This window comes from Coturnix japonica, chromosome 19 (assembly GCF_001577835.2).
Source record: "Coturnix japonica isolate 7356 chromosome 19, Coturnix japonica 2.1, whole genome shotgun sequence".
NCBI lineage: Eukaryota > Metazoa > Chordata > Aves > Galliformes > Phasianidae > Coturnix > Coturnix japonica.
Window position 1 is genome coordinate 1,747,086 of NC_029534.1, and position 121,896 is coordinate 1,868,981.

The following is a 121,896-nucleotide window of genomic DNA, read 5'->3' on the forward strand; positions in this document are numbered from 1 at the left end:
ACAGCCATTTCTGCTCTCAAGATGCTTTGCCAAGTGTCACTCAGAATTCACTTGAGTGTTATTTTTGATATCCCTGTCATAGGGATCTGTAGATAAAGTCAATCAGAATGCATTTGTACATCTCCAAGTCAGGTTTACTGAAAAAAGGCTTTTGCTGACAATAGTGGTTCTTCTTCCAAGATACAGTGCATCTCCAGTCTAAATCCAGACACTGGAGACAAACACTACAGTTGGTTCATGCTCATCAGACTTACAGCAACACAAGGCGTTTTGCAACCAGGAATTTCATGGACAAAACAAAGCTGGTTTAGAGATGCCTGAGGGCAAAGGGAGCCACAGCATCTTTCCTTCCCTCCTCTTCCTCCTTATTAACAGCTGGCTTAGCACACACTTTCTCTCATGCCCTGGCCATGGTTAGAGGCTGTGCACTCACATTGCTTAGATGAGGGTCATGCCTGCTTCATTTCTACAGTTGTTACAGCTGCAGATGGTCACAATTAACAGCTTGCTTTGGAAAGGCAGAGGACCCTGGGAACAGTGCATGTGGAAGGGACTCTGTGCTTCTACAGCACTGAAGGAGCTTCACATTAAGAGTTTCCACTGTGCTTTCCAGTGATCCAGGTGACATTTCTATGGGATTTTACTACAGATTTTATGTACTGTTATGGACAACAAAGCTTATGGAATTTGAGACATAAGCTGGTTAGTTTTTAAAGGAAGCTCCTTCTATCTGGGCAAGTTGCTATGAAGAAGGAGGTAAGAAGAGGGAGATTTCAGGAATACTAACAGCCCTCTCTGTTCACATAAAAAGCATGTTGTCTTCCTTGAATACATTATGCAAAATCTGCATGCAAATGAGAACTGTATAAATAGAATTGGGCATTAACTGACATAAGATTTTTTTATACATTTTTTTTTAATGGAGATGAGGCAGAAGATGTTGTTATTAGAGGAGTTAAGCTCTAACATCTGTTTTTAATTCTACCAGCTTATTTGTCTGTTTATACCTACAGGCTTTCAAGACATCACTTAATACTGCTAATTAAAGCTGAAAGATTTGTTCACAGTGATGCTTCCTTGTATCCCTGCAAGCACTTACTTGTGTCCCTGCTGTCACTGCAGGTGACAGCTTCTTGATGGAGGAATGACATGAGGCCACAGTGCCTCCATAGGGGACGGGAGGAGGTTCACCTTGTCAGAGGAGCAAGCAATGGATGGCAGCAACCACTGCTCTGCCCACAAGCCTTTGTCTCAGCTCCAAGCTGGGTCAGAACCTGACCCATTTTCTACCGTGGCTGAGTTGAAGAACAAAACCAAGGCAGTAATCTGAATTGAGATGGTTTGCCATGAAGCACTTCACAGAAGAAGCCACAAGGACAAGTACTGATGAGTTTATTAATTGCTTCACACATTGGACTTGAGCCTTCAGAGACTCAGCCATAAATACTATTCTTTAGACATTTACATCAGTTTGTCTTTAAAACAAACACCCTATGCCATTCCCAACCTACTGGTCCAGCAAGCTGGCAAGAGGCATCCCGTTATAAAATCCCAATATCTCAAGCCTTGCATCACATGTAATTTCCATCTTAATCCTACTATCACTCATGCAACAGGCATATGGTGGCAGCTGAGATGCACAGTGGGCTGGACAGACACAGACATGCAAAAAGAAGAGAAATCTAAGAGGTAATGAATCAGTCTGGCTGTGTATAGTACCCTGTTCATTTCTTGCCACGCTGAGGTTTTATTTTACTTTTTTGAACCAGGAGTTTCACAATCTGAAGAGAATTTTCCCCCTCTTTTTGGAACTGCCAGTGTGCTTTTAAGTGTATTTTTAAACCTGTTTCAGTCTGGAAGAGAGCTTTTGTTGCATATACTACAGTGTTTATTACCTGGGGGCCTGGCTCCCTGGGTGAGGTGTCTAGACATCTCTGCAGTGGAAATAACTGCACAGCCTTACACTGTATTGAATCCACCAGCTCTAGAATTAGAAGTAATTTCATGCCCCGGGTTGCCATAATCAAACACATCTGTTGCATGGAAATTATCCACTGCCAACTTGACTGCAAAGCACAATATGCCCAAATTATCTGTGTTCTCAAGATCAACTTTACTTCCTAAAAGGCTGCATTAAGCACCACACATCATAACACCATCAGCACAGGTTTAGTCATTCCAAGACTCATGTGAGACTCAAGCAGATCCAGAGTCTCGCTTTAAGGATAGGAGGACAATTCAGACATGGTAGGTTCAATGAGTAATACTGCAGACACTGAGCTGTGTGCCAGGACAATAAAAAACCTGCTTGAAACACTTCTACAAAAATGAATCAGAGCATTCCTCTCAATCCTTTGAAACATGAAAGAGTTGTAATAAAAGCAATTAATTTAAGTCAATTTTTAGTTTCATTTGTCTAATTCCATAGTTTAGTCTTCCAATAAGTTTAAGAGTTCACCTCAGTGAAGGTACACATCAAATAAACATGGTCTTATAGGAGATTGCTATGATTATATCCAGAAAAAAGAGTTGAAAACACTTCTTTAAGGAGACCTTATTTAATATTTAAATGCATCAGAATTAACAATACCTGCGATTTTATCACGGAAACTCACAAGCAAAACATTTAATCTAGTGGAGCAACAGAGAACTAGGAAGGCATTTCCTCATTTTAGCAATGCTTTGGGAACGTGAGCTTCCTCTGCACTTCCTTTTTAAATGCTGAGTTGCCTAATTGAAATGCAGTTCATATCGCATCCAGGCTCACTTCTGGATCACTAAGAAATTGGTCCGATTTGAAAATGTCAGGATCTGGTTAGCAATTCAAATGACCACGGTGGTAATTACGCCTTTTCATGTTCCAGCATGTTGCACTGCATCAAAACTGACACAAATGCCTGGTTTTATAATATCACAGCATGGAAATAAATGTCCAAAACGATATGAAAATGTACTAGTAAGAGATTAATAACTGTTCTTCTAGGAAGAAAGATGGCTCTTTTCAACCAGTATATTTAAAAGAAACCTTCTCTGATAGCATCTCTCCTTGAGGGAAACTGAATTATATTATCACTCATAAGCTATAATCAGTTCTGTCAGCACCAGTCAGAGTATTGGAAGGAAAGGAGGAGGAGAAAGAGGGGAAGAGTTGTGGGGTAAAAAGAGGGGAAAGAAATAGTAGCGCAATCTTAATAAATAAGTCCAGAGAGATACAACTTAAAGGTTCCCCTCCAGCATTATGTTTTCTCTCCTATCCAGCAGATGAGAACATATTTCAAGTGTTTTATTTTGATCATAAAACAGAGGAGTTACGTGGATAGGGAGCAATGCATCATGAGCGATGTGCTCTGCTCTACAGTCTTTGGTACCAGAGTGTCATTTTGAGATATAGGCCTACAGCAATATGGGCAAGGGAAACTTCTTTCTTTCTCCAGAAAGGAGCAGGGAGGAAGGTCTTTTCAACTCTAATCTTCCCCCAGAAGTCACATACCAGAGTCACTCAATTGCCTCCTTGCTTCAAGTTCTATCAGTAGACAGTACAGAATCATGTGCCATTCTTCTTCCAACATGTTTACTGCAAGTGCCACATCTTACTGTGATCTGAATCTAATTTATGTCATTGACAAGATAACCAAATTCAGTCCTACTGCTAGCGAGAGCATTACAGAGGAATAAGTAACACATAATGAAAGCACTCAAGATCAAGGGTCATACAAAGCACGAACCAATCTAAAGCAGCAGGAGAAATTGGCTGTGTAACTGGTTTCTCCCACGCATGTTTTCCAACAGTTTCACAAGGTACATAAATTGTGCAGAGAACTGTTAACTTTACAGCTCCTTCCAGACTTGGGAGGAAGAACTACAGCCAAGATTGTAAACTAAGGCTCTTGCAGAGAGCAGAGCTGCATGGCTATGCTCAGCCAAGCCTTTCAACATCAAGACATTCGTGCCTTACAATTGTGTGACCCCAAGAGGCCACAAGAACATAATCTTCCCTTTTGCAGAGAAAAGAAATCAGATAGTAACCACTGATTGCAATGGGTAAATTAATGAGCCACTATTCCAACGTAAGCCAGAAATCCCCAAGATTTCCTTCTTGGTAAAAATCACATATTACACTCTCAGCAAATAGATTTCTTAATCTGTAAGCAAGTTTCTTCTGTCAAAAATAAACAAGCCAAAAAATACCACAAGATCTTATTCACCATCATAAGATGGGGTATCATAGTACACGCTGACAGTAAAAATAATGAACAGGTAAAGCAATGGAACTATGCAGCAAGAGGCAATGCTCATTTGGCACAAGATGACGTAGAGCGTTTCTTGTCTTAAGATGATCAGAAGTCAAGAGAAAACCTGCAGACTGATCTGGAATCCATTTCTATTGGGACAGCTTGGTGGAGAAATTCTATACAGAAACTCTCTTCAGTCTTTTCCAAGTGGGAAAAACAACCAACCACAAAACTTTAGAGTAACTAATGAATCTTTTATACTACAAGCTTGTATACGCAGAGATTTTTTTCCATATAGATCTTAACATAAAAAGGGCCAACCACATGCCATAGATCCTACGTGTGATCTGCAAACAATAACAGTAGTACTAATAACAATTATTTCTTAAAGAAAAGCAAATTGGCAGACTGGATTCCCAATGGATGCAAACAGTCTAACAATTTACAATGAACACATGTTTGAAGTCAGCTTCAAGTAATACGCTAACAAGAATTATGTGCATCTGTTTCATGCTCCCTGAGAATAATGCCATCAAAACTGAATTAAAATGCTGCAAAACAACAGAGTCTGAACACGTCTTGGACTAATTAAAATTAACCAAGTTCCTGAGGTCACAAGCTTACCCCTTTGTACATCAGCAGATTCTAGTTAAAGTCACCCATCAAGCAAAATAATGAATATCTGTGTTCAAGAGGCATGCACAATACATTTATTTAATTAACACATTATTGGACTGAAGGAGATTTATGGAGTCATTTCAATTTCGGAAGACCACAAGAGCGCTCTTCAGTCTTACTACTGTGGAGTCTTAACAATGTGTAATAAAGTAAATCAGGTCAGCAGTAGACTTTCAAAGCTTCGACAAATTATTATTTAGTTTACAATAATGTTTGATAGGAAAACAACTTATTTCTACTAAACAGCATAAATTAGCTTTCTTTTGCATTCAAATAAGCAAAGGAAATTGTAGGTCTGTTTGGCATACATATTACTGAGGCCGCTGCACTGTCCAGTTCCTTATGTAAGTTACTCTTATCCTAGTTCAAATAAAAATCAGGAGCAGAAAATCTTAATGGGGCACCAAGTAAACATTCAAGATAATGCAACTACTCAGAAGCTTTTGTCTTGATTTTTTTTCCTATATAATAACAAAATGGGAAAACCAAGATCATGATACAAATGAAATAGTCAGATTTTTCAGCTCACGCTACATAGAACCCCATATCAGCATAATGATGATGAATTAAGATCTTGAATCTACCAGTGATGCTGTCTTAGCACACAGGAGGTGCTGGGAGAGCTTAGCCAAGGTGTGCAATTGGATCTTCTCAATGCAATTGGATCCCCATCAGGTGGTTCTGAAGTCTGAACACCAATTTACTCACCAAGTTCCAACTGTTCCACATGATATACCAATACTTCTTTCTTTAAAACATATTGGCACTAACAAACTATGAAACCTACTAAATGAAAATAATCTCCTTATGTCTTAAAGCGCAGAGGGGGGGTGGGGAGTGGGGAACAACTGATTTCACCATGCACTGATCTGATTACTCTGTGAATAAAGCTAATCAGTGTAATTACACTGTTTAGAAGTGCATGCTATGGACCCACAGATGAACAAAGAATACTTCTGTAGGTGCCAGCTGCATTCCAGATTTGCTAGAGTTTTCTGTCTTTTTCTGTATTACACTGGTTTCAAAATATTCTTTCAAGTCCAATCACATGCAAAGAATTGGAGGAAGCTTCCTACCATTTGCTTTCCAGCCAGAGCATTTAGTGAAAAGCTAACAATTCTTCACGATGAAGCACAGTAATTTCATGCATTGTGATGCTACGTCAGCAAAGGGCTGAATTTAGAAATCTTGAGTCCCACTCAATTACCCTGAGAAGCGCATCAGCATTTTACTGTACTGCTACAACCTGGACGTTACCTCCACCATCATCTCTGTATTTTAGCATTAATAAGCAAGTTTGCCAAAGGACCCTACAGAAACATCACTCAGGCTTAAAAAAGTAAAGCAGCCCCTTAGGTGTCCGACATTCTTAACTAATTGACATGAAATAGGTAAGGATGCCATACTGCCCATTATATGAAGAGCAATTCAAGAGCGAAATGGAGGAGTCAATGTGATAGCCTTTTCCCTTTCACACCCCACAGCAGGCAGAATTTGATCTAATACTTCCCAGAACTTCTTTGCCTATGATCTGGGAATTCCAGCATTGCCTTTATCCAGTTAATCCAGCTCTGAGTTGAAATATATCAATGACATTTTCTCACATATTGGTTTTCAACCCGGAGCTGCTGAACCTCTTGGAGGATTCTGGCTGGGTGTGCTGCCCTCAACAAATGCATTTGATGCTCATGTATAGCCTCTTGGCTGCTTGTTTGCACAGCCATCTGTCAGGATGGCATACTGCCTGCTTACTAGGTGGTGTGCCAGTTTTACTAGCGCAGAGATGCCAAGAATAGGTGGTTTTGAATGCACAGCCAGCACATCTCTCCTTATCCACCACTCCTCCATCCAGAGTCCTCACTGTGGTCATTAACAAAGCTTTAAAACAAACCAAAAGTACCAGGAGATGAAGAACTACAAAATAACCCACTCATCAATAGCCTGGAAGCACTGCAGCTGAAAACATGCATATGGGTTTCTCTGCAGAAAGTGCTATAAACCCTGGAGTGAACCCTCTCATTTGAAAAATGAAAATGCCTCAACGCTATTAAAGATGTAAAGAAAATTAAAGCCACTCCAGCTCTGACACAGCACCCATATAGAGAGAGGTTTAACACATTCAATTTACACAGTTGAAATTAATTTGTAACAACTTCTGTCTTGTTTCCTGCTTTCTTATCTCTTCAATTTAAAGCCTGCCTCCATCATGATGTTTTGCTGCTAGAATGTGATTAATAGTGATGTGAACCTGACTCACCCCACAGTAGCTTCGTTTTTGTACAAGCTAAGACCCAGCATTTGTTCTCCAGGGTCTTAACTTTTGAGTCCATCTGAGGCTTTACTTGCTTCCCTTATCCTAATACAAAGCAATGAATGTCTGTCGTAAGACTGAGAACATCAACCTACATCATGGGTTAAGAAGCTCTTTAGGTGGAGGAGTTCTCATGGGATGGGGAAGGGCTGTGCAAGTCGCTTTGTGCTTATTTTTAAGGAATCAACATGGAAAAGAGCAGGTTTGGGGAGGGGTAATGAGAAGGTTACATGCCAAGTTCCATGCCAATGCTCTACTGCAGCAGCAATAAGGCACAGGCTGTATCTGCTGCCCTCCTGCCTCACCTCAGAGCCATCTGAAAGGCTCCACACTGCTGGCACAGGCAGAGCATGTATTAAAAATTAGCCTCAAGGCTAACAGCAACAGCACAGGACAGATCAATCACACAACATTAAAAAGCAACATTGATGGAGTTCCAGCACACACACATGGGGTTCCAAGGAGGAGGTGAGATCCAGCCAGTGCACATAAACACAACTGACCTTTTTTGGCAGGGAAGAGACTTTTGTAAACACAAGTGATTTTCTCCAGTTCTGAGGCACACAAAGGTGCCAATTTTGAAACACATCTGAGTACAAAACAAATGCTTTCCAGCCCTGAGTTAGGAGCTCTGTTTGGATATAATCCATTAGAAGGAAAAAGAAAGAAACAACAAAACACCTCATGCGTACTCCCTCAGACCCCAAAAGCGACCCATATTCTCTCCACTCTCCCTTACATCATCTTTGTTTCTCTCCCTCCAGAGCTCTCCTCCACTCTTCCCATTCTGAACTCCTGCCCAACTCTCAGGTCAGGTAATGCCACCATTCCCAAACACACTCACCTGTGTTTTCCAGGTCACCAACAGCACCTCCCCATGTGCACACCAGAAATAAATGGTTTGAGCCCATAAAGCCAGAAAACACCAGCCAGCCTAAACTCACTGAGCTCCATGAGACTCTAGGATGTTTTACCCCCAAAACAGTGCTAATTACCAACAGCTGATCCCATCTTACTCTGACAAGTGACGCTGGCATTTTAAATATGGATTTCATGTTAAATCCTCTCATACATTTGCATTATTAAGCAGATTAGCAAAGCATATGCAAAAGGCAAATTTCTTGTTTGTTCTGTGCAGCAGTTGCCATTATTTATGGATGTGTTTCAGCTCCCTGCTACATAGAGCATTATGAACTACACCACTCTAATGTTTCAATAGAAAGACACTTCCTCTCATAATTTATTTGTGAGAGATGCATGCATAAAGGCATTCTTCACTGCTCTTGTAGCTGTAGCCACTAAAAACTGTTTGAAGTCTTCCCACAATTGTTTGTACTTTTGGGCAGCAGGCCAAGGGCACTAACTCACACCAACCAATCTTAACACCCTCATACACCCATAGTGCCACCTAGATTCCCCTTCACACAGCCAGCTTTAGGCTCTCCAGACAACCCCTTGCTAGTGACAGAAAGGGATGCACATGTTCCCCAATCAGTTAAGCTCTCCTTTAGCAGAGGTTCTACAAGGTACCATGGTAGATCTCTCCACCACTTCTGGCTGGCACGTGAGAGCAGACAGGAAGGGAATTCTCTGGTAGTGCTCCATGATTCAACAGCTAACCAGGTCTTCTAGCAGGGGGCTCACCTCAGTGATGCACAGCCAACACTAAACTGGGCCTTTGAGCCCTATATTAGGGATGCACACAGTGGGAATTCCTGTCCTTTCAGCTCTGCTCCCAGTTCTTTGATGGGATGAACAGACCTGACTTGAATCAATCTTTGCCAAGAAAGTCATGGGGAAAAGGGGTAAATCTCCAACCCATTCTCTTGCAGTGTTGCCTGCTCAGGAAGAGGCCAACACAGTCTCCAAACCAAGATGCAATTCTCACTCAGAGGATGTGTTGCTCAATTTGTGCATAGTTTCCTGAAATATCTGTATTTATCTCCCATCTGAGAACTCACTGCACATTAAGCCAAACTCCCTCCATTCTTGCTATTTCTACACTATAATTACATTACACATTTCATAAGCTAAAGTTGCAAGAAGCAACAATCCAGCTCTCTTTGAATGGGAGCAGATTATACTTGCTCAAAATTCTATACAATTTGTTTATGTTTGCATGATTTGCAAACCGCCGCGGGGAACAAGGATTACTGTAACCAGCATGTTTGTTTGGTTTTCAACGTGCTTGTTTTTCCATCATGCAGCAGATAACATCTGTACTCATCATGCTTTAGCACACCAAGCCTCCAAGACGGATAATTATAGCAGAGACATACGAGATAAGGCTTGTTGGAATATCTCAGCTGATGCACTCCCTTGCAAGCACAAGATCAGTGTCCTGCAGCTCCCTTGTGGATTAAAGGTACAGTCAAAGCATAACTACTATAACTACATCTAAATATTACCTAAAGTTGTGTATTTTTGATGTACAGGTGACTATTAAAGCTACTTTCTGGGCAATAGCAAGCCATGTAATTCATATCTTAAACCTTTAACTCTCAGCTTTAGGGCTGCTATAAGCAAGACAACAGATATGTAACCCAGCAGCATCCCTGATATTAAATATATTCATTTTCCTCAATTCTATAGGCCCATATCACTTCAAAACCACTTTTCTAATCCATCAAATGTTTGAATCCAAACGTCATTCAAAATAGAAATGAACAAGTCCTTCACTCCTACTCTGACAGACAGGCAACTCTGCCATAAAATTACAACTTCTTCTTCTTTGTGTAGCAGTCATTAGTTTCCAAATTAAAGTATGGCAAGAAGGAAGTGATTCTTTACTTAAGAGCACAAGCTGCGGGGATATGGGGTGGAAAAGTCAGTAACAAAAAGCAACAAGGTGAGCTGGGAAAGGAAGGAATGTTGGCTGGCAGAGTTGTTTGTGCTGCTTTTTTGGTGAAACAAAACAGTAAAAACAGCCACAAGGTTAAAATTAACAAAATTAATGCCGCGTTTTAGCTTACGATCCTAAAACACACCTCATCTAAATCAACCTAACATTCAAGCTAGGAACAAGTTTCAATTGTCTCATTCTCTCAGGTAAAACAATTCAAGGAAGTCAAGGCAATTTTTTCCTTATTTTGCTTTAAGCTTATAGGATTTTGGAAGATAGATGGTCTTTATTCTGTCACTGCTGTGGTTTCCTAGCTGTGTGAATAGCCTTCCTGATATTACCTCCACTTTAAATATATCTAACTGGCTTTGTTCCCAAAAATCAAGATCAAGAAGTCACCGAGAATTGTGAATTAACACCTCACATCAGATGGAAATGAATTTGGTGACCTGCCTCACACAATTGCAACTTACCACACATCGCCTTTTGAAGTCTGAATCTTATTTATATGGATGAAGTAGAAGTTACTGAACATCTGAAACAAAATCTGTGTTTTTTCCATAGCTTCTCTGCAGTTTCACACCAACTTAGTCTATTATTTTAACCAATCCAGTTTCCAAACTAGTTTTTTCCATGTGCTATATGTCAACATAATGCATCCTACAGTTAAGTGACAGCAGCTTCCTCAAACGAGGGTCCCGTTTATCATTAGGACTCTGGCATCCTTGAATCACTCTGAGTAGAATAAATTGTGAAGCCTTTCTCACTTCGAGGAGCTGATGAAGCTGTTCCCTTCTGAGACAAAATATTCTCTCCTGTGTGAATATTCAGGAAGTTGGCAGGAACGTCCCCCAGTGTTTGCACATCTACAGATCCCCATCACCAGTTGCTCTGGGGATCCAAGCCAGTATCACCAGAAGTTCTCAATGAAATGCCAGACCCTGGTCCCACAAAGCCAAACCCTGTTGTTACACACACAGCCCCCTTGTTCAAATTCCTCATTTCTGTATTGCAGACTCCCTTCCTTCATGAACAGGAATCTCCTCTGGGTAGAACATGCTTTAACTCTTCTAAAGCAGAGGATCTCAACCCATGAATCTGAACAGATTTCTTAACAATTCAGTGCAGACAAAAAGTCAAAATACCAGAAGATATTGAACATTCATGACAAAGTTACACTGCATTCAGCCTCACCCACATGAAAGGACAGACCAGCACGTAAAGGGCTTAAACATCTTTCAGTCATGAATCAAAGATGACAGCTATTGCAGTGATCTCCTAACACATTTCTAGGGCTTCTGTTCTCAGGCTACACAAGTTGCGAAGGCATAGATGAATTAAAACAATAAAGGCTTTTAATCCAGTTGAACAAATGCCAAATCCCCATAATCCCCACAGACTCTTCCTATCTAACATTTCACATTAAAAAAAAAATTGAAATTTAAATACAGAACAAAAATGTTAAACATTCTTGTTCCATGAGAAGAATCATTCTTCTGACTTTCAATCTCTGACTGTTAGAGAGAAATGAGTTCATTCTAAAGGCTGAATATACAGTGTTCTGTGAACAGACTCTAAGCTTGCTCTGACCATGCTCCAAACTAGCTGGAAAGCATATAAGCATATTAACATGAATGTGGCAATTAGGGACACAGTTTAGTGGTAGATTTTGATGTTAAGTGGATGGTTGGACATGATGATCTTAAAAGTCTTTTCCAACTTTCTTTTGTATTCCTATTGCTACTAAGACAAGTGGTTTCCCATAACATAAGCTTCACACCATACAAGTAAGCTGTATCATAACACATAGCCAAGCTAGGGAAGGCCTCCCAACTCCAGCTCCCAATAGCTGCACTTGCTGAAAGCAACGGCTCCTATCATCTGAACATCAGGATAAAACTGAGATACTACACATCCAGAAATACACACAGACTACAAAGAAGCCACGCTCACCACCAGCACGTGGTACAGCATGGAAATAATAAATGGCACATCAAAGACAGATCCCCAGCTGTAGAAGTTGCTCTTTTTTAATTCATCACCCTATTCAACTGCTGCATTACTTCACTCCGGTTCGTATTCAATACAAAGTAATCACAAGTGTTTTGCTGGACTAAATATGGAATAATTTGTAGCAGTTTGATCCAGAAGACAACAATAAAAGCTTTAATATCGGCCTCTTCTGTTATTAGAAAGCACTTCTATGATAAAAACAAAGTTTTTTTTGACTTTCAGAGATTCACCATTTGGTCCTAATGTACTTTGATGGAAAATAGCTTTAGAGGTTTCAAAAAGCCCAAAATAGAGAAACATCTGCTAAAATTTAGGTGCAGCTGTTTAGGGGAGAAGTCCAACACTAGAAAAGCCAGTACTCCCTCTGTAATCAATAACAACTGTATTAAAAACATCAGGGAACAGCGTGAAGTACTTGCCCGGGCTCAAAGTTCTTTTTCTTGTTTTATTTTCTAAAAAGCACTGACATCTTTTGGTCATCAAAACTTGGAGAGACTTTGTCAATTAGTGTCACACAGGAGTTCCAGCCAGAGTCCAACCAAGCCATAGTTGGCTGCTTTTCTAAAGCAGTCTGAATTGGTGCCGGCTTAAGACAGAGAAGCCCCAAAGCACGTTATCCAGTTTCACTTTTGGTAAAGGAGGCCCGCTGTATTTCCTGCTTAAAAATGAATGCATTTAAGTGATGATCAAAACAATCACATCAAGTCTGTTACGATATTTGGGCATTTTTTAAGAGCTCTACAAAGTCTTAAATAAGAGTCCAGTCCAATAGGATGAGAAGGAAGGTTCAGGTTGGATATTAGGAAATAATTCTTCTCTGAGAGTGGTCAGGCACTGCATTGATGGAAGAGTAACTCCCTTTGAGTTGTTGATGACAAAGTGAATTGAAATGGCCAGACAGACCAGCTTTTCAACAGCACTATCAGTCACTAAACCTGTACAGAGCATAACATTCTTAGGAATGACAAATGCTATTCAAATGGGAAAGCTGTGTCTGCTACTGTACTGCAGAACATACAGCTAAAAACACAACAGTGACATACAGATGACTCAAGCAGCTAATGCCTGTGAATTTAATGAGGATACATAGCTTATCTTTGTCGTATTGGTGAATAGAATTATATGGTCTATTTAAGAAGGAAGAAAAGGCATTATACTCTTCACCAGTTACCCAAATCAGAGCAGCTGGAACAAATTTATGACCTACAGCCTGTCAAGTTTCAGATACTGTAGCCTCAACACCTCCCACATGGGTTGTACAGCCCCACACACTTAGTGAACCTCACTGTAATAATGGTAATAATGCAGAGCTGTGTTTCAGAAAGCAAGATAAAAGTTGAGTCAATTAACAGAGTGGCTTCTGTATGAGGAGTGATTTAAGCAGACAAGGATTCCTCAGGTGGAAAGGGGATAATGAAAGGGGAAAGCAGGAAGGGGTCTGAAATCACAAGAGCGTGAAATGGAATGGTGGTCCATGGTGAACTAAGGAGACTTTAAGGAAGGCTCTGAGCCACAGATGGTTTGAAAGCAATGATTGTGAAGACAGTCTCTACACACTTCCCTATTCCTATACTTGCCCCAGTACCAACCACTGACCCGTGTGCAACACAGCACAAGCTCAACAGACCTTTCTTCTCTCCTGGTACAGACCCATGCTGATGATTCCCCTTCAGGGAAAACTCAGAAGAATGGAGAGAGCAAGAGACATCCAAGAGAAAATAGGCTTTGCTGGCTTTTCAGACTAACAGCAAGAGACCGCGGCAACAATTTTATTTGTATTTTTTAATTATTTGGGTCAAAAGAAAACAGCTTGTCACAATCAGCCTTACTGCTGCACAATGTGCATCTGTGAGCACAAACACTACCCAGAATATCCAAGTGACTTTTAAAAGACTTTTATGGATATTCCACTCTCAAAGGATGCTGGGCGAGATCAATGGACGCCAACTGAGATCATTATGTATGACTTACCTTGCCCATTTCCTTCCCTTTCTGCCTTTGAGGCTCTTTTAGTGCACTGAATGTCTTTCTGGGGAATTTCATTTAATATCTTGGCAGCATACTCAATTCCTCCTGTCAGATCCTTGAGGCAGTCCTATAAATAAAGGGCAGAATGCTTTATTACTAGAGTCAGCAAAAGAATTGTGCACAATGATGTCCTTACTCATACCACAACGTTATTAAAATGTGCATACAGTTTCTGTGGTTCAGAGGCAAAGGGAGTCAAGCAATTGCAACTTAATGGCTTCAGTTTCCCCTTCTCCTGGATATGTGTGTCACACTTTGTATTCTGAGCTCTGCTCCGCATAAGCTGCCATCTCAGTCTCCTTTGCTTGTGTTCACTCGCTCGGACTCACATCCCACAGTTCTTACACAGACCTTCATATATACTTAAAATCTCTCTAAACTGATACATAAGTGCCAGAGGCTTCCAATCACAAGCTGTGTGCTTCAAGTTTTAGCAAAGGGCTGCCTGCTAGGACAGATAGTCCAAGCTCAATGTGATCTAGTTTAAGCTCAGGGCTTCAAGGCAGCCTCTGTATTTCCAGCAGCATCCAGCATGCAAAGGACCTGAAAGAAGCCAAATAGAGTCCCCATTCTACATCCACCAAAAACTCTGCAGCCTGTTGCTGAAGGAGAGTGTCCTCATAAAGAAAGTAAATTTAAATAGGAAGCAGGTCATTGCTGAAAGTACTCATTTAAAACCAGCCTACTTCAAAAGACTTCAAAGTACTTGCTGGTGTTACAGAACAATCCATCCAGGGATGACTTACAAACACATTGCAGCCAGACTTGTGATTTGATCATGATGCTCATCTTATTTGTGTGCTCTGTACCCATGGGCTTACACGATCACATAAATTTTAGTATTTAATTTTTATTATTATTATTATTTTCTGATAAAGGAGATCTTCCTGATGTGAAGAAAGCTCTGAAGTAGGACCAAACCTTACTACTACATCAGCATCTGGGAATTGCAGTCCTACAAACACTAACATCAAAAATGTAACTGGCTTTGAAGTGAGCAAAGAAAGAAGGAGAAGGAAAGGAGACTTGCTCCACTCGAATGAAATGTTATGATGTTAATCCTTGCTAGAAGGGAATGTGCTGTCAACTTCAGTTCATTTTATGGCAGAGCAACATACATTTCACCTAAAGTGCATCCTTCTAGAATGGGAAGTAACTCCACCAGCTTTCCTCTGTGATACCCACAAAAGAATGAATTATCACCAAATGAACAAAGACAGCACGAACCTCTTCCCTTCTCTCACATTCCTGCTGCAGTTGCAAGTAAGACGCTGGAAGCTACTGCCACCCTTATGCCTGCCCTCTTTACCTCATCTTCAAAACAGATAAAGTCAAATCTTACCACTGAACTTTACAGGAGAAAGACAGCATTCAACTGACAGTAAATCTACACACCACCAACCCAGAATATCGTGATATCTGAATGCAGATTTGGGGAAACTTACCTGCTTGGCTCATTCCTTGGCATGAGTTGCAGACTAGATAGGGATGCTTGCACAAAGTTTTACTTTGCAGCTGCAGAGTTCCTCTTTCTAAATCCTATACTAAACCAGGTCATTCCACCTCTTAAAATGCTTTCACAGGCCAGAACAAAGGTTTCAAATAGCAAAATTATTGCTGGCCTAAAGTCACAGCTGATACAAATCAGCATCAGTCTACCAGGCCTTATTCACTATTTACCCAATAAGACTCAATAAAACTCATTCTGTTCACATTAGTCATCTGCTTTCACAGTATGCACTATAACATCCAACTTCTGAAGTTACAATAGCAGGTTTTCATGAGGACTTCAGTTTTAATACTATTTAAATTACAGTTACATAGTTCAAGTAAGATTCCTTCATGCACACAGGCGGCTTTTAATCACACGCTCTATGAGGAACACAAGCAGCAGTAAGCACTATGACCAGCAACACAATTTCATCTACGCTAAGGCCAGAATCAAAAGGGCTTGTGATTACTGCAGTCATACAAACAGCAGCTGCCATCCATTAACACAAATCAAGATGTGGGAAAATAAAGAGTGCCACTACACATGGATCCTAATTATTACAAGCCACACATTAAACTTACAAAAAAGTGACATTGTTATTTGAACTGCATCCAGATCAGTTTCAAGGCTCTTATGTAGAGCTGTAGCAAAAGGGGAACGGATTGTATATTTCAGAGCAGAAAGATCTTTTGATTTGACAGGCATTGATGGCACACGGAAACTCTGGCTTGTATTTACCTATAGAACAACAACAATACAAACAATGAAGTCTCAAGAAAGGAAAAAAAAAAGGTTTGGGAAATTCATTCAGCTTCATCTGAAGATGAAAATGTAAGGAAGGCACATCAAACTAAATCACATATCAAAGAATCCTAGAATTCATTTAGCAACTGACAGACGTGGGTGTTAAACATGACAAATAATACAGTCACGCAGCCCTAATATGTATTTGTTTCCTTATACGTACACGATTCTCATTCACATGTAAGTTGTGTATGCAAAGTGATGTACAAATGATTTTGCAGTCAAGAGCTAAGATAGTGGGATGCTTCTTAGAAAGCCATTTAAAATCCCATGTATGTCATCTTAAACACCTGTTTGGAGCAGGGATCAGTGTCAGAGTCAGGGCTGGAATGTCACTGCTGCTGGTAGGGCACTACTGTGAAGACACTTGTGTATGCAGGGGTCCCACTGACACCATCAGGTGTTGTTTATGTGTGATCCAAGCCTAGATGTCAAGGCAGGAGGGAATAGACCACAGAGGAAAGGGGTAAGGAGAGAAAGATGAGCTACACAGATACCAACAACCAAACATTTCCCCCTCTCTTTCAAAGGGGAAGTTGCACAAAATCAGATTTCACTGTAAACAGGCATGATCCTGACACAGAAGAGTTAACATTTAGTCAGTATAAACACTTAAGCTTAAAATTACAAACATGTTTCCACAATATTTCTATGTAGAATCTACCAAGAAAGAAATCTTAACCCCTGCATCTATACTGAGTTTTGCTCCAACCTGTAAAATCATAGGCCCTCTCTGCTCGACAAAGGCAATGGAAAATATACATTACAGTAACTCCCACCTTTAAATTGTGCTGACCTGCACATTACCTTTCATTTCCGAATCTGTATGTGCCTTTGATTTGAACCACAGAACAGCTCTAAGCAGAAAAGGAACTCATTTTAGAAGGCTGGATATCTCAGAACTGCTCTCAGGAAGTGTTTGAGTCCATTCCCAGAGGCTTATTCTTCCACCGTACAAAGAAGCTGAACTCAGAGTGCAGAAATGCTCTCTGCTTTCTGGACCAGATGCATCAATGTGCAAAGCAGTTCTGCTGCTGGGCATCTGCCTGCATTTTAGGAGATCTACATTCCAACTTCTACCCCCCCAGACTTCCACCCCAAGGGAGCTACAGTAAATTACTTCATTTCTTCTGGACTACGCTTCCCATAAGTAGATAAAAAACATCTCTCTGGTTCTCCTCTGTGCCAGCTGATTGGGATTTCATTGTGTGCAGGTTTTTAAACTTCATTGGCACAGCGCTCCAGTACTCCAATGCTGCTCAAATCCCATTGATATGCATCAATAAGAAAGTATGTAGAAAGCTTTACCAGCTTAAAGAAAACTAAAGGGCACATCCAGGCTCAGCCTCTCAATGAAGCAGGCACTGTTGAATCCAAATGTGGCAGCAGACAGCCCTGGATTGGGGGGGATGCAGCATAGAACTGCTGTGATGACCAGCAAATCTACAGGCACAGCTTCTCACTCTGAATTTGCAACATGTGGAACAAAGGAAGCGGAGTGCTGGAGAGGTTACAGAGCTGTTTAATCATAGAATATATACTACTAGATTACCATGAACATTAAATAAACTTTTTTCACTGATGTAGCAGAGAACACCATGATATTTCCATGGAGATTCAAGCCATGAAGTTACTGCAAGCACAGCAATACATTCACTTGACTGTTTTCACCTACTGAGAGGACAACATCCTTCTGGAATGAGACAAACACTGACAAACCTAAGAGGCAGGATTAGGCTCAGGATAGAGAGCACGTTTATTGGGATCAAAGCAGATAAGGCCCCATCAGCCATTAAACCTGGCCAGAGAACAATTGCCTGAATTATTTGTGTAAAAATAATGCTATCCTGGGACATTTCCCATCCCCCCCTTTACTGAAATTCACAGGAGTCCTCATTAAAGACATGAGGGCACATTAAATGAAGGCAGAACTTAGAACTGATTCTAAATACGCGCTGGTTTAACAGAGCCTTGTAATCTGCTCAGGTGCATTACGCTTGTGATTTCCTTAATGTTTCCTTAATGATCTTGGAAGGTAATTCTCCATTGCATTGCAAACCAGTTTTGTTCCGACACATTCAAGTTTTCCCACAGTGGAGCAAGCAAGTTATCAAGAGAACTAATTAGCTCGACCTTCTGTCTGCCCAGTAATGAGAAGTGCATCAAACAGGTTTCTCTTTTCATGTCTGAGCCTGTCAATTAAAGCACAGGCTTTCTATTCATTGATTGTCCTCAGGAATATTTGCCTTACGCACAGCCAATATAAGCAATGCCCTCTCCACTCACCTCCTCACACTACCTGGTAATAGCTTTGGATTTTCTTCAGCAGAGGAAACAGCTGTGAACAAAAATCCCTTTGCAAAAATCATATGTTATTATTCTGAATTCAGAGCTCCTTTAAGCAAGTTAAGAGCTACAAACTCAGACACTGACACAGCCTACAGGCAACAGCTGCTTTCAGTGTCACAGAATGACAGCAGAACTCATCGTGGAAGATCTTTCTGGAGAGGAAATAAGGTGTTGTCTGCCTTTTTTTGTGATAACCCAGAAGTCATATAGGTGAAATCCCAGTCATTTCTACAAGACCTCTATATGACCATAGAAAAGATTAAAGCCCTAATATAAAACTTAAAGGTATCCATCCCACAACCTGAGTGCTGTACATTCATGACATCTCCTAGATATCTGTGATCAGAATCTTGTAACACAGCATTCCTTGATGGTTTCTCTGCCAGTCATTCCTCTGAAATGAGGCTGACCTGGGATGCTCTATGCCCTCTCAACCAAAGCCCTGCTGAATACAGCACACAGACAGGAGCACCTTCTGTCAGTGCTCTCAACTGAGATGTTATTTACTCTGTAGTAAGAATACACTGAACCTTGGACAACAACATTAGGCAACACTCGTGTTCAGCCAGATGAATTCGGAGCTGCCCTATGGATACAGCACTACCTGGGAATGGAGACTGTCTTAATTCTGCCCTTGAACATGCTGTGACACCTCAAGGAGACCATCAGCTTCCCCTTCCACATTGCCCTTCCCTATTTCCACAGCCTTCCCTCACTGCCATTACCTACATCATCTAATAAGAGCAAACAACCAGGATAATAAGTCAGTGTGCTGGTGGCTGACATTTTTGATCAGCAACTGTATTATGCGAGATAGCATGATAAACACCAAAGGGAAGTTTTCCTTCCACAGTACACATCCGTTTTAAACCAGAAACTGCTTTACAGTATCTATATAACGCAGGAAGGAAACAAAATAGAAACTGGAAGCAGCTTTAAGATTGTAATAGCTGTAATGTTAGCTCCATAATTGAATGGCGAAACTAACTCCTTTATTACATGAGTATTTCTTTTTCAGTGCCATAAATTAAGAATATATATATATATATTTGCAGTTCTTCCTTGCCAGGAATAATTCTTTTATTCATGAACCTGCTTACTTTAAGGGCTGAGCCTTTAAAGCCCATTAGGAAACATCATCAACACATTCTGGTTTTCTTTTAATGCAAGGAAAGAAGCATTAAGCAAGATGCTGTTCTCATTTCTCAAGATGAATCCATTCTTCTCTCCCACAGTTACATGGCAGTACCCAAAACACCGCTTTCAGCAGTTATTTCTGATCTACATGGCTATGGAACTACAGTCACAAACCCATAGCATACATAAAAACATCCACAGCGTCTCCTCACATTGCTGTGTCAGCATCCATCTAACCAAGGACAGTGCAGGAATTTAAAGTGCCATTATGCTGCAATGGGAAAACGCCTTGCTTCCTTGGCTAAGGATTATTATTCACGTTGCTACCGTGCCCAGAGAGCAAGACCCTATGTGCTAGTTGCTCTACATATCTCAAGACAGAACATTCTCTGAATATTTACAAGCTGAACAGCAAAACAAGAGCTAGGAAGCTATGATAGAACCCTCCAGCAGGGCTTGCTCAGGGTCTCCCAGTGCATGTGTGTCAGAAGTACAGCTCAAGACCATACCTGGACTCTCCTTGACCAGGACAGTGCTTGCTTACTTATGTTTGATTTCCCACATAAGCACTAACACGTCTACATTTCTACATCCAACTCAGGCAAAGAACATTTCTTCAACCCCTCCTGCCTGATTTATGTTTGCGTATATATATGACAGAAACCCATGCTACTCTTTTGTAATCAGACACTGGGCAGCCACCTGGCAGACTGTTTGTGCTCCAACAACTCAGCAGGTGCCTGTATAAGTGAGGCACAGAAATCACTGCAATGCTGCATGGGGTGACAAACTGCAGTAAGTATCTAACAGGGAGGCAGTCTGTTTAATTATATCTGGGATATAAAACCCTACGTGCAATTCAAAACAACAATACCTGGTGGCAGAAGAGAAAAACAGATGGGAGATGTTCTCCTTTGGTGTTCTCCAGATTTGTTTCCTACCTTATTTTGCCTAGGATATAATGTTGTAAGCAATGACTTTTTTCCAGTCTCTGGGCACTGCTGATGTATCACTGCTTTGTTGGGGTGCTTACATCCACACTTCATAGATGAAGACAAGTGCTGACCAACCCCTGTTGTACCCATAAACAAACAGGAAGCACACTGAACACAAAGTGTCACAAAGCTACTGTTTAAATGCAGATATTGAACTGTTTAGGTTCTTAACAGCCAAGCAACCACAACTACAAGGAAAATAAATAGCAAAAATCCAGTTGGGCGTACAATAGCATCTTGCCAAACAATCATCTGAAAGGCCAGAGCAGATCTAATTGGAAAAGCCATGCTGGAGTGTTATCGAGACACCTGAACCTATAGAAAAGCCCCCAAGACTAAGTTTACAGTGAAGGAAACAGAGAAGCATCTCACCAGTTACTCAACGACTGCAGCATTTCCACTGGAGCGTTTCCCTTCTTATCTAGGTCACATTTCAGCTGGACATTTTCAACCCATATATTTCTACCTACGACACATAGATCCAATGAGACAAACTGAGTCTCAAAGCATACTAGTCTATTAATACTGCTGTTCAGATCACTTCACAGCCTTGAACAATAGGGATGCCAACACTCGTTTCCATCCCACAGTAGAGTCAACCCTGCAGGCAGAAAAGCAATCACACAGAAAACTCCAAGTCTTTTAAGGATGAAAAGCAGACACACTTAAGGGCATCTGATCTATCCTTGCCAGGCTCCAACAGGCATATCACCTTCCTGTGACTGGCACTGAAATGAAGCCTGCAAGCTGCAAAGCAGCACTGACACCTGGTCTTCTTCCACAGCAGATGAGGGCATATGAACGACAAACTTGGCTGGCAAGCTTAGCAACCACCTGGAGCCACTATAGGCAGGAATAACTTGAATAACCTACCTGTGGTGGCTTTGAACAGCTACTCATGATAACTGGAAGCGACAGTGAGATTTGTGAAGTCAAGAACAAATACCTTTCCTTGAGACAGGGGGAAACTAAACGTGTTTTGGAGCAACCACAGCTCTACCTTTTAACATGCAGTATCTAAACATAGAAAGTGACAGCAAAGTTTGAATGACTGTGACATTAAAATTATTATTTCAACATGACAGGAAAGTATTAACTTCCTCTTTTTGTTCTGCTTAAAGATGATAAAAGACCTGTTTAATCTTCGAACTGCAACCAGACAACTCTGAACCCTAGTATCCAGTTACAGGACCTGCATAGTTAAGCAGATATTTTAGCTCTAACTGCCAGTAAAAGCAGAGGCTTTATTTTAGATACGTACCAGATCCATCCTCAGTGAGTCTCACAAAAGCATGAAAAAGCAGAAATAATATGGAAGGGTTCCCAATCTGGTATGAACCAGAAAGAGAGAAACTGCTGTCCTTGGAGAAAAATTAGCAAGCACAGTATCTGCTTGATATCCCCAAAGCGAGATAAAGTCTTCAAGATACAAAATACCCATGTTCCTATAAATAGCTTACAACCATTTTCCCTGCCTTAACAAAAAGGGTCATCTGTTCTGTTATACGAAGAAGCAAAATTGCTTCTGACAGGTTCTTGGCAATACCAGGTAAAGTATTCACAGGTAGGCCAATAGTCACATATAGAAAGAAAAGCTGAACTCACCCAACTGGCAAAGGGGCTCTTTGGACACACAGCACCAGGTGCTCAATCACCAGCTCAAGCCCTGACCTAACACTTCCCCCACATCATCACAGCCCAGGGTTTTATTAGCTTTCTACAATATGGCCCATAATTTACTTCATTTAAAGTTGCCTAAAAGCAAATGAACTTTTCAGTAGCTACTGATGAAAAAATGCAAGGAGAATATATGTTGTGACCACTGCCAGAAGTCCAAATAAATCAGTTATAGCAGTTAACAACCTTCCAGGTCTTCTTCAAAACCATGCAATAGGATTTAACCCAGACTGGGATATTCTGTACAAATACAGACACTTAATAAAGTAACCTTGACAACAAATATGAGAACTACTCTTGGACTGACCATTCATGGCGTCATATGGGACAGTGAACCTGCATGATGCAGTTTGGGAAAGTAACTTGTTTTATAAGCAGATTCCTTTAAGGGCCATATTCACAAAGCTTGGATTCTACTCAAGTCCCTGTACCTTGCATTTCCAACCAGCTGAGTTGTAGGTGGATTATGGCTTAATAATATCCTTCAGTCCCATGAGCTGTTATTTTCAGCAGCTGCTCCATCAGTGTCTCTGCCACCACCTATGAGACGCATGAAAATCAAATGATTTTAATCCAATTCTTCATCAAGTAACACACCGACACTTCTGTGATCATTGCCTAAACACTATGGACAGTGACCACAGGTTATGTCTAAACTGCCTTTCTACAGTCTTTTTTAATGATTTTTTTAATGATTTTTCTCAATTCCTGTCATCAAAAAGAAAGATGCATAAATGCATATTCCCTTTAGAACACAATTAAACAGAGCTGGTTCCCTCTTGATGCCGAGTTCTCAGCAGTGAATCTCTGGAATTATCACAGCAGAGTCTTCTCTTTTGCATCCTGCAGCTGAATGAGTGGTGTAAGGGGGGAAGGTTTGATAATAATAATAGGCAGCACCTTCAGCTTCAATCAGTTGCATGTTCCATGACCACAGATTGCTGCTGTGTACGAAGAAGGATCTGAAATGCAAATGATCAAGAGGCCATTAGAGACATTAAAGATTTAGCAGACGTGCGTTCATCCTGTTTTTATTGTGGGGGGGATAGATAGCACTAATTCTAAAGAAACAGATAATGAAATACAGCTACCGTATTCTGCCTTTCACAGAATAGTTATAGGCTCATTAGGAGGGCTCTTACTGCCCAATCTTTAATATTTCATGCAGGCAAAAAATATTAAAAATAATTATTCCCTATGCAGGTTTAACTTTAATGAGTGTTATTTACACCAATGATTTTGCTTATAAGAAATGCATGAAAGGGAGATTCACTCCAGAGCTGTCTCCCCACACACTAACCTTCAGATGACTTTCCATTGAAATCTGGACTGGTCATACACTCTTCTCAAAGGGAAATAGCACACAAGAAGTCTGTTGCTGCCTTAGGATGAGCTTATCTTGGGATACAGGAGCCTGCAATTTGGATTCCCTAAAGTAAAATGAGGATATAAACCTACTCCTCTTTGCAGGGCATTCCTGATATTTACTACTTCAGAACTACAACTGGATCTGTAAGTTTCTGTATTCAGTCTGTGGGCTCTGAGTCTGTGTTATTGTCACAGTCACATCACCTTATTTCCACCAAAACAGCTGGAGGTTTCCAATGTAAGAACCAATTACTATGAGAAGTGTCAACTTGCCATTCTCCTCAAGTCAAATACTTAACTTCATGTTATAGCGTCTGACAAGCATCCAGTTCTCAGACTCCACCAAGAAATAAAACAACAGAGAACACATGCAAGTCACAAGAGAAAAGATCATTTTATCTGCTGCTGTACAAGCAAATGTTGATGTTGCTGACTGATGTCACAGCTGTGCATTTCTGCAGTTTAATTGCTTTGGTGGAAGACAGGGTTAAGTCTGCATGCATGAATTCACTGTTTGCTAATACAGCTAATACCCCCCCTGATTACTGGCTAATAGGCACATTTAGCTCAGGCCAGCAAGCCGAAGCTTGCTGCAGTGTTCCCCTCATTCAGGAACACAGATACAACCCTGATGTCTATTCCTGCAGATAAAGTGGGTCTGCCACCTGTGTGATGGGGTGGGTGGACACTTTTCTGCTTCACAGGCTCAAACTATTGACTCAGAGCACCTGCACAGGTCCTGATCCAGTACACAACGTTCCGACGATGGACTTCCTTTCAGCAGCCTGCACAAAATCCACTGCACTCCAGGGAGGAAACAGCCTGGACAGCCAATGTCTCTTTCTCTTGTTACATTTTGGCACCATAAGGACCGTGTTATTAATTTAGAACCTAACAGTTTGTGAAGTTATTTGGAGAGCAGATCTTTTAAGATGGTGTCAAGACAAGGAGGTGATATGAAACATATGAGATCCCAAATCCTGTTTTCTGCTTAGAAGAGGGAACCTCCTGCTCATAGGGTATATTCTCCAGCAATGAACATTATATGAAATTAATGGAAACTTGGAGCTACAGCATATGCTTAATAACTACCAGCTGATTTTAAGAGCAGTGATGCAACTTATCGTATACCAAAAAACCACCCCACATATGGATGCACTTATGTATGTCAAAAACATCCATGCAAGCTTTGTTATTATTCAACAACACGTAATGCCCATTGCTAAAGTCCTGGTAATTTCACAGCCAGAATGGGAGATGTCTCAAACAGTTTTCTCTTGCAATCCAAGGGTGACATCTGCTGGGACTGGCACTGCTGAGCATTGGGTTTTCTTTCTTATCCGTAGGAATGAGACATGCCTACTACTGGGAAACAGTCTGCCAGCACACTGAAGCTTTGTTACCAACAGCCCTTTCAGGGGGAAAATAACCCAAACCTGCTGTAGCCATGGCCACAAAGTAAGGTGTGTGTTCATGCAGAAATAACTGTCATACCTTCAAACATCTCTATCTTAGCAATACAGTTAGAGACACTTCATGGATGGGCTTTAAAACCAGTCCTGAGTTGTAGCTTGGAAGGAAAACAATGGGCAATGATACTGTAATTAAGTGAACTCCATTTTTCTGACCAAATTTGACAAGAGGGTATGAACCTGTCCCAAGATAAGGATGCAGTGCCCAGCATCTGACCGTGGGTGCTCTGGTACCTCTTTCCCATTCTTCACATAGCAAACAGTTTTCAAGTAAGTAATCCCAAATCTATTCATGCGAGCAGTATGAATTCTATCTTAGAATGAATGGAAGCATATTCTTAATGAAAATAGTTTTGCAGCTGCTTTATGGAATTGACAAATTCAGGAATAGCCCTAATGGAAATTAATTAATGAGTTATTAGCAATGATACTCGGCAGAAAGAAAGGCCAACACAAGGAAAGGTCACATCCTGGTTTTGGCTGTGATCGTTAATTCTCATGTGAGCAGCTGGCACAGTGCTGTGCTTTGGATTGAGGGTGAGAATGATGTGGGCAACACAGTAAGGTGAGGAGAGATGAAATTATGTTCAATGGGAAAAAAATTATTGCAGCTGCATTCTGAAGCTCTAAATTCATGTTTGCTCCATTACAGGAAGGTGAATGCAAAAAACAGTAAAACAGTGGAGCATTACTGCCATCTTGTGCTACACAAGATCTCTGCAAATGAAAGGTTTTCGATTTACCCGGGTTGGCTCTTTATTTATTTATTTGTTTTTAACTAACTCCTCTCTCCAAAAACCACAAAATCAGAATCCAAACTTCTGTCAGCCTGCAAAGAGCAGAGGGAGAACGTTCCTATCTCACCCCCCTCCATACCCCCATGGGCCCCTCTGGGTGTCTGAGCCCCAGAGTCCAATCCAGACAGGGGGGCCCAGCACTCCCAGGGGGCTCTGCAGCCAGGCATGGCCACAGATGAGCCATCTCAAGGTACCACTTTGCCCCCTACTGCCCTTTGACCAATGATTCAACGCTTTATTATCATCATTCATTGAACTAAATGACCCGTGCCTTTCACTTATGAAAAGCAGCTCCTCACCAGTGCTCCCAGTTGCTTGGCTTTTGTGGTCCTGCTCAATGGGGAACAAACAACCGAGACAATCTCTTTTCATTTATGTAGATCAGAGTTTCTGGTTCTTGGCTGAAACTAAACGTCAGCGCTCACTTCACATGGACTGTTGGACTAGCAATGTTTGTGTTTGTTTCTATGCCCAAATGCATTTTCATTAGAGTTATATTGTGATTGAGAGTTTTTTTTGCTGCACTGATTTCCCAGGAAGATGTAAGAAGGAGATTGCATGACACATGCACACAAAAGCCTGTAAAAGGATAATAGAGAATGACAGGTATCCTATATGATGCTTGAACAGTCCCTGAAAGCTTCTGCAAGCCCACACTTCTGAAGAAACAACATCTGAATGAAACAGGAATGCATTTTAACCAAAATATCTCCTATTTTTGATGTTGGTCCATGATGTTAGAGGTAGACATTGGAGGTAGAGCAGTAGCGGTTTGAACCTTCCCACCAATATTCTATGAGATGTTCCTGTGTGACAGATGGCAGCAGAGGGGCAGCCTGATAGAATGGTGTCTGACATGGAAGTGTGCGTGAAGCGAAGGTGTTTTATAGCTGAGAGTTTGTTCTATCAAAGTGTTACTGTGGTTTTTGTATCCGCTGTCATACCCGTGGAAATAAGTAGAAGGCATTACTTTTGGAGCAATCTATGCATATGTGACCCAAGACAATTCCTCCTCACTCAGTGTGGCCCAAAGGTTGGACACCCATGAGCAATACGATGGGTTTAGAGCATTCAGGCAAGGGATTACACAGCAGCTGTGCCTTCCTTTTCCTTGCTTGATGCTGCAGCTCTGCTGTACAGACAGCCATTTTGCGTTCACTTCAATTAAAAGCAGTCATCAGCATGACTCTTCCACGGCATGCCAGCTGACAAAGAACCTGCAGTGGTCTGCAATCCAGAAGAAGTAATTCTGACAGTGACTACAGACAGCCTTTGTGCATGGGGGGGAAACACAGCACTACCGTTGATGCTGTCCTCTAGTGAACACACGAAGCATGTGTGTTGTGACAGCCACCCACGACAGGAGCTTGGCTCTTTTGCTGAAGCTGTCGGCTCTCATTGTGTTAATTCTGGACTCCTCCAGTTCAGTCCTGGCACACAAAGCCAGAACTGTGGATGTGACACAGACATCATGGAAATACCATCAAACAGTCAGTGATCTGAGAAACAAGTGACATAATAGAAAGTAATTCAGACATTTCTTGGGAAGACAGTTTTTGGACTTCTCCAACATATATCACAGCACAGTTCTTCAAGGAAGGAATTACCATTTTATCCTTTGCCAGCTGCCAAGAAACAGCTCTGACAAAGTAGTGACACCTTCTCTCTGATGCACTACAAGCTTCAATGTATTTTATATCATTATGGACTTCCATTTTATATTGCGACTACGTAGCTCACATTCAGAAAGGTCATTCACAGCTTAAATAACACACTTGTCTCCTAAATACATGATAGGAGCAATGAATATTATTTTAGTTATGGATTAAGTGCGTTAATAGAATACTTCACCCTAATCCTGTTTTCTGAGCAACATGGCTACTCGCAATCTCAAAATGAACTGCGTAATGAGAGCAATTTCCTACAGTGTCAGGCTCCTATGGGTTTTGTATAAGCGCCACAGATGTTGTGGATAACATCCACAGCTGATTAAGTCTGTTCTGAGCGGTACGGGAACGAAGTATGAATTAATCACCACCAGAAGGGCGAAGGGTCGGAGGTGATCAGAATTAAAACCTGTCATGTTTATCCCAATATATCAGAGGTGAATGAATACACTGAAATACTGCGGTGTTCAGAAATAAATCTGTTTTTGCAGAAAAGAAATCAAATTCTGGATGCAACGCGGTAGCAAATGGCTATGTATGCTCTAGCATACGTGAAGCAGATTTTCACTGCATGAAAGACAACTTCCAAAGCAACCATTCACCCCTGCTCAGTGACACATAGGAGCACATACTGTACCAACTGGTGTTACTGGGTGCAATGGCAGAAATGAGTTAGAGCTCACATGGCCTTCCCTTGTGTGAATGGCCATACTGCTATTTAATTCAGAGCAAAGAAAGCCAGCTCCAGATAGATAGTGACAAAGAATGATTGACTGTTCTCATTTTACACTTGGCCAAACCTAACAGTAAATAAGACTCGTCACCATTCTGTGCCTCAGTTTCCACATCTGTAAAATAAGGAGGAAATCACTGCATCTGTGTTTTATGACCCAAGACCTATCTGGGAAGAGGTGTTATTTAAAAGGGACGTGTTGCTGTGCCTCTGAAGTTTACCTCCATAAAGCTCCGCTCAGTACGTCACGCAGTCACCTTGAATCCCTGAGTCTCCTGTAATCAAATTCGGGGACTCAGTACTGGATGCTACAGAGCTATAAACCATCTTGTTTTACTAACATAAATAATGACTGTCGAGTTGCTTACACATGGCCGGGGCAGGGGAAGGAGCACACCACCATATTCTCTTAATTGCAGTCTAAATATTAATGTAGCTGGTGACATTTACACCATCCTGAGTCACACACTTCCAAACAGTTGCCACACAAGTCGTTGTAAACAGAAGCAAATAAAATACGAGCAGTAGCAGAATGCAAAACACATCGAAGCTGCAGTATAAGCCATGCTAACGTTATGACAGCACTAAGACAAAACCTTCCTAGAAGAACAACATAGTCAACACAGGGAGAGAAAGAAGAGTTCATACCAGCAGCATGCTATCAGTATTTCCATCATTCCTATGTAAGAATGTTCTAAACCCTGCACATCTTCAGAGATGACTTGGTCATTCACACCCTGGAGGGTATTGTTTTATTCTCCCATGTTACATGGCCTGCCCTTCATGTGGCATCCGTATTTCCATTGCCTCATGGAGGACTCCCAAGGAAGAGATTGTGTCTATGCTTATCACTTGAAAAAGGCATCACTTCATCAGAAACAGGCTCAGTTCTCTGCAGAAGAATGACCCAAAACCAGTTTAAAATCAGTGGGACCTTCCTATTAGGCACACTAGAGCTTAGATCTCCCTGAGGAGTCATCTAACCTCCATTACTTTATGCACTGATTTGTACAACAAATGAACCCTCCTGCTGTTCTCCATCCTTTGTATTGTTTCATCAGTTTCTACCTTCTTGGACATTTCTGTTGCTCTTAACATATAAAGGAAAAATCTGTTTTAACCTCATTCTCCCTTATTAACTTCAGAGGAATCAAGAAAACTAGATAGGCACCAATCAAACCACATCCTTTCTCCTTCCATTGCCCTCAGCTGCTGTTTCCTACAGTGCAAGCAGTTCATTCCCAGGCTTGTTCAAAGACACAGTTTCCATGGAGAAAGCTTTAGCAGAGCCTCTAGGGGTAAACAGGACACAGGTAACAAGTTTCTACTGCTAGAAAGAGCCTCACTCACTGATTCCACTCTGCAGATGACAGCTTCCCCAAGTTTGCTGACCTAATATCTATATGAAGGTAAACGCATCATGGGGTTCCTTCAGACAGAAATATGCATGCTTGGCAAAATATAGAATGATGCATGCTTTACCATCAAGTAAAGTCGTTAAGGTTGGAAAGATAATGAAGATCATTGCCCAGAGAGAGTGGTGATGTGTTGGAAGAGGCTGCTCAGGGAGCCCTGGAGGTGTTAAAGGAAAGACACAGTGCTTGGGGACATGGGTTAGCACTGGTGGTAGGCAGAGGGTTGGGCTAAATTATTTTCGAGGTCATTTCCAACTGTAATGTTTCTATGATCTCCAGTATGATTTCTTCACATGCACTTCACTTTGATCCCCTTGTGCTGCCCTATCTCATTCCCATCACCTGATTTAATTCTGTAGGGAAGACGTACCCATCTGTTGCTCAAATCCTTATTTCTATTTGTACGGTGCTGGAAGGGTTTTATTCACTGCCAGGTAGTCGCTGTCACATAAACAGGCGTTAATGTTGATTTTCTGCAGTAAAACACAAAACTTATGTTTAAATAAATCGCTCCTGTGCAAATTGTTTTTCTAGCATTTCAGTTATTTTAGGAACACTTATGTAACATAGAAGCAGGTGCAGTAAAAATTACCTATTTCTCCAGCTGAGGATTCTGCTTCCACGTAACCTTCGTAACACACCGGTTTTTCCATGTGGATCCTGACTCCAGCAGTCTCTAGGCAGAAAATGCTGAACTGTGAATGACTTTCCTCTCCTTCAGGGATTCTGGCAAGTCTGAGTAATGATTGCTTCCATTCTGAAAACAGTTGCAGCAAGGAAAGTATTGGATTGCTAAAGATTTCCCTGACTAATAACCCTGCCATTTCTCTTATTTAAGGCAGAGTGATTTTGTCATTTGTCTGATAGAAAATATTCTAGCGCTCAATAGGCCAGCAAAGATATAAAGCAGGGTAGATGTGTATTGTCTGCATGTGGACCGCCTGTATTTAACCTATAGAATTTAAAGATAGACCTGGGAATATCATACCAGCCTATTAGAATAATCTTTCAATGGGAAGAAATGTAGATCTCTGTTTCTTGCAGTGACTCCATTTTCAGTTGAATTCCATTTTTCAGGAATAGTAGTGATGGCATCAATAGATCATGTGTAGCACTGCTTAGCTTGGTTACCATTAGAGTACTCTGAACTTGAGCATTTCACTTTTCATTCCTGTTGAGTAGTGAAACTTCAGTGCTCATTTCCAATGTATTATGTAGCCATAGAAAATTAGAAGCAGCATATATCAAGCCACAGACTAGAAAAGAGCTCGCAAGGTCATCTGATCTGTCATCTTCCTCCAAAGAAGAATCATTGCTGCTCTAATCGCAGAACATGGAAGGTGACACAAGCTCTGCAAGTGTCTTCCACAGTCTGAGGACTGGGGTATCCATCAGAGACAGTTCTGTGAGATGAGTGTGGTATTTATAGTTCTGAATTCTCTGTTTTGCTCCAGTTTCCTATCACATAGCCTATGGCAATCGCTGCTGTCTCAACTGTTCCCCTTCATGTTTCTTAAGATAAAAGTATCTCTGCTATTCTGAGGCCAAACCATGAATCCTCTGTATTCAACTACAAGTAAGGAGATCACTTCTTGGTATGAGCGAGGGGGGATTTGGAGTCTGGCCATTCTACAAGTTGTACTGTTTGACCTTCAGCTTGGGTGGTCGGACCAATCTGCCCGACTCCTGTTTGGTGCGTGGGAGTCGCGCAGTGCAGGATCACACATATGTTTATCCCTGAGACCGAAGAGTACATTAGTGAAACTGCATGCACAGCACTGGCTAATGATGCCGTTTCTGCTGGTGATGGAGTCAATGGCTCGAAAGGGATTATGTTTGTTGACAGAGAGCACATCTGGCTGCCATGCAGCCGTGTCCTCCAGAGAGCTAATTCTGTCCCGATTTACTCCCATCCGGTTCATAGCTCCAACTCTTCCAGATGTGCCACATGTTGAAAAATAGAATTATTTTATCAGTGAGTAAATAGAACTTGATCTTCTGTTTGTGCCTGTAGGTTCTGACTTAACTTTAGTGATACGTAGTTCTTGCACTTCTGATTGTGAGTTATTTCTGTATCTGCACAGAACTGAGATAATGGGATCATGAATGTAGAACAAATTTAATGGAGCTCATCTAGTAAGCAGGAGCCAAAGGAATGAAGACGAAACTTAGAGCTGCATACTTCTGTGTTTAAATTTGAGTAATGACAATGATTAATGTCTCAGCTCCATCTTTCTTATCTGCAAAACAGGCATGGATGTGTTTATACCTTTCTAACAAAAGCTTTCAGTGGCTTAATTACTACATTGAACATGTCAGCTGCTAATACTGGTGTTGCATCACTAATTCTCTAATTGCAGCTTTCTTTAGACTTCCATAGTGATCCCAAATGTGATAACTCATCCCCTCCCCTTTTTTTTTCCCCTATGAGAAATATTCCAGCAATGCTTGTTTTCCGTTTCTTTCTTTTTTTCTTTTTGGTAAAATGTCAGTGATTTACAAGTGTACTGTAACTAATTCTCCACTTTAATTTCCTTATGCTGAACAGACTCATTCTTCAAACACCAGCCTCAGAGAGTGTACAAAGTAGGTTAAAATACATAGTTTGCTGCTTTGAATAAAACAGTTTCCTAGTGTCTATCCTGAAGTTATTTAGGGAAGAAAACAGCAGTAATACATACTGTATTACTGTATTAACTCTGCCCACTGCAGGGTGTTGGACTCAGGGACCCTCAGGTCCCTTCTAACTGAAGGCATTCTGATAGTCCATGATTCTAACTCGACACCAGCACCAGAAATCATGCAGACCAAGTTCTGGTCTGGAAGCAGCAAAGCAAAATCTCTGTTGAAAGAAAAGTACAGCATAAAGGTTGGAAAGACCACTGAGATCACCAAGTCCGACCACCAACCCATCCTCACCATCCCCAAATAACCATGTCTCTCAGTGCTGCGTTTCTTCGACCCCCATAGTGCATCCTATGTGTTTCGAATAGAAAACTAACCCATAATCACCCTGAAGGAATTAACTGTTTGGGCTGTAGCAATGGCAGAAAGGAACGCAGAGATGTTGTTAATTAGTACACAGGCTGTTACTTATGAATATGAAGGCGTATGGAATGATGGAGATGGGGGAATTACTTATGAAGTCATGCATGCAGTTCTTCAACACAAGATTCTTCTTCCTTGGAAAAAAGGAAGGCATTAAAGTGCATAGGTTTTCGAGCCAATGCATTAACTATTCTATTCTCCGTTGTCCTCAGGTGCTGTAACATTCTCCTTCTTCACACTGCCCACAGACTACGCGTGGTCAGGGACATCTGCTGCAGCTCACCATGTGTGAATCCTGCCCAGAGACAGCACTCAGCAGTTTTCTTCCCTTAGAATTAAAGCTTCTCACATGGTTTACCTGGCAAATTATACAGCTGTAAGTGCTGCTATCAAAAAGATGGTAAATATGTAGCTCGTGTAGCAAAACATCACTGCAAGTTACCCTGACAGCTCATGACAATCTGATGTATTACAAATGCACATTTTAGAGTGTACTTAACCTTAGCACAGAAATATTCAGGAAAAGCTCAGCTGAAATGGTACAAATGAGTGCACGTTGTGGAATGCAGCAGTGATGCGTTAGAACCAGTGATATGATTTTCAATGTGAGCAGGCTTAAAGACTTGATGTGTGCAAGGAATTTATTGAGTGGGCCAAAGGTAGAGGGGGAACTGAACTGCAAACCCTTTGAGAAACACTGCTTGCTTTTCTCTTCAAGTTAAATTGCTTGATCATTTGGGAGTTCTTGAGTTAGACTGTTAAATACATGTAATGCCTCTAATAATGAAATCCTCTCTTGGACTGCGTTATCAGAGAGAATTCCAAGCACCAAAGCTGCAGGACCTGTTGCTTCCTCTTCCTCTTGTTGCTCTAAGATACAGCAGAGACATGGGGACATCTGGTCAAGCAGTTGTTTGCAGCCACTTGTTCCTCCTGCATTGTGTTTCATCTCACCATCAGGAGTTCATGATTCACATTAATGTGAAATGCACGCTGGCTAATAGAATTCATCTAACTTGTACCAAAACTAGGGTTAATACCACGGCCATTATCACTGCTGCTCTGAGGGGAAATGCTGTTAATGTGAATAATCTTATAATGAATAGTCCTTTTAATAGCCTTTGGTTTTGTATCTCATCCAAAAGGCAGGCACATTGTTCGATAAATTAAAGGGCTACCTTGTGAAGCTGCTATCACAGAGCTTGTTAATTGCAACATCCAACATTAAGTGGGTTTCCTTAAAAATCCTAGTTTAGTCACCTTCGCTTTGCCATCATCTGGCCCTTATCTGACTGCACAGAGTGTTCTTTCCTACTGCACCACTCATTGGTAGTGCACTGGTCGTGATCTTTGCCACTGAAAGTTCTGTAGAATTAAGAGCAAGAAATTTATAGCTGAAAAATGAAATAACATGTTTCCTTGGCTGGAAGCTAACGTGCATTCACATTGACTGTGAATTAGGCACAGAAGGGAAAAAGCAGTGCAGGCTGAATAGCAGGTTACATCACTTTCTTCCCTTAAAGCATAGAGAAAGTAGAAATCTAGGCTGAAGAAAGCTTCATGTACCTTAGTGCAAATATTCTAGGGAATATAGTGTTTGTGTTTGGTGAGTTTGTTTATTAGCTTGCTTACAAAACTACTGTACATAGATTTATTCTGAGAAAGCTCCTCCTTTTGTAGACAGCTAATTTACTACAGATTATATTTAGGCTCTTGTCTCGTTATGTCAATCTGCATCTAAAGGATACTAAAAATGCCTTCAATGAGTCCCATAATCATGAAAATAATAACAGTGAATTACAAACACTTTCTGTGTTTTGCTTCTGGCAGGGGAACAGAAGTGAATTGGAGGCTTGAGGTTGGAATGGAGATGATTTGGTCACCTGCTGGGGTTGGTATCACTTCCTTACACAACAGTTGTAGAGAAGACTAAGAAAGATGATCAGTGGCAAGAATGAACTCATGAGCAATACTGCCAGTTTCAGTAGAGCTTCAGATCTGTTTGCAGCCAAATTTGAACTAACGTTTTGTTTCATTAGCATCCACTTGACCTCATCTTCCCTGTTATGCTTTGCCTTGCTCTAACACAGCCTGGCCAACTTCTACCTTCACCTTACTTTATAAGAACAGGATGGATATTTCTGCACAGTTCCTTCCAAATCTGAACAAGATAACCAAAGAAAACTTCAGATCTTACTGTCTGCCCCAGAAGGGGTATTGTTACATTAGTTAGGAGTTAGACTAATTAAAATCTGTGTCAATCCTTAATGAAGTGCCCTCTGTGACTGATTATTTTTAATAGTCCCCTTATGACCCTCTGGGAGAAATTTAATTTCTTAACTACATTTATAGCAAAAGGCTTCTATGTGAGCACCAAGAATTTGTTGGGTTTGAGTCCTAGATCTAAATTCTGTTCTAAGATGGAGTGATTTTGTGATGATGATGATCTTGTAGTTAATCTTAGTGGCTGTTTCCTGAGCTCTTCTGAGGTGGGTCTTGCTCAACGCCACTCATTGCAGAGCTTCTCTCCTTTTTGTTACTGCCAAACAAAACCCTGCTATAAGCCACAGCGATGCACCGAATCATCAGTGCCCGCATAGAGAGGCAATCAGTTTTTATCTTCTGCTCTCTGTGCTTCTCAACGTCTGAACAAGCTTTGGCAAGCTAATTTGCCATGGGAATTTTCATCTGAACGTACCTGGGGAACTGGTTGAAGTGGAATCCAGGCACTGGGTGTAGACAGCACCTCAGCAAACTGCCTGAGTCAACCAATGCCACTAGGAAACAAAGTTCCCCTCACCCATCATATTATACACAGATCTCCGATCAAAAGGTACCAGAGGCTGTCACAGAAATCTTCACATGAGAGCAGACTGAATATGGAACAACATCCAACATTATTTTTTTTTCCACACAATTAAAAAGGATTATGGACCACGATTGGATATTTTCCAGATCCCTTGAACTCTACTTTGTCGGGAGTCTCATTTATCTGAAGGCAAGGAGATTATTCAGTCTCAATCCCTACAAAGAGCCTTCTTTCACCCAAACAGTGCATTCCTATTGAAAGTTCAAGGGGTCCTTTTCAGGCTAGTTTGCATGACACGCAGGAAATGCATGAGATCTGCATAGGTATGTTTAACGAATCATGATTTTTGCATGTCAGCAGTGAAATTTGAATAATGGATAATGCATGTAATCTCTGCACATCATCGGGGGGTTGTTAGCACGCTAGGATACGGATTCCCAACCTCTTCCTGCCTACCACGGCAGTAATTTACACAGGCTGATCTTGCATAATTGGTTTAGAAGCACAAGAGATTTACCTTCTCTCTTCCACCCAGCCTTGCAATCTAGACACCATAGAGCCCCTCCTGTCTCATGGATGCAGTGTGAGGGCACCTGCCTGTCACATCATGGCTGTGTTTTGTAAGACTTCTCTCTGCACGTGCTGTTCTCTAAGACTTTTCCTCATTTCTAAGGCATAATGCAGACTTCAGCACTTAGAAATGATGTAGAAACAAAGACTTACTTGATCGGCAAATATGGAAAACTTGGGATAAACTTCCAGTGGAAAATTTGCAGTATGGAGAAAGCTCTTGCTCATCTCTTTCCAGACAAGTTAGCCAGAATATTTTTATCTACAGCAAATGCCTGCACTCAAGACACCGGACTAAGGTAGAATCTTTTTCATTATCTCTGTTCCCTTTTATGTGAGTGCAGGGACAAAACATCTCAAAGGCATTTAGTGAATTCCTCCCTTTTCAATAAAGAAAAGAGAGGTTAGTAAATGTATTAGCTTAGCAAGAAGCATCTCAGATGAGCCACTGTGGGAAGAAAAAGCTGCAGCAGCAGCAGTGATGTTCGCAGGATGAAGAGTTTGAATAACATGTGTTCCTTTACGAAGAGAACTAATCTGAAGGTCGAGTGTTCATGCATTTGGTAACATTCCTCCATGGAAGGCTGTACCTCAACTCCAATAATGCTTTCTTTCTAACTCCTGGGAGTATGAAATGGAAGGCTGTAGTGTTTTGAAGCCTCCCGATGACTCAGCTTCAGTGGGAATAGATGGCTTATTGCTGCATGTGGGCAGATCTCCATCTAGACTCCATTTCTCAACAGAAAATTCACGTTCTCAATAAAGAACTATTTGTAAGAAACTCTTCCTTGCATGCTCTTATCTTCATGCAGACACATCTCTCCTATCATCGTTGTTTTAACTCAGTTATCTCTGAGGTTTGAAAAGAAATTCTACATTTGTTGCAAAACATGAGTGATCAGCTGTTTGGTAACTGGTTCTCTGTGTAAATTGTGCTGATGGCATCCATCCATCTGTAGTGCTTGGACACACGATGCTTCTGCTCCTGATTATCTTAACATAAATAACTGAAGAATGATTTGAGCTCTTCTGCAAGGAAAAAAACAAACTAGCTAACAAAAAAACAATAGGGTTTTGAGTTTCCTGCAATTCATTGCAATCCAGGATCATGAGATACATGTCAAATTTCATACAGGCCACGCGTGTCTTGGGAGCTTATTTCCCTTCCAGAGTCAGAGATTAAGTGCAGTTGACTCTGCATGCTGTTTTGAGGTTTTAAGTGGTTGCAGATTGAATGTGGCTAATGTTGCATGTGCAGATCGCAGTATTCACATAATGAACCCTGTGTCAACCTCTATTTCTTTCTACGTGATGTGAGAGCTCTTTTTTGACAAGCATGTTATACAAATTGGAGCAAGTGAAGCACTACCTAATGGTTGAATATTATTCAAAGTATTTCTGCAGCCCGTCCTTTTAATTGTTACGTGAAAAGGTATTGAAGGGTTGCACTGCCCTCTTTGGACTGGGAGTTGATCAAATTTCCTTTGTGGGTATTCTGGCAGGAGAGCCATTTCAATGCTAAAGGTGTAGTTAAGTTGTAATCTCAACTAGTTCTTGATTCGTTGGCCTCATAAAGGCTCCAGCTGGAGCCTGGCTTGGTTGAGTCGATTGTGCACAGCCTTGCTGCTTTCTCCTCTCTGATGCAGAATTATTAGCAGCAGCTTCCCTATCATCCTATTGCTGTCTGTAAGCACCTGATAAGGAGCAGGAAGCACTAGAAGATAAGGAGATGGAAGCTGCCACAATTTTCAGCTCTGAGCATTTGGAGAGACACTGAAAATTGAGTGCTACATTCTTGTAATACCTGTTTGGAGAGGGAGAGCCTTGGCAACGTGGCCATTCTCTTGACTCATCAGCACCGTTCCTTGTGCAAAATATGAAGGTAGAATCTTGAGCTGTATTGTCTGTTACACTTTGACACGTTATGACCCAGTTTATAGACTGAAAACAACATAGCCTCATACAGTTTACTAAGAGATGTGTCTGAGTATGTGGATTGTTTAAAGTATGTTTTTTAGAACAAGAGAGCACTTGGCTGGGGGGAAAACAACTGGGCAGTTTCTTGAGAAGGTTCTGCTCTGTACAGCCAGGAATTACTGGTTTGGCTTACAGAGCTCCTGTATCTCCTTCACTGTCAGCCCTTCTGAACCACTAGAAGGGGAGTGTCAATGTGATCCACGTTTAACAATGTGAATGCAATGGGACACAACGCTCCTTTGCGCTTCATCTTTCAAAAACAAGGGAAGTCGGTAAGAAATCTCTGCTCTCACCCTATCGTGTTACAGGAGAAATTAATTTGTTATTCTCCTTTGTAATTTGGTCTACTCCATGGAGTCCAGTTGAACTCACTGGAGGCTGTCAGGCTCAAGTTAATGAGATCTTAAAATACCACTGAGGCCAATGAGCCTTTAAGTTCACTGATGTTGTTACAGTGGCCTGGAAAGCAGTGAATTGCTCTGGGGGAGACTTCACTGCCCATCTTGAAACTTCTGAAACACCTCCAATGCACGAGGGGAGAAAAAAAAACCTGAAGACAAAATACACCCAAGTACTGATTAAGAGATACCATGAATAATCTTTGCATAGCAATGAGAACGCTATAATCATATTATTTTTAAAAGCAGGTCTGTCATTTTGCTCCATGGCCCTGCTCACCATCCCTGAGTTTACTTGGGGAACAAAGGGAAACTCTAATATAACAGATAAATCATTGGCTGTCAAATGATAGCATGAGTGATAAGGGAAAGAAGTCATCACTATTTTGGTTCCAAAGCCAAGAGCAGCCTGGCAAATTCAAGGTCACCCATGGGTGCTGGCTGGAAGATGAATGGCTCAGAATCGGTTGCAAGAGGGTTTTCCTGCAGTGCCCAAATCCAGACCAGCAGTTGGAGTCATCTGTCTTCTGGAGGTCTCCTGAAAACCACTGTGAGGCCAAGGTCATTGGAAACTGCTTGGATAATGGATGTTTTCTCTATTGTAAAGGGCAGGGAATTGCTGAACAGGACAATTAATGGGTGCTGCTTGGGGGTGGGAAGGTGAGAGGAGAGTCAGGAGAGCTGCTCTCACCAGAAGGTTTAGCAGGGTCCTTTCACAGCAAAGATACTTTTAATGCTGAATGGAATGAGGCACAAAGAGGAAGAAGAAAAAGGCATTCAGAGTAAATCAGCTACAAGCGATTAGGTGCAAATATTCTGCTCTGTTGCCCCTGTGAACCCTATGGACATGCTACATTCTCTTTGCTACTCAGTCTTGGAAATGACAAGTTCCATTGAAGCTGACACATGCTCGATGCATCTGGTAGCCTGAGAATCGAGTTATCACCTCCAAAATGTACTAAGTACAATTGCAAGTATAGCTCCTGCATAATGGGAAACAAACAATGAGAGCAGTTTCTGTGCTTACTTGTTAATTATTGCCACGTTTAACTTTTAATTTATTCAATTTTTAAGATGCATCATCTTGAACATCTGTTACAAGGATATTTGGGGTTTCCAAATGTGAATAGAAGCCAATGAGATCAAAGGATGAACATCTCATTAAAAAAGAATGTTCTCTCCTGCACTGTCATACGAAATATCACTTGTAAGAATTACTAATACACTCATGTGAAACTGAGAGTCCTCAGCATTCTGGAAAACATGATGGTCACTGTTTTGCCCGATTCTAGTTCTTCAGTCCCAGCAGATTCATGTAATGGAATCAGTGAAAGGGAGACTACAAAATACATTCTTGCTTTTCCCTGATGTTGATTTAGTGACCATTTCACAACTGTTCCCTTAAAAAGGGAAAACACTTCTATGCCAGGGAAAATTCTTTGTGGCTTAGCTGCTGCAGAACTAACTGCTGTGGCCTATCTATCCCTCCTTCAGTGCTCAATCAAGAATTAAAATCACTTTTATTTTGCAGAGGTGTGTCTGAAGCTGCTTTGGATGTCTGAGCTGTGCTGGAAGGAGTTGTGTGAAGCAGTTGCTTTGTAGTTACTAAGGAGCTCTACTTCCACAAGGAACAGAAAGACCTGAGTGCCTCCAATGTCCAAACAGCCCTTTAAATAAATCAATATATTTCTTGAAATTCTAAGAATCTGAAGTTGAAAATCCAGCCAGGTTATGTACAGCATCAGTTTGTGCATCCAGCAGAGCCCCGAGCGCTCACCATGTCCCTTTGATAGCAGGAAGACTTTCAGAGGGGGTTAACAGTCAGCACAGGCTGAAGTGCTGTGGTAGATGAGTGCCAATGATGTACTGTCACTGTGTTGGAAAGCATCACTCTGTTGTCAGGACCCCTCCTGGGCCAGAACCCTTTGCTGACCAAAAGCACATTTAACCCTGTGGTCAGACCTGATGTCTGTGCATTTGGCTTTGCTGGTCTCAAGGAAGCTTGCCCTGCACAAAGAGAAACTTGTTGAAAAGGGTCTGTAATGAAAGCTGACTGCAATAATTGCAGGCTGTTACATTTGCACATTTGAAGGTTAATTCACGCACTGCATTCCAACAGCCAACTATCCAGGACATGACTGCTTTTAAAAATAGACTGCTTGGTACAAAACAAAACAAGAGAATATGGATGAAACAGCAAAAGCCCACCTGATTCCAGTACTACAGTCAATGACACACAGCAAGGAAACTTGTACCTATTTAACTACTGCTTTTTTATCTGGACTGCAACAGAAACAAGTCTGCTAGAACAGGGGGTACACAACAGCTCCTTATGTCTGAGCCCCCTCTTTCCCCCTCCCCCTTTTTGTTTTTTATTCTAGATGTGAAACTTGTGTGATTAAGCAGAATACAGACACGGCCAGGATGGGTGTTTCAATAGTGCTTCCTCAAGGCTTGCAGACAGAAAGCAGAGGGTTGTATGTACAAAACAACACACAGCACACCAAGGGGAGAGAACAGTCTCCTAGCAAATGTATGCACACATATCTATATGCAGGACATTGCTGTGAAATGCTGACCTTTTCATTCCCTCTTAAAGTACTGGCAGTGCTTGCTTCATTTCCTTCTCTGCTGTTTGCAGTGTGGCCTGGCTGCTGCTTTGCAGTTTGTGCTCCCAGAGCCAAAACTCGGTCCCAGTGAAACTAAGGGAGTTCCTCCCTGCAAGGGAGGGGTAACCTCTCCAAGGAAGATTACAACTTGGCCTTGTTAGGATCCAGAAGATCTGGCCAGCGACATAAATGTAATGGCACAGCTCTGTGTTTCCTCCTAAATGCAGCTCTCATGAGGATTAGTGGGTGGGACGTGCATTTGTTTTTCTGTTTGTTGGATTATATTATCATGACAGAGAGTTGTTCTTTTTAAAACCAGATACGGCATTGACACAGATATGATGTACGTCCTTTATAAAGATAATACACCCTTTGCAACGAGCTGAAATTGGATGCAGAGCCAGGGAAATGAGCTGGCTGGCTGCTGGCTGGGCAGAATGCTTCCCTGTGGGCACTGGCTGTGGGCACTGTTGCTTTCCTGTTGATAGGACCTTGTTTGGAGCATGTGGAAAGGAAAAGTATCTGTGTTTGGTGTTTAGCCTTCTAATTAACTGTGAGGTTTTTGTATATTTCTTCTCACCCCCCTTCCTCCCCACCACCACCATGGCCTTCTCCACATAGAATTCAATCCTTTTGCCTCAGTCTGGGATACTGCCCTTTGGTTTGTGATGAAGGACCCTCAGATCCAGGCTAAGAGGAGGAGGGATGAGACTGGAAGGAGTGGGCTGAGCAACCAATAAATGCTCTTGAGTGTGCTGGGCTCCAATCCTGCCTTTCTTGTCTGTGTCCTGCTTGCAAAGCATTCAGCTCCTGCTGAGCTTGGAGAGAGCTGCAGTGACCCTGCTGCAGTCACCTGCTTTGGAAGAGATGTTCATGCATAACTTCTCAAACCAAAAAGACAGAAGATTTGCAGCTCTCAGTCTCATCAAACTCCTCCAGTGTTATTAACATCTGACAGAGCAAGGCTAATACAGCCTTATGGGCCTCATCTGTCCATTTCAGGATGTCATGTATGCCCTCCTTCCCCTCCTCAGCATACTGCAACACAGCAGAACATGGGACGTAGCCAGTTCTCTGTTCTCAGGCTGAGAGCTGGATATAATCTTGTCTGTAAGGTTTGCTGGCTGTTGAAGCCTGAGAGATGAATGGAGGTTACAAACAGAAGCTTTGGCAGGCGTCCTTAACAATAAGTTTTGGCTTTAAAATGTACAGGTGAATGTTTTCAGCGTGTTCGATTCCTTGACATGTACAAACTTCTGTTCAACAAACCACCATAGATGTGACCTTCTGGAACTATATTAATGTTCATCTGGCAAGGTTCTGGCATTTCATAAGCCAGCAGTTGTTGCCAACATCCTTTTCCTTTTCTCCACTCATTTATTAACGACATCTGTATTCTTTTAAGGTTCTTTTCTATACTGTGCTGCTGTGTAATGAGTATAGAAAGAGGCAGGTCTACACTGAGAGAGTTTAAGCCATGTGGGGCAGAGCTTTATCCACCTGCCCAGGGAAGAAATGTGTGCAGGAGCGAGCAGTAAGCCCTGAATTGGTTACACATGGGGAGGGGAGGAGGTAGCTGAAGAGCTGGCACTGGGAGATGGCAACTGGGAGGTCTGGCCTATTCTCTTGCCCAGATTGTGATGGTTTTCCAAGTCACTGGAGGAACTATGGAAAGCAGACAGCAGCATGTCTTGTTACATCAGCTGTATGGAAAGCTTTCAACCCAAAAATGTAACTGAAGCTTTCGTTTTCATGGCAGCTCAGTGTTGCAGTGGCCACGTACTCCACTGATGAGTGGAATCTTAAGATTCAGAACACGTTTCCTATGAGGTTAGCAGGGGGAGTTGGGAAGGAGAAGCAGCCAGGTGGCTGTGAGCACATACTATAACCGTAGCACCCTCCAGCTTATTCCTCAGTAATTCCAGCCTCAGAGATATGTCAAAGGATGTTCCTCCTCCAGAGGTTATTGGCAGGAATTAATCAAGGATTTCTCATTGAAACGTCTCTGTTGTAAAATAATTCATTAAAATCAAGCCTGTTTTCAGGAGAGGGCTTGTTCTGAGGCTATCCTATCACATCCTGTCTTTTTTAATCATTCTTACAGGGGAGGTTTTGACATTGTTGAAACATCTGCTTTGAACAATTTCTTTTATAAACTTCGCTCCTTGAAATATGTAAATGGAAGCCTCAATTGAAAAAGATAAGACAAAATGAAGACTTGCGCTGGGAAAAAAAAAAAAGAGAGAGAGAGAAATGAAGGTGAATTTTTCGTTCCGATAGAAATGGGGAGAAAAATATGTTTAAAATCACATTCATAGTGGATGGAAGGACGTTCCTCCTTTTGTTCTCAAAAGGGATGGGTAAACATTGAGCTGGAAATAAGCACACAGAGCAAAATAACAGTTAATTCCTGCTTTGCATAAAGAGTGCTTAAGTCCTGATATCAATATGTTAGTGTGTGATGTGACCATCTACTGCTCCTGCAGCACTGTCAGGAGCACTGGGCTCGCTGCTGGCCCTGCCCTCACCGTGTTGCTGTTGGTGCATGGCCTTTAATACTGAGTTCTGCACACCTCAGTCCAAACCTCCTGAGAATTCCAACTTTGTAAAGACAGCAGAGTTCACACAAGGGATTGCAATCATACTGGTAAGTTGAGGGTAAGGCTGAAAATCAGAGCTGGTGTACATGAATGACATCCCAGCAGCCTGGTGGAGTTGTGTTATCTCATAGCAGCTTCCCAAGAGGGGCTTGCACAAAAAAGGACCACAATATGGAAGTGACAGTGTTATCCTGGCTGCTTCAATTTGCTCCACCTGATGCTGCAGCAGATAAAACTGGAGGTAATGTGAAGAATTTGCTAGAAGAAATTTCCTTGAGACATCTTTGCAAAAGCCATTGGAGCTACAGCAAAGTGCTTCTCATTTCATTTGGATTTGGGGTCATATTTGATATGCTCAAATATAACAAGCAAACGAGGTAAAAGAAAACAATTATTGTTGACGTGTGCTGCTCTTATGCAAAACCCAGCACTGGTTTATAGCTGCTTGGAAAAGCAGCCTCAATACAATTGCCTTTCTCTGCATAAGAAGTATGGACTATGGCTGGGAGGCAGCTGGTGTTGTTTGCTCAGCTCTTTGGCAGCACCATTCTCTCCAAACAGTCTGGATAGACTCTCTTTAAAGGAACAAAGGCGGCAAAAAATACAAACAAACAAACAAAAAGCCTGCAATCGTTTCCTCAGCAAAGGCAGCTAAAGGAACACGGAGTCTTGAAGGGCAGTTCCTTCTTTCTTTTGTGAGTAAAAAGAATGTCGCTTTGCAGTAGTGGTCTAAGTGTGGGATTTCTCATTTTCAAGGTGTATGTGTTCAGAGAACTTGAGTATTCACTAAGCCCATGTTATCTGCAAGGTCCCCTTCTAATAAAGAATATTAACTTCTGTGTGGGACAAGAGCGTAGCCATAGAATCATAGACCTCTGAGTTGGAGATCCTTAAGGTCACTTAGTCCAGCATCCCTGTAGTGAGTGGGGCCACCTTCAGACTCCATCAGGTGTCTCTGCTAACCTTTCTTTGGAGCTTTTGGAGCTCAGCGCTCCTTTGTAGACTCATTACTTGTAATATCAACTCATTTAAACTCAGCTACGTTCCTGCACACAATACCTTGAAGACCTTGCCGTTGTTATCCAGAAGGTAATTCTTTCACTTGTTTTTGCCCAAGTTTATAGCAATTTCAAGCTAGTTGACAGTGCTGCCTTGGAAACAGTCTCAGGCAGAGGCACAGTTCTCTTTGGACTCTGAACAACTACAATGAAATGTGCATCAGTTGCCCTAAGCAGGGGTGCCATAGAGAAGCACCCCCAGCTCTCCAACCCTCAGCACACTCAGCAGCAGCCCCCAGTATGGACAAGGGAATAGCCAGGCTGAGCTAACTGGGAAACTAGCAGGCAACTGAGATGTTCTAAAAGATATTGGGGGCTTCTGAACATCAAGAGAAAATGAACTCTGGTCTGGTCTGGGGGCCCATCTTGCATCATGCTCTGATTGAGTGCAATGGAGCTGGGAGCCAGTATAGAATGTGTGTGTAAGGGGAGTCAGCCTCAGGCTGAAGGGCAGAAAGGGAGGCAGGATTTCATTCATTGTAAAACTTAGGTTTAATCCTTCTCAATGTAGTGCTGCCACACAGAGTTGCAAGGGTTTGTTCTTGCTTAGTTTCCCTTAGTCAAAATAATTCTCAAATCCCTACTGTGGGTACAATGAAACCATTTATGTTCAAACTGAAAAGTGGGAATGGGAACTGAGCGCAGTTTCATGGGGTTTGTCTTTTCGTTTCCTCCCTTTTTTGAAACAGAAAACCCAAATGCCAGAGCTCATTTTCTTGAAAGCGGATTCTGAGACAGGATCCAGCCCCTTTCCCATATGGCAGCAGCCTGGTGGGAAAGGTCAGGTTCAAACACCTCCCTTAAATCTGGCCTTCCACACTGGAGGTTGCCCTTTCTGGTTTGTGTTTATGTCTGTGTGCTGGTCTGTCTGTAACTGCAGTGTATGGACGGTGCAGAAGAGCCCCATAAGGAATGCTTTATCCGCCTGGCTCTGCCAAGCAATTGCACTGTGAGCACAAGAACCTCTTCCCAAGTAATATTTCACGGAAGCTGATGTTTTTCCACAGAAAGCTTTGGTTTCAACAAATCAGCACTTTCCAACGGGGAAGTGTTTTGCCAAAGAAATTCCCCAAATATTTCGTTGTGGTTGTGGTAGCTCCTCAGTAGGGGGAGTTCTGGTATGCTCAGTTATAGGCGCACACCCAAGGATTTGGAGAACGTCACCAAGTGCTTCCATGAGTGTGGTTGGCATATGAGGAAGCAATGAGAGCCCCTGGGGTTTCTGCTCTTCTTTAGCCTTTATTAACTCCCATTTTGCTCTTTTTCACGCTCCTCCATTAAGCAGATGCTGTGTACCAGTGTGCTCCGCTCTGATTCCCCCTTGGGACAAGTTATTCCAGGGCAGACACCTTTCTACCATTCATCCTATGGGAACATAAGCAGCAAAAAGCAGCACTGGGATGGATATGTTGCCTTACCTTCAACGCATCTGTTTGTTCTGCAAACATGCAAACCCATTTAAAGCGTTATCTCTGTCTCATAAGTTTGTCCTGCTTCTAGCTCTGCCCCTGAAGCAGATCATGTAAGCACTGCTAAGTCTACAGCAGGAGCAATCAGAGCAGGAATGGAGTTAATGTGGGAAGAGAGGGAGGGAAGGCAATGCCAAGAAAGGAATATTCCTCAGGTAAGAAGCAGATTAGGAAGCAGGCGTTGGTCTGGAGCCTTTCTTCTCTTTCTAACTCCAGCTGTTTCTTCTCTGCTTTCTGCTGGTGATGAACAGCAATGCAAAACAAGCCGCTACAAGCAATCTGTTTTCAGCTCAGAAAATGGCTCTCCCTGCCCTCCCACCTGGCTGCCAGATCTGTCTCTCCCCATTCAGCAAGACCTGTCCTCCCTTTTACGTTTGTCAGGCCCAGTATGTAGCAGGAGACATTGGGTTTCTGTGCACAGCATTTGTTCCCACTCTGCTTCTCCCCACCCATCCCCCTCTGCTCTCTCCCCTCCCTCCTTGTTAGACGTGATTACATGTTGTTTGGCCTCATTCCACTAAGGTTACTTTGCTGTATCATCCTGAATTTGTGCATAGCAGAACAGCTCCAAAGATCTCCCAGTCTGAACCGAATGACAGAGTAAGCAGAGTTCGTTAAGATAAATAACAGCGTGGCATGAAACGTAGCCCTGAAGTAATCAAAACTGAAGTTTGAAGCAGTGCCTGAGTGTAAAGAAGTCTGTTGCGTTGCTGCCTGAGCCAGCCAGAAATGGGGTCTCGAAAACAGCCTGTTTTATATGCTCTATTTAAACCTGTCAGCTCTCCTAACAAAGACATGGGTGCTCATAACAAGGGGACAAAAAGCAGTTGGGGTTGGGGGATATCTGTGACCGTATTATAGCACCGAGCACATAAATTCCTCCCTGGATCCCTGAACCTGGGACGTTTTTTATGTTGTTGTTGCTGTTGTTTCTACTGGGGCCGGTGGCAGAGGAGAGCTGTGATTTAAAGCCAGGAGTGGAAACGTTTTCTATCAGGCAGACTTTCTGTGCCATGAAATGCAGCTGAGTGCCTCCTTCTTCTTGTTCTCCTGTGTGTGTGCCTGTCCCATTTCTTTAATCTGCTTGTTTGCAGTGTTTGTAGTGCTCCATTTTAAACTTGCTGAGAACTATCTCTTTGTTCCTCTATTTAGCTTTATTTTCCCCTCCGAATTCTTGTATTATTACTGCTAAACTTTTGCTCTTAGAGCAAACGTTTGAGGACCGAAGAGTAGTCGAGAAGAATGTGAAGTTCTGTACCTGTCAGGCACGAGGCAGGGTGCAGCAGAGGAGGCCACAAAGCTGTCTTATCCTTGCATTCTGCTATCAGCATTTACTACTGTCAGAAACAGGATGCAAGGCGAGATGATCCAGTTCTGCAGCTCTTGATGCTCATCGCTGAATTTATTTTGGCAACTCCTCCCCTGCAGCTTCCATGAATCAACAGATACGGTGTATAAACCAAGAGGAAAAGTGCAGCCTGGTTGTCCTGAAGGAGCACACAGTGTAAGGATGCAATGGTTTAGTCACAGGCATGGGTTGATGGTCAGACCAGCAGATCTTAGAGGTCTTTGCAACCAAAGAGAGGTGCTGCAGTGGCACAGGGATATGGTGGTGTCACTGTGCCTGGAGTTATTCAAGAGCTGTGGAGATGGGGCACTGTGGGACATGGTCAGTGTATGGTGGGATGGGTTGTGGTTGGGCTAGATGACCTTAGAGGTCTTTTCCAACCATAATGACTCTATGATTCTATTCAACAAGATGCTGATCTATGCTTTTTTGATGAAATCCTATTCCCACCAACAGGAAACATCTTGCAAAAAAAAAAAGGCATTGTCCGCTGCCTCCTGTGGTGTCAAGAACTGGTTTCTTGTTGCCTCGGGTTTCTATAGTGCAAGGACAGTGTTGGATTCAGTGCAAAACAGTGAGGCTAAGGGGGATTGGTGGATAAACATCATCATGCAAGTTCCAAATCCTTAATTTGCAGATCATCAGCTTCACACTGTAACTCTTGGGAGACAAGGTCATCTGCTTTATGTGCTGGGAAGGTGCTTTTGCAAATAAGGGTGTTTGTTCAACATTGCTGATCCCTGCTGATCCGTTATGAAAGCCACATTAGTTATTGTACCCACACACTATGTGCAGTCATGTGACGCTTGAGGCCTGAAATACATTTAGCGAGTCAGAAGAGATAAGGCAGGCTACAATCTGGCTTTCTTCCCTTAGGTTTGCAGAACGTGTTTGCAGATGTGTTGATCTTTAGGAGGCTGGCAGGAGGAGGGGGAGCATTTTCTCCAATTGCCTATTTCAATACCAGAGGATGAGGTCATCTTTAACACCTCCAGTAGCTGCGAAGGCGTCCCTCCCACAGCCTGAGCTGTGCTGTCTCCATTTTACATCAGCGATGATTTCCAGCCATGGTGAAGTGGATGTGGCTGTGGTCATTTCACCTGTTTTCATCAGTGAGCTGAACAGGTTCCATCTCAGTAATGCCAATTGCAACCAATGGGTCAAAACAGATCACCTCATTAGTAAACCAGTGTGCAACCAGCATCTCATCAAGACACTTCTATGTTGCATCACATTTTGGTCCAGCAGCACAGGCACAGCTTTTCTTCTATTTGTAAATAATCATTCTCCCTCCAATGCTTTAAAATGTTTCCTGTAAAGCCATAGATGTCATTTATCAACGCCTCTGTGTGTTACCGTAGATGAAGGATTCATAGCAGTGGCTGTAGCCATTGAATATTTAAGGGTGTGGGCAAGCTTTGTCACACGACTGGCTAAGAGAATGGCACAGATGGGATCCAGGAGGGGAGGTATTCTCCTCCCTGAGCCAGGTATGCAGATACAGTCTATATTCCAGCTCTCCTATGGGGCTTTTGGGCTCTGAGGTGTTGGTGCATCACCAGAGGCTCATCCACACCTCTGCTGCCCCAGGAGCGTGCAATGCCTGACCTGCTCAGCCCACTTTGCACTGCAACAGTAAATTAAACATCCTCATTAGCTTATTTGATAGTTGAATAAAATGCTTTGAAACACTGGCACATTAACTGCAATCAAGTTTTGAAAGGTCTCTGGTTGCTGGAAGGAAATTAGCCTGATAAATCGCTCTTTTCAATTAAACAAATGGGTAATTTTTCACAAGCAAGCCCAGAAGCTATCATTTGGGAAGGGTGGTTTTGTGTTGTTTTTCTTCTTTTTTTTTTTTTTTTCTTTTCATATTTTACAAACCATTTTTTTTCTTAAAGAACAGGTTTATTCAAGGACTGGTTGGCACTAAAGGTATAAGGCAGCAGCCTATAAAGCCATCCCGCCCCTCTGCCCCACACAGCCCCACGGGGGTCTCAGGGCAGAGCCTTCTGAATTGCTCTCCCAAAGTGATAACAGCTAATGGTGTGACCTTGGTTCTCTGCCTGCCTTTATGCTCCTCTGTTTACATGTTTGTGTAAGGAATCATTACCCTCCCTGGGTCAAAAAGGCCCGTTTAACTGAAGCAAAAAGTCCCAGGATAATTATAGTTACTAAGTAACTTTCGTCTCAGAATGAGCTGCTTAAGGCTGTTGAGGTGTGTGCTGGCTTCTCCTTTGGTCCAAACCAGTGTCGGACCTCAGTGTACCTCCAGTCCTCAACAGTATGAAGACAGCCTGCATTCAAAAAGCACCCCCTGAGCTTAGAAGCCAGAACAGATTGCATCCATTGTGTACTAAATCTAGAGGGGACCCCAGAAATGCACACACTGAGCCCAGTTTCACACCAAAGCTATGGATGTGCTAAGAACTTCATATGCTCCGTGGCAGAAAAGCAAATGTTAATATAAACAACAGTGGTTCTGGATTTGTCTCGCCTTGGGCATATTTATCCAGGGCATTGCCATTACATCATTCACATTAAGACTTGTACTGTCGGCTGTTTCAGATCCTAGAAGCTGACACAAGCTCTAGTCCATAGGTCAAGATGCTGTCAGACATCAGGTGATCCTGAATAACAGAACTCTGACAACAGCAGGGTAATGGTAATAGTAATAGTCAGACAAATCGTGTGAGATTAGACACTGTGTGTTAAAACCCATCTGTAAAAAAGGCAACCACAGCTTCATCTTTGAGGACTGAATACGGCAATTTGGGGCTTTTTATGGTGTCAGAAGAGACCACAAATGATACAAGAACTTCCTTCCACCAGCGACATAAAAAACAAAAGCAAAGATATCCTACTGTACTTTGGAGTAGCTGCATAAAACATGATGATTCATGTGATTAGAAATTCTCCTTTATTTTTCCTCTGTGTACAGCGCTGCTCTTGGTGAACCGTTCATCACAGTGCGTAATTACATCCCTTTCACCTCAACTGTTTTCCATTTCTTTTTCCTGAAACGCTGGTTGTTCTGGAGTGGCTCGGCGTGGCTGGAAGCAATCTGCACACACAGGCTGTTGGCTGCGGTGTGGCTTATGAGAGATTCAATGGAGCACTCATCTATTGGGATGGTCTGTCAAGGCTTTGCTCTTCATTGAGCAGCAAGTGATCAGAGTACCTAGTCCTCCTTGAATCATAGAAGGTTGGAAAAGACCACTAAGGTCTTTTCCCCACCACACCACTGACCATGTCCCTCAGTGCCACATCTCCATGGTTCTCAAACACCTTCAGGCACAATGACTCCACCACCGACCTAGAACTGCTGTACCAATGCATCATCACCCCTTCTAAGGTGAAGCTCTCCCTTACACATGACCTGAACGTCTCATGGTGCAACTTCAGCTCCCTGAGCCCTGAATGAGGCCGTGCCTTTTATCTGAAACACAAAAATGGCATCTATCCAAACCCAGATCACAGGCTCACACTGAGGTTTGTTTTGCTGCTATCTCATCTTCCTGTTTGCTTGTCCGCTCTCCCCATCTCTCTTTGTTCTGTCTGCCCAGACTGTGCTGTGGTAACTGACGTTGGGAGCCGTGTGGGCAGGGGATGGGTTTTGTTTTTAATAGAAAGGAAGAAAAAAAACCCAAAAAGAAGCGTGGTTACATCATCTTTCACAACAGGTCCCCCGCTCTGTGGCTGGGCCAAGGGAGCCCATAAGAGCTGCAAAAATAGGAAAAACTCAGAGTGGCAATAATGAAATGATGTATGTAATAGCAATACGTCCTAGTCTGCTCCTCGCATGGAAACTCCCAGGTATACCTGGCAACAAGGGAGAGAAAGAGCAGAATGCTAATGACAAGCGGAGGAGGGGGCACCTAATTGCGCTCTGGCTAATTGCCAGTTTGCCTGCTCTTGAACAGCCCACCCGTGCTGAGCTAGGCATATTTTTGGCGTGTAGAAAACAGGGCTGGGTGTTGATAGGGCTGCATGTTTTCCTATGGCTTCCTACAGTCAGTGGTATGAAGGTCTGCAGAGCCACCAGGTCTGAATACAGCGGCCTTCAGGGTTTGGTAAACCCAGAGCAGCAGGTCAGACCCAAGGAAAGAAAGTGCAATTGTGCAGAGCACCAGATGTAAGCTAACAGAATGGAGACTTTTTTTGTGTGTTTTGTGGGTTTTGAGGGGGATTTTTTTGTTTTTCTTTTTTCTTTTTTCTCTTTTTTTGGTTGCTTGTTTGTTTGATTCTCCTTTTTTTAGCCAATCCAGATGACTGACTCAGGGCCTCTTTTCTCCTTCCCCGCAGGCAGAACAGAAGTCTCTGCTGATTTGCTTGTTGCAAAAGGTCCCCGTTGACTTTACCTTTGGGTTTATTCTACCATCTCTCATTGTTTCACGTAAGCATTTCTCTGGTAATTAGGCTGGTAATGACATAATCCCTGGTGGCCTTCCTGGAGCATCAGCCCTCTCTGGTTGAGAAAGCTCAACTCAGGGGCAGCAGATTTTGTCTCTAAGTAGGGAGGCTGAGAGTCAATAACTGCAAACGTTGCCCCGATTATGATGGAAAACCTTTTAGAAGAGGAAAGTTTTGCTGCATTTCCTAGAAGTGATTCAGAATGCATTTGGTCTCCTATGGAAGCTCATAATAACCTTGGAGGTGAATGTTTTGTCCCTGGCTGCTTCCTTCTGGACTCTGAGGTCTTCACTGTCCTGGAGGAGCACAGATAGCTGTGATGTGCAGCTGCAGGTACTTTTTGTGGCTGGGCACAGATACGTTCTGAGCTTTGAAGCCCAAGACCTTGAACTAGCAGTGGAAGCAGATTAAAAACCCTCTTCAGCTTCCTAAACTGCAACTGAACTTCTGCGATGAGGCGATGAAGGAAAACAACCCCCTGGTTTCCAAGGGCTTTTTGAAACGCAGCAGAGATTTGATGTTTTCTCTTTGTTGCCTTTTCCTCTAAACGATTTCAAACTACCCGTGGATACGAATGCCTTTAATTTCAAGGTTTTCCTTTTGGGATGCAACAAAGTGGAGGCAGCCTCTCAGAAGTTTGGCTGCAGGCAGGAGAAGAACAGACGTGTCCATGAGGGGATGCAGCCATCTATGGGAGCTGGAAGAATAGAAAGGATTGGGAAGTTCTGGTTTCAGAAGCCTCTAAAGCCCACCTGATCTCACTCCCTGCATTGCACAGGGGCACCCACAGCTCCATCAGATGCTCAGAGACCCTCCAGCCTGATCTTGGGTGTCTCTAAGGATGGTGCATCCACCACACCCTTGGGAAGCCCATGCCAATGCCTGACCATCCTTATTATAGAGAACTTTTTTCTTGTATCCAATCCTAATCTCCCCTCTTCTAGTTTGAAACCATTTTCCCTTGTCCTATTACAGCTGACCCTGATAAGGAACCTGTCTTGTTCTTTCTTATCACTCCCTTTATTACTTTGGAGGGAAACTGATGCAGGCTGCGTATTAGAAGCACAGGAGAATGAACCGGATGAGAGGAGAATGTTTGTTTATGATGGGAATTCGGGTGGAGAAGGATGGAGAAGGACCCTGCATGCCACCCATAGTCAAAGGGTAATTTAATAAAAATAACAATCAAAAGGGGAAAGAAGCAGCGAGGAAAAGGAATAAAAGAACAAAAGAAAAGAAAAGGAAAGAGGAAGCGTTAGAAATAAAGCCGGAAGATTAACATTAAGAAGAAGAAAAAGAAAGATGAGGCTGGTTCCGATAGGTCCCGCCCGCTCCCGTCCCGCGGCGGCGCGGACTCCAAGGCCCGACATGCGGCGGGGCGCTGCGCATGCGCTGTGCGACGGGTTTGAGTGGCAAGTTGTTTGTTCAGCGAGCCCAGCTGCTCTGCCCGGCTCCGCTCCGCAACTTCGGCACCATCATCCCCACCCCAGGAACCGGGTAGGGGGAGAAAGAGCCGGGTAGAAGGGAGAAAAGAGGGTAAAAAATAAGAGGGGGGTGAAAAAAATACCCTACCAAAAACAACAACCACCAACAAGGCAGCGACAATAACAGCCCCCCCCCTCTCCTCCCCATTCAAAAAACACAAGATAAACCTCGGGGATAGATGAACTACAAATGAGAAAGAGGAAAAGATGGAACTGCACATCTTAGAGCACAGGCTCAGAGTGGCCAGCATAGCCAAGGAGAGCATCCAGTTGTTTACCTATGGATTAATCAAACTTGCTTTCCTGTCCTCCAAGACGAGGTAGGTGCCAGGGATGGGGCAGTGGGGGGGCTGTCCTGGTCGGGGGGTCCTATTTGTTGTATGGGGCACTGGGCAGCGTTATGGGGTGGGGGCAGCTCCGTCCTGCGGGGTGCGAGGGGGCGGGGGGGGACCCTGGTGCTGTAAGGATGGGGGGTGCTCAGCTTCCTGCAAGGGGTTGAGGGGTCACCCCCATTGAGATGGGGCGGGGGGTACCCAGCCTATATAAAGGGGTTGGGGGGGTGAGGAGGGGGGCAGCCGGCCGTGCAAGGAGGAAGGGGTTTAAGGAAGGGGGCAGCTTATCCATAGGGTAGGGTTTGTTGGGGGTGGGGGGTGCAGCAGCCCGCTGGGTGCTCCCCGCAGCGCTCCGTCCCCATCCCATCCCAGGGCTCAGAGCTGGAGTTGGGGTCCCGCAGTCACATCGGGTCGACCCCTTCTGGGTCCCATTTGTTCGGCCCGGGTTGGGAACAGGTGGGGGCCGAACAACAAAGGGACAACACAGCGGCAGCAGCGGGAGGAGTGGTGCTGCTTTGCTTTTTTTATCCTTTTTTTTTCCCCTTTCCTCCTCCCCCCCCCCCCCCTTTCTCCTTTCGGGTTGTTGTTGCTTACAGCGCTTATTCCAAAAGCCTCGTTTGCCTTTACGAGGCGATTCTTCAACGCTGCCAAATGGATGGAAGGGGGTGGTGGGATGGGGGGGGGGATGGAGGGGGTTGGAAATGCCCACCTTGCACTTGGCCCTGTGTAAAAGCCGTGCTGTTGGGATAGCTGGAGAGAGGGAAGGAAAGAAAAGCAAATGTAGTGGAAGGCACCGGGAGGAATTTTCCTTTCTTAAAGGGGAGGAAAAGCTCATCACTCTGTCCCTATTCCTTGTGTGTATCTGAGCGCCTGGGCCTTCCCCAGCAAAACAACTGGAATTGCAAATGCTTCTTCTCTTGGCTTCCCTCGGCTGGTTGACTTTGTGGCTCTATTCAGTACAGAGGAATGGCAATGTAAATAATACAGCCCGAACTCTTCTTGTTTTTCCTGCCTGGTAATTAGGATTTCAGCTTTCTCCTCAGATTGCATTCTAGTGACGAAGGTGGGAAATTTTCTTTGGCAGCGGGACAATAATAAATAGCTAATAAATTTCCTTTTTTATTCCTTGAAATTGTTTTATCCCGGGCTGTAATTCAATCCTCTCCGTGCAATAAAGCTCACGGATGAATGGACCTATTTGTGGTGTAATTTGATTACGGTCCCTTATCTTCCAGCTAAACTTCATGCATTGAAATCTCACTCTGATTTGGGGCTCATCCCATTCGGCTCAGTGCTGTGCAGTGTGTGCACATCAGCTCCTTGTTTACTGCCATCCCCAAGTGCTCCATGGGGTTCCCAAAGCTTTTCAGGCTGATATTGCTCTTTTTCATGTGTTTTTTCATTACTAATTGAAAAGCAGTTGCTGACTGGGGTGTGTGTGCTAATGCATAAAGTATCACTATTCACATCAGCAAGGAGACCTTTAAACCTGTCTCTATGGCTGAGGCATTGGCGGGGCATTGACTTATTTGTGTATTTTGAGTTCATGGCCATTCATCTTTTTTTTGTTCGGTGTTAAATTCATCTCTGGTGTTGGAGAGGGCTCAGGGCAGCAGTATTGCTCCAGGTGTGCCAACCCCTCTTGCATGCAGCACTCAGATCAGAGCCATGCCCAACTGCTGCTCCTATGGGCTCTGACCCTTTCTGTGCACCACCAGCAGTTCCATAGGATCTGACTGGTCAAGAAAAGCAAACTGTCTGTGGAATGGTTTTGCTTGGCATGGGAAGCTCGTGTTTATTTCCCTTTGGAATGGTTGGGTTTTTTTGGAGGTTTAGGAGAGAGGAAGGAAAGCTGGTACTGCAATTGGGACAGACAGGATGCCCACCCCATAGCCTGGTGGTGTGAGAAGGGTGTAGGTCTCCAGGAGGTGTATATGCATCAGATCCCACTATTCCCCCTCACTTTAAGAAGTACCTTGGGGATGGCGGCTTATTCATAGCAAGGTAAATATCCCCTCCTGAGCACCCTGCATGAAAAGGGAGGGTGGGAAGGAAAAGGGGAGGATGCCCCATGTCCCTGCTGCTCTTTTCTGGTGAGCTTTCAAAGTTACCACCGGTGCTTTTCCCCATTGAGACCTTAAACAGTGTTTATCTGTGCTGCAGGGCTGCCCATAGGAAATAATGATCGGTGGGATGGATGCAGTCCAGAGAGGCTGCGATGACATCGCTGGTATCCTTGTGTTAGGAAACGCTCTGGTTTTACAGAGGCTCTTATCTGGGAGGAGTATTGGAATCTCTTTCACTTCCTTATACACGAAGGAGAAGGGCTGGAATAAATGTTGAAATCTTGAATTGTTTTCCTTAATCCTCTCGGGAAGAAGCGGTAACAAATACCCCTCTCTTTAGTTGGCCTTTCACTACTTTGCCTGCCCCTGCTCATGTCACGAGCCTTTTAATTTAGCTTCTGTTACAACGGCACTATTTGATTTCATTTTTGTGCGAAAAACAACAATTTTGGAACAGTTCCGATGGCCAGAAGCAAGAAAGCAGTTAACGAGGTGAAAAGGTGAGAGCAGCAGTGAATAAAGCAGCAGGAAAAACACATTGAATCGTAACAACTTTGCATTTTATGCAAAGGTGCCTTAAGACAGACAGTCCAGTGGTAACTGATGGTGAAACTCCGGCTTAGTTGTGCTGCTAGTGCTCTGCTTGTGCAAATGAGCACAAACCTATTGATCGTAGCTCTGCCAGGCACCCTAGTGGAGGATCAGCTCCATGTCGTTTGTTGTTGCATGCTGAAATTTGCATCTAACTCATCTTCCTCTTGATCCTTGTAGTGCTTTACTGACTTGGGGGTTCCTCAGTGTCGAGGATCTCCAGCCTGTTCTGAAGGTGTGCGTTGTGTTGGTGGGTGTCAGAACACTCATAAGGACGTTTCTTTGTCCCATCCCTGCAGGCTTTCAAGGCCAGGATGGATGTGGCTCTGGGCAGCCTGGTCTCGTGGTTGGTGACCCTGCACATTGCAAGGGGTTGGAAATGGATGAGCACTGTGGGCCTTTTCAACCCAGGCCACTCAATGATTCTATGATGATTCTATGATTCTCTTTTTACTATATTAAAGAGTGAATGGGGAGGGAGGACTTGGATAGCTCTGAACCACTGGTATGTGTGGTAGGGAGGAGTAAAGTGAGCCTGAGCTTCTCTTTTGGGTTCATCAAAATATACGTGGAGAGTCCTGGAGAATAAAGTGGGGTCGGGGTTCTTCTAAGCACTGTGTCCATATAATATAATTAGCCCCTGCTTGCTGATTTCTGGGTAACACTGTGATGGACTGTTGAACATCAGGGGTCAATGAGTTACCAAACAACCTGCCCTCTCTTGTAATATAATGCTTCGGTGGTAACCAAGGAATTAAAGTACCTGAGAGAGAAAGGTATTACTTAAGTTCTAACAGTGATAAGTTATAGTTAGGATGAAGCTGAGTGCAGTGAGAAGTAAAGAGTGATAAATGGGCAGAGCAAACTGGATTTTCTTCTGTCTTTGAACAAGCAATGGAGCCAGGTTTGTTATTCTTGCTGAGTTTGTGATGTCCCTTTTGCTTGGTAGTGTGTAAGGAACTGACACTGCTATTGAGAAACAACGTGGTGTTGCTGTTAATATGAGTGTTTGCCATTCCCTGATTGCTTGCCCTGAAATCAGAGGTGCTGTAATATAGGTCCACTTTGGGTTTCACTTTGGGCTGCAGAGCTTGCTGGTGGGCAGTCAGCACAGTAAGAATCCAGTGGATGAGAAGGACAGAATAGATGGTTTATGTTGAAGCCTCATGAAGGGCATAAGATCTTGAATTGTGTGTGTCCTTAGTTTGTGTTCTGGGCTGCTGGATGTCCTCGCTGGGCTGTGAGGACATTCTGCACTATTTTAATACACGGAGCCTTGTAAAGAGCAGGTTTCCTTCCTGGTGGTCTCTTATTGTTCGTCTTCAAATGCTGTTATTATTTCCCTTTCTTTCCGTCCCCTGGTGGGCAGGCTACCTGGTGGGGCCCTGCTTTGTTTTCCTCCTGCCCTGCCATCCATCCCAGCGAACCAGATGGGATTCCAAAGGCAGAACAGCAACTCTGGATCAAACCACACCTGGCTGCTGTTGTAGTGGAGTGGTGGTTGTTCCTCATTTCCAATGCTAAGCTGTTTCCATCCTTTGCTAGTGATATTGCACAGACACAGGGCATCAACTGAGGGTACAACTCATCAAAACTCCCTTCAGCTTAGTATTTATTACTTTAGGATGGAAGTCAGTATTTAAATGGAAGATGTGGCTTTCCTGCATGGCTCCCTTTGCCATCTTGGTGCTTCGGGTCTGTTAGGGCAAGTGTGACAGCTGGGCATTTGTCATCAGGAAGGAGCAGAGCAGTCGAGTTGTTCATTAACACAATAGTTTGAATCCACAGGCAGTTCCAACCACTGAGTTATAAGTTAAATTAGGCCCCGTTTGATGGCTGAACCTATTTGACAATGCCTTGCTTGTGCTCTATAAATATGTAAATCTTTCCACTTAATTCGACTTTTTGTTTTTAATCTGTTGAGCACACTACCTCATTTATCTAATACACAGCTCCTTAATCGTCCTGCGTATTCTAATGCGTGTGGACAAGGGCTACAATCCCTTTTTTCAGGGGGGAAAACAGTGCAGATTTGTTCTTTTGTTTACTGCCAACTCCAGAGTAAACTCCAGCTCTGATCTGCTGATAGCTGAGGGCTGGTGAAGGAAGGATTATACAACAGGAATCTGAGGAAATAACTCCATTCATTGCAGCATCAACAGAGCAAAGCCTGTAAGTTGCAGTTGCCATCAGTGCTTGGACTGGATGGTCTCAGCCATCTTTCCAACCTCAATGATTCCATGCTTGCAAAGTGGAAAAGATCGCTCCCCCTGAGCTCAGCTTGGGTTTAGCATCTCGGTCAGAGAGGATGCTGGAGATGTCATAATGAGTTGCAGGCTGCACAACATAAGGATAGAGCAAAATGCAACCTTAGGATGTTATATGAAGTATTAAAATATGTGGATTTATACAGAAAAGATGCTGGGGGGGCTTCTAAAGCTTGGAGGGGGGAGATTTACAGGTTTTGGTATGGATAGGACAGTTAAAGTGGAGGTGTGACTTTCTTCCCATCCTTTTCTGTTTGGGCTTTATAGAAGCACCGTGTCAGAGAATCTGGGTAATACTACGCTCTGGTTTTGGTGATGCCTGAATACTTATCCTACTTCTGTGCTTAGTAGTGTATTCAATGCTGTATTATGCCATAGAACGTATCCTGTCATAGAGAGAGACTTGGTTGCAGTTGGCTTAGGGACCTCAATGGCGATGGCCCGTGTTAATCGTCCTTAACACACATAGTTTCTATCCCTTCTCCTAAACAAAGATCAACTCTCCTTTCTTGATAACTCTGAGGCGCTCCCTTGCAAATAAATACGGTCTCAGCAAAAAGGGAAAAGATTGTTCTTAATGATGAGAGATACTCTGCACGCACCTAAGCAGCTGTATGCATTTACATAGATTTACTCAGTCTTTACATTTTGAAAATGATGGATGACTTATTTATTACCTGATTAATCTTTCAGTTGTGATCTTTTCCGAGCAGCTTTTGGGTGGAAATTGGAAGCTCGAGTTTAATGGGGTAACAAACAAGCTTTTTTATTTGCTGTTTTTTAAGTAATAAACAAAAGCAAATGTGCTGAGCGCTTAGAAACATATCCGAACCTATTCAGTGTTTATGGCTAAGCAACTTAGTGTGATCTGAGCTGAACAAACTGAACTGACAGTGACATGAGACTGCCTGTGTCAAGACATGGGGCAGTTGGGTCTGCAGAGCTGGACAGGAGGAAAAGCAAACAAACAAACAGAGACCTGCTTGCATTTTCAGTTCCTAATATGTTCCTCAACCCAGAATGAACCAGTGATCGTTCTGAGCTAAACAGAGTAATTAAGCAATGAGAAAACATTCTCTTTGTAGAAGATGCTCTTGCTGTCAAAATCTGGCTTATTGCGTAAATGGACCGGTTCCAGTTGCCATGTCACCCATTCCTCCTCAATTGCCTTGTTTCGTGTGCTGTGTGGTTTAGGCAATAAATACACTTCCTTCGATAATTATTAGTCTTACACCTCAGATGTCATCGCCCCAAAAACAATTTCAGGTATCTTCAAATCAGACGTGTTGATGGTCAAATGAAATCCATCCGCTTGTTCTCAAGTCCCAACTGCTTCGCTCTCAAGTGGGCAGGTCAGAATTAACCTCTCAACACTGCATAGACTAACGTGGGACTGGGGTTACACAACCTCTCAGCTTTGGAGAGATCCCTCAGTATGGAGGGCTGACTGTGTGCTGTGTTGCTTTATTGTTCCTCTATGTGGAAGGTTAATTTATGTCCTTGATATAAGTAAGGGAAAGCGTTAGATTGGCCTGGAGTCCAGCTGTATTCTGGTTTGACTCAACATCCAGCGCTGTGTTGTGGATGCTCTACAGGAAGAGCTGTGCTTTAGTTATGATACAGCTCCTGCAATCTTTCTTTAGCAGTGGTCATGCCATGAAACCACATTATGAGGAAGAGTTTTCTCTATGGTCTTTGTGCTCCTATTGGGTTTCTCTCTGTGTTTCTGCATGTCCCTCATCATTCCTGTTGTGCAGTCACTTGTGCCTCATCCCATTGCCCATCACTGAGCTGCAGCTCTGTGCATGATCCAAAGGCAGAGAGGTTTGTGCTGGGTTGCTGAGCTGTCCCGTGGTTGCTCTTGTGCTGTCATAGGCCAAAAATCCTTCCCCTTTTGCACAAGAGTGTGAAATCAGCCCGGAATGATTAATATAAAAAGACTTTGTGCATCCTGGACCCGTCTGAATGGCTTTGTTCGTTCAGATGGTGGCTGAATTGTAATCTCCGGCAATGATTTAAATATGAAATAGTCTCAGAACAATATGGTTATCTATTAGCTTCTGATGGGCTTGCAAAGCAGTGTATTTTCAGTGGGTGTCTCATTGTAGAAGTGATAATGACCTGCTTACCGAGAGAGGGGGAAAAAGTCAGCAAATAGCATGTATGTGTAAAATGTTTTGTGTCAGGTTGGTGTCCTAATGTGATATACAAAGTGCAAGCTTTGTGTTCGTTTTCTTCTGTGTTCATAGTGTATCTTGTTACGCACATCTGTGGCTGTTAATCCATGTCTGAGAGGCTTCCATGGCATGTTATTGCTGCTCGTCTCCTTTGGGGCTCTCACAGTTGGACTTTTTAACCTTTATTACCTATCTGATGGTTGAGTCGTCTTGTAGGGATTAAAATGAACACGTAAAGGTGTGAGTAATGTAGTAATGGCTTTTCCAAACTCATAGGATACCCAGGCACAGCTTACACGTATTACCGCTATGCTTTGAATATTACATTTGCTCCTTTTGTGTTCTTAATTCCAACAGTAATGCTTTTTTTTTTTCCCTTTCACTTGTGTTTGAAAGAGCTCAGTGACAGGAATAGAACAGCTCCTGGTTTCAGAATAGAGCGGTGCTTTTCCCTTGGCTTGTTTAAACATACGACAGATTATGTATTCCTTCCAGGATCAGCACAGAGAAGAAGGACGAGTCTTCCATAAAGCAGTGTTTAAAACAGGTTGGAACCTTTTAAGCACTTGTGGGATGTACCTGGTGTCAAGTTTGCTTCCCTCTTAACGCTCACTTAATATCAAATCCAATGTGAGTTGCTGAGAGTTGGTTGGGGTAATTAGAATGGGAGTCCTTCCTCGTCTTGCTGCTTCTGCCTTCGTTTTTGCTTGCCTTTTCAGGCCCTGGTTTGTATAGGTCCATTAGTGAAAGCTTGCTCTGTTGTCTTCACCTATATGTTGAGTTGAAAGGTGTCCATCTGAGCTGTTAATAACAGCGGGCTTCCTGAACGTCGTAAAGGAAACAGGAAAGTACTTGTATGCTTGTGTTTGTGTATGTGTGTGTTAAGGAAACGCATGTATACAAGTGTACACACATAATACATATGTACATATGTTATTCCAGAGGCAGAGCACCATTTAAATGGGAATTGCCTCAATTGAGGGTAGCCTGTGCTACCAAACAAAACCACATGCTTTAAGGGGCTCTAATAGCTGTGCTTCGGGATGGAGGACGTCTCTCTTCCCGATCCCCTTCAGATGACAGCTGCCACCGTGGAGGCTGAATGTGAAGAATCCATTTTCAGGCGCTGGGCAGGCTGCAGAGCTCAGAACAATGGCAGAATGCGGAGCTGCCAGCAGGGAGTCTGAGTGGACAAGTATAATCATGCACCGCTCAGCTTTCAAGGAAATTACAGTTAGCGCACTGACTTGCTCATAATAGCGACGCATTGTTTAGCTTAATAACTTATCAGCTCTCCAGGAACCAGCCAGCCATCACTGTCATCACACCCTGCTAATCATTCTGTTCTCCGTCTGCCCCGCCATGAACTGAGGACCTGTCACATCACCTATAAAACTGGCAAATGGAATACGCTGTAATTTTGGTTTCCCTTTGCTCAGAAGGAACAACGTCGCCCACCTTTTTTGTTCTTCTTTTCTGTCTTGGGTGTGATCACACGTTTAGGGGGGAGGGGGGGGGTTGTTTTAAGTGTGGGGTTAAAAGCCTGAGCTTGAAAGGACGTCGTCAGGTTGTGTTGTGGATTCTTTGTTAAATTGCTTTTCTTTGTAGTAACTACTGGAGGAACCGAATCTGAAATCTGCTTTTCTTTATGAACATTGCTTTTCTGTAAAGCATTTGGGGATGGAGGGGCAGTTTTCCGCCTGGACTCGTGTCCATCACTGCTGAGTAGCTCAGTAATAGCAAAGAGTGATAATCCCTGCTACAAGACATGGAGTTTAGGCACAGGATGGTGAAGTGATTTACCCCCATGCAGGCAGAGAGCTGTGGGAGAAGCAGGATGGTGTAAGTCCTGCTCCCAGTAGGCTGTATATCCTCCCTGAGTGCGTTGGCTCCTTGTCAGGGGGCTGTTTGTCAGCAGCCAGCACAGAAGGAGCTATTTCTGAGCATTTGTTCTAAAGGAACAGTGGCCACTGATACTCAAATACGTTGCACTGGATAATACATCCACGTCTTTTCTTTAAGAGGTAACGCTTTAAATTCTTCTGGCTCTGCCTTTTATTGCTTGTTTTCTTACAGTCTGGCTGTGCTGTGCAGCTGAAGGGCAGGGAAGGGGGGTCAGGGCAATGGAGTTTGGGGTCGTGCTTTGGTGTTGCCTGGGTATGTGGCTGTGGATGGAAAGCAAAACTTCCTATCTGAAGATTAATCCACCCAGCAGTAATGCATCTATAGCTTTAGACTACAGCTTGGGTAAATCTGGTGCTGTAACCAGCTCAGCACAGCCTGGGATGGGCTGGATGACCAAATGTCAGCCCTGCTTTTAGGTGGGTTTTTGTAGTCCATGCCAACCTGTGCTGCTGCATACACGAGAGCCTTTTGGCAGCTGCAATGGCCAGAGACCAAATGAAAACCACTCTTGTGGAGTGCTGCAGAAGAGGCTCTATTTGCCTTTTTCCTCTTTAGGTGGACAGATCTTCCCATGGAGCAAAATGTCAGAGCTATTGGGACCCCCACCCTCGGTCAGCAGTGTAACAGTGGGGGGAGGTCTCAATGCGGGTCTATCCTTTGGGCTGAAATGATGCATCTGAGAAAAGGAAAGGGGGAAACAGATGGATGTGCCCGAATGAAACAAGCCTCCTTGCTGCTCTGAGTAACGCAGGCAGCTGTAGGGATAATATCCACTGAGCTCAGGGATTGTGCAAACAGTGGGGTGGGCTATTTTTATTAGGTCAAAATGAGTACGCTGGGATTTACATGAAATCCTGAGTATTTCAGTGCGTTGGGTTGTTTGGGGTGTTTGCTTTGGCTTCCCTTCTCTTCTGTCTGTTGTAGCTTGAGAAAGACAATTGTATCTCTCCGCTGGTGACGACCAGAATTAAAATAGGAAGGAGCCTTCTGCTGCAAGATTTATTGCCTGGCACATCTCTGTTGTCTGATGAAGTGTCATCTCTCGTTGTGTTTTGAGAAGATGCTGCCTGACTGCAATATCTCCGAACCATATGAGAAAGCAGTTGGCCGCATCTATTCTTGTCAATTATTGGAGATTTAGTTCGTGTGATAGAGGCCTTTGTATGTAGTATTGAGGGACTGAAATCCAGCCTCTGCTAATAGACAGAAAAGATCGAGTTGTTGTGAAATGATGGTCACTTTAGAGGCTTAGTTTTCTGCATGCTTCAAATGAATTCATGATTTCTGGCATCAAGAGGTGGGAAAAGTGCTGAGTAAATCTCTCTCATACCCAAGGTCTGGTTTCATAGTAAGGAAATACCTGAAGCTTACAGGTGGGTCTGTCTCTCCCATATGAAAGTTTCCCACTCAACCAGCAGTTTGCTGCCTTCGTCTGAAAACAAATGGCAGTTGCTCAGGTTGTTCCTACTGCAGACATGTCCTGTTTTGTTGCCTTTGGTTGCTGTAGGGCTAACAAATGGCACTTACCTCCCTACCTGCACTGAAATACAGCTGATTTTCAGGTTATGCTTGACCAGAGTTTTCTCACGCAGAAGCTGTTTCTTTTCTCCCTTCCTCATGCCTACAGGTACAAGAGTATAAATGTCAATATCTGAGCCAATTACTTTGTTATGGATCTGCCCTGTTAACCCAATTCTGCACCTGGCAAAGACAGCGAGTTTCTTTGCATTGATTGCAGCGAGCTGGAGCCCAAGCTGAAAAACTGGTGTAAGAGGCTCCATTGTAAGTGTAAGTCCTGTAGACTTCTGTTGTCACAAATTGAACATCAGAATGGTTGAGGTTTCTGGGAAAAAAGCATCCAGCTTCCTTCGTCTTGGCCTACCATCATGGCATGCAACGGTGCTATTAAACTAACTCAACTTCAGTACAGGTTTGAAGTTACAGCCTCTATTAAGCTTTTGGTAGTATATATAAACTATATAGTATATATAGTTTATTACCCATGGACCTGTTTAGCTAAGTGACATCTCCTCCTGAAAGGTTTGTGTGCATGTATATGTACACATATGTATATACATATATATAGACTTTCTCTATACATTTCCACATATAGAAAAGCAGTGCCATTTTCATGCCATTTTCCCTCATACCTTTCTCCAAACTAATGGCTGGGCTTGCAATTGGGCATGGAAATAACAGAGGTATCAGAGGTACCTGATGGCTCTCTATTAGTGTTAACCTCTTCTTCTTGGTCTGGATTGCTGACACTTAAGTAATGCCATCCTTTGCACCTTTCCTAAGCAGAGCACTGCTTTCTGTGGGCACTTATGAGGGTTAGTTCTTTTGGAGTTTGCTTTTGGCTTATATTAATAAAAAAAAAAGAAGGATTTTGGTCCCTCTGCTGACAGTTTGTCTTCAGCTTTGCTGCCTTTTGAAATCGTCTGCAAATTCTGCACTGGCAATCCATCAATCTGTCGTCTGAGGCAAGGGATGAGTGACACTGCTTGTTTCAACATATCATAACTGTTGTGCTTGCTCCCGCTAGCCCTGTAAAGTCTTGTTATGTCAAGGCGTGTGGGAGGGGTTGTATTTATTTTCGTAGTTGGGGGAATCTCCTTTTGAATCCTTTGTGTTTATACATCTCAGGCCTCAGAGGGGTTTGGTTCTGCCCAAACTGTGTTGTTATGAAGAAGTGCCACTTGTGCTCGGCTGGCCAAAGCCTTTGTTCTTTAGTTTCCATCATGGGCCCATTGCACTGTAGCTGCTGGAAGATCCCTGAGCAAAGTGTCCATGTGTTCCATGAGAGCCCAGTTCAGTGCCCCAGAGCTCAGTGCTGGCAGAGGCAGTGGTCTCAAACCAGGGCAGAACAGAGCCCTATGGTCCTGTTTGTGTCACAGGTACAATCTAGGATCCTGATGTTTATTCTTAGCTCGGTCTCTAATTCATTGCAAAGCCTCCTGCACATCATTCAGACCTAATCCTGACTACATAGCAGCCCCTAACAAAGCCCTTTTGGTTATTCATTGGGGATACGAGGTCAGATTCTTACCTGCTGCTTTTTCTCTCATTTAGTAGGACTGGAGGAATGAAAATCATCCTCGTGCAGAAATTGTGATAATCTGTTAATGTTTGTGAAGTGATAATGTGGGCATCACCGTGTGAAGCCTGGCATCCATGAATGGGACTGATTGATGGCAGTTATCAGCCGGGCCTTTGGAGCATGGGATTTTTGGCCTCTTTCATCAGAATACAGTTTTACATGATTATAGAGGATAATGCTGGAAATGCCTCTGCTCTGGGCTTGCCACATGTCCAGATGGCAAGGTCAGCACAGCGTGGACCTGGCTCGGTTGCTTTGTGTGCTGGGATAAGTGCTGCTGCTTTCCCTCTGTGAGCTTCTGGCTCAGCTAGAAAGCAGGCAGTTCTATGGCTATCAATAAATCCAGAGAGCTGGAAATCATTATCTGCAGTGAACTCTGCTTTTATTGGCCTCCAATTAATTTCCCACCCCTACTTCTAAATGTAGTTCTGAGCCCCCAGAGCTCGGCAGTGGGTTTTTTTTCCTCTGCTTTTTAGGAAGCGTTTGTCAGTGTAGCAATGCTTCATGCTTTCGCCTGCGATGGGTCTGTTCTATCTCTGTAAGCACCATCCCATTGCTTTACATATATTTGGTTCACAGGGCCTTAACGGGGGCAGGTTATGTGGGTAAAGTCAGGGGCAGAACTTTTTCATTTCATGTTCATTTCCTTTTGCTGACATTGGAGTATCATATGATTTAGGGCTTTGTTTTCAAGCTTGATACGAGGGCTAATTACTTCCTTCTTGCATCCTCTCAGTATGAAAACACGGGACTTAATCTTTTACAAAAGAGAATGAGGAAGGGTGTTGGGTTTTTCTTTATTGAGGTCCATGGAATTCTTTGGTAGACTTAAATTCATTTGTCATAGCACACACGACAACAAAACATTAGGAGCTGAGCTCCCAATGCAGAGCTCTGCATGGACACAGATTTCTGTTCATTTTTGTATTCACTGGAGCTAATTATGCAGTTAAATCCAGCCTGCAATGAGTACTTTTAGTAATTAGGGGTAAACTGTGGATATTTGATGTTTATATAAAAGTCAGATTGTATTTGTCTTGATTTGAACCCTGGCTTGCTTTGATTACCCATCGCCTTGTAGGTAATTAAGCTGTACGTTTACTCCATGTCCTATTTTCTCATGTTCTCTCTTATTTGAGAAGGGGGGGGGAACTACAGCAGGAAACTTGGGAGCATTAGGAAATTGTTTCAGTGGGGATGTGTGTCAGTGTTGTACAGAGATGCAGATGTAAGGAAGGGCAGCCTGCTGTCTGGGCAGTTAGGCAAGGAAGAGGTCATTGCTTTCATGGTCCTCATCAGCTGTTACCTTAATAGAGCCACGGGAACATCAGCTCTTGGGATTGCTTGTGTAATACAAGACTGGCAGGAATCATTTCACCTCTGATCAAAGTAGCTGTTGTTCAGCTTTTATCTAAGACTTCTGCTGATGGTCCAGCCAGTTATCTGCATGGACTGACTGAAGGCACGGCTTAGAAAACAGCTTTTTGGTGGGTGAGTTTTTTAGGGAATGATGGAATACCACGATATGACAATAAATATCTGATATTTGGGTTGATGCTGCACACAGGAGGGTGTGCTTGTTTTTTAACAGTAGCAATTAAAAGAAAGAAAGAAACAACGCTACCTTGCTTTGTATAAGGTGGGTTGTTTTTCTACAAGGTCAATGTGCATAGCTCCCAGTATCCCGGGTTCATCAGGGGGCCTGCAGGCATGCCTCACTTCAAGCACATGAGTCACTCAGTTAAAATTTATTGCCTAGGTATGTGATTAAGTAACTTGATAAATGGGGAATGCGAGTTGGGAGCGGGGAGCTGTTCCCCAGTTCTCTCTTCTGGCTGGCCATAACCCTGTTTGTGGTGGTATAATTGCAAGCTTCGTTTGCTTCCAAGCTTTACTCATTAACTTTTTCAAAGCTTGTCCCCTCCTTTTTGGCAGGAGAAAAGCTGGGTGGTACTTCTGGAGACAGTCCTGTGGGATTCCAAAGTGATAAAAGCACAGGGCTGCTTTGGAAAGCAGCTGAGTTCTGTGGAGTGTCATTGAGGATAATGTTTTGTCCAAGGCGGTCTGAGCCATCTAAAGCAATTGGTACAGAGGGATTGCAGTTCCTTGAATGCTTGTCAGAAATAGAAGCTTCCTGTAGAAGGAATATCAAGTGTTTGATATTCCTCAAGACTTTTTCAGCAAGATGCATGAAAGGTGTGTTAAGAAATTAATGGAATCAGTGGCACAAGCTTTGTAGCAAGTGAGTTTGCACAACCTGCTCATGCCTGTGGCCATTTTCATTGGAATCTGGAGTAAAAACACAGGATAGATGGATTCAAATGGATTCAAATGTTTTCACGCAGATCTGCTATACATACACAGTCAAAACAATGACATTCATTTTAAAATCTTGATTTATTTTTAATAGGAATTGCATTATTCTTACTGATATGCCAATCTGAGCCTCTTTAGTTACACATGTATCAGGTTTACCTTTTTTTTTCCTCTTGTTCAGATGCCTAAAATACATAACTATGAGCTTCATGTGATCTATTTTTATAATCTGCAGTTAAAAACAACCCAAACAACTCACGTGATGGGGTCAATGACAGCAGAACAAGAAGATTGGCAACAGTGGGTTTCTTTCTGAGTCAAATCCCAAACCTTTGAGAATTAAAAGATAAGGTTGTGGTTGGACTTGATGATCTTTAAGGTCCCGTCCCTGGAGGGTTCAAGGCCAGGTTGGATGGGACCCTGGGCAACATGGTCTGGTAGATGGGGAGGTTGCTGGCCCTGCCTGTGGTGGGGGGTTGGATATTCATGATCCTTGAGGTCCCTTCCAACCTGGGCCATTCTGTGATTAAGGTCCTTTCCAATATCCTATGGTTCTGTAAGGAAACTGAGTGTATTTTTGTAGTTGTTGCTGTTGTTTATTTTTCTGTTTTTTGTTTTTTAAGCACAAGTGTGTAACAGTATCATCAGCTAAAGACAGGCACAGATCTTACCCAAATGGACAGACTCTGTTGTGTGGCTGTAAAAGCTGGTTCATTCTTTTAAGCCGAAGAAGGGTAGAATGAGTAGGGAAAAAAAAAACCCAGCACAGCACGACGTGGACAAGTCCTGATGGCATCTGTTCAAACAGGCAGAGACTTGCCAGAGGCCAAATGGAAAGAATGCGATGCATTGGGCTTGTTGGAGTGGCTTCTCCAGGTTGCTACGGGAAATGATCTTTTTTTGATTATTGCTGTATGGAATTTGAGCACTGAAGATGTGCAGACTGCATTGCTGGGCTTCTGCTCGGTCGCTTCCAGCCTAGGTAGTGCCATGTATTCACCATGTAGGTTCAAGAACTTGCTGTATGGAGACCTCTCATAACCAGCCAGATATTTTAGGAGCAGCATTACCACCAACTCTGAATAGGAATAGCTGTCAGAGGACCAGCAGCATTTCATTAAGAGTGGTTAAGCCACAGAACACCTGTGTGAGGTAGGTGTGGGTCGGGCATGCCATTTTCAGGAACAGCATCCCCACATATCCCAGAAGGTTAGGCCCCAGCAAATAGGAAGACTGCTTTAAAAGTTGAGATTTATTTAAATGTATTCAGTATGTGTATATATATATTTTTTCTCTGATTAGTAGCCAGATTTTCAGTTGAGATTTATCTGCAAACAAGCCTGAAACTATTTATTTCTTCTGCTTGGTCTTGCACCATCATGTTATTCTGGGTAAAGATTTGAGGGAATGATGCTTGCTTTCTTAACCACTTTGCAATGAATGATGGCCCGGTGTTGTGCAGGAGGTAGGAGAGGTGAGTGGTGTGTTCCACAGCTGCAGTACCTCAGCAGTTCTCTCTCTAGATTTGTGGAGATCGTTCACTTGAATGTGATCCACTGCTTTTGCAGATGGTAATTCTCTCTCATCTCCAGCTGTGTCCTCTTCCCTGCTACCCAAAAGAACTTGGAATAAGCTCTGGGTGTGAATATATAAAGAGAAAACTGTTTGGGAGGCTTTGGAGGAGGGGGAGGACTGATAAATTGCCTTTGAGATAGGAATAATAAATACGTGGCTCTCATGATAGAGGCTTAAACTAAATACTTATGACTGTATAAACGATCCTGCTCAGAAGACTTATTTGACATCTGAACTTGAAGAGCTTTTATTTCTTGTCTCAAGCCAAGTTTTGACTAAGTCTGGAATTTCCTGCATGGGAAACTGCAGGGATGTGGTTTCTTGGTACTTGATCAACGTGTTTAGCCAAGGGCATCTATTGGCAACTCATCCTGGAAGAGTGGTTCCAGACCCTTTTACCTTTGAAATAGCCACCGTTGCAAGTATTGAGCCTGTGCAGTTAAAGGGTAATTAGTCCATCTGTATTACTTGTGCTCAGATGATACGTGGTTGCACACCTTTGGGTTATGAGAGCAGCTCATAAGTGCTCCCAGCACAGTAGCTTCAATGAAATCCCTGCTTCTAAGGCAATTTTCATATTGTTTGTGAGCATACATCCCAAGTATTTCCTCTTCCCCACATCCTTCACTGGGCAGTGTGAGGCAGCTTTGTGATGCCAAACACTTGAAAGCCCCTGTTTTTTTGACAGCAGGTATTTTTAAAGCTGTGCACAGGTTCAGAGAGCATTTCCCTTCTCCCCAAAATAGACTGTTTTTCGCATGCCCTCTCAGCAGTCAAACCCTGCACAAAGAAGCAGTGGGCCTGTAGCAATGAACTGGGATGTTTACTGCATTGTTACAGCGTTGAATCAGCTTTCTATTTTGATGAGTATTTCACTGGCTTGCGAGGTATCTGTTTTCCAGAGACTTACACTTTGTTTTTGTCTGTACTGCCCTGGAGTGTGAGAAGGAGCTTTGCAGTAAGAGAGATGGTCCCAGCCCTTAGGACCATCTCAGATCACTGAGACCTGAATGTCATTGGGAAAGTCAGAGAATATTTTAATGACATAGTTAGATTGTGAGGAATCCTTAAGCCTGCTCTGAGGTTGCACTTGTTAGCTTACCCAAACAACCAGAGCCTCAACTTGGAGTGAAAGGCCCAAAAATGAACACAGTAAATGCTTATATGTATAATTCTATATATTTTTATATTTTAAGAATCATTCACGTGCATATAAATGTCTGTGAAAGCCCTTATAAAAATACCTGTGAGCCCCCAGCAGCTCAAGTCCTGCTCATGGGCCTGGTTCAACCCACCCGTCCTCCCAGACCAGAATACTGGGGGGAATCTCTCATTACCCAGTAGAACTAATCGATTAATTAGCGGAGGACAAAGTGCACCAACCAATCTGTTATGCCAGATGGATGCTTCAGCATTAATTTGTGTTCTTGGAATAACTGGACATAGATAGGCTTAGCACTGCGGCCTAGATCCTGTTTCCGTTGCGTTCAGTGGTGAAAATGCATTTGGGTTTGGCGATGCGAGTCCATAAATCTTCAGGAAAAAATGCATTTTGGCATCAAGTGGTAACAGTAAAAATGAAATGAGTAAAAGCTGTCCAAAGCAATGGACTTTACCACCTTAAAGCAGGCGTATTAATGTGAAAACTGAAGCTATGCTTCTATCTCCCCAGAGCATTCCTACCACCGAGTGCCAAGAAATGAGTAATTTGTGCTTTTGTTGCTTTTTTTTGTTCTTCTTAATAACTTTTAATGGGTTTTCTTAAGGAAGTTAACGAAAGCATAGTAATTTGTAGGGCTGGAGAAAAGGCAGACCAGACAGAAAGGAAGAAATCTGCAGTTGTCTTGGTTTGCTTGGTTGGTTTTTTTTTCCTTGGAAATCCAAAATATTGATAATTACAGAATGATTTGAGTTGGAAGGGACCCTTTATGGTCATCTGGTCCAAATTGCTGCAGTTAACAGGGATACCCCCACCTCCATCAGGTGCTCAGAGCCCATCCAGCCTGACCTTGAATGTCTCCAAGGATGGGCCTTCCACCACCTCCGGTTCTGTCCAGCTGGTTTTGGTTGGGTACTTACAGCATATATTTTATGACTTAAAAGCCAATTCAAATCACTTTTCTCTTTGCTCCATTAGTATGCTCGAAAAGGAAAGCATTTGGTATGCACAGAGTGAGCTCGCAGACTGCAGCTCTGTTTTCAGTGTTTAACCAAAGCGTTGAATTACTTTTACCTTTGTGATACTGCTAGGTTTATTTTTAATTAAGTGAAGTGTTTTAACATGCTCTAATTTGTTTTTCTGCAAATGTGTCTAGCACTTGATAGAGAGGGGCTGGTTCTGGGAACAAGACGTGCTCTGTCTTGCCTCATTTACCTGAGAGTTGGGTAAATACTCCTCGAGGACCTGAGAAGGAGAGGTTATTGATGAATTGCCTGCTATTACAGCCATGTGCAGACCCCAGAACACTTGTGTGTGGACTTCAGGGAGGAGGCAACGTGTCCAGGTTAAATGCTCTGATAGCGAGTTGTGTTACAGGAGCAACTTATTCCCTCAACAAACGGTGCAGAAAGCAGAGGTTGAATCTGAGCAAGTCATTAGCTCAACTCATTCATACTCCCTGATGTACTCTCAGCCTACTTTTAAGGTTATACTCAAGCTTGAATATATATCTCCCTGAGAAAAACATGCCATAAATAATAAAAAGTATTCCTTCAGCAATGCAACACTGCACAAGCAGTTCTGTGTTTCTGAAAGCAAGGCAGCCGATGGGTGCATGAGGGACAAACCCACTGCAGAGCAGCCCATGTGTAGCTCTTTCTGCCAAGCTTTTGGATCTGGCTACAGTGACCTTGTACCCGAAGTGGGGCTGCATTCCAGCATAAGGATTTCAGAGCAGAAAAAATAGGACTCAGCCCTTACGTTGCTGATTGTACATGAAGAGTGCATGCAACTCCATGGCGTGGGGAAGAATTATGGCCTCTGTATCTGGCCTTGGCTTGGCTGTAGAAGATTAATCTGAAGGTGTGAAGGTCCAAGGGAAAAAGTGGTTCACAACAATGGATAGAAGTATGGCATGAATCTCAGGAACTAAGACTGGATGTGTTAACATCTGTGCCACTGCAGTGGGATTCCCTTCCCCTTTAGGGTGAGCGTGTTAGAATTCACAGAGCATCAAGGTCTGGGGCAGAGCTGTGTCTCCTGGTGTTATGGCAGTAGGGTATGGGGCTGAGATGCTCCCACCATCCTGCCATCCCATGCTTTCACTACAGGTGAGTGAGGCTTACTAAAATGGAGGCAGCATGTGATGATGTTGTTTCTGAAATGGATGCCTTCAATATATGGTCTGACCAGCAACATTTCGGGAGAGGGAGTAAGGATGTGTCTGCAAAACAAGAACTGGTCGTGTTGTTCTGCTCTGTTTTGGTTGCAAATAGGAAGTTTACCCTTGTTTATTTAATCTGCATTCAGGTGCCTCTCAGTATGGCTTGTTTTCTACCGCTGTGTTGGCCAAAGGTATTTAAGCAGAGTATACAGCTAGGTAGTAATTTTATGCTTGGTAGCTTCCAAAAGCTCAGAGGGGCTAAAGAAAGTTTGTGTTTGTTGTTTGTTTTGGAGGGCAGGAAGAAGGGCAGATGGGAGATGTTGACCTTGTAAGCAGTGTTTAGAGAGGTAGGCTGGAATTCATGTTTATAGCTACCTAATGCCAACTTGATCAATAAAAACCCTGTTAGGTTTCCAAGAGTATCAGGAAACCCAAGGTAGTGTTGGGAGAGGGATGGGAAGCCAGCTGCTTTTTATAGATCAGGTTGCAAGAAAGCTTGGATTACCGTGCCTTGTATTTATTGCCATAGTGGGGAGTGTTATGCACAAGTGCATGAATGTGTTGCACGTGGTAGCTGGAAATCCTTGTTGGTATGTGACTGAATCAGTGAGTAGCAGCAAAGTCATATTAAGAAGTGAGTGCTTCCCTTTGCTACGTGGCTATGTTCTCTGTCTTCCATCCCAGGCAGTGTTGCAAGCATGAACTTCTTGTAGCACTCCATGCACAAAGCTGCACGACAGCATGCAGCCATTTGATCTGCTGCAATGCCAGACCTGCTGTCCTCAGGGTCACAAAGTGGGTTTTGGTGTCTCTATCAGTGTATGCTGGAGTGCAGCTCTTGAAGTGCTGCAATAAACACGAGTACCATATTTCGAGCTCTAATCATGGTTCTGTAGCAACACTGCTTAAATGTATAACAACACATCTATGGGGGGGAGGAGTGTAGAATTACACAGTTTATTCACTGCACAGGTAGGGAAAAAATTGCTCTCCTTGTGGGCCTCCTCTGTGGCTCAGCTGGGATTTTATTGTCATTACTAAATAATGGCTACGTGCAAGCACAGCATTTTCTCCCATTGTAAGTGGGATTTGGAGGTGGAGAGGCAGCTCCCAGCTCCCCACAGCCAGAGTTCCCTCCCAGCACAGCAGGCAGAGGCCCAAGTGTAGTTCTTCCTTCCAAACTATACATCTCCTAATGGCAACAAACCAATGGGTTTTTGGTGAGGTCTCCTGCAGCCTTCACGATGCAAGGAGGGAGTCAGCACTGCAAAGACTGCTGTTCAGCTGTGGTACCGTCTCTGTAGCTGCTTGATGGCTTTAAAGAGCATCTTTGGGCAGCAGAACCTTCCCTGAAGCCAAGAACTGGCATTTCTGGCCTTCATTTCTCCATCTTCCTTCCCTGCTTGGCAAAGCAGGATAGATGTTCTTCCATCTCTAACCTTCATTGCTGTGTCTGTCTAGGCAAGCGGGTTTGCTCACTGTGCAGTGGTAGCTTTGTTAAGGGGCACACGTGGGATGCATCTCCCACCACCCATATTATCATCCTCCAGCACAGCTTTGGGACAACACCAAGCACAAAACAACTGCAGGACCAGCATCTCTCAGTGCCGCCGTTGTCACCCGGGCTGTTAGATTTGTTTGTGTGTTTTCTACTTCTTTCTAATTATGCTGATGTTTATGACTCAACAGCTGTAGTCTGGGAAGGGAAGCGGTGAGCAGCGACTCTGCAGCTGACAACTGCCTGGTGCCTTGGCTGCTTGTCAGCACAGGGCTGGGAGGGCTTTGCAGTGGCTGAAGGCAGTTCTGAGATAGGTGTGATGCTCTCCTGCCCCCTGGTCCCGTATCATCTGCTGTGTGTCAGTCTGAGGTTTGTTGTTTTCCCTTTGTATTCCCTGCTAAAGCTTCTGAAGGTGCTCCTGGAAATTCTTCTTGTGCAGTGTCCTTTGCTGTGTGTTCCCTGCAGCCCAGCTTTGCTGTGATGCTGACACTACAAGCAAGGGGTCTGGGTCAAGCAACGGAATGGGGTTTTTTTGGCCTTAAATGCTGCATTTCAGGGTTCACTAATGATTTGCTGCTTGATTCTGCAGCAAGGCCTGCTTTATCTTTGAAAGCAGATTCACACTCTTGTGACTCTGTTTTCAGGGGTCACTGCTCTAATTCAGGAGCTTGCAAGCTGCTTCCACTTTCCACTTCCAGCACTGGGAGTGCAGAGGGATGACAGGAGCAGATAGGGGGAGTGAAGGGGCTGAGTGTCAGCTGTGCACAGAAGGGTGTCCATGTTAATGTTAAATGTGGCTCTGAGTTGGGCTCTGCAAGTGGGTTTTGCCTTTGTGTCCATGCGCGGAGATGAAAGTGATGATGCTAATGGCAATTTACACCTGATTGCTTCAAGGAGATGCAAAGATGTGTTTGTAAAGTACATTTGCAATGGATGCACGTCCCACATTGCCCGTATATCAGGTGGTAAAGCAGAAGGGGCTGTTGGGAAGCCTGGTGAATGGTGCTGAGCAGGCTCCAGGCCCCATGTTTCCCTGGCAGCATTTCACATGAGTTATCCCCTGCTCTGGTTGCTGTGGGCTGTGTGCCAGCAAACAGCTTTGTACCCAAAGCTCTGGGCCAGCACACAGTAATTGGTTGGTTTTTAATTTCTTCCCTTTCTTCAAAAAAAAAAAAGGACTTCAAATGCTACAGCCTTGCCACGGGGGTATAATTACATAAGCCATAGAAATGTGCTACAGTGACCAGTCAAATGACTTTGTTTTTGCCAGTAGTTTCAGCTTGCCATTTATTAAGCTGTTGAAGGAATATAATTGAAATTCATTGGGGAGTTTAATTTTATCAAGCCTGCTGTAACTGCATGCTTTCGCTTTGTGTCTGCGTGCATTTGGGTTGCCAATAAATGGCTTGTTTGCTTTCATAAAGGCGTTAGCACAAAAGTGCAGCTGCGTGAGGAACAATCCCCCATCCCTGCCCTGTGCTGTTAGGGTGCAGAAATATTGACATAAACACATGCAGAAATGGCCTCTGAGTGCTGTAGTTGGTTGAGAAGTTGTATATTTTTATGAGTTGTGCTGCAGTCCTTTGCCTCGCTCTGTTTCCAGCATGAAAAGACACTGGAGGCCCAATGCCATGGAGGTTTAGTGGCTGCTTTGGGGACTCTGGCTGCGTTTTGCCCCTCTGCCCATGTGTAAGCGCAAGGAAATGGGAAGGGAGGAGCCGAGGGACTTGCAGTGCTTTGGATGTGGCAGTGCTCCCGCTGGGATTTCTGTATCAGGCAGATCCGGGGAGGAGTTCAGGCATCGCTTTATGATCTCAAGACATGAATCCGCAGGAACCTTCTCCCATCAGCTCACACTCTGCACGCAGCGCTGCCTCCATGCTGAAGCCTGGATGGAACCCTGTGATCTGTTGTTCCTTGGCTCCTGGGTGTTGTGGCTCTTCTGCCATCGGGGACTCGGTGCTGAGCATGTGTGCTGCCGTATCTTCGTATTCTAAACATGCAATCACTGCTATCCCCATGGAAACGCAGGAACTTCTTTTGCTGTGCGTGGTAGCGCCTAGTCTGGATTGTGATGCTTTGGCAGTGTTGGTCCTTAAAGCAGTGACCTTAGCTGGGAAAGGTGAGCATGTGGGCAATGCCCGTTACAGAGAGCTGGGCAGCAGCTCTTGCTTTGGGGTCTTCTGCTCAGGGGGTTCATGAACCCATTCCCCCTCATTCTCTGGCAGGTGGGAGGGTGGTGGGACGGGTGCTGGGGATGGGCTCAGTTCTGCCCCACAGACAGATGGGGACTGGGGGAGGGGGGCTCAGTACCACGCTAGGCTTTGGCTGAAGTTGGACTTCAGCCCTTTGAAAGATTGTTCTGTGGTCTGGGTGAATCGACTCTTGCTGCTCTCCTTGTTTGCCTGGCATCCCTGCAGTTCTCCATGCTAAAAACCAAGCTGTTGGGGGCTGTTAGCATGGGCTGAGCCAGCACTGCAGACCTGCTTTGTGTAGCTCAGTCTCTCTCCTTTTTCTTTTAATCAAACTTTGCAGTCTTCTAATTGCTTTCTAGTTGTTGTGCTCCACTCCGTCGACTCCATACTTGAAAGGGCTCCGTTTGCACCAGAGCTTCTGGGCTTGTTAGCCAAGTGCCACAGTGCCAGCCCTCCTCAGAGTTTGTTTGGGTTTTTGAGGTAGAAAGGCAAGAAAGGGGCAAAATTACCCAGGAATCTTGTGAGGGTGCTGCAGGAGGCAGCTCTGCATTCTCAAATGTTATTTGTATGACACATGGGGAGAGGGGAAAAAAAACCCCAACAAACAACATCAATTCACAGTCCCATAAAGGTAAATGCATCAGAGACAGTTGGGAAAGTTAGATATTACGGTTCTGATAGTAAATAAACTGTGTTTCAGGCTTGGGGTTGCTTCTGTAATCTGAGATGTTGAGAAGGGCAGAATGAAATAAGAGGAAATGGGAGGAGAGATGGAGTCTTTGAGCCGCCTTTTGTTTTTGCATTGATTTTGGGGGGGATCTACTGCACTGTTTAGAGCAGTGCTGCAAGCACCAGCACAATTAGCAAATATCTAATCTCTCCCTTCTACTCTGTGTATAACCGAGGGGATCCAGGGCCCTTTTTGGTTGGCTTTGTGATGGCTCTGTGCTCTTTTGCCTTTACTTTCTGTGACGTTTAAGTTCAAGAAGTGCCCTAAGAGCAGCAGACGTGAACGCTAGCGGTGTTAAACCAGTAACAGCGATTCAGTGCTTGGGAGTGAAGCATGAGGCTGGCTCATAGCTGGTATTGCATTGATCTCATTTGATAGGATTGTTCCAGCCCAGTGAATCACAGGCTCTTGCCTCTGATTTCCTTCACCCCTGATGGCCTAATCCTCCACTCATTAAACTTGGTGGCAAAATTCCTGTTCCCTGTGAAGCTGCTGAAGATTCACCTTTTCCTGCTTGACCAATGTGTGAGCATTCTATGATGTCATGTCCAGATGGGTAGATGAGAGAATGGTGTGTGTTATGTACCTTGACCTCAGCAAGACTTATGATACTGTCTCTCCTAACATCCTCATAGATAAGCTTTGGAAGTGTGGGATAGATGGGCAGACAGTGAGGCTGAAGGTTGGGTGGTAGGAACCTTATGGGGTCCAACAGGGGGAAAGTGTAGGGTCCTACACATGGGGAGGAACAACCAAATGCACCAGCACAGGTTGGATGCTGAGAAGGACATAGGTGACCCGAGAGAACAAGACAGTGCTGCTTTGTGTCAAGACTGTGGTCTGGCACTACACTGAAAAGCATCAGAGTAAGAGTGTTTCTATGCAAGAATGTGCAATTGTTATGTTTTAAAGCCATAACTAGCTGTACTTGGAAACCTTTACTCTCTCTATTGCCTCTTTCTCTTCACCCCCCTCCCACACCTTGTTTATTTTTTGCCATTTGTTCTCTTTTATGTGCATAGCTGCTTAATTCTCTCTGCAGACTTTTTCCAGTGTGTGCAATGCTGTTGGTCTGGACATCAGATTTCTTTTAACTGGCGAAACAATTTGGCTCATACAGATCTGTTTCTTTCATCTATACAGTCCCCTCCTTCAAATGATCTCCAGGTCATTTAAAGGGAAAGTAGCATTTGTTCAAATCTCCATTGCCAAAGCAATGCTTGCTTAGTTATCCTATGAAAGAAAATGAGTGCTTGTTTGTTTAATGATAGAAAGCTGAGTATGAAGAGGAAGCAATTCCTGACAGAAGGAAAGCTGAGTATTCTGGAGGTACTGATGATACTGGTCCTCCAGAGTCAACATCTCACTCCAGCTTGTGGGTTTAGATGCTGCTTGGCCTTTGATCTGGTTACTTGCTTTCTTCATTTGTAGCTGGTATCTCAGTATCTACTTGGGAATACGTGAATTGATGCAAATGTCAATCCAGGATTCAAGCTGCGTCAGATCTCCAGGCAGCCGTGTAATTTGGCATCCTGTTTTTGAGTTGTGGGTGAATGCTTTAAGACCTTCCTCCACACCTGCAAGGCTGGATCAGCTGCTTCATTCTAAAGGGCTCTTTTTTTTAAGAGCACATGATTACATGAAATCTTCATCTTTTTCCAGATCTATCAGGAAGGCAGTCATAAGATCTGGCAGTCAGAAAGCATGTTTTGCAGCGTGGCACAAGAGCAAATTGCTGCTGTTTACTGAGGGTGTTGTGTGGGGCACTGGGCTGAGGACTGGGGAGTGACTCCTGTTGTGATGCATCATCAGTTTCTGAGTCATTGCTGCAAGATGGAGTCTGCCTGGATGCAGGGTGATAAGGTGCAGCAACCCCTGTGATTAACTGGATTTCTTTGTATCTGGTTCTGCTTTAACAAAATACCAAAGCTTTGGTTCTCCTGCCTCTATGCATGCGGAAATAGTCTGATGTCAGAAAGGAGTAGTTCATGTGCAGTCTTGCCTTTGATGTCGTAACAAAAGGAGTTGATTTGGTGACATGGGGTCCAGTTCTTGGTTCAGACTCTGGTCTTCTATCCTGTCACACCTTTTAGTTTGTTTTTCCAGCAGTAAAAACAGCTGATACTTCCATTTGGTAATAATACGAAGCATGCCTAGAAACACTGGACAGCTTGCCTCATTCCTTTGATAAGAAAAGCAAGGCAGGAAAGAAACCAGTGCTTACTGTAAAGTGTATTAAATGGCAGAGCACGTTTAATCTTCCCACCCCACGCATTCAAGCCAGAATTCAGCATTTGTCATCAGCCGTGTCCCCAGCAGCATTCCTTAAAACCGATTTGTCTTCGCCACAGCAGGTTGGTTTTTGCTTTCTCAGATGGACACAATGGGTTGTTTGTTCTCTCTCCTTGGGCAGCTGAATCAAATGTGCACAAACCCACTTACTTCTGTGTGCTTCAGAATTCATGAGAATCAGCAAGTTGCACAGCGACCCATTTTGACAGTATGGTAGCGTGCTGTCAGTGCTAATATCCATTAATATGCCTTGGCAACTGCTTCTGTTTCAAGATGGAGTATTCTACAGTTCCCAATAAAGTGACAGATGAATGTAAAGAAGCTACAGCTTGAGGGACAGATATAAGAACACTCACTCAAGGTACATAAACACTTGCTGATTCCTTATCTCTGCCCCAATCTTTGGCACTTCAGTGCACTTCAGTTTAATGAATTTTAAGGATGGTTGTAAACTTCATGAGAAATGGATTCATGTCTTGAATAGATGGGTTTTCATAACCCAAGCAGCAGCAGCAGAAGGCATTGTTACCCATGTTGTACACATCTTATATCTGCTGGCTTTTCTCCATAGTTTTAATGATTTTTCACATTTATTCAACTATCATATGGAAGAAAAAAGAATTGGCTCCTCACCCAGAACTCTGCGGTGAGTCCATGTTGGAGCCATGAGCTGCCCCTCAGAGCACCAAGTCCCAGTGCTTTCACTTCCATTAGATTTCTTCCTTGCTACTTTAAGGATCCAAGCTCATGCTGGCAGCTCAAATGACTGCATACACTCATATTTCTGCTCACGTGGCCGGTCCAGTTTTCACCAGCTTTCTTGGGCATGTTCTTTTTAACTAGGCTGAAACTGAAGGTAGCAATTTGCCCATTCCTGTGCTTAAGTGGAAAAAGCCTTTTCACTCATAGTCATAAAGAAAGCCAGGGAAGAATGCAGGAGTGAGTGCAGCATTCTTATTGAGTGGGGTTAGGCTCGAGGAGCTGGCCTTTTCCCAAGGGAATGAGGCTGCCCTTCGTATTCATCTCTTGAAAACAAGAGCCCTCGCATACGCTAAAACATCTCTAAAAGTGTCCTTTTTTGGCCTTCCTCACTAAAACCACACCACTTTGTTCCAGAGGACTTGGCACCTGTGTGTACAGGTTTTTTTCCCACACTTAAGGTTCTGGTTTGTATGTAAATGTTGGACTGTGTGTCAAAATGTGTGGCTTGTGTTAGGATTGAGATCAGTCGAGACGATGCCTCCTTTTGGTCCTTTGGTATCCAAAGCAGTAGCAGAAGCAGATGCTGGCCCATGTTGACAAAGCAGATGAGTCTAGCAGATGAGTAGGGGCAAAGAACAGAATGGCAAAGAACTTAGTGGCCAATAAATGAATGGCAGCATCCTTCTGTTGGATTTATTCAATACACTGAGATATAAATATATTCTTGATGACCAGAGAAATTGGTCATTCTGCATTAGGAAGCTTGATTGATGTTTTCAGCTGGCCTTTGTGAAGGGCTGTGTAAGTGGATCTTGAAATAACCTACAGGGAAAAATACAGCGCAGTGAAGTTCATTTAATACATGAGTACTCAATTATGTTTGCGTTGGTTTTGTTTGTGTTTCTACTTAAGGAAATCTTGATCATACAGATTTATAACCAGTAAAGTTACTTCATCCCTTAAACACCCTTAGTGTGGCATTAATCACCCCCCAAACTAATGCAACTTCAGCCATGTCTGAGTTTTAATCAGTGCGCTGTTGTATTTCTAGTTGCTGTCTCACCATGACAGGATCAGATGGGTTTAATTATGGAACAGGATCCTGCTGTGCCTTACCAGGAGTGTTTGCCTCTGTGATGCTGCTCTTGAAGCTCAGGGCTTCTTGGGAGCATGGTCTGTGCGACTTGCTGTCCCCATGGGGGGGCTCAGCAGATCTCCAGCAGTGGGACAAAGGACATCAGCATGGGGCAGAGCAAGCCGGCATTATGTGCTGAGATATCCCACGTTGTGAAAACAGTGAATGCTCTAGTTGGGACTGATGTATTGGGCCTAGGTTTTGCTTGTGATGGTGGAGTAGATTAGTGCAATATCTTGAACTGGAATAACAAAGAAGATTTGGACTGGAAACTGGGCGCACTGTCACATCTCTGGAGAAGGCTGTTTTGTTCCTAACTTTCCAATGGGATTTGAATCTTGGCACCAAGCAAAGAAAAGCTTGTGCAATAACCAATGGGTTTCCTAAGCACCTTCTGTGTTGCTCCTCTCCTTGATTTATAGCAGCTCCTAAGATCAGAGGTTCGTTTATGATTGTTTTCTATTCTTTGAGCAGCATCCACCCCCTCACTCTTTGATCAGAAACCCCATGTTGTTTACTTACTGACACAGGTCAACGACAGCAGGGGGAAAAATGGTGACTAAGCCAATTAATTGCTGCCAGAACAAAGCTTGCAGGCTCTCTCAAAGTGTGAACTCAACAGTAAAGCCCAGGGCTCAGCAGAACAGTAGACGTCCATACTGAGCTGGAGATCTACCTCTCCCAGACCATCGTGTGCCCTTTTGAAGCTTTTACACCAATAGTTGGGCTGATCTGATGATGAGGACATCAGGATGCTGCTGGTGCAGTGGGTCCGATCCCACTGTAGAACCCTGCTGTGTGCTGATCTCCTCACTGCCTTCTCACCCTGTAGAGAACACAGACAGCAATACCTGGTGGTTCTGTTTCTTTCCGCTGTGAATAAAGCAGAGTCCTGGCTTGAGAGCAAAGCTTTGTATATTGCCGAAGGCAGTGCTCACTTTATCCTCAGTATAGGTTTAAAATGCTCTTTAACTGTTAGGAAGCAGTTACCAGCAGACTTGCTGGACGAGCACTGAATGTTCAGACCTGCCTGGGCTCTCTAGGGCTGGGGAGAATTACTGCTTTGTGCTTTGTCCTGCATAGGAGCAATAAAAGCTGATATCGATGCTGACTTTCTTTAGCAAGTGCTTTGAGATCTGTCTGTGAAAAGCAGCAAATAGGAGCCAAGTGGAATCGTGCCTTTCTAAGAGTCTTTTCTTCTCCTGTTTCTCAACAGCAGTGATTTAGTGATTCCCTATCAGGTCCACTCATCGCCTCGCAATAACCTGTGTTCTCCAGTTTTTATTCCAGCTGTGATTATTGTAGTTCAACACTATACTTTATTGGTTTGGTTCTGTTGTTTTTCTTATTGTGTTTGTTTGTTTTAATCCTCACTGTGACCTAAATACATTTTAAATGCGTTTAACTTGAGGCCTCCCCTGGCTTAGAGTTGCACTGGAGGAGCTTCAGGTTGGATATTAGGAGGAAACTTCTCTGAATGGGGGGTGGGACATTGGGATGTTGTGCCCAGGGCATGGTGGAGTCATAGATCCTGGAGATGTTCAAGAATCATGGAGATGTGGCATTAAGGGACGTGGTTTAGTGGGCAGTTGGTGGTTGTAAGTGGATGGTTGGACAAGACGATCTTAGAGGTCTTTTCCAACTGTAATGATTCCATGATTCTAAAGAAGAGGGGCTTCCTGATGGCACTCAACACCATTGTGTGTTGGCTGTGGAGAGTGAGAACTGTGTTGTGTTGTGAGGCTGTAACCTCTCATGGATATCTTTGTGTTTTGAGTCATATCTGATACGTCTGGCAGAATGGGCTCTGGAAGGTCTAAAACCAGAAGTATTCCCAGGGATGGAGGTGATGCTGACACTGCACAGCCTTCCCTTGTTCTGCTCTGATGAACATCAGCACCAAACCATGAAGAGCTGAGACTGTTCCTCATTACAATCTCACACTTTGGAGGTGTCTTTTGACACTCCAGCCTTGTATTCTTCTGCGAGTACTTATTCCTCCCCAAGCCCTTAAAAGATGAAGGTTGTGTAGGTTGTTTGGTTGTTTTTTACCCCATCCAGGGATTTCACAGTTGTTATTTCTCTGCAGGGAATGGACAGTGCAGTAAAGCACAAATTGAAATGGTGATTCAGAATGGTATTTGAAGTGGTCCTGCACTTGATTCATCAATGTTTTAAAGCAGAGAGGTAGGGCATGGGCAGATCTGTGCCTGCGGCGCAGCATTTCCTTTCGCTTCCAGAATTCCTATCCAGCGCAAAACAATTGGAAATGGAAAGATGTTGTCTATGCCCTCAGGCTCTTACTTAGAACTACTCAAACTCCTTCCTATGTCTGCTTGTGGAAGGGTTTTCCCAGCAGGCTAAATGTGTTGTATTTGTTCCCATAGACTTTGAAGGCCCCTTTCAAACACACAGGCTGCTGCCATTTAGAAGCTTTGTAATTCAAGTAAGATGACAACCCGTACCCATCTGATCTGAAAGCTCAGAACCGTTACTAAAATGCCAGCTTTCCAACTGATATGTTCTGTCTTATCCCTCTTCCCCAGCACAGTTCATCTCACTTAATTTTGCATGAGTTTAGTAACCTTGAGAGCTATGCCAGAAGAGGATCTGTCTGGATAATGGGCTTTACCTGGTGTTTGGCTGCTCTTTTACCCATCCTGAAGTATGTGGGGTTGGAAGTTAGAATTTGGGAATCAAATGTTGAGTCATGTGGCTGTCTCTAGGCTGAGGGCTGTGATTTATCTGCAGCAGAAACTTAACAGCAGAGGAGTTGAACTGCTCAGTGCTGCCAGTTTCATCCTGATAGAGGAATGACAGACTGCTCCCAAGGTGGCAGCTCTGCATGAAGAACCCTTGTAGGATCCATGCCCAAAGGCAAGGAGGGCACGGGTCCCACTTCTGCATATTGTGAAACAATGAATAATAATTCTTTAATCACCTTGGCCATTAAACATCTCCTTTAATCCCACACCGCACCATCGCTTCTTGCAGCTGGATCGCCCTCATCTGTTCACTTTTCCACACCTTGGATCACCCTTGGGTCCCTTCTCTGTGTGTTTCTTCCAATTCAATTCCAGCTTATTTGGCAGCCTTGGGATGGCTGGGTCATGGAGTACTTGGCAGCTGGATTTCTGCATCGGGGTAATGAGATGTTCTTTGCTCCCTGCCTGGTTACCGGTGTGCTCTTGGCCTCTGAAAATGACTGAACCTTTTGGAGAACAGCCCATAGTGTCTCCAAGATCTCTTTCCTGAGAGGTAATAGCTCATTTAGAGCCTGTCATTCTTCACACAGAATTAAAATTATTTTCCCCCGGTATGCATTAATTTCCATGTATTGACTTTGCATTTCACCTGCTATAGTCGGCAGGCGTTATAAGATCTTTAGGTGCAAGCCAAGTTTTAGAACCCTGTTTTTTCATCACCTATTTAAAGCTGAACAACCTTAATTAAAAACAATACTCATAATGCGTGTTTTCCTATCACTGGGATTAATGCTCCCTAGGAATGTCCCCAGGATAGTGGAAATCAGGAGGTGTTTCTGACCCAATCACTGTGATGTCAGTGGACTTCACCTGTCCTAAGGCTTTGGCTTTTGGTTGGGGGTTGGTCTGATTGCTTGGTTTAAGGGGCAGCCTTCAGATAGAGCAGGATTCAGCCCAAACCCACATCATTCTTGCTTGCTGAATAATGACTCAGTAGTTACTCATGTTTTTCTTGGGCCTTTTAGGCCTGGGTAGAGTTATGGTGCTGGCTCACCGTTCTACAGGTTCTTCCTTGGCAGCCTGAAGAGGCCGATATAGGGAAAAAAAAGCCATTTTGGAAGAGCATATTTAAAAATAATACTGGCTGACATTTCCAAAGCTGGAACCTTGTGGGTTGTCAATACTGATTTATTTAGGAAAAAAAATAATATGATAAATGAAAGTTCTTGGAATACATTTTACCCCTTTGCTTGTGGGTGGTTGTATTTGTTCGTGCTCAACGATGGCTCTTAAATCATTGATGGACATTGAATTTGGGTTTGATGTGCAGACATAGAGTTCCCCTATGGATGGGGTCATAGTGTGGGGTTTGGGATCCGCTCACCAATGGAAGCTCTTTGAAAATGATGAGGACTGTAATGTGTTTCTCCTGCAGCTCCATTCGGATGGAGCCCAGTTTGCTCTCCTCCCCCTCCAATCCCCCTGCCACACATGTTCTCAATTACTTGCCTGCATCGAAGCTGCAAACATTTCTTGTGCGTCTCGCTTTCTATATTGAGCTCTGGAAATATATTTTAGTAATTTGTGGGAGAACTATTATGTCCCATGCTGGGAAAACTGTATTTATGGTTCCTGCAGGGAAACAAGTTCATCAATTCCAGTCCACAGTGGCTTTGCTGTTTCTTCGTCCCTCCTTTGTGTTTTGGAGCAGCACTGTAAGAACCTCTTGCCCCTGTTGAGTAGAGCCCGGGGTTTCTCCTATCTCTGAAATAAAAAGCACATGCTCTGCTGTCTGTTTTTCAGCGTAGCCCACACAATAATGACTGGGTTTTGGCTGAACACAATGATTGCTGTTCCGTACCCCAGATATTTGGGTTTGGATGTGCAGTAGCACTCCACATACCAAAAAAATATCAGTTCTGTTTTATTGCTGGTAGGATTTCAAAGTCAATATTCTGCAGCAGAGGGCAATGGAGGAGTAACATACAGGAGACCCAGTCTGGGCAGTACTGATGTGCAGTGCCTGGTTTGGAAGGGGCTCAGTTTTTGTTGGTTCTCAGCGTTTGCATTGTCCTCGTAGGATAATCCTTCTGGATCCAATCAGTGAAATGCATTCACAAGCCCTTTTGTTGTACATTAAATCATGCCTTGTTTTCAACTGCAAACCTTGGGTCCCACACCCACATCTGTAACGCGTTTCTCAACTCGGTTGCTGATGTGCACAAGATATTTTTGTGGTTATTGAGGACTCCTTGTTGCACTCCACCTCTCTTGGTAGGGCTGAAATAAAGTTCAGCTCTGATAATGAAGGGCTGGCCTGGGGATACTGTTGCTGCTGTAAAGGAAAAGAACAATAAAATACCAGCGAAGCGGTGCCTGAGGTGCTCATTTAATCCCCGTTAGCACAGTAAATGAGAAGATGAGCTTTGCTTTGTCTTTATGTCACCAGATTTCTCAACAGGGATGCTCACAGACCTGCTTTGCAAATGGAAACTGAGTCCTGGCGCAGCCCATAGAAGCGAGGTGTTGGGTGATGCCAACATCACCCATAGGTTTTTTGAGTTCTGTTTTTATTGCTGGTGATGCTTTTTGGTTGTGGTGTAAATTTATAGGCTTACCTGTGGGGAACAGAGCATCCCCTGCTGTCCTGTAGGCTCAGGACATTGTGCCTGCAGCTTTGGGACAGCCCTGGTGAAGCCAGGATGTTGGTACTGCTCAAGCAGAAGCTGCTGTAGTGATTGCAGCCTGCTTTGTGACTGGACTCACGTAGCTGGCAGGAGCAGCACGTTACTGAAGGGCTGCTTTATCTCCTGAATATTTCTGTTATCAGCTGCTCTCATGTCTCTGGGCTGTGATGCTGCTGTTTGTGCTCTGAGGATCATAATCCCAGTTGTTCCTCATAAACTTTTAGGGGACAGAGCTACAGTCAAGAGCCCAGAGTCCACACTGGGCAGAGTGAGATGGTCCTAATAGGGGTTTTGAGTGGTGCACAGGCACTGTGCCGTTGTTCCTTCAGATAACACCACTAAAGACAGATTTCTATATAGAAAAACACCCTCTGCTTTTCCCCTTTGCCCGCTTTGTATTGAATGAAGCCAATGTTGGGTCTGATGAAACTCAGAAGGGTTGGGAAGAGAGTAAACCACGAACCGGGTTATGTTCAGTGAATTGCTCAGACAGAAAACACATTTCTGTGGCTTCCTCTTAAATCAGAAAACCATGTTAATAAGTCCTGGGCTTTTTTTTGGTTCTATTTCTGTGAACGTTGAGAAGCTGGTTGCTGCAGTTCTTGGTTTGCTGTTGATGTTTTCCCTCCAGAATTAGGAATTGGTGACTCTCCCTGAAAGCTCCCTTTACAAGGCTGAGGTTCTGCAGCATGATACATATCAGTCAACAGCCATGGCATTGTGTGCATTATAGCCCCATCCCTGGAGGTGCCCAAGACTATATAGGATGGGGCCCTTTGCTGCCTGATCTGATGGGGAGCAGCCAGCCCATGGCAAGGAGTTTGGAGCTCTATGATCTTTAAGGTCCCTTCCAACCCATTCTGTGGTTCAGGGATTAATGGAGGGAGCTTTCGTGGTGCTTTGCAAACTGGAGTCCCAAAGAGCCACTGGATAACAATGAGCAACTGGGTAACTTTCTCAGCATGTGGAAGGAGGGATTTCTGCCAAGCACCTGCCATTTGCATCATCTGAGCATCAGCCAGAGCAGCAAGGTTCGGATCCAGGCTTTTCATGCTGCCCTGTGTGCTAATATGGGTGGTGAGCGGTGACGTTTGAAGTAAAAACTGCACAGCAGAGCTCGTTAGAAATAATTTATGACCCAGGAAGAAAAATCTGCACTAAGAATAACTTTTAATTACATCAGGTCAGTAAATTACTCTGCAGATCTATGCCTGGGATGAGCCTCGGGTGTAGGAGAGGTCTTAACTTTAGTATGTCTGCACACAAAGTCCTATGGGAGTGGTGAGGTGCTGGAACAGCTGCCCAGAGAGGTTGTGGATGCCCCATCCATCCCTGGAGGTGTTCAAGGCCAGGTTGGATGGAGCCCTGGGCAGCCTGGGCTGGTATTAAATGGGGAGGTTGCTGGCCCTGCCTGTGGTGGTTCAAGCAGGGAGCTGCACTTGGGTGGACTCAAGGTTTTTTTGTTTGTTATTATGTTCCCTGTTGTCCTAAACAAAGCCTTTAGATACTTTGATACCTTCCCCAGCTACACAATGTTGCGAGGAGATGGGTTAACCGGACATCCCCCCTTTTAATTGCAAGCAGTGTAACCTGTAGCTTGACCTGTTATTACTATTATTAGGGATTAGACAAGACGGTCATGGTTATTGTGCTGAAGGTTCTGGCACAGCACAACTTGCAGGGTTTCCTAGAATTTATGTCTGTTCATGCACACTTGCTTTCCTTGGCCACAAATCTGTTAGTTTTGCTCTGTGTTGCTTTTGAAAATGATTAACTTTCTGTAGCAACCCAAACTCCGCTATCACGGGGTCCCTGCAGGCGGCCCCTGGTTGTGTTTGCTAACGTCTGCATCGCAGCTCTGAGCACAACTCGTGGCTGCAAGGAATGTGACCGCTGTCCTTTGACCGTTTCTAGCCGTGCTGTGACATCTTTTGTGTTTCCTATGTTTGTTAGGCAGCTCGTATGAACCGCTTGAAGTTTCCAGCTCTATCTGACTGCATAATCTGGTAATTAGATGGCGTAAAGTACTTGAAATATTACACAAACGTGTCAAAATGTTTTAAGGGCACAGGTACAATTTACCGCTGTCCTGGGTAGGTTTCACAATATGCTGTACTAAAATCCACCTCTTGTCCTTACTTATCAAACTGCACCAAAGTGAAGATCACCACGAATGAGGTGATGAGCATCAGCCTGTCTTTCAGCACTAAGAATGAATATTACCATGATAATATATAGAGTGAAGCATTATATATCCCTTCTCACCTAAAATGAGAAGGCAGCCCAGAGTAAAACCCAACAAATGGTGTATTTTCTGTATTTGCTCACCAAAACTGCCTGAAAGAAGGTGGTGGTGAGTAGGGGTTGGTCCCTGCTCCCAGGTGACAGCAATAGGATGAGAGGTGATGGCCTCCAGTTGCACTGGGGGATATTCAGGTTGGCTATTTCCCATGGTGGTGTTCACACAGACGTGCTTGGTGTAGGACCCCAAAGTGGGGACATTATATGGGCTCTTGGTGCTCAGGGGAGGCCTGAAGAGCAAACACCCACCACTTCACTGGCACACTTCCCTGCTTGCTTGCTTCTCCCACAGAGACTCATGTGCTGTTTGCAAACGGGAATGATGCTGTTGCTGCATCCTACACATGCTTTCCTGCACTGTGCAAGCTCGGCTATTGCTTCCATACACAGTGTAAGCATTGCAGTTTCAAAGATCTAATCTAATAATAGATTGGTCTACATTTGCTGCGTTGCCAGAAAAAGACATATGTTGTCAGGCAGTCGAAGTCAGCAACAGTACTGAAATGCAAATGTGCTGAAACATGAAGAAGGCAGAAATCCAGAAGGATCTATCCGGGGTTTGGCTATTAGGGAACTAAAAATATTTTCTTGGTTACATATATGCTTTCCATAGATATACTGTTTGCCTAATGTCTCTATGTGATTAAATGGCATTTCCTTTCCTTTCTTGGCTTTGGAGTGAGAGTCAGATGCTGCTGACTTTCAGCTTTTCTAGAGCTGGTGTAAGAGGAAAGAGATGGTTGGAAGAGGTTGAATGGGAGAGGAGTGTGTTGTATGGTGCAAGAGAAGAAATGCAGCACTGGGTTCCTTCTGGCATTGATGCTTTGAGGCAGTGGGCACAGATCTTTGCATGGCCGACACTGGGCTTTGGGTGTGAGGATGTGGGCATTGGTTGCATGCAATAATAACTTTCTGTGCCATATTTTATCACACCGTGTTTGCAGTTTGATGTTTAGCTTTTCTCTGGGGAAGAAAAAGGTGCCTGATTAGTTTGAACAAAGTGTATGTATACCCCAGGAACTGCTGGTCTTTTGTGGGCTGCTGGAAAGGCTTTGCTTTGGAATTTAGAGAGCTCTGTGCTGCTGACCTTTAGCAGAATTGCTGTGAGGTGGGGATTGGGCTTGGTGCTGGTGTATAAAGATGTCAGGTTTTGACACACTTTCTGAGCCAGCAATTAGGGGATTTCATCTGTACATATCTTAAATATCATCATTTTTAGACGTGCACTAAGAAAATGGCATCTGTCAATGCTAATACTTTTTTCTGCTGGGTCAATGTGTGCACACAGACATGCATTACCATTCCGGAACTGAATTGCTCTACAAATATCATTGCAGATCAAAGAAAGGTAGTTTGGGGATTTGATGGGGTTCATTTTGTTTTTCAATATTAACATTTCTTCCTAGCTTTCCCTTGGTCAGCAATGCATGTGGTTAGACAGGCAAATCATTTCAGTTCAGCAATGTGTCCAGGGAATTCACCCCCCCTAAATAATCAATGCTGATCTCTCTGGGGAGCCACCTGGAGCAGAGTGCCAGGAATCCCAGCTGGGGATGCATCCTCATGCAGTTAAACAAGAAGAATTAAACCAAAAAATGGGCTACAAGTGCTTTTTGCTTCTCTTGGCACTATTCCTGGAGCGGGTTGAGTTGGTAAATGTGGCTGTCACAGTAGCTATTACCGATGACACAAAATAATTAAGTTGTGGTTTCTGTTGCGGTGGGGCCGCTGCTGTATTTTATAGTGATACATCTGTGCTAGGAGGGAGGATGTCATGCTTGATTGTCATGACGGATGCTTGTAAGGAAGCAGGATGAGTCTGTAAAGGCAGGTTGTGCAGTGTGTCCATTGACGTGGCACCCTGCGGGCTGCATGCAGGTCACTGATGGAGCTGTGTGTTGTTTCCCCACTGAAGTGATAGAGAGGGTGGCAACCATCTCATTTCTCTCCCTCTTGTTTTTGGAGGGGATCTCTTTTTTCAAGCAGACGTTGCTGTGTGCACTTTGGTGCAAGTCAGGAAACAGAATTCCTTCAGCTGTCTGTGATGTTAAGCCTTAAGGCTGAGGCTTTATTTGTGTCTGTAGTGGAAGAATCTCGTGTCACATTTGTTTTGTATCTGGTGGTAGGGGTGACATTGTGCGCAGTGCTGAAGGAGATGGAGAGGCTGTGATGCGTCTGGTCTGGGTATTAGAAGATGAGCACAGGGGCAGCAGGGTATTAAGGCATTGTGCCTTAGTATCAGGTTGGATATTAGGAAGAACTTCTCCAAAAGAGTGGTGATGCAGTGGATCAGCTGCTTAGAGAGATGCTGGGGTCACCATCCCTGGAGGTGTTCAAGAACCACGCAGATGTGGCACTAAGGGATGTGGTTAACGGGCAGTATTAGTGGTAGGTGGATAGGCAAGGTTATCTTAGAGGTCTTTTCCAACCTTTCTATTCCAACCCTTTCTATGCTCTTATGCTTGGTGGCTTGCTGCCATTTTTCTCTTCACCTTGAGCTCCCTTAGGAACAGAAGCTTCTTTCTGAAGGAAGAGACAGGGGTCGACATTGGGAATCAAGGTGATTTGGCTGGGAGATCTCCTCTGTGTAAGGAGGCTGTGGGGACAGACATGGAAGGTGCATGCATGGCCCATGGGGAGGCTTTTGTAGGCATTGGAGCAAGCAGGCCATGAGCAAAAAGCCTTTTGGTGCAACACAGCAGCTCCTGGGCTGTGACGGAACGCCTTAAGGGATGTGGTGATTAAGAAAAGTAACTAATAACTAAATCATAAAAATAATAAGTGTTTTACCAGCTCCGTTGTGCATAGGCAGGCAGCAGGGAATGTGGGTCACGCAGCGTGAACAGCTGAGCCAGGAATAAAATCTGTGTCTGTGAATGCCTTGGGCTGCTCTGTGCAGCCAGCCTGTGGCTCTTCCCCCACTGCTGCCTGGGGTGGGATGTGGCCCCTGTTTTAAATGGAAGACCGAGTCTTGCTCACCTCGGTACCTAATCACATTCTGCTGTTTGCCTCTGCCAGGTGCAAGTTCTTCAGCCTCACGGAAACCCCTGAGGACTACACCATCATTGTGGATGAAGAGGGCTTCCTAGGTGAGTACCAGCATGTGCCTCTTCAGCATCCGGCCTGGAGCTGGAGGAGGAAAATGTCATTTCTTGCTGAGATTGTAAGGCAGAGTGTTTGTAAAACAGGGCTGTTTGTCAGCGCTGCTGGTACAGCTATGAAAGGTGCTTTGATCACTTAAGCACGCTGTCTGTGCTGCTGTGCTGTACAAGGTGTCTCGCACACGGAATATGAATGTATTTGAATGCCAAGAGAAGAACACACGCAAATCTCAATGAGAAGCCTAAAGATGTTTGAAAAAGCAAAGCCATCTGTTATTACCGTGTTAAAATTGTGTTTTGTGCCCAAATCTCCATAAGCACGCCACATCTCGCGTCTCCAGCTCCTTCCTCCAATCTGCCTTTATAAGGAGCTGTTGAGGATGAGCTCTTTGCATCATCCCCACACCGTGGAGTTGTGAATCAGCTTCTTTGGTTCATCACTGAAAACTGTGACTTCTCCTTGTTCTCACCCCCTCAACGTGCCATCATTGCCTTGGGTCGTGATCAGTGGACCATGGTGAAGGTCACGGCTCATGTCAGTGATGGAGTTGGTTGGTTGGGTGTCAAGGAAGGTGGTTAATGTGTGCTTGGTGCTGCAGATATCCAGTGTCAGGGAGGTGCTGATGGAATGAATAGCTTGGCTTGGCGGATGGAAATAGATCGTAATACTATTTATCGTGTGGGGAGGTTTTGTTTGTAGCAGTGCTGTTGAGATGGTAGAATGGGGAAGTGTGCAATTGTTGTTCTTTGCATTCAATGGCTGCTTTCTGTGGTTGGGATTCAAAGTCTCCACATGTTACCAGTTTGGAGAAAATTCATTAAAGAATGAAAGAGGAGAATTTCATTCCTTCATAGGAATTAACTGTCAATAGCTGCTTGTGACACTGTAACATTCAATGGTTTTGTCATATCCAGATCCCGAGGAGAAAATTAGAAACTATTTAATACAGAGTCGAAGTTTTATAATCAGTGTCATTGCTGAATTATTCCCCTTTCTGTTTCAGGAGTGTTCACAAGCATAGAATAAATCGCTGCATTTTGGAATACAATAATAGTGGATTGAACGTTTTCCTATAACAATCACTATGTTGACAGTCAGTGAATGGATCTTTACAGTTACTGCTGTTAGTTGGGTGTTAGTAGGGTTTGCTTGTCCTGACTTTGTTCCCAAAAGAGGGGGTGACTTACGATCCTCTCTCCTTGTGCTTGTTCAGGTGGCATATGCATAAACCTTTTGTTGCTGCTATTGATAGTATCAGCTTTTCTATTATGGGGGGCAGCTGGGGGAAATCAATTCAAATTTGGTTTCCCCTTTATAACAGGACACAAAGTGTTCCTCAAAGAGCTTGATAATAACAGAGAGGTCACCAAAGGAAGAGGAAAGTTGTTTGTTTTTCCTTTTCCCAAGTACTGCACTATATGGCAGAGCATCTTTTCACAGTTAACACAAAGTAGATTCCTCAATGCAGTCACCGGTCAGGCCTTGCACAGCCTCTGCCATTACCAGTCCATGCTGTTATTTCTCTCTGGAAATGATTCTGTCTTGACACAAAGGTAAGCTCCAGCAGCAGTTTGCACATAGGCAGTGAGGCTGTGTTGTTCTGTGTGTCAGTGGTTTTTGTGCTTAGAGCAAATCCTGGGGCCAACCAGAGCCGTGTCCTTGTGGGGCTGTATGTCCTGCTGCTGCCCTGAGTTATCTTTGGGAAGCAGACAGTGCTGCTGTAACTTCAGAGCAGCCGTCCTCTCTGCTTGGACCCATCTGACTTTGTTACCTTGGCTGTCATATGCACATGAATTTACTGCTGATGCTTAGGGTATCCTTGGAGCTTCCGCTGGGCTGTGGCTTTGGCAGCGTGTCACATCCCTTTGGTCAGATATGCAGCGTGCAGATGGGGTGTTAAAGCAGAGCTTTGCAGGAGCAAAGATCACCTTCCAGGCAGTGCAGGGGAAGGAGGAAGCACAGTAAAGCCAGTGAGCCAGATGCACAACACAGCACAGGCAGTAGTGTCACAGGACAGCAGCTTCATCACCTTTTCTTTGCTGGGAAGTGTTGATGTGATGGCAAGACTTGGGTTATCTGCCCCCTTCTAACTCCCCTAACAACCCCATTCCCTCAGGGCCTGTGACCAGCCCCAAACCTTCCAGAAGTTCCAAGCTTCTTTCTCAGGGTCAGCCCTGCTGGGATCCCCGTTGTTGCTCCATCCCCATTTCTCACGTCCACGTGCTGCAGTGTTTCACCATCCAGAGGAGATCAGGACCTTTCTCTCCCAGGCACCTCTATGAATTTTTGCAGTGGCAGCAGTGAGAGGATTGCCTTGCTAGCCACTGCCTGCCAGGTTGGCCAGGCCCCCTGTCCTACATAGCACAAACAGCGCTGGAGGGAGAAGAAAGGGCTGGAGAAATGCTGGCACTTCCAGCAATCCTTGAGGTTAACACTTCAAACACACTGACGTGCAGTAATCATTCTTAACTGTTTTGTCAAAAAATAATCCTCAGGCTTGTTTCCCTGCAAGAAGCAAGTGAGTTGGGCTGGCAACAGAGTCATTATTTCTCCATCCCTGAAAACATCCGCAGCAAAGCAAAGCCATAACCTGCTTAAGCATTCCTTGTGCTGCAAGGGAACAGCCACAGCCTCATTCTTTGCTTTAAGTCCTTGGCGCTGAGGTGGGGGATTAGATCTGCACAGAACCTCATTTGTTCCAGTGGCCGTTTCTTGGATTTTGGCCTGTTAATGGGGAAGAATTCTATGCAGCAAAATCTTGTTGCATCTTCTGTACCTATACCCACAGGACCTTTAGTTGGAGGGATCGGGGCAGTTTCTGCCCCATTTATGACAGGGGTCCCATTTTGAGACCCCTGGAAAGGCAGTGGCTGGAGTTTGAAGGCTTCCAGGGAACACTCAGAGCCTGTTGCTGCACTGACTGAGCCTCATCCACGACCTTGGACTCTCCATATCCCAACGATGGAGTTCATCTGCACAGAGGAGGTAGCAGTCCTTCCTTTAACCTTCCTGGGCTGCCTCAAATGGACAGCAGTTTCCTTAAGGCCAGAAGTCCATGTATTTACACAGCATCCAGAATGAAGAGGTTCCTAATCTCAGTTCACATCTCACAGTAAATTGCCCAGAGTACATTAAGAATAATGGAACTATTTGGGGGGGGGGGAAAAAAACTCAACTAGCTGAAGTGGCCGAGAGATTTTGTCAGAATTCATAAAGTATTTACCTCGTTCCAATAAAAAGAAAGGATGAAAAGGAGAAAAGCCCTCCTGCTGGCAGCGCTCTGTTTTGATAACCATCATCCTCAGACAACCTGTTCCCTGTCTGACCTTGGCTTCAGGACCATCATATACTTTAGTACCACATTGAGTTCCCTTTTTCAATAACATCAAAATGGGAAATTGCTTTCAGCATCCTCTCTCTCATCCTGTATATAAAGTGGGCAAGAAATCAGCTTATAAATAAGTGCAAGCACAGAGCCCATCTAGCTGGGAGCAAACTAACTTTATTTAAAGGCAATGGGGGTAGCAAGCTATTAGATGCATATGTTTAGTTTCTTTAGTATTTCTCTTATAACTGTTTTTCCTTTAATTTTTTACTGCCCAGTGACTGGGCCTTTGTATCTCAGGCACGATGGCTTCATTTGCCTGCTGACATTTATAGCACTGAATTCCTTCCCCTGGCCCGCCAGGAGAGCCAGCTGGTTGCTAGGCAGAAGATGTTTTTCTCTATTAAACACGTGCACAGCCTCTCTCTTTCAGATCTCTGTATTGGCCAGACTATACTCTGTGGTGTTCAGGTTGTTTGGGTGTTATTTTATTTTAAGTAAATGTGGTATTAATGACCTAAATACAAATTAAAAGCATGGGGACTTGACTGGCTAATGAGAAATACGTGCTTGGTTGGGAAGGTTTTTACTGCAGTGCTGATGCAGATCAATATGCATGTTGGAGGGCTGTGATTATGTGGGATTTCTGCCCTCTCCTGAGAGGCTTTGAGGTTTGGTATTACAGTTTTTGGGGGAAGGGAGTTAAGGATGAGCCGCGTGTCATATTCCAAGGTCTGCTTTGTGTCACCAGGTAAAGGAGCATCACGAGTGAGTTTGCACATGCTATTCCTTATGGTAACCTGCCACATAAAGACTTTTGGTCCAGTTTCTCTGCTTGCTCCTATTTAAAGAAATACTGCAAACATAATAAGATTTTTCACTGCTTCTTCCTGCAAATGGGTGTGTATCAGTATCTAGTTTTGTTTCGCAGCTCGTGGTGAGAAAGCCCAGACATCTCTTCCTGTACCATGATTTCTTCCTTCAAATTTATTCCATCTTGGCTGTTTCCTAGCACTTTCCAAAGCCTGAGACAGATAGATACCTGTGGCTTGCCCTCATCAGCCCACTCTGGTGAATGCAGGGCCTTAAGAATGCTTTTCTGTCTTAAACAAATGGAGCTCAAAGGTAAAGCTCAAAAAAGAAGTAGCAGCTCTGCTTATTTGTTTCCACTAGAGAGCATCTGGACATTTGCTTGCTGTTGCACTGGTGGATCTTTTAATTATTATTTTTTTAAGCAAGACTTAAGGGTTGTTTGCCTGTATCTGAGCAACCTTCCCAAGAGGGATTGGTGATAGAGCAGCTTTCTGTCAGCCCTGGTAACGAATCTCCAGAGCTATTGATGGATCAGAAGTTGCTCTGATAATCTCAGTGCAATATGTCTACTTGTTTTGGTTTTTCTGTTACTGGAATCAATTGAATTCTTTGTTTCTTACCCTGGGAATGCAGAGGCTGCTGCATGGGTTTGACTTCAAGCCAACAGCTCTTTTTGGAGGGGGATGGGAAGAGGCTTGATGCCTTGAGCTTGTTGTTGTGGAATTAAAGCAGATAAAGAGGTGATGTTGGCCATCATTTTGGGGATGATCATCAGGTATCTGCAGGATAGGAAGGGCTCCATGGGGAAACAAGCCTCTCTGTTGCAATCACGGAGAGGGGACAGGGAGCTGGAGCTCCCAGGTCTGCTGCAGGCTTTTCCCCTTGACCTTGGACAAATCTCTCATTGTGTCTCAGTTTCCTCATCAGAAAAATAGGGATAATCCTATCAAATCACCTCGTAACAGGCCTTATAAAGATTAATTAGTAAGCATGTAGAAACGCTTTGATAACATAACAGGCAAGGGCTGTGAGAAATAACTAACGGAGGTAGCTTCTGTCCCAAAGGATTCACAAAGCCATTTACAACGGGTACGTTTGTGGACCTGCTGAATAAATCATCCCTCAGTGGAACAGATTGGAGATTGCAGTGGAAAAACCACCCTTCTGTGGAGAAGAAAAAGAAAAATTGCATAATCTTTCTAAAAATCTCATATCTTAGTACTTAATCTTGCTTGGGATTAAGTCACATAGCCTGGAGGTTACAGTCATACAACTGTTAGGAATGTGGTGGCTCCATCTTCAAGCCTTGTTTGAAGTGTAATTATTTGCATTGCTCTTGTCAGCCCTGTGAAATATCGCCTGAAATACAATCTAAAAAATGCAGGGGGGAAAAAAAAAAGGAATTCCTTATGCTGTTTTGGTTGAAAATAGTGAAAGAATTGAAAACATTGGTTGCCTTTTTGTCATCTTTTCTTTGTGTTTTCGGTTTCTCGGCTGCGCTCTTCCCTTGACAGCAGTGCCCTGAGCCACCAGCAGCTTACCACTGGTGTGGGTTGATGGTTAGACTAGATGATCTTAGAGGTCTTTCCAACCTTTATGATTCAATGGCTCACTAGAAAAAGAGACCAAACCCTTCTTCTTTCTCCCTTCTCACAAGCAGGTTCCAGCTCCCCGAGCTGGGATCAGGTATTGATTTGCTCATCAATAGCGATGTGTTGTCTTGTGAGTAGGAAGGAAGAGAAGTTTCCAGCTACTTTCAAAACTGGACATTGTTTACCACTGTATTCCAATTATTTGAGTCCCTCTTCTGAGACACGAGTGTGAAAATGTGATTTCCTTGGATGAACCTTTAGTTGGCTGTAGGTCTGTTGCTGTCAGTCTGAGCTGTTGATGTAGGGAGCTGAGAGGGGAGGGCACCGTAAACCTATTTTCCAAGTGGACAATTTCACACGCTGATGCCAACCCCGTTAGAAATGCACTTTGTGTTTAATTCTTAAAAACACACTCTAAAAGTGTAACTTTTTTGCTTAGATTTTAGATTTCTGTCCAAACTTGAGGTTGCAACGATTGCAAGAGGAGAAATTGATGGAAAAAGAGACGAAAGCAGGTTTTTTTTATGTGTGAGCATTTCCTTTTATCAGCCCTTGATTGCTCTCTTAGTGAGCACTTGTACTGAAGGTCTTTCCTCAGGAGGTGCTGATTATTTAAGTGGAGGGAAGGCAGTGCCTGTGCATACATATAGGTTCACAAGTTCCCCATCTCTAAATGCCTCCATGTCAGCCACTCAAGAAGGACTTGAGGTCATGTTATCCTATGGCTTGATAGAAAGGGATAGCTGCATGCCCCAGTTTAGATGTTTAGTCCCTTGGAAAGCAGAGGAGCTATTTGTCAGAGTCAGGATTTCAGAGCTGGGCTATGTGTTTGTACAGCTTCATTTAATTCCAGCTTACCCTTGGGTTATTTAATTTCCTGACAGCTGCAAAAACAGTGTTCTCAGATAACAATGGCCTCTAATTAGGCAATGAGCCTAAAATGGTAGAATGTTTTATTTGACCGTGGCACTAATATTTTGCATGCAGCTTACACATGAGAAAGTTGAGCAAGTTGCATTTCCAGCTTCCCTTGGCAGAAGCGTTTCTATCTTGTGATACTCAGTGCATAATGCTAAAGGCATTCCTGCTCTTCTTCTGCCCCTGCGCTTAAAACACTTCTCATCCTTTTGGACTGTGTCATCAGTAAATCTGTCTTTCAGCCGTAACCACCTTCCAGAAATATGTTTTATCTTCAAGACTAACAGGACTTGCACTGAGGATGCAGAGCATTTTAGAGACACACAGGCAGCAAGAAAGTATACGACATTTACCTGTGGTTGAAGGGTGTAGCTTCTTATTGCTGCACAGAGCTGCCCACGTGTTGCTTTTATGGCTGATGCACTCGGTTCCCCATCAGGCAGTGATGGGATGGAAATAAACATGCAAGTCAACTGTTCTTCCAGGTCTTTTATTCCATTTGGAAAGGGTGGTAGGGTCAGGTTATGTTAGTTAGATCTTGGCTCATGATGTGTGCTTACAGATGTGTGCAGAGCCATAGGAATCGATGATTTCTGAGTTCTCTCCAGTGACAGTGATTGTTCAGGGATCTTTCCCCTCTTCTAACACTTAAGCTTCTCTTGAAGTGTTGAATCCAGAAGAAAATGGATATATATATATATATATGTATGTATGTATATCCATGTGTGTGTGTATATATATATATATATATATATATTGCTACTTTACTCTGTTCTTATCCACTTCCAGACCTCACAGACCTGACAGATTCCCATACCAAGTCCTCCTCACCACTGCAGTTATTTAAGCTCTTAACTTTTAAGTGCCATTTAAATAACCTTGGATGCAAAATTGCATTTCCTGATGTATTGGGTGCCTATTTAAAAGTCGTGCAGCCCTAATCAGCTGATTGCTAATCTGCAGTCAGAGCATTCAGTTGAGCAATCTTACATGCACGCCCTCTACCACAGACCAGAGGGCTCTGTTGAAGGTTTCTGGTGTGGATTCTGCACATCCATTTCCTTGTAGGTGACTGATGTCCTGCTCAGGCACAGTAAAGTGATGGAGGAGACATGGCTGCATCAACCACAGTGGATAATAACAGTGAAGATTTCTTGTCTTTATCCAGTTCTATTGAGGTGTTGATGTACCTGAGAAAATAGGGGCCTGCTGATGTTTTTTATTAGCAGAAAAAAACTTGAAGGTGTGAGCACTTAAAGAGTCACAACACAGCAGGATTCATTATGGTATCTACAAGTATATATGTCAGTGTGAATCGCAGCATTGTTTAGATCCAAACCTGACTCCACCAGCCTCATTTAGGTGGTTGACAGCAGCCAGCTTCCTTCAGAAAGTCATAAAAAACAGGTTATTTTCCCTTTTCCACCATAATCCCTCTCCTAGCTCTTTGCAAACCATCTAGGCAAAAAGGATTAGACATCCCTAATTTTCTCTGCATGAATTTTGTTCATTTGGTTTTGAGTTTGCTCATGCTGGGATCTCCCATCACCATGTTTTACTGTTCTTCTTTATTTTCCTGCTCTGTTTTTCTGTTCTACTTCCACGTCTGTTGCATTTTGAAGCAGTTTAAAACTGTGAAGTGTATTGGAATTTCAATGTACTGAGAGCATCAGCCAGGATTTAGCAGTCCAGGATCAAGCCTGTGTTTTTCCTGTGTTGGTGAGACACCAACATTTGTAGCTGAGAACAGTCCAATAGGGCAGGGTATCCGGGAGCTTGATAGTAGTTTGTGTCCTGGCCTCAAATAGCAGGCTTTAAGCTGGGTGAATTGCAGATGTTGTTTATTTACTTGTTTTTAAAGTTAGACCTGAGCCTTGGGAGATGTGGGATGAGTATTTCAGTGGGTTATGGTACGGATCCCCCCCTGGTGGATTTCTGTTTTGGCATCTCAACCAGCAAACAAAAGCAGCCTCTCAAACAAGCTCTGTGCTGTTTGCAGCAGGAGGATGTTTACCACGTCTCTTTATGCTCTAAACAGAATCATTCCCCCCCCCCCAGACAAATTTGTTTTTAGAATTGGTGTAAACAAATTCTTGACCTGGATGAATATTCCACTGTGCCACAATGTGCCTCGTTTAGCAGCTTGCACGTACCTTTACAAGGAAATGTATGTGTGTCCAAGGATCGAGGACAATCCATGCCAGCTTCTCAGATTGCCTCCCAGTTGGATGAAAGGAAACCACTAAGTGAAACCAGTGTGCTGTCAGAAGTACAACCTGTGTCTCATAAACACGAGGTTCTAAGCAGCTGCAGAGCGTGCCTCCCCAGCCCCAATAGAAAACACTGTTGAGAACAGGAGGTTTGATAGCGGTGCTCTTTGTGCAGCAGGGGCTGCATCTTTAAGGCATGTATGTGCACCTGCTTCATTTTAAGCACGTTTTGCCACTGGGGCTCAGAGGCTCATTCAGGACCCCTCATAAGGCTGGAAAAGACCACAGAGATCATCTAGTCTGACCCTCAGCACATCACCACTGTGCCCCTGTGGTCCCATAGAAATGTACAGCTTGGGAGGAAGGAAGGGGAGCTGGAGGAGCCTGGCTCTTTATAGTGGGAAGGAGGAGGCATCAGCAAGGCTTAGAGACTGTTTTGCATCCGCTGTTATCCCTGTCTTAGAATATGGATTGAGTCTCCTGTCTCAAGACTCACAAGTCTTCCTGTGGTCCAGGAAGCTAAAAGCTGGAAGTCTTTTCCAAGCAGCCATTGCAGCCAGAATATTCTGGGTGACAAGGAAGCGTGAGATTCCTGATTTCCAAGATGAGCACTCAGCAAAGAGGAATTTCCCATGCAGAAAAGTCCTGGTTAAATGGGCAGAACGTTCATGAATGAGCTGTAGGCGACCCTGTTGGTTGCAGGGGACTTGGACCAGACAGCCTTTAAGGGTCCCTCCTAACTCAAACAATTCTGTGTTAATGAGCAAACCATCTCTGTTGCTGGATAGCATCAATACATTTAATTTTTACAGCAGGTAACAGTCTCATAACCTATTGTATTTTTTCTCCCAGCTTCCTTCTTCAATTCTTTAACAGCCAGGCTCCCAAGAGGAACTCATGGATCAGAGAGTAAGATGGATTTGGCCTTTTTGCATTGAGGTGAAGCAGTGCAAGAGTTGCAGGAGTGGGGAGCACTTGATAAAGAGAAAGCCCTTGTACTCAGAAATGCCAGAGAGAAATTGTGTGGAAAATTCTTTCAACTAATGGCCTGAAAAATATTCTTGCAAAGGCTATTTTCTACCCTTACTTCTAATTACATCTTAAACATTAATAGCCTGAGCGACTGGAGGATCACACACACTAATGTCACAGTTCACTTGGAGCAATTTGTTTTGTAAGATAATGAACTGTGTCAGCAAAAGTTGAAAACTTGTTCTAGGTGGAGCTGATAGTAGTGCTTGGTGTTAGCTGTGCTCACTGCTTCCCCTGGAAATGCCCTCAGCCTTTGGCCTGGTTTCTCTGCTAGATTTGGTAACCTGGGATGAGTCTGTCCATGCAAGTGGACTTGGTTGTCTATGCACAGGGCTGCTGGGGAGGGCAGAGGGTGATGCTCTGCAGGGTCCCTATAGGGCCAGGTCCCAGCACCCAGGACTATTGTTCTGTGCCCTAAATGAGCCTCTCTTTGGGGGAATTGGTTTAAAGTTGCATGTCAGTGGAACAGAGCTGCAGATCCACCATCCTGTGGTGGAGGATCAGCAGAGTAGGGTGGCTTTGAAATGAGTTTGGAGCATTGCTCCTGAAGAGCAATGAGTGCTTGTCTCTTTTGAGCTTGATTTTGCTGTTTCCCAGTGCTGCGAGTGATCGGTTATTGTGCAGTCCCTTAATGGCTTTTACAGAGGTGAAAAAACCATGACAAATGCAAGCAAACTTACAGCTTGTGCTTGTCTTGATGCTTGTTTCTCTAATATTTTCAGTCCTGAATGACAAATGGCTGTGTTCTTTGTACTTAGCGTGGACTACTTGCAAAGCACTGCAGAGCACAACTCCCATGCATTCATATCTGCAGAGCCCCAGCATCTTCCAGAGGCAACTCTCCCAGCAAATTACCTTTTTCTCAGCTTGATTTTTCAGGATCCTCATATCTAGGTGTCAAAAGCCTGCCAACCAGAGCAAGGCAGCGTTCCTCATGTAATAATATATCTTGATGCGTTGGGTAAGTTCTCGTCAGCTATTCCATCTTCTGCAAAGTGTAATATTTTAGCCCAAACCTGCCAGCAAACTCATTTTCCTCCCTTCTGCTTCCTCTTTGTCCTCCTGTTGGTTTTTTGTTCCTGTTTACACGAGCAGCCCTGCCAGCCTTTCCTTTTGCGTGGGGCTGTGATTGCTGCCTTCAGATCTGCACTCAGTGCTGGGGTCTGCTCTGTGCCACGGCAGCTTTTAAAGCCAGAAAAACCTCTCTCCAAAGAGACTGAGCGTCCTGCAAGCAGCTGCATTTGTGGCTTTTTTTCCCCTCTCATCTCTCCCAGGGCTTTTGTTCCTGTGTGACACCCAGTGATGTGCTCAGCACAGTGTCTTCCCAGCAAGGCAGCGCTGCTTTGGGTTATTTATAAAGCTCCTATCGGTGGTGATGCTGGGTCTGAGGAGGTGGGATAGTGAGACAGCAGAGGGGAGCAGCTTGCTAGCAAGGGACTGCGGCAGATGATGTCTTTGCTCTTTCTGGAATGGATTCATTTGTTTCAAAGAAAACCAGCCTACAAAAGGCAGCATTACAGAGCGCTGTGTTTGTTAGAGGGGCTCTGTGCTGGGATGACAAAAACAAAGCAAACCCTCTCCTAAGCCTGCAGGGCACAGAGTGATGCTGGAGCTCACCTTGTGCCACTGATCTGATCCTTATTTTGCACTCGGAATCAGAACGCCCTCCTGAACTCCGCACAGGCCCAGAGATAGGAAATAAAGGCAAAGAAATATTCCTCACTTCTGGAAAGTTTCTCCTTTATTTTTACCACGTAGCACCTCGTTGGGAAGCTGAAGCTGCTGTTGCTTTGCCGGTCTGGTTGTTCAGAAGAAAAGATGTTAAAAAAGAAACAAACCCCACGGCATCTCGATGGCAGGATTTTAAAGGAGCACCGAGCGGTGCTGATCTCAGTGGAAGATAAAGAAAATCTCCTTCAGCTTCTCAGCATCTTTCCTGTGGTGCTCTCCCCCTTTATTTTTGTCTTCCGAGCTATCATTGGTAAGAGATAAAAAAGATCCTCCAGTACTGAGAAATACAGTGTGTGCACAGAATTACAGCCTGGCCCTTTAAACTACAGATAAGCCTTAGTGGAATTTCTATTCTGGGAATAGTTAATTCTGTTTGAGGTTGGGTAAGAACGAAGCGCACTCGGGCTCGGTAACGATATTGTTACTCTATTTGGTGAAGGATTTACCTCCCTCATTTGATGGAAAGTGATGTTATTGATCAGTTTCCCACTCATGGGAAGATGAAAAACAAAAGAAAAAGGGGAGAGAGAAAAACAAACAAACAAAAAGCCCGAATGCGAGTATTTGTAGCTGTAGTGCTGTTATGTAATAGCCGTTATGTAATGCCTGTTGGTGCCAACTAAAAATACACTGGAAGATAACTTCCAATTCATTGAAGCATTTAACAAGCATCATCCCAGGGTTTCTTGTGCAGGATTCAGACCTCCTGCAGATGTTAAGTAGAGCTCACGGTTCCCCTCGACCTCACAGCAACCTGTTCTGCCCCTTATCCCTCATTCTTCAGTCTTGTTTTTCCCTTCCATCCAGTGTTTTAGCAGTGCTTGATGCCTTATCCCTCACCATTTTGGTTTGCCCATCCCACTGCCCATGACATCGGCCTTTCTAATGCATTGTTCAGCTGAACTGTAGATGAGCAACCTGATCTGGTGGTTGGCAACCCATGACGTGATGGTTGGAACTGGGAGGTCCTTGAGGTCCCTTCCAGCCCCACCACACTGTGATTACATGATATCTATGGGGGACATTGCGTTTTCAGAAGGAGGTGTGGAAATCCCATTGCCATATGATGGAACGGTGTTACCTGGCTGCATGCGTGCACTTGTTTCTGGCAGCTGCTACCGAGAGCGATGTGAATGCTTACTCAAAACCACAATCAATTAGGTGAGTGATAATTATTTAGCACTATGGGATAAAGATTTAGGACGCTGTGCCTCAGGCCGGCGTGATTTGCTTTCTGTGGGGTAAGATATTGTCTGCAGCGTGTAGCTTACTGCTTTATGGGTATAAACAAGGAGATGGAGCCACGCAAAGAGGGTTTTGCTGTGTGTTAGCAGAGGCCACTGTGAGTTAAATGCCAGGAGTGGAAAGGTGAAACATGAAAGATGTGGAAGAAAGAGCTTTGTCTCCCGTCCCTCACTGGCAAATGGAAATCGACCCCTTGTGTTGACCTGTGAATCTTTAAGCCATTTGAATGAGTTCTACAAATTAGGCTTTTAGGATTAGTCATCGTAGATTTGCAGCATCATTGGTGCGTTGCCAAGGACCCCGGTTCTGTCACCATGACTACTGCCATGGGTTACAAGACAGAAAGTTTGTTAAGCAAAAAATCACTGTGCCTGAACACCAAGAGGGTCCCTGCATGGCTGGGGGGGGACCTGGTTGATGGCTCCAGCAGTGCAGCTCTGAGCTCAGTGTCTAGAAATAGGGCTGCCAGACACTCTGAAGCACTCTTGTATCATTTGAAAAGCCAGCCATGTAGATATATATATATATATTTCTTTTCCCTCTTGGATGTCTTCTTGTGTAGGACTTTGAAAGCGTGCACCCAACTGTGCTTAGAAACTCATGAAGGGAATGATTGCATTTGGTAGCTTCATCCTGGCATGGTTTTCTCCATGCTGTTAATGTTCATGGCTCTCTCTGACAGTGCTGTCTCCTCTTCTTCACTGAGCAACACAAAGGAGCTCAGAGCCCAGCCCAGTGTCCTCTTTGGCACACGTCTTGATCTCTGTTATTCATAGAATGATCGAATCAAGAAGGTTGGAAGTTGGAAAAGACCTGTAAGATGATATAGTCCAACCCCAACCCACCATAGCTCCAACCACATCCCTCAGTGCCATATCCCCACTGCTCCAGGGATGGTGATGTTCACCAGCACCTGGTGGTAGTGTGTGTGTTACACAACATCTTCTATAGTCCTTGGATGGAGAAGGAAATCCAGAGGGTGGTTATTAGCAATACTGAGTTCTGTAGAGACTTTGTCTGACTGATAAGCACACATCGATGTGTGTTTGTGCATGCACACAAACTCTTTATGTGTATACGTGCTAGCAGGCCACCACAGCCCCACTGCTTCCTCAGCTCCGAGGTTTCCCACTTAAACCATTCTGGTTTCCCTCAGATGTTTTGGTTTTACCTCTAATTTCCCACAAATGGGCAGTCAGGGAGTTCTCCTGCTGCTCTCTTGAAGGTTTCCTTCCCCTGAACTAAACTGCTTTTGCAGAGGATTTTCACTTATGCAGCAAAGTGCTTGTTAGAGGTCTGTGTGGGTGACTAAATGCTATTTGCTTCCCAGAGTCGGTCCCGTTCCATATTTGTATTTGTCTTGAATGTTCTGGAGAAACAGAGGAAAATGATGTTTTAGCTTCAGATCCGTCTCAGCGTAAGTGAATTCTGAGCCTGTTTCTTCCAGGGTTGGTTGCATTGATCTCTCATGGTTAAAGGAGTGGAAATAAAGAAGTAAAATCCTGAGCTATCCTAATCCTATTTGGGTGAACTGCCTGCCTCCAAAGCACGCAGCCCTGGAAAGCATCTCTCTGTTAATTACTCCTTGTGCTGCTGTTTTGGTGGCACTTAGTGCTGGATTACCCCAAAGCCTGGCTGTCTCAGGAACACTGTAAGAAAGTGAGATTTGCATTTGTGCTACAAATGAGTGGAAAACAGCAAAACATCCCAGGAAAACCATGCATGCTGCTGTTTGCTTTTCCTTGCTGTGGGTTGGAGCAGGCTGGTCGTGCTTCTGCCCCGTATTGCAGGGATGGGCAAATCTCAGCTGCCTGCGGGTGCTCAGTGGTGCTGTGCTGTATCTGGAAGGCTCCTTATCAGGGCTGGCTTTGTTTACTTGCATAATTCCCTCGGTGCCTTATCAGATTAGCGTGATTTCGAAGTGTTAAGAGCATCGGTGCCTGAAAGAGTTTTGCACTCCGCTTGTCTGTGGTCTGGAGAGATAGAAATGCATTTGTGATAATAGAAACCTATTTAGATAGAGGTGGTTTTCCTTTCCTCCTGGATTAATAATAGAAGCATGAGGACCTGTTAACAAGGAGCAGGGCTTCTCCAGTAGCTGCTTTAATCCTTGGTACCTGTCGTTTTGTGGCCTTGCATTGAGAAGTGCCGGATGAACCCTGTATCTCACAGCAAAAGCCATGTCCCTATAGATCCCTGCAGGCTGAGAGCTGTTCTGAGGGCACTTCCTTGCTTCTGGGTCAGTTTGGAGGTAGAATTTGTTTAAAGAAGGACCACAGGCAAGGTTACAATGGAGCATCCATAGGTTAGGGTGTGATCCCTTCCTCCCTCTTCCTCTGACAGCAATAGCAAAGCATGCTGTGTGCACCTGTGTCAATGCATATGAAGCAGAGAGGTTGTCCTGTTCCTAACAGCAGCAGGAGAAATTAGACTGGGATCTCTGAAATATCCCAAACAAGGAAGGGTTTTGGTGTTGGTTAAACAGGAGCAGTGTTGGCAGCCTCCCTGTTGCCTTGCAGTAGCATCAGTAGCTGACCTTACTCATCTGGAACCCAGCACTGAGTTCTGCATCAAGAAAGCTCTGCTCTCACCCCCTCCCCAAACCCCCACCCTGGGCTTGCTGAATAATTTCAAGGTGCTAATTGGCCTGTGCTGCAGCTGATCCATTGATCTGGAATGCAAACAGTCTCAAAGTAATTTTCTGTCTGAGCCAGTCTGGGGCTTACATGAGTGCTGCTGTTTGTTGCCTTGTTTTTAATTTCCAGCAAAGAAAAGCTTTTGTGTTGCACTCGAAAAGATGCCTGTGTTTCTTTTCTAAGAAGAAACATTGTTTTCTGTACCCGCTTTTGTATATAGGAAACTGAGGCACAGGAACTCCCAGGTTAAACACATAAACTGTCAAGCTGTCATTTCCTCGCCGCAGTGTTGGAGTTTGTGAACCTGACAATGTTCTTCTGACAGTTTAGTGAGTGGGATAATACCTAAATAGGAAAACGAGTTGGCAGGTTTCACAGCTTCCCCATTGAGGGGGCACGGGATATAAACCTCTATTTTGCATCTCTGTTTTGCACTTTCTGGGTCCTCTCCAGAATAAAAGCTTCCCAACAAGCTTTTCTGAGCAGGGACCTCCAGCTCAAACCCATACAGCATCTCAGACATCAGGAAAGCAGACTGGTGGTGCTGGAAGCCCATCCTGGCTCTCTGTGACCCCTCTGGTTCTCTCTGCCCATTGCCCACCCTTCTCAGCAGCACCCCCAGCCCTCCTTGCTGACCGCGCTGATGCAGAAGTCAGGGAGATGCCTGGCCTTTGGATCAGCCTCTGCCACCTGACTTAATCCCCTGCTTTGTGATCAGATGGGATTTGAGAACACGCACAGCGATGAGCACCTTCTGCAGGGCAGTGGGGAGGAAACCCTTTAATAAAGGTAAAAATCATATTAAAAAGATATGGCCATAAACTGTGCCGCCACGCAGAGGGACGAGCTGCAGCTCCCCCCATTTATCATGAATTTTGCAGCTGGCAGCACTTTTAATGCCTGACCATTGGAACCCTACAATTGCAGGAGCTTTTCTCTTTAACATAAGCAAGACTCCAGCTGTCACTTTTTTGCAGAGGGAGGCTATAAAAGGTGAAGTATAAGGGATCTAAAGCCAAAAGGCTGCTAAAAAAAAACCCCAAAACCCACCAAAAAAGGGCAGTTAGTTTTAATTGCATTATCTTTATACATTCAGAACTAGCCGTGGCTGCAAACGTTAGCCCTGTGCTGATGAACTGAATGAGCAATGGGTTCATTCAGAGCACCAGAACAAATCAATGAGCAGCACTGCTGGGATGCGAAGACTTCTATGCTGAGTTGAAGGTAAGTGCTTAGGAGATGATCCAGCATATCACAGCAGAGAAACGAGCCAGCTTAGCATCTTCATTTCCCTCCAAGCACAGTAAATCCTTCCCATATCCGCCGTTTCATTTGAGAGCTAATGGGTGTCCTCGAGTGTGTGTCTGATAGACATCAAGTTGGAATGAACTCTGCAGAGAATCCTGGGTTGGTTTTCCAGTATGGATCCATTCCTTTCCCTGCCATTGGTTTGGCTCTTTAATTTTAGCCTTTTATTATTATTATTAGATCTGAATGCATTTATGTCATCCTGAAGGGATTTCTGAGTGCTTGATTGGGCCTGAACTCTTTGGGGGTTGGAACTGGATGAGCATTGTGGGCCTTTGCAACCCAGGCCATTCTATGGATCTATGATATGATTTTTATTAGTCATTCCGCATGTGAAAAACGAATCTAAGTTATGTCTAAGCCTTATTGGGCTGGTGCTGCGCCTTGGACAAACCTTTGCTTTGCTCTATATCTGTTACCTTCCTCTGCCTTAACAAGACTGCGTTAACATTGCGTCTGGTGTATTCAGCTCTCCATGCTGCTTTTACAAGCTTCCTGCACACAGCACCTTCCCACGTGGCTTATTTGATGCTATTCGGATGAATTTGTTGAGCTTCTAGACTGAGTTTGTTCCATCCGAATTCGGGCTGTACTTTTCCATAGGGCTGCCTGGTGGAAACAGCATCCAGAAGGTGATGTTTTCAGTCACTGTTGCAAGGTTAATTGAATTATGAGCAGGTTATTTAAGCAAACGGAGTGGCCTTGTCACACTTGCTAGGGCCTGTTAGACCTGCAGTAACACAACCAGAAATGCCCAGCAGCTGCAGATGCCCCCAAGGAAGAGCTCGGTGAGGTTTGCCAGCGTGGATTGCCTCCATCCACTGCGAAATGCCAGATCTGCCATCACATCCCTGCCCCAGAATAGCTGATGGGATGCACTGAACTGCAGCCAGGTCACCCATGTAAGGCAGCAACGCCATCCGCTCTGTTTGCATGGAGGGAGATGAGCTTTGATGTCCTCTGCAGCATCACCACAGCCCTGGGTGTGCTGGGATGGTTCTGCTGTGGCTCTGGGGATAGTTCTGCAGGGAGGAGCACTGTCTTCTGACCTTTCTGTGATTTAGGTGCCTGTCTGCCTTAATGGCTTTGGGATGCAGGAGGTGGAAGTGTAAATACCAATGCTGTGCTGCCAGGGAGCAAATAGGCGTCCAATGAAGAAACACATCCCTTTCCCCCCCCCCCCCCCCCCCCCCCCCATCTTATTTATCTCTCAGGCAAGGAGCAGAGGTGGCAATAAAGGGAGAAAGACGTCAGCTGCCTGATAGATCAGCAGCTGCTCTGAGCTCCTCCGTGCTGGTTGGCGGAGTGAGCTGGATTTTGGGGGGTGCTTGGCTGATGCAAAGGGCAAAGCGATCACCAAATGGCATTTGGGCTGCAGTCATTTCCCACCAGCAGCTCTCAGCGGTCTCTCGGAGGTGACGTGCTGGTGATTAATGCACAAACTTTACCCCCCCCCCCTCCCTGGTGCATAGTTTTCGTTCCGTGCAAGCTCTTGATTATTCAGTTAAAATAAATATATAACTAAATAGGAACGCTGGCCTATGAAGCCGAGCATCAGAATGCAAAAGCAGAACTCTCAGCGTCCCCGCTGTTTGCAGTGTTATTTGGCTCAGGGTTATTTTCATGCCACACACAATTGAGGTTATTGAGGAGAGCAAAACGAACGGTGTTTGTTATTCAGTTCATTTTGGGGTTTTCAGCGCCGGCGTCGTCTCGTAGCGGCAGTGCCTGGGGACTGGGGGGGGTGAGGGAATGGATTTATTACATGGAGCTGGACAGAAACAGCTCCCAGAGGCATCCCTGAAGGAGAAGGAAAGGATACGGGGTGGGGGATGCTGTGGGGTAGGGAACCTGGCTATGGGGATGTGGAGCAGCCAGTGCAAGAGCAGCAAACCTTGTGTTTGTGTTTCCATCCTGCTGGGCTGTCACAAAGCAAAGTGTGTAGGTTTCTGCTGGGAGCTCCACTGTCTGTGCTGGCTGAGTCTGCAGCTGAGGTCAGGTTCCCGAAGCCAAGGAGGTTTTAACTGGGATTATGCATTTGTGAGGCTGGATCTGGCTCTGAGCTCTTTGATTCTGTAATTTGCCAAACCGAAACCCAGAGTCCAGACAATCTTAGAGAAGGTTATGCCATCATTCCAGTGTCCCTGCCTGGTTTTACGGGCTGTTAATACATGAAGGTTTCTTTAAAATGGTGAAAGATCCCTATAAGGTGGTTTAAGTACTAATTTTAGACTACTTGATGCCATTAGACTAGAAGCAGATGTAATAGCATTGGTGTTACTCAGAAGGAACCTCAAAGGTTATCCGGTCCAACTCGCTTGCAATGAATAAGGATTGTGCTGTGGGATCTTCTGCTCTGGGGCTGCAGGCAGTGGGGACCTGCTGTGCATCTTCCAGGTCTCAGGCTGGTGCCCAGGCTCCTCCATCAGCCTCCACATCAAATGGCATTAGAGAAGGAAAGTAAAACCAGATGAGAAGAGCCGAGCTGTGAAGCAGTGTGGGATGCCGGGCAGGCTGCCTGGACTCATCTCTTGCCTTGCACTGGCCACATGTGGACCAGGTGATGGAGCTGGCTCTCTGTTCCTCTATCTAACAAACCTCTCTGCTCCACTTCTATCTCTGCAGAGCTTCCTTCCTCGGAGCACCTGAGCGTGGCTGATGCCACATGGCTTGCCCTCAATGTGGTGTCTGGTGGAGGTGGCTTCTCTGGCTCCCAGCCCATCGGCGTGACCAAAATTGCCAAGTCAGTCATTGCACCACTAGCTGACCAAAACATCTCAGTGTTCATGCTCTCCACCTATCAGACAGACTTCATCCTGGTAAGACGCATCAGGGCACTGGGCAGGGTCACCTGTCAGCAGGTGGCACTTAATGACACTTGGGTGACACTTGGACCAGTTGCTTGAGGAGCAGCAGGAACACCAGGGTTTGCTTTCCCCAGGGCTCTGTGCCTTGCCATTAGGCTCTCTGACATCCCAGGAGCTTCTCAGGGCACTTGTTGGTATGGGTTATGTGACAAATACACGTATTTATACCCTGCTTATAGTAGATAACCTTACTGACATTTGCAATAATAGCCCTGAAAGTGCTTCTCTAGACACACGTCCAGATGGCACCTTGTGAACCTGCTGCTTCATGAGGGAATAATGTGTCCACTTCCCTGTGTCCTTAAACCTCCACTGCAGCATTTTTGTCCTTCTGGTGCTTGCCATCATCACCAGCTCACCCTGTCACCTCCTCATCCCCAGGTACGTGAGCGAGACCTGCCCTTCGTCATGCACACGTTGGCTGCGGAGTTCACCATCCTCAGAGTAGTCAACGGGGAGACGGTGGCCGCCGATGACCTTGGGATAACAAATGGATTTGTCAAACCAAAATTGGGTAAGGAACAGCCTGGACTCAGCCCTGCGGGATGCAGCTCTTCGTGCTGTATGATGGGGGAGAGGAATTTGCTTAAGCACTTGCCCAAGTCTATCCCCGTTCACCAGGGACTGCAGTAGGTGCTTCACTCTGTGAGCAAGGCTGATGAGCTCTGTGGAATTCGAGCCTTTTCATGCTGGTTTAATGCCTCTAGAACAGGCATTTTTGTAGGACAGAAGGTTAAAACGCAACTCGTTTCAGCTGCAAAAAGAAAACATTGTCTGTGGCCTAAACTTCCATAATTTAACACTGCAAAAGAAAATGGCTTATCTGGAGGCTTGGTTAAGCACTGCAGTGTTTGATGCACAGAGAGTGGTGTTGTTCACCTTTTACACTTCAGAACCAGTCAGGATCAAGGCCATGGTGGACCTGCAGCCATACAAAACCTTAGGATGATTCCAGTCTGCAGGAACAAGCATCAAGCAAAGGGCATAGTCGGGAAAAGCAACTACATAAATACGTCTGTTCCTCCACACCCAGGTGCAGTTGTGTGCCCACAGCCAAACAAAGCAGGAATCCTTTGTGAAGTGCCACTCAGTAACTGTAGGTCTCCTCCTTAAGAAAATGAGCCTTATAGAAAAAGCAGGGCTGTCAATAAAATAAGCTTTGAGAGAGGAAGGATAAGAAGGCCTACTGCCAGCAGCCAGAGAAATGCCTCTAAATGGTGAGAGCATGAATTTATTTCAGCCTGAGAGCCCACAGGGTTTCAGTAAGGAGAAACTTTGTGCTTTTTCCTTGCCAGCACTGTTGGTTTTCTCTGTGGCTGTCACAACTGGTGGGACGTGGCTTCATGGCTGTGTGTCTGTGTCTCTTGCAGTTCAGAGGCCTGTCATTCACCCCCTTTCCAGTCCGAGTAATATGTTCTGCGTCACCAGCCTGGACCCAGATACCCTTCCCACTGTTGCTACACTCCTCATGGATGTCATGTTTTACTCCAATGGGTAGGTCATGGCAGGGCACAAATTCACACTGCCTGGGGACCTGCTGCAGCCTTGCAGTGCTGTGGTGCCTTGTAATTAGGGAGGGTGAGGATGGAGAATCAAGAGGGGTTTGTCCCAAGAGGTGGGAGCTAAGAAACCTCTGCTGGCTTTGCAAAGCTGAGCCCAGAATTCAGCTGAAAATCAGCAGTGTGGTTTGTGTGCTGCAAAACCATACGTGACCCAAAGGTGCACAGCCAATGTGCTGCTGTAATGGGATGTGCCCTAAAGCAGTGTCTGAGCACCTGTGGTGTCAGTGGCTGTATCTTCTTTAAATGCCCTCTTCTGGACACACTTAATGCTGTTCTCTTTTGTTTCCTCAGAGTAAAGGACTCGGTGGTGGGCAATGAAGACTCGGGACACATTCGCTTTTTCTCCTTTTCTCTCATTGAGGGTTACATCTCCCTGGTCATGGATGTCCAGACACAGCAGAGGTGAGCTTTGCTCTTAGGATCTCCCAAACTCTGATAAGTCACCTGGGGTGTTTTCAGAGGAGCAGGAAGCAGCTTAAGCTCTGAGCCACATGTTAATTCTGGGGAGCTTCACTGTGTGGCTGTTATGTGCCTATACACCTCGTTACCTTACTGAGCATGGGCCAGGCCCAGAATGAAATAGCAGCATATATGAAATAGCAGTGTCTTAACCCTTAATTGGAGTCAAACTCTTTCTGCCTTCAAGAGAGGCCTGAGGCTTGGAGCAGCAGGCAGTGCTTTGGGAACCTGGGCAGCCACTCACTGCTGTTGGCCTCAGCAAGTTGCTTGGCCACTGAGCTTCCTTCTCTGCTACAAATCAGGGACCTACAGGGAGCCCAGGTACCTCCTTGGGATGGTGTAGGAAAAAGCACTGATGGTGCTTGGGTACAGGGACAGTGGGCACCACTACGTATCAAAGAGGATATAGATAGGGGAGCATGGAATCAGTGAGGTTGGAAAGACCACTAAGTCCAACCACCTCCCCACCCCACCATGCCCACTGACCCTCAGTGCTGCATTCCTTCAGCCTCCACGGCTCTTGAACACCTACCACTGTTGTTGGCTCCAAGCAAGGATACAGAATGAGCAGCATCCCTGAGGCACCGCTGTGTTTTAATTGGGCATTCCTTTTCTTTTTCAGATTTCCTAATAATTTGTTGTTTACAAGTGCATCTGGTGAGCTCTGGAAGATGGTGCGGATTGGTGGGCAGCCCCTTGGCTTCGGTAGGTCAACATTTGGACCCTCAGTTGGTGCAGGGGGACTCGGTTGCCTCAGGGCCTTCAAAAGGGGATGGAAAAATCCATTTGTGTCTGAGGTTTTCTAAGTGCCAGCAGCTCAACAGGACTTTGCAGGCTGAGGTTTCCCAATAGGTGACTCCTACTAATAAGTCAGGCTTCTAAATATACTTTAAAAGTGCTGCATGCTTGACAGCTCCGCCTAAATTACATCCGTCTGCAGGACTTCAAAGGCAGATGCAACTGGGTCTGTACTTAAAGAGCAAAAATGGACAAAAGAGGTGGCACAGGATGCACTGCAGATAGCTGAAAGCAGTGGTGTGCCAGCACAGCCTTTAGACACCTCTGGGGCTTTTGTATATTGAGTGTAGATCTATGGAAGTCCAAATGGGAGAACTGTTTTATGTTCAGTGCTGCAGACGTTTTCTCTACTCAAAAGAACATCGAAGCTGAGAGCAAATATTCACTTCTGCAGATGTATCCCTCTTATTTTTACGACCCCTGCGATTTTAAGGGAGGTCAATCTGAATTCTGCAACCAAGACCTGATGCTCACAAAGCAACGGGGCTCTTTCCATGCTTTGTAAAGCAGTTAAAAACACTGATTTCAAGAACACTGCAAAGTTGCTTTAAATATGTTTCATTTTTAGTCATACGTCAGATGAACAAAGGTTGTAAGAACGCCATTTGATCCGTCTCCTTTTAATGCACCTCAGAGTGCATTAGAAGTGATATGTTTCAGTGATGGGACATCAGGACACCCTCCAGTCTCCTAAGTGGGCAACATTTGAATGTGGTAGCTTAGAACCTGCTTGGATTTTAGCTGGTGGAATGGGCAGTGACTCATATTTTTTATCTCCCCAATAGATGAATGTGGAATTGTCGCTCAGATTTCTGAGCCTTTGGCCGCGGCCGACATCCCAGCCTACTACATCAGTACTTTTAAGTTTGATCACGCGTTGGTGAGTATCCAAACTTGCTTCTTTGGGGTAAGGCTGGGCTTCCTGGGAGGCAAACAGTGATGAGAACACCAGTAGCCGTGCACTAACAGAGCTGACAGAGCTCAGCTGCTTTGTGCTCTTCATTTTGCTTCCCCCCAAGTGCTGCATTGCTTCTCCTTTTATCACTGTCCAACCCAACTTGTGTGACCTTCAGAAGCTCCAAAGGGGTTTTTTGCACTGGGTTTTTTCAGCTCGTTTCTTGGGTTTTTCACAGCTGGCGCAAACCATTTGCAGCCCATAGGTCATGTGTGTAAAGAGTAAGAGTAAATATTATTCCAGATAGCAAAGGTCAGAGTGGTGTATGCGTTCGCCTTATTTTCTTGAATATTAACTGTGCTGATAAGATAAGCTAATAAAACACCATTTTAAAATCAATACTGTTAGCTTTGCCTCGCATTCCTACCTGCTGCCATGTGGCCCCTGAGCTCGCTGTGTGCACAGGGCACGGGGTGCAGAGTGCTGCTAATTGTCAGGCAGTATCAGGAGAGCTTAAAATAGATGCTTCACTTCAAACTCATGCCGTGCAATTGTGATGACTCTGCAGCAGCTCCACCTTTTAGAAGTGGCTGCATCCGACCCCGCAGCCTCCAAGCAGCTGGCAGGCTTTTGTTTAGGGCCACACATTGAGGTCTCTGGATCTTCCTTTCTAAGGCAGCGTTTTGTCACTTGCTTTGCTACTTGTTGTTTTCTTTTTGTGTGCTTTTACACACCTTTTCACCTGGATGGTGTCATTCTAGCACCAAGGCGTGCTGACTGTTGGTGCACTGCAAGCCCTTCTTTGCTTTGTTGGCCAAGACCCTCACCTTGGCTCTTTACTCCCCAAGTACCTTTACTTCCAGCAGCATCTCTCAAGGTCTAAGAGCATCCTGAACCTCTTCTCTCCACCCTCTCTTTGTTTGAGGTCACTCAGCGTTTGCTGTCAACAATTCAGAGTTCTTCATGAAAACTCATTCCCTTTGCCCTGTTCTTTTTATTCCCATGTATCTTTTTGTTGCTTAGTTTTTCCTGGCTGTTAACACTCAGCTCTCCCTGCTGTTAGTGCTCTGGAAGTCATTCCTTCTCTGGGAGGCTTTACCTAGATGGGAACGTTCAGATCTCCATACATGGGTCAGGTGGGGCTGGGCTGGAGGCAGCTTCCAGCTCCCTGCAGGGTATGTTTGGGGAGAGCCAAACCTGTTCCAGGTGCTCTGCTCCCTTTGGAGGTTCCTTGCTCATCTTCCTCAGCATTCTGCACCAGTTGAGGCTGGAGCTGTGGTTGGGAAGCAGTTTGGAGCTTTGCTTTGGCTCTTCTTGTGGCTGTGGGTTCAGGTTTCCAACAGCATTCCTGGCTCTTTGGGGCTGCTCTGCTCATCAACTCATTCTGCCGTCCAACCCAAGGTCTGGTGGAACCTGACCTTTCTCTTTTCCTCTCCTTGCAGGTACCTGAAGAAAATATAAACGGTGTGGTCAATGCACTCCAAGTCAGTCAAGCTGAAAAGCATTAGAAATCTTCTGAGCTGGTTCCAGATGCTTTTTATTATTATTATAATTATTATTATTATTCTTTTTTTTTTTTTCTCACAGTATTTTCTTGAAAAAAAAAAAAGGAAAAAAAAAAAATCTGATTCCAGAGAGTGACGTGAAAAAGAGACTGTGGAAAGCTGAGCAGAAACAGCTGCGAATAGCCTTTGTTTTAATTATTATTATTATTATTATTATTATTGTTATTTTATTAAATTTCTTTATGAATGAGGGGCAGGAGGAAGAGAGGTCAGGCTGTTTCCTGAGGCTCAGCTCGGGGTGAGATGGAGCTGCCCGGGAGCTCATGTTGTTCCCCAGCACGTGGCGTGGATGGACGGATGGACACGGATGGATGGATGGATGCGGGCGCTGCACCCTGAGCCCCACAGCACGGCCTGGTCTGGTGGGCTGCTGGCTGCCAGAGAGCCTTGAGCCCCTTAAAATGAAATGTGGAATTAAATAGAAAAGACGTCGCACGGTGCTGGCTTGTCTCCTCTCGTCAGGATGTCTGAGGACTCTCCATCATTGCGTATGTTGGGTTGGGATGGGGTTGGGGTTCTGTTTCCCCTCTTAGGTGCTGGAGAAAGGGGCCCTGCAGATCACACCACCTGGGTTTCTGTCTGCTTTGAGTCTGGCTTAGGTTTGTTTTCCATCTCCCCACGCCCAGTATCCTCCCCCCTGTGTTCCTGCTCCAGGACAGCTGCTGTCCCCTCACCAGGACCAGCAGGAGGAGAGAGATTCCTTCTCTCCCATCCCAATTCTAGACATTTGTGGGGCACAAAGTGTTGTCCAGTGTCCTCATTGCTGCTCCTCTCCTACCCCACAGCCTGGGCCACCTCAGACAGATTGTCCTCACCAGGGGCAGGAGGTCCCCAAACCCCGCTGGGCCCCTTCTGTGGCTTTTATCAGTGGAAATATCTGCCATGTGGGGACTGAACTCATGGGGGTTTTCCATTGGCTTCAGATCTATGAAAGCTGAACTGTGCTGAAAACTCCCCCCCCCAAAAAAAAGCCCGTAGAGCACAACCCAGCACCCCCAGAGCTGATGTTACCCAGGACAGGGAGAAGGAGAAGCCACCTGCACAGGGTCTGCCCTCACATTTCTTATGTTCCTATTCTTTCCCATGATGGAGAAATGGCACTTTGCAGTTTCCTGCAGCTGCGAGGCAGGGAGTTGCAGCAATCTGCAGGGGGTACAAGGGCAGGCAGGAGGTGATGCTGTAGGTGTTGTATGTGCTGGTGTGCAGGACATGCATCAGTTGGTGTTGCTTCCTAAGGAGCAGCAAGAGAAGTACTTGAAACAAGCAGCAATTCTACTGAGCCTTAAGTGAGAACAGCAAGGTTTTTATTTTCTTCGTACTTTAATTTTTGCACTCAGGATGATTTAGAGGCTGTTTTGGTTGTTCCACTTCTTCTTTCCTGGAGGGAAGTGGCCTTAAATTCCCCATAACTGTGGCTGCAGAGCATCACCCAGGGCTGTCCCACCCTGCAGACACCCTCAGCTTCACCTCCTCCAGACCTTCCATTTCTCCACAGTCGGAGCTTTTTTCTCCCCTCTTTGCCTTTTTCTTTCTTTCTTTTGGTCTTTTTCTGCCTGGTTGGGTTTCAGCTGCACTGTGTGTGTGCACATACATAGAAATGCCTGCCTTTATTTGTGTTGGTGTGCCTGTACGCAGCACAGACACCTGAGCAATAGAGACTTGAACATGCTGTGTGCATCCACGGGCACGTACAGCTGTAGGCAGTGCCGTATGCACTCGTGTATCACTGTATGTTCTTAATTCAAGTGTCTCAGCAATAGGAGTGCGTGGCCCTGCTCCCTCTGCAGCTGGCTGCCTCAAGCACAGAGATGGGAGAGAAGCTTCTCCTTTTCCACTCGTCCTTTTCATTGCGGTGCCACTTTGAATCCAGCACCCAAAATCCCTCCACGAAAGATCAGTGACATCGTGCACAAGGCAGCAGGACCCGTGTTGGTGCAGTGTCCACGATTGCTGCTTTCTTTGCTTTGTGTTCAGCCCCTGCAGTGTGATGTTGCAGCCATCGGTGATGGATGCCATTAGGCAATGAGGAGTCCCTTTCTTTCTGTCACTGCCACTCCTGTGTGCATCTCCAGCAGCAGCTGAAGGCATCTCACTCACTGCCCCCATCCTGACTGGAGATGTCGGACTGGATTAAACTTTTATTACCTGCTAGAGAGCAAAACCCAGTTAATCCTTTTGCCAAACAGTATTTACACTGTGTGGTGTGTGCTGGGCCGTGTTTACATTGGCCGAGGTGTGAGGTTCTGCCTGGCAGCTTCAGCTGCCTCCTCCTATGAGTCCCTCCGTCCATCCAGGGCTGTGTGCATCCCATGGGCGGCTGCATTGTGGGACTGAGCCCTTCTCAGCCCCATTCCCCATCCCCTGCTCCTCCATCACTCAGCCCACGAAGCACAACATGGTGTAAGGCCAGCTGGCACCAGCACAGAAGGGCCACGTCCTGCAGCACAGCAGATCCTATAGCAGCAACTGCCCCTGCAGGGGCAACGCACAGCCCCTGGATCCTGGCAGGAGATTCTGAGAGGGGAATGAATGAAGTATTGCAAACAGTATGACAGGTTTAGGGTGTGAATGTACAGAGAAACAGACCTCTTAGGAACTGAATAGCCAAGAAGTTCACCTTGCAGTCTCCAGGCAGCACCAGCCCCTTCTGCTGGTTGGGAAGATGATGGGATGCAGGGCTGGGGCTGAATGGTGCCATGCAGAGCACACAGCCCACACTCATTGCTGTGGATGAGGTGTGTCTGGGTTTGGTGTGGCCTGAGGAGATGGTGTTGCACTGTCCCCTGCATGGTACATTTGGCAGCATGGGGTTCTCCCACCCCCCTGCCATCCCTGTGCTGAGGCACTGAACCAGCTTTCTGCAATAGCAGCAATCAGCCTTTTTCCCAAAGAACTCCCACCAGCTTTTTTGTAACTCGAAACAACGCTGTTTTCTGGGCACCGTGGCTTTATGTGAGTGGGAGCACATGGTACCCTGGGTTGATGTGCATTGGAACCCCCCTTCTCATGAAGCTGGGGTGCTTCAAGAGAGCTCATCTCTACCTTCCTCACTAATACAGCTGGTCTGTTGGCCCCAGGCTTGTCACTAAAATGAGGGGTGCAGTGGTCCTGCTGCCTACCTGCTGTTTGCTGGGCACAAGGGTCAGCATGGGGGGGACTTCATATGGAGGAGCCCCACCATCCCCCTCACTTGAGGCTCTAGTGTGGCCCTAACACCATGTTGGAGTCCCACCTGGTTAGAGCAGGGCCCAGCAGATCTCTTCACCCTTCTCTGCCTTTAGGAAACCTGCATTTCCGCAAGGATGTTCATAGTGCTGCCCCCCATAAATTAGCAAGCTGTCATGAGAGCAGGGGCTGCCCCTCTGCTGCAGCAGCTCTATGGGGGTGCACAGCCCTCTGGACCCTCACAAACCCTTCCCAGGAGCCTTTCCTTGTTGGGGGGACACGAATGATGCATTCTATTTTTCCCCTTTAACTCCCAGCCTAATGCAAACCATTGTGGGGCTCACCCAGACCAGCACTGGGCTGTGCAGCTGAGAGCGGCCGCTTTGCATTCCCAGCGCGCTGCTTTCCTTCGCCAGTTGCTGCTGCTGCTGCTGCAAAGCTGAGGTTTATGTACTGTATGGGGGTAAAAAAAACACAGAACACACACAGGAAAATAAATCCTAATGTTCCGAAACAAATGACGGTATATTTTGTACTTTGTAAAAGTGTTAATTAAAAAGAAAAAGAAGGAAAAGAAAAAAATAAAAGGTGAAAACGCTGTCTGCTTTTGTACTGATCAAACTGATGACAATAAAGCAGAGCTTGGCACTGTCTTTCTAAGGATGTAGTGTGTCACCTTCCCACCCAGGTGCTCCCTGCCCCACGTTACCCCACATCTGGTGGCTTTTGTCCTTCACCCAAAGGCACAAATGCTGCAGGAGGTGCTGAGGGGCGGCTCCAACCCTGATGGAAAGAGACAAGAACTAGAGTCATGAATAATGTTATCCCAGCAGTCTTATGAGAGCTCTGATTATTTGTCCTCTGAGTCATTTGTTTTTGAAGGCTCCTGGAGAGAAAAGAGCTTGCAGGTGCCTAAAATATCGCTGTTTTGGGGGGTTTTGAGGCACCCTTTGCCCAGCTGCATGGGCACAGCCCTGCTCCAG

At 44.4% G+C, this 121,896-nt stretch overlaps 1 protein-coding gene across 1 annotated transcript; it reads left to right on the forward strand.

The window, feature by feature from the left end:
- The first annotated feature begins 53,690 nt into the window (after window positions 1–53,690).
- CASTOR2 (cytosolic arginine sensor for mTORC1 subunit 2) lies at window positions 53,691–121,566 on the forward strand. The gene is made up of 9 exons (XM_015880921.2): window positions 53,691–54,113; window positions 92,709–92,779; window positions 112,228–112,421; window positions 112,851–112,983; window positions 113,840–113,963; window positions 114,323–114,433; window positions 115,113–115,195; window positions 116,074–116,168; window positions 117,626–121,566. The coding sequence occupies exons 1-9, from the start codon at window positions 54,001–54,003 to the stop codon at window positions 117,689–117,691; spliced, it is 990 nt and encodes a 329-aa protein (XP_015736407.1). The 5' UTR covers window positions 53,691–54,000; the 3' UTR covers window positions 117,692–121,566.
- Window positions 121,567–121,896: the final 330 nt, after the last annotated feature.

What these genes read in the sequence shown, in the direction of transcription:
- CASTOR2 (XM_015880921.2), top strand. Translation starts at nt 54,001, where the DNA reads ATGGAACTGCACATCTTAGAGCACAGGCTCAGAGTGGCCAGCATAGCC. An exon ending in GATGTCCAGACACAGCAGAG is followed by an intron (nt 114,434 to 115,112) that starts GTGAGCTTTGCT and finishes TTTCTTTTTCAG; the next exon opens with ATTTCCTAATAATTTGTTGT. An exon ending in TGGGCAGCCCCTTGGCTTCG is followed by an intron (nt 115,196 to 116,073) that starts GTAGGTCAACAT and finishes TCTCCCCAATAG; the next exon opens with ATGAATGTGGAATTGTCGCT.